This window comes from Sciurus vulgaris (genome assembly GCF_902686455.1).
Source record: "Sciurus vulgaris genome assembly, chromosome: 13".
NCBI classification, from domain to species: domain Eukaryota; kingdom Metazoa; phylum Chordata; class Mammalia; order Rodentia; family Sciuridae; genus Sciurus; species Sciurus vulgaris.
The window spans coordinates 5,074,669-5,218,847 of NC_136474.1; the positions used below are offsets into that span (position 1 = coordinate 5,074,669).

Here is a 144,179-nt window from a genome sequence, read left to right on the forward strand (position 1 = left end):
TTTGTTAGTGTGTCTAGAGTTTTATCAATTTTTTGATTTTTTTCTAAAACCAACTTTATGCTTTTTGATTTTTTTTTGTTTGTTTCAATTTCATTGATTTCAGTTCTTATTTTAATTATTTTCTCCCTTCTACTCTTTGTTGGTGCTGGTGTGTTTTTCTTTCTCTGGGATTTTGAGATGTAATGTTAGGTCATTTATTTGTTGACTTTTTTATTATTAAATGAGCTGAATGCAATAAACTTTTCTCTGCCTTCATAGTGTCCCAGAGATTTTGGTATGTTGTATAAGTATTCTCATTTAATTATAAGTATCTTTGCATTTCATTCTTGATTTCTTCTGCTATCCATTCATCATTCAATAGTGTATTATTTAATATCCATTGGTTAGAGTGGCTTCCATTTTTTATCTTTGATTATCAATTTGAGTCCATTTTGATCTTGTAGAATGCAAGGTATTATCTCCATTTCTTTGTATTTACTAAGAATTGCTTTGTGGTGTAAGGTATGATCTATTTTAGAAAAGAATTGATGTGCTTCCAAGAAAAAAGTGTATTCACTGGTTGATGGATGAAATATTCTATATATGTAGGTTTTGTCTAAATTATTGATTGTATTATTTAATTATATAGTTTCTTTAGTTTTTGTTTAGAACATCTGTCCAGTAGTTGACAGAAACATGTTAACGTCACCCAGTATAATTGAATTTTGGTGTAGTTGATTTATGAAATTGAGAAGAATTTTTTGATGTACATAGATGCTTCATTGTTTGGAGCATAAATATTTACAATCATTATGTCTTGTTGCTGTGTAATTCCCTTCCGTAGAATGAAGTAACCTTCTTTGTCCCTTCTGATTAACTTTGGTTTAAGGTACACTTTATCTGATATGAGGATGGAAACCTCTGGTTGTTTATGTAATCTGTGTGAGTGGTATTCCCCCCCCCATCCTTTCACTTTCAGTCTGTGAATGTTTTTGCCTATGTGTCAAGTCTTTTGTAGACAGCATATTGTTGGGTCTTGTTTTATAACTTTCAAATCTACATCCATTGACTTACGAGTTTAGCTCAATAATACTCAAGGTTATTAACAAAATTTGACTTGCTTTCCCAGTCATGTTGGTTTATTTCTGGCTTTTAATTTTATTTAGTTTCTCCCTTTTTTAGATGAACATCTTACATTTTGTAATATACTCATATTTATACAAAAGTTTATTTTTATAAGCAACTGCTTCATCAGCTACATAAAACAGAGGTAATGCTGCTGTCCCTGCTCCCCATATTCTATATATGGAAAAAAAGTAAATGTTGTCCAACCTGGACTTCACTTTTAGAATTTGGTGGCTGCATACAGCCCAACACAAGTCCGAATTTCTACAGAGCTGAACTGAGACTCCATTTGTGTTTCATGCCAAAGCGGCCCAAAGAAAGTCATCCATTGCTGTCTGAATTTCATTGCTGTTGAAGAAGAAACTCCCCAATGTTTCAAAACATGAACTCATGGTCTGTGTTTCTGTACTGTTCAACTTAACTTTTCTCTCCAGAGCAGATTGGTTTTTAGCAGAGGAGATAACCTCAGTTTGTGTCTCCATGTCTGATGAATCAGTATTCATGGAAAAACTCAAATGTTTCAGGATGCTGCTGAGGGGCAGATGAGGGCTGCTGTCTAAAAATAAGTTTAAATCTGTCTGTGTTAGCATGTCAAACACATGAAGACCAAAGAAAGTGAGAACTTTCCCTGCACCCCTAGGGCTGGACAGATATGTTTGCAAGTAAGAAGTCACTTTGGATCTCCATGTCCAATGATTCCAAGACTGGTAAATTGCAAAGAGAATGGCAATTATCAAGAATGCAAGGAGCACTAATATTTTGTATGGACATAAGGGAAAATATACACACATACATTGCTAGTGGGATTGCAAAATCATGCAACAGTTATGGAAAGCAGTGTGGAGATTCTTCAGAACACTTGGAATGGAACCTCAATTTGACCTACTTATCTCACTCCTTGGTTTATACCCAAAGGACTTAAAATCAACAGAGTACAGGGATACAGCTGTATCAATGTTTATAGCAGCTCAATTCACAATAGCTAAACTATGAAACCAACTTAGATGCCCTTCAACTGATGAATGGATAGCAAAAAGTGATATATATATATATGTATATATATACACACACACACACACACATATATATATATATATATATATATGTATACATACACAATGAACTATTAGCTTTAAAGAAGAATAAAATTCTGGCATTTTCTGGTAAATGGATGGAGTTAGAGAATATCATACTAAGTAAAATAAGCCAAATCCCCAAAAAACCAAAGGATGAATGTTTCTCTGATATATGCAAGCTAATTCACAATAAAGGGGTGATAGGAAAAATAGTTACTTTATTTTAGGCAGAGGAAAGTGAAGGAGGAGGGGAAAGAATGATAGAGTAAAACAGACATTATTACCTCATGTAAATGTATGATTATGTGACAGATGTGATCATGCAATATGTATAATCAGAAAAATGAGAGATTACACTCTATGTATGATCTATCCATATATATAAATGTATTCTACTGTCATGTACAACTAATTAGAAAAAAAATTTAAAAAATTAAAAACAATTCTTGGTTGGCATCCATTTTCATTCCAAACTTGAATATGAAGTTCCATGACCTCCTAGTTTTGAGGATCAGGATTGAAAAATCAATTGAGACCTGAATTTGCTTCCCTTATACATAATTTACTTTCTTCCTCTCATGGACTTTAAGATTTCATCCTTATTCTGTATTTTGGTCATTTTTATTATAATGTGTTTTGGTGTGGGTCTGCTGTAGTTTTGTATATTTGGGTTCTTGTAAACCACCTTTATTGATTTCCATTTCATTCTGTAGGATTGGAAAATCAGCTGATATCATGTCATTGAAATGATTGTGCATTCATTTGAGTTTTATGCCTGCTCCTTCTTTTATCCTGATAACTCTTACATTTGGTCTTTTCATGTTATCCCATAATTCTTGAAAGTTTTCTTCATGGATTCTTATCATGTTCTCTGCATGGTTGACTTTTTCCTCAATATTAAATATGTTGTCTTCATTGTCTGAGATTCTGCCTTCCAAGTGATCTAGACTGTTGTTACTTTCCATTGAATTTATAATTTGATTTATTGACTCCTTATTTTAAATGATTTCTGCTTGTTTTTTTTTCACAATGTCTAACTCTTTATTGAAGTGATCTTACACTTCCTCTATTTTCTCTTTGATTTTACTCTTTATACCATTCTTTACTTTTCAGATCAGGTTATCTATGTTTGTTCTAAACTCCTTGGACCTTTCTTCTGTTGTCATCAGTGATTTCTCTTATTGGGGCATCTTGGTTTGTCTGTGGTATGTTGTTCCCTTCTTTCTTCATTTTGCTTGTGTGCTTTCCCATCTAGTTGTATAGTTCTGAGGTAATATAGCTTTTTCCCTGGCATTGAAGATTTCCAATGTCCTGCCTTTAAGAGGTAGAACAAAATCAACAACACCCCATACAAACAATGTACAGCCTCAAATCTAAGAGCTCCCAGCAAGTCATCCACTGTCTTCTTACTGTAAACAGTAATGATGAGTTCATTCACTGTCAACAGTAGAAACATAACAATTGCCAATCAGATTTTCAGTCTCAAATAATGAACAAAGAAAGAACAAGAATCCATGCAGGACACAGTGTTCATGAGGAAGAAAGATGTCAGAAGGAAAAATTAACAGGAAGAGTGAAAAAGGATCCAAAAGACTGGTTGTTTGGTGGAGAAAAGAGAGAAATAGAAATTGGAAAGAAAGAAAACTGAGAGGAAGAATACATAGAAGAAGAAGAAAAAATATAAGAATGTACAGAATATACAACAGAATTTCAAAACACCATGCATATATCACTGTCTTCTAACTGATGAATGAAAGACAGATCTTGCTCCAAATATGGTGTAGAGAGATGTCAGAGAAGAAAGAAAGAAAAATAAGATAAATCTCAGTGGAAAATTGAACAACTGTCTCTACCAGTATCCAAAAGTTTCTCAGCCCTTTGTCTGACTTCCAGCAAGACTGTCTTGCCCAGAGAGGTCCTGGTTGACCTAGTTACTATCTCACCCATCTGGACCTCAGATGTCCTGGGTTTGACCACATTTCAATCCCAAGATCTCAATGACACTGGAATTTGGAAAAAGAACACCAGGGATGAGTAATCCTGAGAGAGAGTAACTAGATGGCAGAAACCTGCATTTCCTTGAGGAAGACCCCAGTTGCATCCAAAACTCTAGGCACACTGACATTGAATCTCTAGGTCCTGGCCAGTGTCCCCAGACAGGGGCAGATGCAATCCAATATGACTGTGGCAGCAAAACATTCTGGCATTCCAAAGAAACCCCAGACTCTGGCCAGTGTCTCGAAATGGTTGTGGCCATGTGCTAAAAACCCTGGAGTCTCCCTGGCAGTGGACCTCTGGGCAGTTGTGAAGTGATAGTAGCAGGATTGTGTGGCAGCAGGCAGGGGGTCAGCATCAGCTGTAGATGTCTGTGGTGATGGCAGCAGGTGGGGCACTGAGGCAGCAGTGGCAGTGACATCAGCTGTAGCTGCAACTGCAACAGCACCCAGAGTGGAAACCTTCAGGTGACCTCCAGGGAGTTGCAGAGGCTTTCATGGCAGTGGTGTCAGTGGTAGCAGCAGTGGGGTCAGCAGTGAACATGGCAGTCCGGGATCCCAGGCAGCATCAAGAGCAGCAGACCTCCAGTTGATGTGACTGTGACGGCGACAACAGCAGCAACAGCACCTGCAGCAGTGGCATCAGGGGCAGATCTGCCCCAAGAGAAGACCTCTGGGCTGTGGTAGTGGTGCCTACAGCAGAAGCACCTGGTAAAAGCGCTTCGGTGGTTGGTGTGGGCACAAGCAGCAAAGGCGCCCATAGAATACACCTCCTGGTCATCTGTGGCAGGGTCCTTGAGGCAGTTGCTTCCTGCTACCCAGAGAAGACCTTATTTATAGATTTTTAAATCAGCATATTATAGATATACGTAAAATTTAACTTCACTGTTCTTTATTCATATGTGTACATAAGAGAGTTTGGGTTGTTTTATTCTACTCTTCATCCCACTTTTTTTCCCCTTCCTTCTTCCTTATAACCCCTTCCTCTACTCCACAGATGACTCTACTATTTTCATTGAATTCCCCTTTTTCCATTATTTTATCTAGCATTCACATATGAGGGGAAATATTTGACCCTTGGCTTCCTGAATCTTGCTTATTTCACATAGAATCATGTTCTCAGGTTTCATCAATTTTCCACCAAATGCCATCATTTCATTCTTCTGTGTGACTTAGTAAAACTCCATTGTGTATGTACACCATATTATCTTTATCACTTAGTCTGTTGATGGGTATGTGGGCTGCTTCTGTAATTTGGTTATTGTGAATTGTGTTGCTGTAAATGCTGATATGGCTGTGTCTCTATAGTAGGCTGATTTTTGATCCTTGGATATATGTTGAAGAGCAGGACAACTGGGTCATATGTTGCTCCCTTTCCAAGTTTTGAAATGGATAGTCATACAGTTTTCCAAAATGGTTATATTAATTTGCTGTCCAACAAACACTGCATAAGTGGACATTCCCCCACATTATTCCTTTTTTTGTGTTTAAATTTTTTTAGATATACATGACAGTAGAGTCTGTTTGACAAATTATAACACATGGACTATGACTTCCAATTCTTGTGCTGTACATAATGTGGAGTTACATAGGTCATGTATTCATATAGAAACATAAGAAAGAAATATTTGTTTAATTCTATTGTCTGTCCTATTCCCATCCACCTCCTTTCCCTTAATTCTCCTTTCTCTAATCCAATAAACTTTTATTTTACCCTTCTACCCCCAAATGTTCTGTCTGATATGTGGATTCTCACATTATTTTGATAAATACTAGTGTAAGGGGAGTGAGATAAAAATCTTCATTTCATTTTTTTTTTGAATCAGGTCACTCTATCTATGTGGATTTTTCTGTGTTTTATATTCCATTGGTCTTACGGTCTGTTCTGGTGCCAATAGAATTCTGTTTTTATAATAAAACTCTACAACATAAATGGATATCTGTTATTGTGATGTTTTCAGCATCACTTTTCTTAAATTCAGAATTCCTTTGGCTTTTCTATGACTCTTATTTGTCAAAATAAATTTTAGAACTACTTTTCTGTCAGTGTGTTGTGGAGAATGTCACTGATTGGGATTGTATTGAATCTGTTTATTGCTCTAGGTTAGTATAAAATTTTTGAATAATAATTTTGTTTACTCAAGAACATGGGAACTAGTTATAACTGCTAAGGTCTTCTTCCATTTTTTTTTCCTTGAGTGTTCTGTAGTTTTCATTATTGATGTCTTTCACCTCCCAAGTTAGATTTTTTTCCTAAGTATTTTATTAGGGTATTGTGATTGAGATATTTTCCCAATTTCTTTAGCAGTAGGTTTATTCTTGAAATATAGGAATGCTATTGATTTAAGTATATTGTTCTTGTATAAAGCTCCTTTAGTAAATTTGTTTATCAGCTAGAAATGTACTAATGTGGCATTTTAAATCTTCCACATAAAGGTGTATGTCATCATGAGCAAACAGACAAGTGGACATCATTTTTTCTGTGTGCGTGCCATTAGATATCTTCTCTTGACTGATAACTCTGGCTTGAACTTCAAGTTGAATAGGAGTGGTGAGAGTTTATATCCTCATTTTTTCTTGTTTTTAGAGAAAATGCTTTATTTTTTCTCTATTCAGTATGAGGTTGGCATTGGCTTTCTCATACACAGCTTTTACAATATTGAAAAAATTTTTACTATCACTAGTTCTCTAGACTTTTAAACACCAATGGGTGCTGGATATTGTCAAAAGACTTTTCTGCATCTGTTGAGATAATCAGGTAAATTTGTACTTAAATCTGTTTATGCAGTGAATTACACACACACACACACACACATAGTAATATGTAAAAAAGTACTACATATGATAATATAAAAAATATTTTTTGGTAGTGTGAATTTAACCTATGGATGATTTGCTGACTAGCAACATATGACACTAGCTACTTTTCATATTTTATCATTGCATTAGAGTTTTTTTATTATCCTGGGATTTATTGTTACATATCCAAACATTCATCCAATATAAAAATATGCGAATCATTGCTCAGTGTTTCCCTTTTCCTTTCCTTCTCCATAACCCAGGTCCCTTTCCTCCTTTTTATTTGTTTTTTAGGCATATGTGACAGTAGAGTATATTTTGAGATTCTTTACATGCATGGAATATATCTTGTTCTAATTGAGATCTCATTTTTGTGGTTGTACATGATGTGGTCATGTATTCATAGATGTATATAGGAAAGTTGTGTCCAAATCATTTGAATATCTTTTCTACTTCCATGCTACTCCCTTACCTTCATTCCCCTTTGTCTAATCCAATAAAGTTGTTATTCTCTCACCACCCTTTATTGTGTGTTAGCATCTACATATGATAGAGAATACTTGACCTTTGGTTATTTGAGCCTGGCTTATTTCATTTAGCAGGATAATCTCTAGTTCTATCCATTTACTGGCAAATGGCATAATTTCATTCTTCTTTATGGCAGAGTAATATTGTATTGTGCATATATACTACATTTTTTATATCCATTTTTCTGTTGAGGGGCACCTAGCATGGTTCCTTAACTAAACTCTTGAGAAGTGAGCTCCTATAAGAATTGATGTGGCTGAATCACTGTACTTTACTGATCTTAAATCCTTTGGATATATATTGATGAGTGGGATAACTGAGTCAAATGGTCATTCCATTCCAAGGTTTCTGAGGAATCTCCATGCTTCTTTCAGACTGGTTGTACCAATTTTCAGTACCACCAGCAATATATGAGTGAAAATTTCCTGCCACATTCTCATTAACATTTATTATTACTTGCACTCTTGAAAAATTGCCATTCTGACAGGAGTTGAAAGGAATCTCATTGTAGTTTTAATTTGCATTTCCTTAAATGTTGGAGATATTGAACAAGTTTTCATATTTTTTGAGAATTTTTATTTCTTCCTTGAAATTCCTGCTAAGTTCCTTTGCTCATTTAATGGTTGGATTATTGTGTGTGTTTGTGTGTGTTAAGTTTTTTGAGTTCTTTATATATCCTAGATATTAATGCTCTACCTGAAGTACAGGTGGCAAAGATTTCTCCCATTCTGTAGGCTTTCTGTTCACATTCTTATTTTCTTTGCTATGGAACATTTTTACTTTGATGTCATCCCTTTTGTTGATTATTGATTTTACTTCTTGTGCTTTAGAAATTTTCTTGAGGAAGTCAGTTTCTAAGCTGAAATGGTGTACAATTTGGGCTAAAATTTATTCTACTAAGCAAGGAATCTCTTGTCTAATATCTATGTCCTTGACCTACAATGATTTGAGCTTTATGCAGGTTGAGGGATAGGGGTTAAATTTTACTCTACTATACATGGATTTCCAGTTTACCTAGCACCATATGATAGTCTATCTTTCTCCAGAGTGTGTGTCTGACACTTTTTTATAGTATGAGTTAACTGCATATATCTAGGTTTTTTTCTGTGACTTCTATTTTGTTCTGACTGTTTTTATGTCTGTTGTGGTGCAAAAACATGCTGTTTTTGTTACTATACCTCTGTAGCATAAATTAAGGTGTGACGTTGTTCTGCCTCTTCCTTCATTTTTCTAACTAAGCAATGCTTTAGTTATTCAGGGCCACTTGTTTTTCCAAATAAATTTTATTTTTGAACTTTCTATTTCTATGAAGAAAATCATTGGAATTTTTATAGGAGTTGAATTAAATCTCTATATTGCTTTTGGTATCATGGCCATTTTGGCATATTTATTCTGCCTATCCATGAACATGGGCAGTCCTTCAACCTTCTAAGGTCTACTTCAAATACTTTCTTTAGTGTTCTGTAGCTTTCATTGTAGAAGTCTTTCACCACTTTTGTTAGATTGATACCAAAGTATTTTATGAGGCTACTATGAATTGAATAGTTTCCTAATTTCCTTTCAGATGATTCATCAAAAATGTAAAGAAACAAAATTGGTTTATGGGTATTAATTTTATATTCTGCTAATTTGCTGAATTTCTTAATGAGTTCTAGAAACTTTCTGTTGGAGTTTTTGGGTCTTCTAAATAAAGAATCATGTCATTGGCAAATAGAGATAGTTTAAGTTCTTCTTTTCCTATTCATACCTCTTTACTTTCTTTCCTTTTTTAAATTGCTGCAACTAGGATTTCAAGTACTATATTGAATTGAAGTGGTAAAAAATTGCATGCCTGTCTTATTCCAGTTCCTAGCATGAATAATTTCAAATTTTCTACATTTATAATGATAGTGGCCATGGTTTTAGCATATATAGTATATATAGCCTTTACAATGTTGAGGAATGTTCTTACTATCCCTACTTTATTTAGTATTTTGAGCTAAATGCATGCTGAATTTCCTCAATTGCTTTTCCTTCACCTATTGTGATAATCATGTGATTATTGTGCTTACATTTATTTATGTGAGGAATTATGTTTATTGATTTCTGTATGTTGAATCACCCTTATATTCCTGGCATGAACCTCACTTGATCATGGTGCTCTATCTTTTTAATGTTTTTCTATGCATTTTGCCAGTATTTTAATTAGATTTTTTTGGGGGGTGTGGGGGATGGAACTCAGGGCCTTGTGCTTACAAGGCAAGCACTCTACCGACTGAGCTATCTCCCCAGCCCCTAATTAGAATTTTTGTATCTATGTTTATCAGGGATATTTGTCTGAAGTTTTTTTTTTTTCTTTATGTAAATTTGTCCAGTTTTGGTATCATGGTGAAACTAGGACTATAGAATGAGTTTGGAAGTGTTTCCTCCTTCTCTGCTTCATGCAATAGTTTGAGAAATATTGGTGTAAAATCTTCTATGAAGGTCTAGAAGGATTTGGCTGAGAATCCCTCTGGTCCTAGGACTTTTTTTGTGGTAGGATTTTGGTACCATATTCTATTTCATTATCAAAATTGATGTGTTTCAATTTTCTGTGTCCTCCTACATTAATTTGTATAGGTTATATTTCTCTAGTAATTTTTTGATATTTTTATGTTTTTCCATTTTTATTGTAGTATAGGCTTTCTAATTTTTTTCTATCATTTGTATATTAATAGTGTCTGCAGTGATATTTAATTTCCATAATAAATTTTAGTATTTTGAGTTTTCTCTCTTTATTTTTATTTATTTTGAAACTGAGGTTGTGGTTCAGTGGCAGTGCACCTGTCTAACATGTGTGAGGCACTGAGTTTGATTCTCTGCACCACACATAAATAAATAAAATAAAAGTCTATGAACAGCTAAAATATTTTTAAATAGAAAATTTTACACTGCCATATTTATTGAATCACATTTTTGCTGTATAATGATATTGCTCAATATCTTTAAAACTGTCAGAAAGCTGTGTCAGAAATGTCTCTCCTCCACTATATATTTCTCAGTGATACTCCTTTACACTCATCAATACTGAGCTTATTTACATAGTTCAAAATTTCTAATATAGTCTCAATACCTATATATTAATATAATTTTTAAACAAGATATGTTTGTTGGATTGTTTTCTACTTTGCAGCCACTCTGAAATATTAAAAATAAGGATCTCATAAATAAAATCTGCTGTGCAATTCACTCAGTAGTTAGTTAGGGACACTCCAACCCCTCCATTATTAATTTCCCCTCCAAATATCCCCACACCTTATAATTAAAAACTTTAAGTGCCTGCAATGTGTGGTTCACATGAAGCATAACTTGAGTACTTTCAAATTATACAGTCCTTCATGTAAAACAGATATTTTGTGATCACAGTTACCTTAAAATGTAATTATATTCAAAAATCTGACATGTCATACCTTAGCAATTACAAAACTAGGGTTTTGACAAATGGTAATTCATAAGTTAAACAAATGTAAAATGCTAAATATATGAATCATTTTTCTGTTTAAGTCTAAATGTTCTTTTAAAGAGTGCAGAAAAACTCAGGTAATGACTTTACTTTTTTTAATTAACAAAACTAGCCCACAGTACAGTATCCTAAATCATAAAATTCAAATCTAAGGAGAAGTATGTGACTGCACAGCTTTCAAGAGGGATGTATATGCCTGCACAATACATCAACTCCAACCAGATTCTTAGGGCTTCAGCATTTCTGCATTGAAGTTATTATAACAGTTTCCCATGGGTGTTCAAAAACATTCTCAAAGGTCCAGAGTTTCATGGTGACAGCCACCTGAGCTGTTTCTGGACAATGCTGGTGAAAAATGAGTTGCCTAGCTACACTTCTCCACCCCACCTACAACCAGACAGTTTTACAGGATGCAGGAGTCATCAGTTCTGAAGACAGTACATCCCGATATGCAGTTCCTTAAATATTTATATTTTCCTAAAAGTTTTCTAACATGTGAAGTCTTCATTTAAATATTTAATACTTTGTTAACTATAGTTTTATGTTTCAGAATACAGAAAGTTTTAACATTGGTCACTAGAGTATATTATTTTAATAAAACTTGTAGTATAAAAGGAAATGTACCATATTATTCATTGTTTGTATCTAGAGATAAAATCTAGCGATTTTAAAGCCTGAGTTCAGTAACTATGGAAGATACTCAAACTGGTTTACCATTGAAAGACTTTCTACCAGAAAACTTTGTATTAGGCAGGTATATAAATCTGTTATTTTTATTCTTATCATTCTTACTCTAATGCACTACATTTGAAGCATTGAGAAACTCTGATGTATCATATCCATTTTTCTCTCCATCCCTCCCCCTACCATTCACTACATTTTTCATTTTGTTTTAATGCTGCATAAATATGTATTCTCTCATGTCTCTTTGCTTCAGATGCAGTGTGTTGAGCTATCAAAAGTTGTTGCTTTTCTTATCAGTAGACAGCTGCCTGCTTTAAATTATTAGATCCTGAAATACCTTCTCTTGCATGTGTAAAATAAAATTATTTCATCTAAAAGTAAAATAATGGAAACTATCAAAGTTATGTCCATGTGGACTAGTTGAAAGGCGGGTTTTGTTGTTTCTATCATTATTATTTTTCTCCCTACTATTTACATGGAATTCTTGAAGATTTTACACTTTTGGTACATCTGAATCTGATACTACCTGAAACTCCCTATTCCATTACCCAAAATTGTAGCCCCAATCTAACATTTTTTATCTGATTCTTGGGAAATACTTAACTAAACAGACAGCCCTTTATTTTTCACTCAGCAGTTAACTCATACATAGGAAGGACTTATTCTGTCCTGCCTAGGAAACAGCTTTACAGAATATGTAAGTGAAATGAGGATGACACCTACAGAACAGTATAATTAGTGCTATACAATTAATCTGCAAGGAACCATGAGAGAACACCAGAGAAGAAGTTACATCCTTGGGAATTGCCATGGAAGACAGGAAGCCACAAATCCTCAGTTTGATAACAAAGAATGCAATATCTATACTCATATATAGGGATACTGTTGGAAGAACTCCCTATCCCACACTTAATAACACTCCCTACTTTATGAGGATAGAAAAGAATTGTTCATTAAAAAAAGTTATTTCATTCAAGTGAGCAATCTACTGACTAGGTTAAGACTCATATCCCAGTCATTTCACCATTAAACTTTCTTGCATTGTCTCACACATGAATTTTTGGGAAACAGTTCATATCTGAATAATAACAGGCTTATTAATTTACTTATGAACACTGTAGAGTAGAGCACAGGGATGAACAAAGAAGGGTGTTGACAGAAACTTCTGTACAGAATTCTGGAATCAGATGATATCCGCAAATACCTCCACTGACTTTTACAGTCACTGAAATGCCACCATGATAACCTACTATGATATAAGTGGAAGCCTCTCTTGACCAGGGATTTATTTGGTAGCCTCTGGTCAATCTTTTGTTCCACAAAAGGCATGTACTAACACCCACTGCAAATCCCACTAAATCAGACTCCGTGAGCAGTAGCAGATTCCTGAATAGCATCCATGTAGGCACTGAGATAGTTGTGGTAACTCTACTGCAGGCATGAGCATAGCTGTCTTCCTCAGTGGTTAGTTTTCAGCCAGGGCAATGGTTACACCCACGGGATATTGGGCCTGTCTATGGCTATTTTTGATTTTCAAAAATTGCAGAGGACAATGCTAGGCATTGTTCAGGGATGCTACTAAACACATCATTATGAACAGGGAAACTCCTCAACACAAAGAAGCATCTGGTGTTTTTTGTTAAACAAGCTGAGGTTCAGGAACCCTGGTCTAGATCATAAATGCTACTCAGGAAGGCACTGGGCCTTCTGTAGTTCATCATTTTGTCCCAGTGCTTCAGGAACAGTGAGTGTCTCATAGTGGGTGGGGAAGGAAGAAAAGGAAAAAATGTAAGGGGGAGAGGGAGACACACAGCCTATTCTCAGGAGAAACTTAAAGCCTGGGGGCAGGAGAAATACTAAATTGGACCTGATCCTCAAACTACAGTCTATCTGTCAAAGAGTTTGACCATTTTTCCAAAAGTTTTCCTGTCCAATTCCAGTTGTTGATGTAAAGCCAGATGTTCCTCCTTGAATGTCAGGCAAGAGTCCTTCTAAGCAGTAACCTCCAATTAAGAAAGTTGTCTTTTCTACTCCTCTATTCCAAACATGCACAGTTAGTCAAAGAGCACTACACCAGCATGTGCATGAAACACACACACACACATTAATGTGCAGGGTCATTTGAATCCATTGGCCCATGCTGGAGCTGATGACCTGAGAAGGCCTCATGCCAGCTGCAAGGAAAACTTGTGGACTTCTGAACTTGTACATTCCACAGTGGTCTGTGCAGTGCTTCATTTTTTTCCCCTTCCAAATTGCCATCAGAGAAAATATAAGCTCCACTGAGAAAAAAAAAAATGTCTTTTAAAATCTGCCCAAAACCCTCTTTTCTCTGAAAAGTCTGTCCTTGTCCCAAGCATCCTGAGCTTGCTCCAGGCAGGCATCACTGGGAGACAGATTAAGGATCAAAGGACAGTTTGTTGGAGGCAATTTGCAATCTATGCTCTGCTTACCAGGCTTTATTTCAAACTGGAAAACTATATTTCAAATTGAATGCACTAAAACAAAGAGTACTGATTCTGTGCAGTCACCCAAAAGTCTGTTTGGTGTCTGTGAAGCAAGTGATCTGGAAGACCATAAACACAGGTCCTGGCCTGGAGGGACCAGAGAGCAGGCTTGTTAGGAGCACCTGCCAAGTTACAATTTCTTCCTTTCTGGGGATCAAAAGTGCTTTGTTAACTCTGCCAATTACTGTTGGTTCTCTGTTTCTTTGACAGCGTGTCTTTCCTGACTCTGAAGGACATAACTTCCTTGACTGTTTATTGCATGTGTGTGTGTGTGTGTGTGTGTGTATTTATGTGCACACACACACACACACACACACACACACACACACACACACATACACATCTGCACATTGGGAATGGAAACTTGGATTGAACCCAGGAGCATTCTTCAACTGACCCAAAACTTAACTAGATCGCTAGCACCTTTTTAAAATTTTTTGATGCAGGGTCTCACTAAATAGTTCAGGCTGGTCTGAAATTGTGATATTTCTGCCTTGGTCCCTTAAGTCACTTGGATTACAGACATAAACCACTATACCCAGGGCATGCCTTCCTGGAGATAGCTATTTCCTAGAGAGTCATTCATCTCCCCAGCATGTTCACCTTATCCAAGATAACTGCTCTTGTTCCCACACCACCAGTACCATCAGGTTCAGGTACCAGAGACCCAGGGATGGTCCTTGTTGCTTAGAGAAGGCTTAAATATTTAAAACACACTAATGCTAAAACTACTTATGCTGCATCATCTTTCTTCCTGCACAAATAAAATGAAGTCTCTTTCCTATATTTTTTCTCATCTTCCACACTGTCTGCCTCCTGACCAACCTTGATGCTTTGCACATGGCCTGGAACATTTGTTTGAGGAAACTGTAGCAGGCTGTGAGAGAAAAATCTGTTTTTGTTAGTCTTGCCATACCAGATTAAAACAAATTCAAGGTACCCTTAAAACAATGTCAAACTTGCAAAGCTTCTCAAAAGACCCAGGGCAGTTGCATCCACAGCCTGAACCCCTAAGCCTGGGTTGTGGGGGGCATCTACCCTCTGCTTTCTGTTAGGTCTTTCCCATCTTAGTTCTGAACAACAGGAAGGGCTGCCAGAAGTGAGAGTAGAGGAAGCTCACTGCACTTTCCAAGTGGGAATTGTGAAAGCACTATTCCTGTTCCAAACCCTCTCTACTGTTATGGCTTTAAGCTTGGGCCACAGAAGAGGCACAGGAGCAGACAAAGCCCACAATCAACTGGAGCACTCACCCTCCCAGTGAATACTTTAAACATCAAAAGTCAGGCCCTTTATTTTTCTGGGTGTCATTAAAATCACATTAGAACTCCCATGAGAAGAAATTAGCCTGTTGTGATTTTATGACCTCTCCTTCTCCTGACTGGTATTATTAGGGCCTGTGACTAGCTCTCTGCTACCCTCAGAACTCAGGACTGTGGAAAAATGGTCAGTTTGCCATGCATGGGAATTAGAACTTGTAAAATTCTAAAGGACTTTCCTGATAAAATATCATGATTATTATTCCCTTATGTTAATGACTCTGGCTGCATATCACTTTCTGGATACTGCGGGAACATTGCCCTAAGCACAATGACACCTTAGGAACTCTAATGGGACTAAGAAGCTTGCAGCCTGACTGTGGAGTGTTCCTAGGTGCCAGCGGAAAAGTGCACTCTTGCCATCTAGTGGTACAGAGGGGCAACTGCAGGAATCTACACACCAGAATCTTTCATATAAGAAAAAAGTAGTCTTCCCAATCATGCTCACAGGGCAGTAACGTGGCTTTTGGAGTTTCTTTTTTTTGGGGGGGAGGTGCTGGGGATTGAACCCAGGGCCTTGTGCTTGCAAGGCAAGCACTCTACTGACTGAGCTATCTCCCCAGCCCCATGGAGTTTCTTAAACAACAGATTACTTAATGCTTCCTCACAGAAGAAAAATAATAGCCAACACGTTTACAGAGTTTTAATTATGAGACTTCGATGGAGTAGAGAACCTTAAAGGGGACAGTATGACAGGATTTCCTCGATTCCTGGGCACTAGGGAACTGCATATGCAGCCCCTTGGTTCTCAGGTCTTGTCTACCTGGACTGGAACTGTCCAACAAAGTAAGCCAGTTTTCCTGTGGTGTCAGTCAGTGAGGTCATAATAAAAGACTTTTTTTAAGTGGTGAAAAAGATCCTGTTTTTGGAATAAAGACCAAAACAGGTGGTTAACCTCAAGAGTGCACCTAGGGTGATATTGAAAATTAGGATTCTTGTGTTCAATACTGTACATCTGCGATACAGAATCTGCATTGCTAGAGTTCTCTGGTAAAACTCATATTGTTCCAGAATCCACTCCTAGAAACTCATCTCAACCATAGTGTGACTTAGACTGTTCTTTAATTTCTTCAATGAGAGGAGACTGAGAGATGTGAGTTGTGAGAACATGAGGTTAAGAGAATAATTTTATAAAGTGGGCTCAATGTGCTGATCCACACAAGATTTCCTTTTCAAGATGTAATTTAACTGCATCTCTTAGTGGACAGGGTATGTCACATTCCTCAGCAAACTACCTGTTTTGGAAGGAACAATGCAGGTCTAAAATAATGTCTATAAGGTGGACCCAAGTTAACTGGAAGAGAAAGAATTTTGTGAACCTTTCCACATACCAGGTTCCAAAACTCAGGAAGATAAGAAAAATTCCTCCTAATAGTAAAATCTGTACGAATTTATGGTTAAGAATTTAATGAGAACAAGTCAGCATGGGCTGAAGCGTCCTTGAGTTGATATGCAGCGGGGACTTGACAGTCTAAAATCATCCAGCTGTCAGTCAAAATCCAAGATTTGGCCCTTGGTGGGACTCTCTGGAAACTTCTCTGGGACTCTCCAAGAAAAATAGATTTCAGAAGAGGCACACAGTCTCTGTCATTTGTTAGATGACTCACTTTCTCCCTTGAGAGTGTCTCTTTCCTTTTTTTTTTTATCCCTTCAGTAAACTTAAGCCTGTTAATCTGAGAGACATGTCCGGAATCTTTCTGCTTTGATCACAAGAATCAGAGTTTGAAGGGGCGGGGTTCTTAGCACTGCCTCAGTTTCCCAGAAGTCATAAAACCTAGTATACTAATTTGAAATTTTTTTTTTCACCATTGATATTGCTCCAGATAAACTGTCAAGATTTCTGGGACTTCAGTCTACAGCTCTTTCAGAAAAAGTCAAAAGGAGAAAGTATAAGAATAGAGGTAAACAGCAGGACTGTCTTATCCCTTCTTAGACTTTAACAGATAGGTCTACTGGAAGATAAAATTGACACATTCCTGAGTATCAGTGACACTGGAACATGCAAATGATCAATGATGACAGGATGCTCATTATCCATGATCCCTGAGGCCAGGTTTTATGCATCTCCACAAGATAGACATAAATTTCCATTTCTTTTAATCAAAGGTTTCCAATCAAAGGCTTAAATCAAAGTCTTTTCATGCTAGATATTACCAACACATATGAAAAACCTCTGCACTGTACAACAAGTATGATTTTACAGGACAATCATTACCAGCCTGCAACCTCCAGCATAAAGGGTTATTTGTCCAATAAGAAAACTGCATTTGACCAATCAAAAGTGAGAGGTGCTCTGAGATCCTTCCTCCCATCCTGTTCAGCACAATCAAACCTCAACCACATTTAGCCAATCAGAAGTGATCATTGCTCTGATAGCTCACCAATGGGAATCCACAACATAGCTATACCTATTCTACTTATTCAAAAAATGTGCCGCAGTTCATGTGGTTCTCAAAATGCATTGTAGATATAGTGAAAGTTGATTTTCCTGAAACTAGAATGAAATTGTTTGTCACAAATATATGCCCACTGACAAAAGTATTATCTATGATACAGAAAAAAGCAAGCACTTTCAGAGTTGATATATCCATTGTTCACAATAAGTACAGTGCCTGCATCCCATGGAAATGTTTTATGTGAAATCCTAAGAAAAATAAATGAATGCAATCTGTCTTGAATAATATTCATCTTTGTACCAGCCCAGTAGCAAAATGTAACTTTTAATCTTCATTGCATATGGAGGGGCCCATGAAGGCAGACTCAAGTGTCTGGGATTTTCTAAAGCTGTGCTCCAACTTGTGGCCAGTGTCAGGCCATTCTCAGACTTTTATGGACTTAAGCATTTTTCTTATATTTTCATTCATGTATTATAGTTGTAAGTCCAGGGGAAAAAAAACTGGTAGTTAATTGTTAAAGAGAAGGAAATGGGTAGATAGCACTCCCCATCCTCTGGTTGCTAAGTTCCTCCAGGGGAGAGGAAAGTTTATGTTTTCCAACCCAATCAATCACCCCCTGGATGACTGTCTTCCTTCCCTTTTGGTCACCTTTGGTCACATAAGTAAGATAAGAGGAAAGGACATAAAAAAAAGGAAATCTACAATAAGAAAAGACACCCCTGCACCTTCAGGCATCAGCTTTTGACCCCCTTCCCTCCAGAGGAGTCTTTCTCCCTCCCTCTCTCTCTCTCTGTTCTATTCTTTAAATAAACTTATTTTCTTACCTCAGAAATTTTGGGTGTTTAATCTTCAAAACAGGTGTAACAAGGACCTGACCTTGATTTTTAAGACTTGACTCAGTTGTATATAATGCTGGGATTTGTTGTTACATATTTATATGTAAACATAATATGACAATATAATTTGGTCAGAATCATTCCACAACACTTCACCCCACTGTCCCTACATCCCACACCTTTGTTGGGACTAATGACATGTAAACTAACTCAGGCTGACTCCTTACTCCCTGGAGAGTGAGCAAGATCAAGGCCTCAAAGGCGGTTTCAATAGTTAATGAGGATGAATCGGACCACCCTCAGGGATTGGTTAACAACAGTTCCGCGAACGTGATCAGCTCATGCTTGCCATATAGTCCAATGGGACTCTTGCCTGCATGAACCCCCCCCCCCAGTGCCTTGCTGACCTTTAAGCTTATTGGTTCCCGCCTAGCCTCTACCCTATATAAAAGCTGTGCGATTTCCTCAAGAAACAAGTTCCTGCTGTGACGGGTCTCCCTGACGTGTCTGATTGTCCTCCATCCAGAGGGCTGGGAGCAGGCAGTCAGTCGGCCCTACCTATCCTTGTCTGACCTTGTTGAGGAGTGTCCCCTTCCCTTGTCACTGGTCGAGAAGAGCAAAGGGGCTTAAGACCCCAACACACCTTGGTCCTATTCCTCTACTGATCTTCCTTTGATTTTTAGAAGATCTACCCACTGCTTTGTTTTCCTTTTCCTATCTTCCATAGATGACATATGACCCTTAACATTCTGAGTGACTTATTCCACTTAACATGAGATGACATGTGACCCTTAACATTCTGAGTGACTTATTCCACTTAAAATGATGGGCTCTAGTCCCATCCATTTTTCCTCAAAGACATAATTTCAATTTTCTTTTTGGATGAATAAAACAACATTTTGTATGTGTGGTGTGTGTGTGTGTGTGTGTGTATGTGTGTAAATAGCATTTTCTTTATGGATGATTAAAACTACATAGTGTATATGTATATATGTATATACACACATGTATAATACTTTCTTCATCAATTCATTCATTGATGTATTGATATGCACCTAGGCTGGATATATTGTTGTCTATTTTGAACTGTACTGCTATAAACATGGGTGATGATTGTATATGTATTACTATAGCATGATGTCTTCAATTCCTCAGGATAAATAGTGCAGAGTTGTATAGCTGGGTCATATGTGCTTTTATGCCTAATCTTTTGAGAAGCCTCCATATCATCTCCTAATGGTTGTATTAATTTTCAGTCCCACCAATGCTCCTTTTTTCTCTATGCCATCTGAAGCATTTACTATTTGTATTCTTGAGGACTGCAGTTCTGACGGTGTGCGATAAGATCTCAGTGTAGTTTTGATTTGCATTTCTCTAATTGGTAATAATGTTGGACAAATTTTCACATTTGTTGGCCATTTGTATTTGTCTTTTTAAAAAGTGTCTGTTTAGTTCATTTGCTCATTTATTAATTAGGTTATTTAATTTTTGGAGAGATTTAATCTGTTGTTCCTTGTTACCATTCTCTTGTCCCTTCACTGCTGTGAAAGAAAGAGAATTGAGGAAAACAGTAGGTTAATCATCACTCTTTGCTTCAAGTGACAGAAAATCAACTCCAACTCAAACGAACATAGGCATAGGTATGTGTGGGGGGTGTTATTTTATAAGTAAAAACCCTGTGGGGAGTTCTGAATGCAGCCACAGCTGTTTTCTGTGATCCAGTCTTTTTTTCATTTCTCAGTTTTTATTCCTTCTTCTGGTCTCCCCTGGAGCCCCAAGATGGCAGTAAGCTTTTCATGCTCATTTCTTAACAGTCATTTGTGGGCCTCTGGAACAGTCTGGATGAGCTCAAGTCAACAGGGAAGTGCTTCCTTGTTCAGAATGCTTCCATGCTCTGACTTCTTAGGCCTGATCACCTGCCCCACTCACACCACTTGGAGGGAAATGCAAAGGGGAGAGGGTATTCTAGGAAAAAATGAGGAGATACTTATGGAGGAAGAGAAAACTGATACTGGAGAGAGAAACCCTCTGGACAGACACCCCTCTGATTTGCAGGGAAAACAGTTGTTTCTACCATAGAGCTAGGAAGTCTCCATTTTGACAGCTCATGGCACTGTCCAAGAACCTAGGAACGGGACATTCTCATTTCGCAAATGAGGAGACCATGGACCACAGTGAGGTAAACCTCCTGCCCAAATCCAGTGGTCTTGATAGTGGTATAACCAGAATGAGAAGTCAAATGCATTCTCCAAAGTGATGTTTTGAAATAATCATTGCTTCCCAGTTATTGCTAGTCTCCCTTATGTACAAGATTGTATAGGCCTACAGGAGGAAGAGGGGAAAAAGATGAATGAAGACAACATGACAGCACCCCACAGACTCTTCACTAGTCAGTTTGTTACTGAGATTGGGAGAATTCCTACCACTCATATCTTGTACATGTCTCCAGACATATTTATTTTTATGTAACCTTTGCAATTTTGGAACTTGCATTATTTTTTTATTTTTTTTAAATTTTTCTTAGTTCAGTTTGCCTGTTATACTTACAAAAACTTATTTAAAATCTCAACTGTTTATGGCAATTACCAATCAAAATGAGTACTACTTGCCTCAAATAAAAATATTGTCCATCTGTGCACTTTCAAAATCACCCTGCATCTGAGGCAGGGTCTTCAGGCACAGTGTGAAAAATTAGACCAACCAGGTCACACCAGAACCAAATGAACCCTGTCATCCTCTGCCACAAACAATTTTCCAGGCATGCCTTCCACCTCTGTTGCACTCTGAGAGCAAGGTGAGGAATGTCCTAGCTCCACTCAATGAGGAGTCCAGGATGTCCTACCCCAAATGTGTCTTAATCACCAGGTTCATGGATCTGGCCATTGCATTCTTAGTTTCTGAGCACATACACTTGCAGACATATAATATTCAGCAGATGTGGTGCCTTCCAGCACCTTTGTGCCTGACAGTTTAATTATATCATGATTGCCAATTTACCTCTTTCATGATTGCTTCTTGCCACCGACCAGTGGGACAAATGACACGTACTCTTCAGAAGTTCATGAAGCAGCTTCCTCTTTATTTGGATAACACCCTCAATATATAAGCAGTCTCATGCGTAAGGAATTGTAACCAGATATGTCCATCCAATCCTATTAAAGGTCAAGCAATCACCAGCTCAAGCATACATGTAAGATATCTCTGTCCACATGCTAAGTGGCTGAACTAATTATCATACAGCCAATGGTAAACACTTCCTGTTTTTCTCAATGCACTTTCAGCATGCCCTTTGGCTCTCTGCCAGTCGCCATCTTAGATGCATGTGGCATAACTCTGGGCCCCAGGTCTCGCCCGCCACACATGATTATTACTGATTAAGGGCTTTGGGAAGTAGAAACCATGTTTTTATAGTGTCTGCAGGAAGCCAGACAGTACGTGACTTAGCACATCTTTGCCCACTGTCCTTTTGTCAGCTGCTGCTCAAGTGTCTATCAAAGACAGAACTCTATGGGAAGACAGAGAAATCAACAACTCCAAAATAAGAATGCCTTTGAGAGTATGAAAAAAAGTGGTTCACTGTACAGAGAAGGAAGCCAGTCCTGAGGTCCCTTGTCTTACTCTCTTGTGCAATCATCAGGGACAGACCTGTATTGGATAAATATTCCCTGACTCCTGATACAAGTTTATCATTTATTCAATTGAGAATATTTCCAACCCAAATTACATTGAGCTTATAACTCCAAGTATAGAGAGAACAAACCCTTCTCCTTAGAATATTCTAATCTCAGTGGTATGAATTTGACATCCATATGGGACTAAATATTTCAATGTTGCATGGGCATTGAGCCCTGATCCTGACCTCAGGGAGTTTACAACCAAAGTGTGAATATTCACAAGTGAATGCTTTGTTGCTTCTCTAGCATTGTAATGGAATTCACGGTAAGCAGAGTGTGCTGCCAGCCATTGCCACAGTTCTCTTTTTTTTAAATTCATTTTATTGTAATAAATGGGATACATCTTGTTTCTCTGTACATGAAGTAGAGGCAAACCATTTGTGTAATCATGCATTTACCTAGGGTAATAGTTTTTGATTTATTCTGTTACATTTTTCTCCCTCCCACCCCTGCCACCCCTCATCCCTCTATAGAGTCCCTCCTTCCTCCATTCTTGCCCCCCTCTGACCCCCCATTTTGTGTCATCATCCACTTATCACTGAGATCATTTGTCCTTTGGTTTTTTGAGATTGGCTTATCTTGGTCAGCATGATATTCTCCAATGTTATCCATTTCCCTGCAAATGCCATAATTTTATTATTTTTTATGGTTGAGTAATATTCCATTATATATATATATATATATATACACATATATCTCATAGTTTCTTTATCCATTCATCAAATGAAGGGCATCTAGGATGGTTCCATAATATGGCTATTGTGAATTGAGTGGCTATGAACATTGTTGTGGCTGCATCTCTGTAGTACACTGATTTTAAGTCCTTTGGGTATAGGCCAAGGAGTGGGACAGCTGGGTCAAATAGTGGTTCCATTCCAAGTTTTCTAAGGAATCTCCACAAATCTTTGCCACTCATAATTCAGATAGAGCACTAAATTTCGAGAATATATAAAGAACTCAAGAAACTCTACACCAAGAATACAAATAACCCATTCAACAAATTGGCTAAGGAAATGAACAGACACTTCACAGAAGAATATCTACAAGCAATCAACAGATATATGAAAAAATGTTAAACGTATTTAGTAATAAGAGAAATGCAAATCAAAACAACCCTAAGATTCCACCTCACCCCAATTAGAATGGCGATTATCAAGAATACAAGCAACAATAGGTGTTGGTGAGGATGTGGAGAAAAAGATACACTCATACATTGCTGGTGGTGTTTCCACAGTTCTCTGTGTCTTCTTTTTCTCTCTCCCTGCTGCCTGCATCCCCCATAGGACTACACCAGGGAGTTCCTTCATCAGCACTGTGTAAAGCTGATATTGACAGGCTTGTTAACATTAGGTTAAAATTCTAGTCATGGTTTTCTTACTGTCATTGCTTCTTGTTGGGATTGCTACTTGAACTGGTCAGAAAATCCTAGGAGAGAGTAGGCCCTGTCTGCCATGGTCAAGAGTCTGTGCTAGCTTTCGGCTCAACACCTGATCTGATGTACCTGATAGGGATGGCCTCATTAAATGAGCCCCAATAAGCCAAGAGTGTACTGACCTCAAGTTTTGACTCCCAGAGGCACATGGCATGCCACAGCAGGGAGGATCTTGGGTGCATTTGTTACTAGTCTAAGCTTGGCTTCACTAGGGAAATGGCCATTAGGAAAATGGCCCTAGCTAAGTAAATGGTCTATCTCTCTCATCAAAATCTGAAGACTAGTCCTGGATACTATAAGCCTACACTTCATGGGGGAAATTGTGACTTCTGGCCCTCTCATGTTGCATTTTTTCTTCTGCTTCTGGCTCCCTTCCCTCTTGTCATCCCACTAGATTTTAGACAACTAAAATCAGGGAATTAATGGAATCCTGGACATGTGCCTTACATTTCCCAGTGAATCCTTTAAGAGAATCATTGTTCCCATTTCATAAATGGAGCACAACTTGTCACTGAATTACCTTGGATGCTGTTAATGAAAAGCAAAAATAAAAATTACTGATAAGGAACATAGAATCAAATTGATGTCATCATAGCCTGATGATAAAATCACTTTAGGTACATTATCATGTATCTGAATTACTACCCCAGTGGAGGCTGCCAAAATTATCAGACACTGAGAGTAAGGTAGACATTCTGGGTGATGCACAGAAGAGCAGAGGGAACTACACCCACCCATCCCCTTCGTCAAAGTCGTAGAGGTCCCAGGGAGCAGGGAGTCTCAAGGTCTCCCACATTAACTATGGCAAAGAGAAAAAGAATGCATTTTAGTGGATCAGTGAGAGTCTTTGTATATTTATCTATTGGCACATCTATGGAGTTATTTACAGTTATGAAAATCTGGAATCGGCTTTCCTGGACTCACAGTGAAAGTTAAATATTTTTTTACATAAAGAGAGAGATCCTTGAGCCCCTTTAAACAATGAATATTCTCTGTATCATGTGACTTTTAGCATCATAGAAACTTGGGGAGCAAGATAGCACAGAGAGCTCCTGTTTGAAACAAGTCAGTTCTGTTTGCATCAAGACAAGCAGGCCAGGGTGAGTAGTTCAAGATGCTTTTTTTCCCCTTGAAAAACATCACGTGTTCAACTGCAATTAAGGATGCACATGTGGGCAGTGCCTTTGTAAGCTTGGTAGAGGCAGTTCAGTGACCACTGACCAATATCCAGGTGACTGGCCTGGAACATGGGTGGGCAACCAGGTTGACCTGGGTTTGTGCAAGATTGCCATCATGTGACTACTGGAGATGTTTTTCACTAGTGAGCTAGTGAGCCCAGAAGTACAGTTGGTTTTACACCCTTCTGAGCTGATAGAAATATTCTGAAATGATTGTGATTTTCTACCTTCAGCCAGAATGCAGTATCAATATATAGATTAAACTCACTTGGACAACAATGAAGTTCTAATGTTGCCATCCAGATTCAAATCTTCTCTGGGGCACCTGCAAGACCTCCTATGAGCCTCCACCAAAGTGGGCAATAGTGCATTGACAAATTCCCAAGGGGGTGAAACACCATGCCTGTTTGTATAATTTTGGATTGTTAAGGAGATGTCAAATCAGCACTCCAAAAGAAACTTTTGAGGTGTTTTATTATGGAAAGAGGCCCAGGTAATTAAACTTTGAAGAAGTGATGGTTTATTAGCACTAGAACCCAACAGAATGTAGAACTCTGATGACTAAACACATTGTAGAGAAATTCCCTTGTTTAGCTCATGTTAAGGAAGATGTGAAAGACACCAAATTTTTTTTTGATGTGTCCAAATCTTCAAAGGTTTAAGGCACAAAAATGTCCAGAGCAGGAACATTTTTAGATATTGACTCAGTCCTCACACTAGACCCATATGGCCACTTATCTGGAGGCACCCACAGGTGAAACAGAGCAGCCCAAAGAAGAACAATGCAGGCAAGTCCTCATGTGGGATCATATCTGAGAAGTCTTTTTTCTGTGTCTGTGTGTAGGGCATAGAAATGGCAGGGGATCTGCAATGATAGGAGCAGAATATTCCATGTAGAATCTGTGGTAGAACTTTTATATTTGTGTCACTGGACGTAACTGGTAGGGTGGATACTTGAGTACTGGGTACTACATTTTTCTACTCAAATATAAATCCAAGGACATTATTCTGTAATGCAGTGTCACCAACCTATTGAGGCCTATGCATATATTTGTAAATAACTAATCTGGGTATAAAAATATTCATTGGGGAGTGTCCCTGTGAAATTAGCCAGGATGGTCAGAGTTTAGTATTGTCCTACATGTAAGACAATCTCTTCATAGAGTTTCATGCAAATATTCTGGAGTTACTTATTAATTATCCTTGGGGAAAGATCAAGTGCACCAAAAATCCAACACTGATATCTCTCATCTAAGGTTAGGTGAGACTTCTGGAGAATGGTCTCAACAGGTGGAAATTGGAGATTGTCAAGATAGATCCAGGACAAATATCCAAGTATAGGGATTTCCCTAAACCCTTTTCCAGGAATTTACCACTTGTATGACCTACATTCCCATTTCCAAAGAAATATAGACTGTATTACTCTCCCTGGAAAATTAATAGTTGTAAATCTACATAAATGCAGAAATAGAAGAACAAATTTCCCCATCATTTCAATGTTTACTGGTCACTAAATATTTATTTTCTGTTGCTACTTGTTTTGTTTTAGCTCCCTGGCCCAGGAAGCCCATGTACCTGTCATCTCCACTATACATCTAGTTCATTTAGAAGGTGTAAAAAATAACCTTTTCTAGGAAAGTATTAACACAAAGAGGAGAAATGTTTGCACAAAGTAATGAGGTAAAAATAGTCCACAGGTTTTTCATCACTGTACCATACCACAAAACAAATCTCTGTAGCCCCATTAGGTAAGGAGTGTTCCTCAATGTCTTTATAATATTCCAGTAATAGATTTTATTTCTTGAAGTACTTCAGTCTGTCAATGCTGGTGGATGTGATGTGATTTGTTTGTACCTTTTCATTCACCCATGCTGCAGGGACAGTGTTTGTGTCCTAGTGGGCTCCATCAATATCATTGGGCTGTAATAAAAATACCACAAATGGGGTTAAACAGAAATGTATTTGGGTTGATTCCAGAGTCTCTATATCATGGTGTTTCCTGGAATGGTTTTCTTCGAGACTCACTCTTTGATAAGTATATTGCCATCTTCTGACTCTGTTTGCATGCCGTTTTTTTCTAAGCTTCTGTGTCCTTACTGATTTTTTATAAGAAGATTAACTTCACACCAATTAACTGGATTAACATTAATCAATTATTTAGGGGCCATATATTTCAGTGGAGTCACCAGATATTTGGAATATCAAAATATGAGATTTCAAGTGGTAATATAAACTAGTTGGCTGTTGAAGACAGACTCCAAGAAAAGGGAATACTTAGTGAAGGGATATGCACATGCAAAAATTTACTAGTTACATGCAGATTGCTTCACAGATGAGCTGCTGAAGTTTCATTGGCACAAGAAATCTCTGACAGTAGCAGCTTCTTCAGCCAGGATTCTCTGGGTTTTGGCAATTAAAAAAGTTACTTTTCTTGTTAATCTCTTGTCCATAGTCTAAGTTTGGATAGTGTTTAAGCATTTTCTGACATATCATTTTATTTCAGAAACATTAACTTTTTATCATAGGCACTCATATCATGCACATGACCAAAGACAATATGTCAATGCTTCCTGTTGGGTTCCGGTCCGCCCTTTCCATGCACCTGCATACTTGGAACCAACTCGTGACTGGTTATTCTGCCTTCAGTCTCTCACCAGCCTCAGGGATTATATAAAGTTCAGAAATCATATCTCGAAGTTATGACTCCAGGACCACTATATTTTCTCCAGAAGGTCGTTTATACCAAGTTGGATATGCCATGGAAGCTATTGGACATGCAGGCACCTGTTTGGAAATTTTAGCAAATGATGGTGTTTTGCTTGCAGCAGAGAGACACAACATCCATAAGCTTCTTGATGAAGTCTTTTTTTCTGAAAAAATTTATAAACTTAATGAGGACATGGCTTGCAGGGTGGCAGGCATAACTTCTGATGCTAATGTTCTGACTAATGAACTGAGACTCATTGCTCAAAGGTATTTATTACAGTATCAGGAGCCAATTCCTTGTGAGCAGTTGGTTACTGCACTGTGTGATATCAAACAAGATTACACAGTTTGGAGGAAAACGTCCTTTTGAATAAGACCATGGATGTTAGTAAAGTGTCTGCTGAAAAAGTGGAAATTGCCACACTTACAAGAGAGAATGGAAAGACGGTGATGAGAGTTCTCAAAGAAAAGGAAGTGGAGCAGTTGATCAAAAAACATGAGGAAGAAGAAGCTAAAGCTGAGCGTGGGAAGAAGGAAAAAGAACAGAAAGAAAAGGACAAATAGAACCAGGTATTTTATAACTCATTTGGGGCACCATTTCAGTGTAAAAGTTGTCCTACTCTTCCACACTGAGTAGCTTTTTTAAAAACTTGTGCAGATGGGGACATAGGACATTACATACTAAATGGGGTCCTTGTATTTCTGTCCAGTTGAATACTCAGTTATAATGATGATGATTACTCTTTACGAACATCTTAATTTCACACACTTTTTTTAAAATAACACTTGAAAAGAATGGAGGTGGTGAAGGAAAAAAAATGCTTCCTGTTGGAAATCCAGATTCCAATGATCTGATGTTTCATGGTACTGCCAATAATTATATGTTCTTCTTTGACCTCCTTTTGCTCTATGTCCTCAATAAAAAAAAATTACTACTCCTTGACTATATAGCCCGTGTCCCACTTTGACTTGAAAACACAGGACTTGGTGGTATTTTACATCCCTCTAGGTCAGCCTGTTCTATAATTAATAAACCCTGATTTAACTTCCCACATATTTGACATCAACCTATATTTTGATATGTAAGTGGGTGTTCAGATGAATTCCGTCTAGTGTTTGCTCTTGATGTAAAATGCATCAGGATTCGTGGGTTCTGGAATGGGGGGCCCCAAGATGATACATGTATATGAGAAAGTTCTGTTTGTGTTATTCTATGTAATACACAGGACTGGATTTCATATACATATATCACAAATTCTGCTGTTTTGAATAATTGTCACTTTCCAAGTCTGATGAGAATAAGAAATATTTCAAGAGTCTTGTGATTGGGTGGAACTATTTTGACTTTGGAATCAAACCCAGATCATCCTAAGTCCCAGCTCACCTGCTTTTTAATTGTGGGAATAGGTACACAGAAGGAAACAGATATTACAACTTGGTCATTATGTCTAACCCCAAATTGCCAAATAAGTTTGCATTTCATATATGGAAACATTAGAATCAGGGCGTAGAATATTGCCGACTACATGTCTCTAACCCCTAAGAAACCCATGTTGTTTTTTTCTGCTGTATGATACCTGCAATGTGAAAACCCTGTGGGCAGTATGAAGTGAGAAAGAATGATCTTCTTTTGGACACTTCCTGGTTGGAGCTTCCTCCTCCCACTCAGGGTATTGTTTCATCTAATTTTAGGTCCTAAGAGAAATATTATTGGGGAACTGTATCCCTTAACACTAGCATATAAAGAGATAAATCAGGCTCTTTTAGTCTCTGACAACAGGGGACATGTAGCCCTCAAACCTGGAATGTGGCTACTCTCAAATGAGGAATGATGGAGAGAGTCAAACTTGAGGATGTAGTTCATAGTATTCATAGTATTTTATAAGTCACATAAAGGTAATATTCTTGGAAGGCTGTTTATGTTCTTAATATCAATTTCAACTCTTTCTTTTTATGCTATCAAAGTGAATACTAGAAATATTTAAATTACTCTTGTGCCTTAGTTGTTGTTTTTATTGGAAAAGGGGTTGTTCCCATTCAAAGTTCAGTCTATCTCCTAACAAGAACAGAGAGCAGAAAAGTTAAATAACATTTTATATTAATTGTCACATTACTTTCATTCTTGAATAATATACTGGCACACATAATCCATAAAATGAAATGAACTTGTGCATTATGTTGAATGGAAATGTTCTGCGGTTGTACTATATCCCATTTCTGGAAGAAAATATTGCCTTAAAATATTAGCAGCCTGAGGCTTTGGGGAGCAATTACCAAACCTCAAAAAAAAAAAAATGCTACAACCAAGTACCTGTCATTCTGGCCTTATTCATGCCTGGATTGGATATTATGCACTGTCACTCACAGAGAAGGCTCCCTGACTCCAGGGGCAGGTCTGAGGCCCTGTCTAATCAGGAGCACTTAGATCTGTCTGATGCTGTGGGCTTCCAGGGAGGTGGGGGCAGACTTCTGCCACCTTCCCCATTTCTCCTGAGTCTGCTATATCAGCCATTTGGTTCTGGGCATTTACTCCTTCTTTGGAGTGCCCTGTTGCTCTTCTGTTCATGGGATGAAGATCCCTAGGGACAAGAACTGGCTCCTGAGCAGCAGGAAATGATGAGTGGGCAGTGGCATCATGAGCATGGGGAGGGAGGCTGTTGGAATTGGGAGACTGGCTGTGAAGGAACTGGAGCTGGCAGACCCAGACTCTCTGCACTCTCTGCAGTCTGCAGGCCTGAGTCCACCTGTGGAGCAGTGCACCCTGAAGCTGGTAATTGACATGTGGGCCCATTATCCTGATCAAATCGCCACATGCCATTTTTCTGCAGGAGAGCAGCTGTGGTCTAAAGGGATCTTGCTTCCTCCTGAGCTAGCTAATTTTGTTATACTTTTTTCTTTATTTGTTGTATATGTTGCTGGAAGTTGAACCTTGGGATACTTTATTACTGAGATATAACTCTAGTACTTTTTATTTTTTATTTTGAGACAGGGTCTAAGTTATTTGGTGAGATTGGCCTTGTTATGGTTTAATTTATTTAGACTTTTATATTGCAATTAAGTGTAAAATTTAAATATACATGAATTTATATATGGATTTTATTTATATTGTAAATCCTTGATGATTATTGAAATAGTAGTTTCACAATATACTTGAATATCAGGTAATGATAAGTACTCCTTTTGTTCTTATAATTGAAAAATTTCTTGGCTAAAATTATATATAATTTTGTAGATGAATTTTAGAACTTTTTGATTTAGTTTCTTCTTTCATTAACGTTAAAGCATGTTGATTTTTTTATTATTGCATTATAGCTATACATAATATTTGGCTTCATTTTGACATAATCAAAGAAGCATGAAATATGGTTTGCTCCATTTTATTACCCAGCAGTTCCACTTTCCCTCTCTTTCTATTCCCCTCTTCCATTTATTTAAAATTTTATAAATTACTGCTTTAAAGATACACATAAAAGTAGAATTTACTCTGATATATTCATATAGGTACATAGCAATTTTACTGGAATATATTGTAGATTAATTTTGGGGAAATTGCCTTCTTTGTAATGACTAGTTTTATATCTACACATGGGATGTGTGTTTTTATGTGTTTCTGATGATATTTATTTTCTCATAAATTCTACATATTTTCTTTCTAAACATATATACATGTGAAATATCACATGCATATTGCACATATACAAAACATAATCATGGTGTTTTATACTATTTCTTCTTTTTTTTTTTTTTTTGCGGTACTGGGAATTGAACTCAGGGCTTTGTGCTTGCGAGGCAAGCACTCTACCAGCTGAGCTATCTCCCCAGCCCACTATTTCTTAAACTTAATATACTATAACTAAAAATGTGACTGTCTCCTAGTAACCATTTTTCCAACAGATTTTTATCTCTTCCAAGATGTATATTCTCTTTAACCATGTCCCTGGGATTGTATGGTTGGTGTTCAGGTGAGTAATATTGGGTTCTTGTATGTTATCATGGCCACAAATGCTGTAATTTCTTTGTTTCTGTGACAGCGAGCATCATATATCTTCAGTAGAAAGAATTTCCACAAATAACATTAAACTCTTGAGTTTATGAATATTCACTTGTTTTATATTATCATCAATTTTATTTAGTTGTGTCTATGATGGAATTTTATTTTATATATTTCTAAATATTTTTAATAATCATTAGATTTTGAATTTTTTTATGATTATTGAAATCTTAGAGAGGTCCCTAGTATTAATTGGCAGTTCAAGACATTTTTCTGCATTTCTTTTGTGGTTTCTGGCTTCAAAGATAAGAGAGTGTATTCACAATGGCAGATAGATTTCGATTTCAAGAAAAAATGTTTTGCTTTTAATTAATAAAAAAAATTACATTTTTATCCCCATGGGTTTGTGTTGTAGGCATCTTGTATGTTTTGTATTTGGAGGTTTTTTTCAAATGAAATTCTACAGTTTATCTTTGAAAATTCTAACAGGAAATATAAACAAGAAAACTCACTTCTCTACGGTTGCAGAAAAATGAATATATTTACTCAAAATCATTGGCTAAGTAAATTCTTGAGTGACACATTCACTAAAATATCCACTCTCTTCCTTGAGGATTTTTTATAATGTTTTTGACAGTGAATCATGCATTCTCTTTTCTGGGTTTTAGATATTAATACAAAATCATATAGAATAACATTTGGCAAATCCTAGAAATAAGCATCATAATTTATTTTTTTCTAACGATATGTTGTAGAGATAGCAAAAAAAGGACATATTTTTAGAAATAGTTACATATTTTTTCTTCAAAATTTCTCATGAGCCTTTTAGATTTTTTTTTCTGAGTCATACTCAGACTTTGGTAATATGATGTGCTTTTTTTGTACCCTGTAATCTGCAAGCACTTACTTCAAAAGAACTCTAGGAACTGATAGCTCAGTTTTCGAAGAGTTACTTAACATGAAAGAGTAAAAAAAAAAAATTTTTTTGTTTTGCTCCTAGGATGTCTTCTCTAGGTACTCTCTTCAAAATGGAGAGAAAATAATATTTATTTAGACACATCCTCTACATCAGGAGCAAATCAGTTTTTGAGGCACTTTTAAGGAATATCATATAGTTCCACCTCTGGATAGTTCTCTCTGTGCAGCTGAGTTGCCATTTAATATCCAGAAACCTGTGTTTTCTCATCTTTAAAATGGGAATAATTTTGGAGGACACAGATGAATCATGCTCATCATGAAGACTAGTAATACATGTATGTGCTGTGGCCACAGCTGACAAACCTCGTGGAAAATGCTGTGCAGATACTGATTGTTTAACCATTATTTGCACTCACATGAATTTTATTTCAAAAACTTTTAATAATCTTTTTATTGTAGGCACCAATGTCATCCACATTCCCAAAATAAAAGTTTGCATCTTTCTTTTCTAAATTCCATATTTCAATTCTTGGTGCTTCAAGGTGGTACAACAAATTGCTTCCTTGTACTGTTTTTACTCTTTGTCCCCAATAAAGGAGTTGTCTGCTCCATTTCTCTATTTCCCATGTTCAGCTATTTTTAGAAAATGACATAGAAATCAGTATTTTTTGCGGTTTGTAAAGAAGGGTTGAGATTACTTCTGACTGGTGTCATTTCTTGTTACAAAATGAAACAGGATTTCCCCAGGTCTGAGAAGAGGTGCCCCATTAACAATCAGGTATATAAAAAGGTTTGGTTTATATGCAATATATGTGCATATTATATACACATATGTTGTATATGTGTATATATATAATATACACCCATAGGCTCAGGCCAGTATCTTCTCTACTTTTTTCTTTTCTTTCTTTCTTTTTTTAAGTTGTAAATGGCCACACTACCTTCATTTTATTTATTTTACTGTGGTGCTGAGGATTGATACCATGTGAGGGAAGCCCTCCACCCCTCAGCTACAACCCCAGCCCTACATAAACTGTCATAGTCACAGAAAAAAGGAAGTCATACATCAATGCATTTTCTAATGACATTGATGGGGACATCAGGTAGGCAGCTATGGCAGAGTAGGGAAATATCTTCTACAGGTTTTGGGTATTAATGCAATCTTAACTTCAGAGATGGAGGATGGAGGTCTGCTAAGTTTAATACTTTTTGAGAAGTTTATCCATTATTTACTAGACTGTTAGGACAGATGAAGAAGTTAATGTAAATGGCTTATTAAAGGACCTAAAATAGATCAAGGAAGGTAATTTTGGCTTTCAACCTACAATATTCTGTCTCCACAATCTTGATGTTCTGAATAGCAAAGGTTAAGCAGGCTACCAGATCTTTAATACAGATGAAGCTTTTGTAGAGAACTTCAGTGTACATACATATAAATAAAAAAAAATATGGCCCACACCTACAGTTCCAGCACTTGGGAGGCAAAGGTAGGAGTAGCTGAGGAGTTTGACACCAATCTGGGCAAGACAGCAAGTTCCTTTCTCAAAATAAAAGAGCAAAAATCAAAATGCATTTACTCTATTCATTTTTTTTAGAGATTCAATTTTTTTGAAAAAATTTCTTTTTTGCTTTTTATAATTTTTTTCTCTTTGTAGATGATCAACATTCTTTTAATTAATTAATTAATTTCTATGTGGTGCTGAGGATCAAAACCAGTGCCTCACATGTGCTAGGCAAGTTCTCTACCACTAAGCTACAACCCCAACCCTATTTTATTTTTCTAAAATTTTTATTTTATGGTACTAGGGAGTTTATTTTTTATTAATTCTTTTTATTTTTACAGACTGCATTTTTTTTTTTTTTGCAGTGCTGGGGATTGAACCAAGGGTCTTATGCTTGGAAGGCAAGAACTCTACCCACTGAGCTATATCCCCAACCCCCAGACTGCATTTTGATTCATTGTACACAAATGGGTTACAACTTTTCATTTCTATGGTCATACACAATGTATATTCACACCATTCATATAAACATACATATACATAGAGTAATACTGTTTCATTTTAGCATCTTTAGATCTGCCACCCCCCTCTAACCCCATTTTTCTCCAAAGTTTCTTCATTCTTCTCTTCACCCACAAAACCTCTCCTCATTATATCTCATCAGTCACTTATCAGAGAAAACAATTGACCATTAGTTTTTTGGGTTTGTCCTATTTCACTTAGCATGATATTTTCCAACTTCATTCATTTACCATCAAATGTCATAATTTTATTATTCTTTATGGCTGTGTAACATTCCATTGTGTATATATACCACAGTTTGCCCATCAATTGAAGGGCATCTCGTTTGGTTCCACAATCTACCTATTGTGAATTGAGCTGCTGTGAACATTGATGTGGTGCATCACTGTAGTATGCCAATTTTAAGTACTTTAGATATAAACTAAAGAGTGGGAGAGCTAGATCAAATGGTGGGTTCATTCCAAGTTTTCTGAGGAATCCTGCTTTCCAGGTTGGCTGCACCAATTTGCAACTCCACCAGAAATGTACAAGTGTGCCTTTTTCCCCACATCCATGCCAACACTTATTATTACTTGTATTCTTGATATTTACCATTCTAATTGTAGTTAGATGAAATCTTAGGGTGGTTTTAATTTGCATGTCTCTAATTACTATGGATGATGAGCACTTTTTCATATATTTGTTGATCACCTTTTTGCCTTCTTCTGTGAAGTGTCTGCTCAGTTTCTTAGCCCATGTACTGATTGAGTTCTTTGTATTTTTGATGTAAATTTTTTAAGTTGTTTATAAACTTTGGAGATTAGTGCTCCATCTGGGGTGTGTGTGGAGTAGATTTTCTCCCACTCTGCAGGCTCTATTTTCACCTTATTGATTATTTCCTTTGCTGGAAAATGCTTTTTAGTTCTATCTATCCCATTTATTGATTATTGCTTTTATTTCTTGTGCTATGGGAGTCTTGTTAAGGAAGTCTGGTCCTAAGTCAATGTGATGGAGATTTGGGCCTACTTTTTCTTCTATTTGATGAAGGGTCTCAGGTCTAATTCCTTGATCCTGGATTCATTTAGAGTGGAGTTTTGTACAGGGTGAGAGATAGGGGTTTAATTTCATATACCTGCTTTTCTTTTAGGTGAGGAACACAATTTCTTACCTGTATTTCTTCTCAGGTCCAAAAAACAGGAGAGACACTACCCTGAGTGAAAGCAGGGAACTTTAAGCAGAAAGCTTCCAGAGGTAGGTTTTCTCCCTCCAAATGCTGGCCATGGTCCATTCCATTCCTGATACCAGAAAGCAAGCAAAATATAATAATAATTATATATATGCACTCACACACACATAACCCCACCCACAGAAATCCTGTGAAAGTTATTTTTGAATAAGTGCCACTAATCAAATTCTAAAATAATAAGAAAAGTTGTATGAGTCATGTGTCATGTGGTGTAGTGGAGGTGTTTGGGCTTTTAAAATAGACACAATTTTTTTTGTTGTTGTTGTTCTCTGGATTAAATCCAGGGCCACTTAACCATTGGACCACATCCCCAGCACTTTCTTTAAATATTGTTTTTAGTGACAGGTTCTTGCTAAGTTGCTGAGGCTGACTTTGAACTTACAATTTGCCTGACTCAACCTTACATGCTCCTGGGATTACATGTGTGTGCCACAATGCCTGGCAACAAATTTTATCTTGACTCCAAGCCCACTTGCTTATTTAGGGACTTTCATCATAGGAAGAAAAATATCATGGACTGGCAATTATGTCTAAGGCCAAATTGGCAAATAAGGTTTTGCTCTTTAATCCTGAATTCTTACTGGCCCATAAAGTGGGTCATATGTCAGCAGTAGACTCCAGAAGTCCTGTCCTATTTCTGTAGAATATCTTCAACCGCTATCTGAAATCCTATCTCAGCACATATATGCCAGCATTCCAGCACATTCCCAGGTTGTGCATTGTGGTGCATTGTGGAGAGGGATGATCATCAGAATCACAACTCCATGTATTGTTTTTCTGCAAGAGGACTGTGGTCTGTAGACTGTAGGTGTCTCAGATCTTCTTTCTTTTGGAGCTTGTTTTATTTTTTTGGTGGGATGGTGGTACTGTGATTTGAATCCAGAGATCCTTTCCCACTAAACTACATCCCTAGTACTTTGTATTTTTTATTTGAAACACATGCTGAGTCTGGTCTTGAACTTGTGCCCAGTCTCACAAGTTGTTAGGATTACAGGTGTGTGTCACTCTAGCTGAATGATCCGGAATGTTCTAAATGTATGGGAAGCAAAATGTGAACTCCAGAACCCAGAACCCTGACCACCAGCCTAAGTCTCTCTCTCTCTCTCTCTCTCTCTCTCTCTATATATATATATATATATATATATATATAGCTCCCTGTCCATATTCCCAATTACAACTTTTCCTCTCCTCAGTATTATCAATTGTTTTCCCCTATTACATTTCAAATGAGCAAAGTATTTTTAATTTTTTTAACCAAGGCTGGATAGAACTTTCTAAAGGATTTGTTTTCTGGTTGGGTGCAATGGCTCATGCCTATAATCCCAGAGACTCAGTTGGCTAAGGCACGAAGATTGCAATTTCAAGGTCAATATAGGCAACTTAGAAAGACCTGTCTCAAAAATTTAAAACATGGCCTGAATATGCAGCTCAGCTTTAATATGCTCCTGTGACAAATACCCAGTATCATTATGAGCATTAATTATGAGCATTTCACATGATAGAAATTAGAGAAAAATCACTTGACCATTGCAAAAATATGTGCTTGTACTCTCCTTTTGTCTCTCCAAGGCCAGAAAACTTGTCATAATGTCTTTGTGTTGAGAAGCCCCCTGGTGGAATTTATGTCAGAAGGTTCTCCTTCCCCCCTCTGGTAATTTCCTGAGTCTGTGTTTGAGAACTGATACAAGAATCCCACCACTGGCACTTCTAATGTCTCTTGAGTGTTTAGTGAATATCAAGTCTAGTGAATGCCAGTACTTGGGGTTTATCTTGTTAGAGAGCAGACTAAATTTAGGGACTCTAGTTTTTCAGAGAAGTAGTCAAGTGCCCTAAAGCTGGGAGATATCTCGTGGTGTGCCCTTCATCCAGAAGTCACTTCAGTTGTTCCCTGACCTTGGCTACTGTGAATACTGCTCCAATGAAGATGAGAATGCAACCATTTGTTTAACATACTGATTTCACATACTTTGAAAATGCACACTGAGTTATTATTGTGTTAATTTTTAAAGAACTTTCAACTTTTGAGGCTTTTTACAAATTAGCTCTACTGAAATCATATTCTAGTACAGTTTGGAATTGTTTATTTTGTCCATATCTATATAATTGGGGTACTAGCTATTCTTTCATTTTTTTGATAGCAGCTGTTCTAACAACTGCACTCAGGCTGCAGAAGTTCTCATAGTTGAGTGCTGCTCTAAATTTATGTTGAAAGTTTGTTAGAAATCAGGCTGCCTTATGCTCATTGAAAGGTGATGTGAACCTATTTTAGAAATAAACAGAAATCTGTATGTTTAACCCTTTTTCTTCACTCCTGGTGGGGATTGCAGCCCATGAAAATTCTTGCATACCAATGTGGAGCCACATCTTTGTGATATAGAGAGATAAGCACATGTGCATTTGTCATTGCTCCCAAATCCTGAAAGATTAGTATGTAGTCCATTGAATGAATAAAGTTAGATTTTGGGCAAATTCCTTACAGAAAAAAATCACTAGCCCTGAAGTTATCACTGAGGTGAGCTGAGGAAGAGGACTCATGGAGTATTTCACTACCACTTGGGCTGCAGTAATGGATTGTGTTTTCCTTGTTAATTCTTTGGTGCTGGATAGATAGAAGCTCATCTGTTAGCAACAGCATTTTGCAAATTATGCTGGGAAATATGTTTTAGAAAAAATTGGGACCCTTGAGATTTAACACCTATTCTTCCCTGGTCCCATGGAATAAAGCCCATGGATCTTGCATTTTAGAGAAACACTTCTTTTCTCTGATCTTGACACTCATGTATATCCAGTCTTTTTTTTTCCTATGTGCACCTGTTAAACTAAAATTCAAACTACAGATAATTTAGAATTAAATGTGCTATATTTATGACTGAAATTTTCTTCCTCTACTGAGGGTGACAGCAGATTAAGTATACTGTTCCAGTTATATAAGGATCATTGCTCAAGGAATGCAAACACCCTAGGGTATCCCAACTTTCCCTACTTTTCTGATGGAATATTATTTGTTTTATATGCCTCTAATCAATTTGTAAATTTAAGAGGTATTCAAAACATTATAGATTTATTTTGCATATTCACGAGCTGATCGAGAGTTAGGAGGTTCATATATTGCTATATTTTTATAATCATCCCTTTTAATATCTTCTTTATGGTGGGTGGTGCTAAGGTATAATCCCAGTGTCACACACATCCAGCATATAATCGCAACCAGTGGTCCATGGTTCTAGTTCTAATACCTACCTTTAAGTTGGGTTGTGTCACTCATTCACAATAATTTTCTTGATATGATTGGATTTATATATGCCCTTTTATTGAACTTAATAAAAACAATATTTATATACATGTGGATTTACCTATGTAATTTTCTCTATTGTGATTTCTTCATTTTATATTATCACATTAAAATTTTATAACATATAATAGAGTCAGGTAATGATACCTGGTACTTTTGCTTTTATATTTCAGAGAGTTCTTTGCTAATTATATATATGTATAACCTTCCAGGAGAATTTTAGATGTTTTCACTTTGTTCTCTTCTTTAATTTTCTTGTGATATTATTATAGATTGACTTGGGTAAAATAGTCATCCTTATAATGATAGTTTTATCATCTATACTTAGAGTGTGCAGTTGGTTCTTTGATGTACTTGTATTTTTATTTTCTCAAATTCTGCATTATTAAATATGCTTACATATGAAATACAACATTCAGGTGACCATCTTTATAAAATATGTTCTTTAGTATTTGTCAAACTACATATACCAAAAACTTTCCTGGCTTCTAGAACCTTTATTTTCCACAGTTTATTTTTATTTTACTTCCTAAAAGTACATCCTTTTTAACTATGTCCCTGGGTTTCAGTCTGGAGGAATATATGGTTATGTCCTCATATGTCCAGGAGTTGTAATTTCATTCTCTGTGTCTGGTGGTGGTGTATCATGTATGTTTGATTAAAAAAAATAGTTTATGCACATGGATAATAAGAGCTTAAAATGTATCTTTCCTTTATGAGAATACCTTATTCCACATGTTCATCAATACTATTTAATTTTGTGTACACAATGTGATTTTATTTTACATTACCTAATCTCTAAAGATGTTTAGTTTTTCCTGGTTATGGAAGACTTAGATATCTCCTATTTAAAGTTACTTTTCAAGTCTTTTTCCTGCTTTTCTTTTACAGTATGTATTTTACTTTCTTTTTATAAGGGTTTGATTATATATGAAGCAATTAGGTCATTTGTCCTTGCACCATTGCATGGAATCATTTGATGAAGAGAATTTTTATTTTAATATTATATAGTTTATACATTTAAAAGTATTATTTTGCATAATTTTAAAATTTTAAAATTTTTTGTTGTTCATTTTTCCTTTTGTGACATTGGGGATTGAGACTTGTGTACTATTACTGAGCTATATCTTCTGCTCCTTTTTCAATTTTATTTTCAGACACACTTTGCTCAGTTTCTTGAGTTGCCCATAGACTTTTGATCCTCATGCCTTAGCCTCTAAAATACTGGATATTTCCGGTGTGCACCACCATATGCATCCTGTCTCACTCTTTCTTATGTCTACATTAGGATGCTTTATCTTATTGCTTATATTTTCCTATTATTTATTCATAATTCTTATATTTATATTTAGTATGTGAAAATGGTTATGTGATATGAGTGAAGGATACAAAAGTATTTTTATTATCAAGCAAGTATCCCAGTATTCTAGCATATTTCTTTGGAAAGAATGCCATTTTTCCTCTTCCCTGCACTACAATCTCTGTGATTTAAAACTGTCTAAATAGCGAGAGACTTATTAAGAGTTTTCTCTTGAGATCCACCATGTATTCACTTTATTATGAGTTCTGCACTGATTGTTTTCACTTCATAACATCATTCTTTTGTGGCATCATGGTTTTGGTCAGTGGTAGGCTTCATGTACAACAATGGAATGTATATATCAAATAGTCTCACCATGTAGTAGTCTGTACTATCTAGATTCTTGTCATTACACTCAGATTTTGGAAAAATAGCAGAATCATCTTAAAATAAATTTTCCAGAATATATTAACTTCAAGTGAGACATCATTATATATATACACATATATATGCAATTACATAGTATATAATTGATATAGTTTTTACTTCTTGAATTTTGAATTTACCAGAGTTTTTTCAATTTCATTTGTTCTCTTTTCTTCTTCTTCTTCTTCTTCTTCTTCTTCTTTTTCTTCTTTTTTTTCTTCTTCTTCTTCTTCTTCTTTTTTGTTTTTTTTTTTTGTTTTTTTTTTTTTTTTGTTTAGTACTGTTGATTGAATCCAGGGCACTTAACCACTGAAACACATCCCTAGCCCTGTTTTACATTTAAGTTAGAGAGAGGGTTTCAGTGAGTTTCAATCTGACTCACTAAGTTGCTGAAGTTGGCTTTGAACTCTTGATCCTCCTTCTTAAGCCTCCTGAGTCACATGAATTAAATAAATTAAAAATGGAATGTTCCCAAATGTGCTTTTATTTATTTATTTTTATTTATTTATTTTATTTTATTGTAAACAAATGGGATACATGTTGTCTCTCTGTTTGTACATGGCACAAAGGCATACCATTTGTGTAATCATAAATCCACATACAGTAATGTTTGATTCATTCTGTTATTTTTCCCCTTCCCCCCACCCCTCCCACCCCTCTTTACCCTCTATACAGTACTTTCTTCCTCCATACTTGCCCCCCTCCCTAACCCTAACTCTAACCCTAACACTAACCCTTCCCTCCCCCCCATTATGTGTCATCCTCCACTTATTAGCGATATCATTCGTCCCTTGTCTTTTTGAGATTGGCTTATCTACTTAGCATGATATTCTCCAATTTCATCCATTTGCCTGCAAATGCCATAATTTTGTCATTCTTTATGGCTGAGTAATATTCCATTGTGTATATATACCACAGTTTCTTTATCCACTCGTCAATTGAAGGGCATCTAGGTTGGTTCCATAGTCTGGCTATTGTGAATTGAGCAGCTATGAACATTGATGTGGCTGTATCTCTGTAGTATGCTGATTTTAGATCCTTTGGGTATAGGCCAAGGAGTGGGATAGCTGGGTCAAATGAAGGGTCCATTCCAAGTTTTCTGAGAAATCTCCACACTGCTTTCCAGAGTGGCTGCACTAATTTGCAGCCCCACCAGCAATGTATGAGTGTACCTTTCTCCCCACATCCTCGCCAACACCTGTTGCTTGTATTTTTGATAATCGCCATTCTAATTGGGATGAGATGGAATCTTAGGGTGGATTTGATTTGCATTTCTCTTATTACTAGAGATGTTGAACATTTTTTCATATGTTTATTGATTGCTTGTACATCTTCTTCTGTGAAGTGTCTGTTCATTTCCTTAGCCCATTTGTCGATTGGATTATTTGTATTCTTGGTGTAGAGTTTTTTGAGTTCTTTATAGATTCTGGAGATTAGTGCTCTATCTGAAGTATGATTGGCAAAGATATTCTCCCACTCTGTAGGCTCTTTCTTCACATTACTGATAGTTTCCTTTGCTGAGAGAAAGCTTTTTAGTTTGAATCTATCCCAGTTATTGATTCTTGCTTTTATTTCTTGTGCTATGGGAGTCCTGTTGAGGAAGTCTGGTCCTAGGCCGACATGTTGAAGATCGGGACCTACTTTTTCTTCTATAATCTGCAGAGTCTCTGGTCTGATTCGAAGGTCCTTAATCCATTTTGAGTTGAGTTTTGTGCAGGGTGAGAGATATGGGTTTAGTTTCATTCTGTTGCATATGGATTTCCAATTCTCCCAGCACCATTTGTTGAAGAGGCTATCTTTTCTCCATTGCATATTTTTGGCACCTTTGTCTAGTATTAGAAAGTTGTATTTATTTGGGTTTGTGTCCGTGTCCTCTATTCTGTACCATTGATCTACCTGTCAATTTTGGTACCAGTACCATGCCGTCTTTGTTACTATTGCTTTGTAATAAAGTTGAAGTTCGGGTATTGCGATACCCCCTGCTTCATTTTTCCTGCGAAGGATTGCTTTAGCTATTCTGGGTTTCTTATTCTTCCAGATGAATTTCATGATTGCTTGCTCTATTTCTGTAAGGTACGTCATTGGGATTTTAATTGGGATTGCATTGAATCTGTATAGCACTTTTGGTAGTATGGCCATTTTGACAATATTAATTCGGCCTATCCAAGAACATGGGAGATCTTTCCATCTTCTAAGGTTTTCTTCGATTTCTTTCTTTAGTGTTCTGTAGTTCTCATTGTAGAGGTGTTTTACCTCTTTTGTGAGATTGATTCCCAAGTATTTTATTTTTTTCGATGCTATGGTGAATGGGGTAGTTTTCATAATTTCTCTTTCTGAGGATTCCTCACTTATGTATAAAAATGCATTGGATTTATGAGCATTGATCTTGTAACCTGCCACTTTACTGAATTCACTTATGAGTTCTAACATTTTTCTGGTGGAATTTCCTGGTTCCTCTAAGTATATAATCATATCATCCGCAAATAGGGATAGTTTGAGTTCTTCTTTTCCTATTCGTATTCCTTTAATTTCCTTGGTCTCTCTAATTGCTCTGGCTAGAGTCTCAAGAACGATATTGAATAGGAGTGGTGAAAGAGGGCTTCCCTGTCTTGTTCCAGTTTTTAGGGGGAATGCTTTCAGGTTTTCACCGTTTAGAATGATATTAGCCATGGGCTTAGCATAGATGGCCTTTACAATGTTAAGGAATGTTCCCACTATCCCTATTTTTTCTAGTGTTTTGAGCATGAAGTGGTGTTGTATTTTATCAAATGCTTTTTCTGCATCTATTGAAATAATCATGTGGTTCTTGACTTTAAGTCTATTGATATGGTGAATTACATTTATTGATTTCCGGATGTTGAACCAGCCTTGCATCCCTGGGATAAAACCCACTTGATCGTGGCGCACTATCTTTTTAATATATTTTTGTATGCAATTTGCTAAAATTTTATTGAGAATTTTTGCGTCAATGTTCATTAATGATATCGGTCTGAAGATTTCTTTCCTCGATTTATCTCTGTCTGGCTTGGGTATCAGGGTAATATTGGTTTCATAGAATGAGTTTGGGAGGGTACCCTCCTCTTCTATTTCATGGAATACTTTGAGAAGTATTGGAATGAGCTCTTCTTTAAAGATTTTGTAGAACTCGGCTGAGAACCCATCTGGTCCTGGACTTTTCTTTGTGGGTAGGCTTTTGATGACCTCTTCTACTTCATTACTTGAAATTGATCTATTTAAATTTTGTATGTCCTCCTGGTTCAATTTAGGCAATTCATATGTCTCTAGAAACCTGTTGATGTCTTCGAAATTTTCTATTTGGTTAGAATATAGATTTTCAAAATAGCTTCTAATTTTGTTTTGTATTTCAATCGTGTCTGTTGTGATATTTCCTTGTTCATTCCGAATTTTGGTGATTTGGGTTTTCTCTCGTCTTCTCTTTGTTAGAGTGGCTAAGGGTTTATCAATTTTGTTTATTTTTTCAAAGAACCAACTATTTATTTTGTCAATTTTTTGTATAGTTTCTTTTGTTTCAATTTCGTTGATTTCAGCTCTGAGTTTAACTATTTCCTGTCTTCTACTACTTTTGGTGTTGGTCTGTTCTTCTTTTTCTAGGGCTTTGAGCTGAAGTGTTAGGTTGTTTATTTGTTGATTTTTACTTCTTTTATTGAATGCGCTCCATGAAATAAGTTTTCCTCTAAGTACTGCTTTCACAGTGTCCCAAAGATTTTGATATGATGTTTCTTTGTTCTCATTTACCTCTAGGAATTTTTTAATTTCCTTCCTAATATCTTCTGTTATCCATTCATCATGTAATAGCATATTGTTTAATCTCCAGGTGTTGGAGTAGCTTCTGTTTTTTACTCTTTCATTTATTTCTAACTTCAAACCATTATGATCTGATAGAATACAAGGTAGTGTCTCTATCTTCTTGTATTTGCTTACATTAGCTTTGTGGCATAATATATGGTCTATTGTAGAGAAGGATCCATGTGCTGCTGAGAAGAAAGTGTATTCGCTCTTGGTTGGATGGTATATTCTATAAATGTCCGTTAAGTCTAAATTATTGATTGAGTTATTGAGATCTATGGTTTTTTGTTCAATTTTTGTTTGGAAGATCTGTCCAGTGGTGAGAGAGGCGTGTTAAAATCACCTAGTATTATTGTGTTATGGTCTATTTGGTTTCTGAAATTGAAAAGGATTTGTTTGACATACATGGATGAGCCACTGTTTGGGGCATAGATGTTTATGATTGTTATGTCTTGCTGATTTATGGTTCCCTTAAGCAGTATGTAATGTCCTTCTTTATCCCTTCTGACTAGTTTTGACTTGAAGTCCACCTTATCTGAAATGAGGATGGATACCCCAGCTTTTTTGCTGATTCCATGTGCATGATATGTTTTCCCCCATCCTTTCACCTTTAGTCTATGTGTATCTCTTTCTACGAGGTGAGTCTCTTGCAGGCAACATATTGTTGGATCTTTCTTTTTGATCCAATCTGCCAGTCTATGTCTTTTGATTGATGAGTTCAGGCCATTAATATTCAGGGTTATTATTGAGATATGATTAGTATTCCCGGTCATTTGGTTCATTTTATTTATTTATTTATTTATTTATTTATTTATTTATTTATTTATTTATTTTGAGACGACTTGGTTCTTCCTTTATTTGACAATTCCTTTAGGATGGTTCCTCCCATTGCTGATTTGTTTCTTTGTTTTTCATCTCTTCCTCATGGAATATTTTGCTGAGAATGTTCTGTAATGCTGGCTTTCTTTTTGTAAATTCTTTTAGCTTTTGTTTATCATGGAAGGATTTTTGTTCATCATCAAATTTGAAGGTAAGTTTTGCTGGGTATAAGCTTCTTGGTTGGCATCCATTTTCTTTCAGGGCTTGAAAAATGTTGTTTCAGGCCCTTCTAGCTTTTAGGGTCTGGATTGAAAAATCTGCTGATATCCGTATTGATTTCCCCCTGAATGTAATTTGATTCCTTCACTCTTCTTCACAGTCTTTCATGTAATAAATTTGATTTTGTTGAGCACAGCAAGAACAGGCAAACATTGAAATTATAGAGATCCTTGAGTTACCACAAAGGAAACATACTGTGTGCTATAGTTTACACCAAGAAATAGAACATTAATGATGCCCTAACCACCCATTCACGCCCTCTTCCTCTTAGTACCCCTTCATAATTCCCAATAGTAAGTTCGCTTTTTCTTTTCTATATAGTATTATTTATCCTTTAAAAAAAAAATACAAGAAAAAATAAAACAGAAGAATTACTCCCTCTTTACTCACTAATGTAAAATTGGAGGAGAAAGTGGAAGCTGTGGTCTTGTTTCCAACACTGACCCCACTGCTCTGTGATAGAAGAGGATGTGGGATAAATCTAGAGATGAAAAAAGGAAAGGGCTGGAGCAGAATGCAATGCTGGGCATTGCTAAGAGAGTATAAGTAGCATGAGGGAGCAAGAGAGCAAAGAAGGAGAGAAGTGCAACTGTTGACCAATGTGAAGCTCAAATGGAGCAGGCCAGATGGTGTAACAATGGCAGAGTGAGTGGGGAGTGTCAGCATCTAGACAGGTGAAAATGAGAAGGCTGGAGTTAAAACAGTGGCATCTCTTGTGCAGGTAAAATGTCCACAACCTAGTTTTTTTACACTCTCACTTTACAAGGGGCATCCTATCCCAAACCCATTGGAAGGGTTCTTATGCTTTCACCCTACTTTCTGATTTATGCCAATTGGGATTCACTTTGTTTTCTTTCTCCTGTTCCTTCTTGTCTCTGTATATTGTTTACTTCCCTCTTCATCCTCAGCAGGTTCTTTCCCTCCTCCATGCTCTTCTTTGCCTCTTTTACCACTTGTATATTTTGTTCTTTCCATTTTGCTTTATCCTTCATATTCTTCTTATCCTTCAGGTCCTTGGTGCTAAATAGATCACTGTCTTATGCTTTTCTCTGAGATCATGCTGGGGTTCTGTTTGAACTTACATAAAAACTGGGTTCTATCATCCAGATTGAAGTGCCCTGTCTTGCACAGTGTGGTGGCAGCTGGAGGAAACTTTCCCAGAGGTAAAGGTGGCAGTGTTGGGGGCATTCTCACATATCATTTCCCCACTTCTCTTCTGTCTAGGGGTAGAATTAATGATTCATAGTGTATGCCTGAGTAGATAGCACCACCCCATTTTCCAAAGTTGCTTTACTTTTTTATCTTGCCACAACAGGTCTGACAATTCCAATCACTTAACATCTCTGTGACCGTTAGAATTTTTGTATGTGTTTGACTGCTTTTTTCTTTCCTAATGAGTGTACAATAATGTTTTAGCTTGAATTTTAGCTTCCTTAAATATTATTGCTTTATACTCATATTCATTTTTTGTCATTTTAATGTTTTCTTCTTTGTGAAACCTTTTGAAATTTCTCATCTGTGCTGTACTCTGTTGAGATATACTTTTCCCCAAAGAAATGGTTGAGAGTGGGTTTCTCAGCCTTTTGTGATATATCACAAGTGGAAATCACACCCCAAAGGAAGGAGAAACCTCCTTTCACTGTATGGTCAAGCTGAGAATTTCAAGGACTGTACCTTGTTTCTCATCTCTATAGTCTTATCACCTTTTATGTGTCAGACAGATGTAGGGCAGGGAGTGTCATGAGGCTATTTTAACTTCTCAAAGGCAGTTTGGAATTCTAGTGTACAAGTCAAATATTTTATTTGTTCATTTTAAGGCCTCATACAGAAGTTTACATGTTAATCCAAAATTAGGGACCAGTATCTGACTCTTTAAGATAGATATTTTATGGCTTTAACCAAAATTAGTTACAAGAGTAATTTCAGAGAAGGAAAAGTTTATTATGGGGCTCACTGTTTCAGAAGTCTCAGTGCAGAGATGTTTGATTCCATTTCTTAGTGACTGGGATGAGACAGAACACCATGGCAAGAGAGTGTGGTGGAGAAGAGCATCTGGGAAGATGGTGCCAGGGACTCTTTTTCTGCCATACCCTCCTTAACTAAAATTAGGATTCCATCCCTATCAGAGGCTTAATGCATTGAATAGGCAAGACTCTCATAACCTAATCATTTAATATTTGAACCTTCTTGCCTTGTCTAATGCATGAGCTTTTGGGGGAAAACTAATATCTAAATCATAACACTGACATTTACAGGAACTCATGTAACTGTCTTTGGTTTCTGGTTTCTATAAGGATTAAGATAGACTTATAGAAGTCAGAATAAGACTTCTTTAAATCTGACATCAAAATCAGGTCCATTGGGTAATATTGAATCCCAGATAGGTGACTTGTTTACAAAACTCAGTCATTTTAGTGGACATTTTATATCTACATGAGGTGAGGTGTTTCACTGAAGCAATACAGTATCTAAAAATGTTTTGGACTTGGTTATAAGCAGATCATCCTCACATTGTGAAAGGATTTCTCAATCCAATCATGAACCTCAGCTAGCAATTTTGATAGACTTGTATTAAAAAATTACAAAAAATAAATCCCTATGTAAGAAAACCCAGTAGTACTGGATTGTCACTCATCTCTTAAAATTGGTACTTTTAAGCAGACATTGTTACCTGGCATTACCATTAGTAAAGGATATGGATTTGGTATTGGATGATTATCTGAAACTATTACTTTAAACTCTCAGATCTTGCACAAATTAGTATGCATCAGTGGGTTTTTTGAAAAAAAAAAAAAAAAGGACTTAAACAGAAGAATTGAGTTATTGCAGGGTGTTTAGCAAATACAACCAAATATATCTTTTAAGAACTTGACCACAAGAGACTTCATCCCTATTAATAAGGGGGTATTGTTTCTTCTTGGGCAATTGCCACCTTCTTAAACAAAATATTTTTTGAGATAATATTGATTATCCTTTTCATGGTCCCTTTGACCATTATAGCATTATTTATTTATTTATTTATTTTGACCATGGATGGTACCCACAGATACATATCCTTTGGACTCTTTATTCTTGTTTCTTATTTTGAGTCAGGGTCTCCCTAAGTTGCTTAGGGCCTTGGTATGTTGCCTAGGGTGGCATTGAAATTACAATCCTCTTGACTCCTCCTCCCAAACATCTGGGATTAGCGGTATGTGCCACTGTGGCTGACTCAGTCATTTTTTAAAAGAACTTCTCTATCTCAATTTGATTTATGTTTTTAAAAATTGAATATTTTTATTTTTCATACATAAAAAATATATTTAATGTATAAAAAGCTTATATTGTTATATATGTACACATAAAATACAAGTATCACCACTTGATCCGATGATTTTGCTGTAGTCTTAACATGTTTTCATTGTCCTTATTTATAATAACTGCCCTGCTCTGATAATTGTTTTAACATTCAAACTCTTTTTTGACCTTAATATTTCTTTAAATCTGTATTCCAGATCAAATAAAATTTGGTAAAAATAGAGTTCTACTATTTAATGGACAATTCATCAAATATCAAAATAATGAATATTATTACTGCTATCACATTTTTGGTTTAATGACTTGATATGAAAAACTCATAAAGTGATATGTACACATGTGAAATAATCAAAAAAGATTATTATCAAGGCAGGCAAAATGGTGTATTAGAGTGAGGCTGCATGTCTCATAGGTCAGCTACTCAGAATTCAAATAGCAGAAATAGGATTTTTCTCTGAGTCTCCAAGTGAAAACTCCTGAGACTGGAGGGCCAATGTGCTCTTGCTGAACCAGATTGTTCAATTCACTAAGTTGATCTAAAAAAAATTACCATGAGTTTACCAATCATCAGTAGACAGCCAAACTAGGAGTCATCTTGAGGGTACACTAGAGCTGTGATAATGAGTAGTGGAAACCCAGATCTGAGAGATGATGACTAGGCCTGCATAAACCTCTCTGAGCCTAGCAAAGACTTAACTGAGCTTCACAAACCCAGGGAAAATAAAAAACCAAGAGCATTTTTGCCTTGTTAAACTCCAGCTGGAGAGGCTAGGGAGAACCCAACTCTCTCCAATGCTATGAGTCCTGTGGCTCAAAGGAGCTCATAAGACAAGCTACAATAGATCAGAAATTTGATAGGGTGAATTTCAGGGCACTTGGTTCTCTGATTGCCTGACCGGTCCTTGGAATTTCCAAGATCAGAGCATCCACTTTTCCCTTGCATATACCTAGTTTGACACCTGCTGAGTCACTGACACCCACCCATTATAGGGTTCTCCCTGTTCCTGGTACTGCCAGTTTTTGAACATACAAGGGACCCTGGCCTTCCCTACCTGACTGGGCCCTGGGATCCCAATCTGGAATCCGGGATCCCTGGGACACAGTCTACCAACCCCTTCAACTTCACACCCTGCCCACTGCTTGATTTATTAGGCCTGCAGTTTCACTACTTGGCCCAGAGTTCAGCCTGCCAGGCTGCAATTTCCCTGCCAGTCCAACCTGACCCAGGCACCCACATTGCTTTCTGGCCCACAGGCTGTCCCAACCAGGCCACCATTTCATGGCCTGACCTGCCCAATCCATCATAGATTGACATCTGGAAGGCTTTAGAAGAATATTGATTCAACAATGCCAGCAACTTACCACAAAACAAAGCATCAAGAACCTCAATAAGACTAAGTCCTTGCAACCAGGAATTCCACCTATGGGAACTTATCTCACAGAACACAACTGGGAGTATACACCGGAAATGGATGGACAGCTCTTCCCATTCTGCCCCTTAAAAATCCCACAAGAAGGGAAGTTTAGAAATCTTAGAACCCAGTTGGCAAGTTGGTGAGCAACGCACTAAAAAGGAAGGACTCAACAGTCCAGACCCATATGACAACACTCAGTTCACACCTCAAGATAAAACAAAATCAGTTGAGGACAGACAGCAAACACATATGCTCAGTATTTGGCCAACATAGTCAAAACAACTCCACAATTTCATAACTTTTCATCCAGATCATTCACTTTTTTTAGTTGTGTTTTGTTTTGATTTGGTGTTTTGTTTTACTTGAATTTGTACTGATTCATTCAAGAACACCTATACATACAAAGATTTGTATCTCTTTCCTAATTTCTAGCCTTTTCATTGAAGATATTTATTTTTTGTGGCCAGTTTTTTGAGGGTCAAGGTTTTTGAATAGCATAGTTTCATTTTGTTTTGTAGGGGTTTTTCCACAATGAATTCTCTATTTCCATTTCTTCCCCTCCCTTTTCTATTGTGACAACCAAATTCTCTTCTCACTTTTCCTTTTTATTCTTTCTTCTATTTTTCTCCCTCTTCCTTATTAACAACACATCCTGTTACCAATGCATCTGTCCTATTTACCCTTTAAAATTGATCCTGAAGAGGAATCAATTGGAAATTCTCAAAATGAAGGTATTAATAAACCAAATTAAAAATTCAATGGAAGTCATCATTAACAGACTAGACCACATGGAAGATAGATTTTTCAGGACTTAAGACAAAGTATACAATTATAAAAATAAAAAGATGACTACAGATTAAAAAAAATGTTAAAGTACTATGAACAGAAATTTTAAGATGAAGGTTCTGAAATACAGACTAAATAATGAACAATCTTAACAATAAAATAACATCAGAAAATTTTCCAAATCTTAAAAACAAAATGAAAAATTAAATACAGAAAGCATAGAGGACTCCAGATATACAAAATTGCCAGAGACTCATTTAAAGACACACATTTTCAAAATGCCCAATATACAGAAATAAGAATATTAAAAGCAGAAAAACACTGGTGACATTTTAAGGAACAATCAATTCAAATCTCAACTGACTTTTTAACTTGATACCAAGATCAAAGTCATATCAAAGAATGGAAACTTCATGCTGATATACTTCATGATCATAAGTGCAAAAAATTCTTAATAAAATACTGGCAAATTGCATACAAAAACACATTAAAATTATAGAGCACCATGGTCATCCCAGGGATGTAAGGTTGGATCAACATATGGAAATCAATAAATACAACTCATAATATAAATAAACATAATGACAAGAATGATATGATCATCTCAGTAGATGCAGAAAAAGCTTTTGACAAAATACAGCATCCACTCTATATTTAGAACACTGGAAAAACTAGGGATAGTTGGAATGTTCCTTTATATGACAAACCCAAGGCTGACATCATTGTAAATGGAGAAACTTAAGTCATTCCCACTAAAAGCAGGAAAAAGACAAGGATGTCCTCATTTACCAATTTTATTCAACATACTCCTTGAAACTCTGGCTAAAGCAATTAAGCAAAAGACAGAATTTAATGTGATATGAGTAGAAAAAAATAGTTCAAAGTATTGTTTTTTTGTTTTTTGTTTTTTGTTTTCTTTTTTTTTTTTTGCTTAAAACATAATTCTATATGTAGAAGTCCCAAAAACTCAACTGGTACTATTCTAGAACTCATGAAGATATTCAGAAAAGTAATAGGATACAAAACTAATACCCATAATTTAATTGAATTTCTATACATTAATAATGAATCAGCTAAAATAGAAATTAAGAAAACTATCCTAGTCACAATAGCCTCCAAAAGAAACTACTTAGGAATCAACCTAATTAAAGAAGTGATGTATCTCTACAATGAAAACCAGTGAACAGAGCTATAGTTTAAAAAATTATATATCTTGACAACAAAATGGAACAAATAGAAGACAGAGAGATAAACTCCACATAAAAATACTTACCTCCTATTAGACAAAGGTGTTAAAAGTGCACACTGGAGAAAAGACAGTCTTTTCAACAAACTGTGCTGAGAATACTGGAATTCCATATGTAATAGAGTGAAAGTTAATCCTTATTTCTCATCCTGCACAACAGTCAACACTAAGTAGATCAAAGACCTAGAAATTTTACCAGAAACACAGCACTTACTGGAAGAGCAGTTAAGCCCAGAACTCCAACACATTGGTATAGAAACTGATTTCCTGAAAACGACTCTAAAATTGAAAAAATAATAATAGTGAAATAGATGGGATCAAACTAAATACATTCACAGCAAAAGATGCATGAAAACAGAACCTACGGAATGGGACAAGAATGTTGCTGCCTGAATATTTTGTCAATTTCTAGGATATACAAATAATTCAGAAAACTTAACACACACACACACACACACACACACACACACACACACACACACACACAATACCAAAACAATAAAGGGGCAAAGGAACTGAACAGACCCTTCTCAAAGAGTAAATAGAAATGATCAACAAATATTTGTAAAAATGTTCAACATTTCTAGATATTAGAGAAATACAAATTAAAACTGCCCTGAGATTCCAACTCAGTCCAGTCAGTACAGCAAATATCAACAATATAAGTAATGCATGTTCAGAAGGATATGGGTAAAACAGAATGCTCACACATTACTGGTGGGACTACAGATTGTTGCAACCCCTCTGGAAAGCAATATGGATATTCTTCAAGGGATAAATCCACCATTTACTCCAGTGAAGCCTCCTTTAATATTTACCCAAAGGACATTAAACTCAGCATACTACAGTGACACAGCCATATTAATATTTATAGCAACATAATTTAAAATAGCTAACTTATAAAACCAACCTAAGTGCTCTTCAATAAATGTATGGATAAAGAAATTGGGGCATATATACACAATGTATTATTATTCAACTATAAAAAAGAATGACATTTGCAGGAAAGGGATGGATTTGAAGAATATTATGCTAAGTGCAATAAACAAATTCCTGAAACCAAAGATTGAATTTTTTGCTGATATGTGAAATCTAAACCACAAAAAATCGGGGAGATTAAGAAAGTACTTAAGATTAGACAATGGTAAAAAAAAAAAAAAAAAAAAAAAAAGAAGGGAGGGAATGGGAATAGGAATAGGAAACAGCAGAATAAGTCTAACATAATTTTCCTATGTATACATGAGTTCCACCATCATGCCAACCAAAAGACAATTGTCATTCTAATTGGAATTAGTATATCCAATTTTTGTATAAGTTCATATAAATGGATTCTACTGTCATGTAGAGCTAAAAAGAACCAATAAAATGAAATAAAAATGACAACTGTTTGAAGAGTTAGATGGTTATCCTGTTATAAACATAATGTATACATGAATAAAAGTTTTATTGCATAATATGATTTTTGTTTTAGATATTAAAATAAGTTTAAGCTTGAGAAACAAAGCACAAGCAGCACATCCAAATTGTATTGTTCTTGTAAGTACCATAAAATATTTGAACTCATTTTCACTAGTAAATATTACCTTTAAGTGGTCAACCTCATTAAGTTTCAAGTTTTTCTAATCCCACTGACCCTGGAATAACTAGAGAAGTTCCTACATTTTCAGAAAAGAGCTTGATTCCTGAACTACTGAATCAGATTTTTCACCTCAGTAAATCTCTGATTCATGGTTGTACAATAATATCTGAGAATTTTCTCTATTAATTACCATAAGTTTCTCATGTGAGAGATATGTAAAATTTAGGTCATGATATATAAAATTACAAAATCTATATTCTTGTACTGATGTCTAATTTTTATATTTTATTTCATAAAAATGAAATTACTATACTCTTTTTGGACTTAGGTCTCTTTTTCTTCAGAGGCATATAATAGTATCAATGTATAAAAGTATATTATTAAATAATTAAATTCATCACCTACATGAGAGTCTACTAACTCTTGTTGCAATTTCTGTTAATTTAAATCTCTGTGAATGATCAAATAGTCAATATAATATTTGTTTACTTATTCATATTTCAGAAACTGTTGACTTTCAGGGATGTGACTATTGATTTCACTGAAGAGTGGGAATGCCGTCAGCCAGTTCAACAAAATTTATATAGAGATGTGATGTTAGAGAATTACAGAAACTTGGTCTTCTTGGGTAAGCATAAGTTTTCTTCACAATTTTTAATTAATTATGATTAATTAATTTTCTTTCCTTGTAGAATATCTTTTGGGAACTTCTCTATAAGAATGTGTTTCTTATAGAGAAGCATTTTTTGGTACAGATAAAATGTTAATGACATCTATTTTAGTCTTTAATCTCTCCTTTCTTGGTAGGCTATACATCTTTACCTTTAGAAATTTGGTACTGAGACTAATTCAGTGATATAAAATATTGTGGCCTGACAAATCAGAAGACACAGTGGAGACACCCAAAAGTCAAGGAGGAAGTCACACTTCAAAATGTTGATGGAGAAGTTACCTAGCAGGAAAGATTTTTTGGAAGCTTAGGTTTATTTCTTGTGTTATCATTCAACATGTTCTGCCCTATGTTTATCATGTTTTCAATTGTTTTAAAATCTTCTGTTTGTCTCCAGTGATGTCCAAGTTTATTTAAATCAACCACAAAAACTCCCCTTTGCTAGTGAGTGGCAGCATGATCTGAAAGATCTTCTGTTATTTGTGGGTCTCCAGGTGGTATGTGCACATTTTTGGAGAATTCTAGGTCAAGGCCTTGCAATATTGTAAAGCAGTTTAATAGTTTATATATTTATTCATTAAAATTCCCTTATCTGTGCTCTCTATAAATACATGAAGGATTTTCTGTGAAATGAAAGTCAAGATTCACAGTAAATACTCTTTTGTGGTCTGTAGTGATAGTTGCAAATTGTAATTCTATGAAACTAGAAATAATATATCTATGGTTATATATAAATTGTTGAATAAGTTTTCCTTCCCTCTTTTCTTTCATTTTATAGAGTAGGTTTCATGTAGTAGAATAGATTTCCTCCCTTCACAGAATACTGTTTTATTTTTTGTATATTTTGAGTATATGGCAATTTCCATTATTCCACAAATTAGTACAATATTGAAATTAAGGTATGCATGATTCTTGCTTCTATTTTCAAAAACTTATATTTTCTTTTTCTTGTTTCTATAAATATTACACATAAGTGTGTTTTATATTTTATCCAGATTTTTTATCCTGCTTATGTACATAGTAATGTAAATTTTTCATATGTTAATGTAATCCAAGGGTACTCTATTAGTGAGCTACATTCCCAACCACTTTCTATTTATACTTTTAGAGAGGTTGTCATAAAGTTATTGAGGATTACTTTGAAAATATAGTCTTCCTGCCTCAGAATTGCATTAGTAATTTTGGAACATATGGATGCCCTTTATCAATATATTCAAGAATTTTTTCTTATTCATAGGATAAAGACCATAGCATTTTAAAGGAAGTTTTCAAACAAAATTCTTTTTATTTTTACGTGTTGTTTGAAATTTTGTGATCAAAACCAGAAAACAATACTTGCTCTCCCCACCATATCATGTATACTGTTCAGCAATGCCAAATGGTCATCTAATATATTTGTAGAATGTTGACATCTCAAAAAAATCAATAAATCAATTCCCATGTAAAGAAGTGCTCATTTCTGTCTTCTTCCATCACTAAAGTCATTCTCATTTCTGTTCAGAATGATTTTTTTCTTTTTTTGATGTCATATAAGTAGAGTTCTGCCATATTTTCCTTTGTGGTAGTGACATATTTCAGTTATCATAATGTACTGAAGATTTATCTTGATTAGAGATTTTGCAAAAATGTATTACTTTTTAACTTAAAAATATTCTGTATTCCAAATTACTCCATTCACTCATTTCAAGAGTTATTTGGTTTGCTTTCCTATGGTAGCTCTATTGAATAATACTGTAACAAACATCGGTCTTCAAATGTCTGTCTCTGCATAAAATAGCATTGGGAGTTTGAAAGGGATTTACAACGAGTCTCCAAATATCTTTTTATTTTATTTTATTTTTTTATTGTAAACAAATGGGATACATGTTGTTTCTCTGTACATGGAGTAAAGGCATACCATTTCTGTAATCATAAATTTACATAGGGTAATTTTGTTTGATTCATTCTGCTATTTTTTCCTCCCCCCCACCCCTCCAACCCCTCTTTTCCCTCTATACAGTCCTTCCTCCATTCTTGCCACCCTCCTTAACTCTAACCCTAAACCTAACCCTAACCCTAACGCTAATCCCTCCCACCCTCCATTATATGTCATCATCCGCTTATCAGTGAGATCATTCGTCCTTTGGTTTTTGAGATTGGCTTGTCTCATTTAGCATGATATTCTCCAATTTCATCCATTTGCCTGTAAATGCCATAATTTTATCATTCTTTATGGTGGAGTAATATTCCATTGTATATATATGCCACAGTTTCTTTATCCATTCAACTAAAGGACATCTAGCTTGGTTCCAGATATCCTGAGGTGTACAAAGGTCTTTTAATTTAATCTTTCAATCCTGGAAAAGAATCATGTTCAATACTATTCAATCAATTGCCACATGTGTGTGGATTTTTGACCATCCTTTCCACTTTTTGAAATCTAACTTTATTCTTTTTTGATCACAAAATAATTTTAATATTTACATACATTTTAACCTTTGGTTTGTTCCTTTTCTGTTGGTTGATCAACTTTAATATTTCATATGCTATTGAGAACAATTATTATATAAGAACATTTGTTTAAAATATTTACAATCTTCTGTTTTTTGATTACCATCTTGTTTGACTTCCTTTACAGCCATTCCAGATCGGTGTCTCCTAGTATTAAGGAATTTCTTTATTTTCTTCAATCTTAACTATTTATATCTTAGAGGTATGATGTGAGTTGAAACTACGTCTATTCTTATTGCAGTATCCTAGGTAAAGTTCTTTTTTCATATAATATTCTATTTTGCCTCTTTTCAGTTTTTTTTTAAATTTAAAATATATTTTATTTTGTGTAACTTCTTGCTTTAAACTGTTTTCTATATCATAATTGGGCCACCCCAGCTTTTTTTTTTTTTTTTTTTTTTGGTTAACTTTTTTATGGACACTCTTCTATTCTTTTGATTTCATTCTACGTGTTTCCTTAGATATAGAGTTTCCAGTAGATTGCATATATTTGTGTTCATTTTAGGTTTATTATTTTTCTTTGTAGAAATTTTTATTTGTTCTTTTTAGATATACATGACTGTAGTATGTATTTTGACATGTTTACATACATGGAGTATAACTTCCTATGTTTGGGGTTGTATGCAATGTGGAGTTACACTGCTTGTGTGTTCCTGTATGAACATAGAAAAGTTATGTCTAATTAATTTCATTGCCTTTCTTATATCCATCTTTACTTCCTTCCCTTAATTCCACTTTGTCTAATCCAATGAAATTTTGTTGTACACTCCCCCACCTCATTGTGTTAGCCTCCACATATCAAAGAGAATATTCAGACTTATGGAGTGATATTTTACTACCTCTACATTTAACATTCACCAGGCACTTCTAAACATCTAGACACACTAGATGTTTCAATTAAAAACTCAATTTGTCCACTATGTACATTCAGTCTTGAAGAAACTGCACACATTTCACAAGAGTTCTAATTCAAAAATGTCTTCAAAATATGAGTATTCTGGTTTTCAAAAACCAAGCGTACTATAATGCTCTAATTTTAAGAAGAAAATTCTTTATAGAAATTTGAACAAAGCATACAAAATTTGTTTACTAATTCTACTTTTATCATACACTGGCAACCTATTTAACATCTAGAAAAACTAGATGTAGATTATGACTCATTTGTCCTTTATATACACTATGTAGAGAACAAAGTAAAACAAAACCCATAGACATAGGAACAATGGTTACTTGTGCCTCATTGTAAGCATACGGGCATGGTGCTCCAGAGAACCAGCATACAATACTTATTACTCAACAGGAATTTTGGTTATTGTCCTCTACAAAACATTTCATATAATTTTTTTAAAACAGTAATTTACAAAATGTGTTATATTTTACCGCTTCTACTTTTAACATTAGCATATCTAAAAATTTGAGATTTCTAAAAAACATACTTAGCACTGTTAAATATATATACAAGAATGAGTAGCAAAATTCACAACCAAGCAATGGTTATAATATGAAAGATGTCTTTTATACATAAACAGTCTGGCCCAGGATCTTCCCTCCTCATACTTAGTCTTCCTCATGTTCTCTAACACCCTTAATAAACTTGGACAATGTCACTCCTAGAGGTGGTCTACCAATTTCATTTTAAAGTCCTTCCAGAAGACATTTCTGACTTTTTAAATCAAATGCATATTTATATAACGTTGTATTTTAACTGTAACATATATGAACAACCACTTTTGCAGATACAGCAAAAGTTTTACAGGGTTTGGGGGCAAGTTGAGAGCAGCTTTTTCATATTATATATACACAGGCCTTCTACAAATACCGAGTAAATCTTCCTGAAGGGTGTTGGGCATTTCCAATTGGTCAAATAGTTTGTTACCCTGCAGTTTTTCTAATTGGTAGAACAAACACCAACTGTCCAAAGGTGCTCACTTTTCCACCTTGGCAGGGACTGTTTCCTCCATGCTGCTTGACAAGGTGTAAACATGGGGAAGAGCTTGGCAAGGCCATCATTCCCGGAAATTGCCACTGTCATCTCTCCTAGGAATTGGGTGTTTTCTTTTAATTATCATACTTATAAATATGTGACAGCAAATCATATTTCCTCGATTGTTGTGAAATTTATTTTTAACCTCAATGAGTCTGCGGAACTAGGGGGAGGATGAAGAATGCTTTAAAAGATGCACAAATATCACACATAAGTTTGAAAGTTCAGAGTTTCAGCAGTTCTTCAGAAAATTACAGTTAGAGGAACTGCTTGCTCCTATGCTGATCACACCTGCCCCAATTAATGCTTTACCAGAATAATAGCCTGGCAAACAAAACAGGAGACTTGTCCTCACAGTTCAAGAACTGCCCTACTTAGTTTACAAGATTGGGGGACATTTGTGGTATCCATCTAGAGGGAAACAAGCAAATGAGTATAAGGACCCACCTCTCACAGATCCACCTGTTCCCTATACAGCAGTGTAAAATGAAAATGGTGAATGCTCAAAGTCCTAGAAAAAGAAGAACACACCAGCACCAAAAGTAGTAAAAGACAGGAAATAGTTAAACTCAGAGCTGAAATCAATGAAATTGAAACAAAAGAAGCAATACAAAAAAATTGATAAAATAAATATTTGGCTCTTCGAAAAAATAAACAAGATTGATAAACCTTTAACCACACTAACAAGGAGAAGATGAGAGAAAACACAAATCACTAATATTTGGAATGAACAAGGAAATATCACAACAGACACAAGTGAAATACAAAACACTATTTTGAAGGTATTTTGAAAACATATACTCCATCAAAATAGAAAATTTCGAAGACATCAACAGGTTTCTAGAGACATATGAATTGCCTAAACTGAACGAGGAGGACATACAAAATTTAAATAGAACAATTTCAAGTAATGAAATAGAAGAAGTCATCACAAGCCTACCAACAGAGAAAAGTTCGGGACCAGATGGATTCTCAGCCGACTTCTACAAAACCTTTAAAGAAGAGCTCATTCCAATACTTCTAAAAGTATTCCATAAATTAGAAGAGGAGGGAACCCTTCCAAACTCATTCTATGAAGCCAATATCATCCTGATACCTAAACCAGACAGAGACACATCGAGGAAAGAAAATTTCAGACCAATATCCTTAATGAACATCGACACAAAAATTCTCAACAAAATTTTAGCAAATCACATACAAAAACATATTAAAAGATAGTGCATCACAATCAAGTGGGTTTCATCCCAGGGATGCAAGGTTGGTTCAACATCAGGAAATCAATAAATGTAATTCACCATATCAATAGACTTAAAGTCAAGAATCACATGATTATTTCAATAGTTGCAGAAAAAGCATTTGATAAAATACAGCACCCCTTCATGATCAAAACACTAGAAAAAATAGGAATAGTGGGAACATTCCTTAACATTGTAAGGGCCATTTATGCTAAGCCCATGGTTAATATCATTCTAAATGGTGAAAAACTGAAAGCATTCCCCCTAAAAACTGGAACAAGGCAGGGATGCCCTCTTTCACCACTTCTATTCTATACTGTCCTTGAAACTCTAGACAGAGCAATTAGACTGACCAAAGAAATTAAAGTGATATGAATAGAAAAAGAAGAACTCAAATATTCCTATTGACTGATGATATGATTGTATAATTAGAGAAACCAGGAAATTCCACCAGAAAACTTTTAGAACTCATAAGTGAATTCAGTAAAGTAGTGGGATATAAGATCAATGCACATAAATCTAGTGCATTTTTATACATAAGTGATGAATCTCTGGAAAGAATAATTAAGAAAACTACCTCATTCACAACAGCCCCCCCCCAAAAAAAATACTTGGGAATCCATCTCACAAAAGAGGTGAAAGACCACTACAATGAGAACTCTACAGAACGCTAAAGAAAGAAATTGAAGAAAAGCTTAGAAGATGGAAAGATCTCCCATGTTCTTGGATACGAAGAATTAATATTGTCAAAATGGCCATACTACCTAAAGTGCTGTACAGATTCAATGCAATTTCAATTAAAATCCCAATGACGTGCCTTACAGAAATAGAGCAAGCAATTATGAAATTCATCTGGAAGAATAAGAAACCCAGAGTAGCTAAAGCAATCCTTAGCAGGAAGAGTGAAACAGGGGGTATAACAATACCAGATCTTCACCTCTACTACAAAGCAATAGTAACAAAAATGGCATGGCATTGGTACCAGAATAGAAAGGTAGATAAATGGTACAGAATAGAGGACAAGGACACAAACCCAAATGAATACAATTTTCTCATACTAGACAAAGGGGCCAAAAACATGCAATGGAGAAAATATAGCCTCTTCAACAAATGGTGCTGGGAGAATTGGAAATCCATATGCAACAGAATGAAACTAAACCCATATCTCTCACCATGCATGAAACTAAACTCAAAATGCATTAAGGACCTCAGAATCAGACCAGAGACCCTGCAGATTATAGAAGAAAAAGTAGGTCCAGATATTCAACATGTCGGCTTAGGACCAGACTTCCTCAACAGGACTCCCACAGCACAAGAAATAAAAGCAAGAATTAATAACTAGGATAGATTCAAACTAAAAAGCTTTCTCTCAGCAAAGGAAACTATCAGCAATGCGAAGAAAGAGCCTACAGAGTGGGAGAAAATCTTTGCCAATCATACTTCAGATACAGTACTAATTTCCAGAATCTATAAAGAATACACAAAACTTTACATCAAGAATACAAATAATCCAAATGACAAATGGGCTAAGGAAATGAATAAACACTTCACAGAAGAAGATCTACAAGCAATCAAAAAACATATGGAAAAATGTTCAACATCTCTAATAATAAGAGAAATGCAAATCAAAACCACCCTAAGATTCCACCTCACCCCAATTAGAATGGTGATTATGAAGAATACAAACAACAACAGTTGTTGTTGAGGATGTGGGGAGAAAGGTACACTCATACATTGCTGGTGGGGCTGCAAATTAGTGCAGCCACTCTGGAAAGCAGTGTGGAGATTCCTTGGAAACCTTGGAATGGAACCACCATTTGACCCAGCTATCCCACTCCTTGGCTTATACCCAAAGGACTTAAAATCAGCATACTATAGAGATACAGCCACATCAATGTTCATAGCTGCTCAATTTACAATAGCCAGATTGTGGAACCAACCTAGATGTCCTTCAATTGATGAATGGATAAAGAAACTGTAGTATATATATATATATATATATATATATATATATATATATATATATATATATATATACAATGGAATATTACTCAGCCATAAAGAATGATAGAATTATGACATTTGCAGACATATGGATGAAATTGGAGAATATCATGCTAAGTGAGATAAGCCAATCTCAAAACACCAAAGGATGAATGATATTGCTAATAAGTGGATGATGACACATAATGGGGTGAAGGAGAGGTTAGTGTTAGGTTTAGAGATAGGGTTAGGGAGGGGGGCAAAAATGGAGGAAGGAAGGACTGTATAGAGGGAAAAGAGGGGTGGGAGGGTTGGGGGAAGGGAAAAAATAACAGAATGAATCAAACAACCTTACCCTATGTAAATTTTTTGATTTCACAAATGGTATGCCTTTATGCCATGTACAGAGAAACAACATGTATCCCATTTGTTTACATTTAAAAAAAGAAAATGGTGAATGCATAATTAATATTAATGGTAAATGGGCAAATGCCCAATGTTTGTCCTTCCTTCAAAGATTTGGACACCAAGGGTCACCCTGGAAATGTAGAACTAAAGAACAAAAAAACAGCATACACAAACATCTAGAAAAATATCTTAAGATCAAATTCCTTCATTGCATATTAACTGATTATGAGTAGTTTGTGCTGGCTTAGGTTTCACATATGTATTACAATAGGTAGAGGATAAATCAATGACATAAAGAATAATAGGATAAAATTAGGTACTCAAACTGATCGTTTGGCAATAAAGTAACCTAGCTTAGTCTAAACTGAGCTTGTTTAGGTACTAGAGTAGACGTTTAAGATTAAATCAAAACAATATGAGTTAAAGATTAAATGCATGCTTTGCTTAGCAATTTGGTAAATTTAACTTAAAATAAAGAGTCATTATGCTAACAATAGATCTGACACCAAAGGATAAATAAAAGCCAGTAGGAGGAAAACAGGAAAATATCTTTCACTGTAATAGGCTTATGTGAGCAACTTTAGGTAAATATAGGAAATTGATGTTAATGTGCCCACTGTGTGTTAGACACCTGCTGGAAAGTATGGTCAATGACAAATTTTGAGGTAATTTCTCTATAACTTGTATCTTGTTTAATTCTGCTCTACTTAATACTATAAATAAGAGCTAAAATAAATCTGAGCAGCACTTACTTCAAGTTGCTCCTGGGATTGGTGACATTCCTCTGTGCCAACTCCACCCATTCTTCAGGGAACCTGCAAGTTTCTTGGGCTGGCTCCCAGCACCATCTGTCACCTGCACAGCTTCTCTCACCTTCTGGGATGAATGAGACATTTGCCTTCTCAGGACAAGGTGTCATTGAATGGAACGTGCACAGAGTGAACACGGAGGGTCCTAGTCTGTGCTGATTGGCCAAACTTCCTGTCATCCATTGGCCCCCTGCTGGACTTGGCACTTTTGGTTAGCCACCATTGTTATTGAAATACCATGCCCCCACCACACAATGATGCCATTTTCTCAGTGCAAGTTTTGGATAGGGTGGACAGGATTGGGCCAGGAGATTGATAGCTAAGGATTCCTGGGTCTGAGGTCAGAAAGATGAATGCCACTACCAGGTCATGCAGGCAGAGCTCCCAAACATTCACAGCCTAGGACAACAAGTGGGCAGTCACAGTTGGAGTTCTGGGGTCCACAGGATGGATTTTGACCTTTTCCTGGAACCCCCATCTTACTCAGCAGCTTTGGGCTGGAGGGCAAGAGAAGGCTCCTAGGAGCAGGTCATGTTCCATTTCTTCACTCTCTCACTGCCAGAATTCACTGGCTCTTTCTTCTTTTATATTTAATTTTGTTAGTCAAGTTGTTTTGATTTGTTTTATAATATTTCATTAATAATCAAATACAACATTAAAAGTAAAGAACTCACTACTACTTTGTAAGCTGTTTTCTATATTATAATTTTTATCCATAATTTGCTTAATGGTATAATGTGTGATCCATTGCTATTCATTGTTGCAGGCTTTGATTTCTCTCACACTTCTCTTTATACATTTTTATTCCCACTTCCCTTTATATGTTCTATAGGTTTTTAATTTTTCAAAGGATCTCACTAAGTTGCTAAGACTGGCCTTGAACTGATGGTCTTCCTTACACAATATCCCCCATGTTGTTAGGATTATAGATTTGCACACCATTTCTGCCTCTCAGAAAATTTTTTGTGAGGACATCTTCACATACAGAATATCTGCTTGTTTACATTAACAAGTTATATCTGAATTTAGCTCACAAAATTTCCATAGAATGGTTATTTAGCATTCTTTGGGTAATTCATAACTCTCACTTATCTAATGTTTGAGTACTAATATTTTTGTTTGTTACTTTAATTAAGACCTGATTTTATTTATCTTTATGTTCTGTACTATTTTTAATTGACTTGTTGGTAAAAAAAAGTCAACAGTAGATTATAGAATCATTTGAGAAAAACAGTGTGGAAGATTTTAAATAAAAAAAAAGTAGTCAAGTACAGTTTAAAGCTACATGCTTGAAATCTCAGGTAATTGGGAGGCATGCAAAAGAATTCCAAGTTTGAGGCAAGTTACAGAAATTTAGAAACAATATGTCTCAAACAATTTTAAAATGGCTTGTGTTGTAGTTCAGTGGTATAGCACTCTTGGGTTTAATCCCAAGCACCACGTATTTTTAAAAAAATTAAAGTAGAATGACCTCATCATGATCCAGAAATGCCAGTATGATATATGCATCCATAGGAAATTAAATCAGCATGCTGAAGATATAACCTCAGTATTGTGTTCAGTGCAAGCATGGTTCTCAATATTCAAGTTTTAGAATAAACCAATGTGCACATTAATGCTTGAATGAGTAAAAACATGGTATTTATATGCTATTACTATTTAGGTATAAAATAAAATATACTGCCATTTAACATGATATGGGATTAATATGCAGAACTTTGCACTATGTGAAATTCAGCAAACAGTTGCAAGAGCATCTGATTCACATGTGAAAGTTAGAAATTCAGAGTTGTGACCACCAGATACTGTGTTTTGTGGAGTGTTGGCATATTGTTATTCAGAGAACAAATTTTTATTTCAATGGGCAAAGTGTGGTCAAGAGTTTTGTTGTTCCACATGGTGACTGCTATGTAACATGTTCTTGATAAATACTAATAGAATAAGTGCAACATTTTTCAGCACAAAACTGATAATTATACAAAATAATGCTCATGTTATTAACATTATATTTGTCATTTCACTATATATAAATACTTTAAAAACAATGATATAATTAGTAAATACATAGTTGAATTTGTCAATGAAACAAATAAGCAAATAGCAGAAACATTAGAAAAGCAATTTATTAGTCTTGATTTCCATGTGTTGGCTTAATACATGTAATATTGACATAGACTCTGCAAGGGTTTTAGTGCCTCTCAAACTTGTTTGGATGCATTCTATATATATGTGTGTATTTTTCTCACTAATTTTTTTTTCATATTTGTCCTTAAGATTCCCTACCTTTTTAAAACTTCTTTAATATCCATTGTATTAGCATTCAAAACCTGTTAGTTCCAGATCTCTGTGTCTTGGTAGACAGAAACCATTTTTCACACAATCTTCAAAAAGCCAGAAATGTTTATGTATGTTTAATATTTCCTTTATTCTCTTGAGAGTGAAGGTAGTCTGTAGATTTGTTTTTTTCTAATTGTGCAATGCTGCAGTAGGGAGCAGGAAAGGCTGTGGTTAATAAAAGTAAGATAATCTTTTCCTCTACTATATTACTCTCCCTAGTATTGTTCTTATCTTGGATACTGTGCTCTCTACAATAATTTATGTAATTTTTACAACATAATTGTGTGTACATTTTTATATAAGTTTCTATAATAATGATGGCCTTGGATTTATTAATCTACTACATGAATGAGGTCCTGAGGTTGTTAACATTGGTATAATTTCCTATGCTATGCATGGAAAATATACTTCTCCCAGTCTACCAAGTATTATTTTTAATTTTCATTCATTTCAGCAATAACTTCTCATAATACCAAAGAAATTTCACCAGATCAGGACAGAAGACATATATTTCAAAAAGTAATTAATGGAAAACATAGAAGTTGTGATCCTGACTATTTACAACACAGGACAATATGGAAAAGTTAAGTGAGAGTGAATATCACAAATCATATTATCAAAAATCAGGTCTTATTCACCAGCAGAGAATTTATACTGGAGAAAAACCCTACAAAATATAGCATATGACAAAAGTTTTAATGAAAAATCGCATGTTATTTGCCATCAGAGAATTTATACTGGAGAGAAGCCATACCAATGTGAAGAATGTGGTAAAGCATTCAATGCAAATTCACACCTTATTCACCATCAGAGAATTTATACTAGAGAGAAGCCTTATTGTTTTTTGAATTACCAAATTTCATACCTGTGAAATCATTTCTCATGAAGACTCATGCTTTGCTGTAATCAGAGTGACCAAAGCCTAAATAGGTCTAATGACTGGATTATTTGCTTCAAAGATGGTCCTTAGTATCTAGTAGTCTTTATTCAGTCTGTAAGTCTCACCTCTGTACTAGGCTCTAAAGAGCAATAAAAGGCATCACTCTTTAGGGCTTGTGGTCTAGTGAAGTGGGCTATAGCTGCCTCACAGCAGTTCATCTTGTGTACTCTTGTATTAAAAAAAATTTACGGAGGTGTTATCTACCTACCATGAAATTCATTTGTGAAGTGTCAGTTCCAGTTCTAGGGCATTAACACATCCACAGTTTGGCACCTACACCACTGTCAATCAGAAATTTTTTTTACTCTGAAAGTAAACCATGTACACACTTGTGGTCATTCCCATTTTTAACTCTTCTCTAGCTCCAGAAATCATGAAGCTTTGTCTTAATTATTTGTCCATTAACACTTAATACAGAAGTAATATACAGTGCATGGCATTTTGACAACATTCATGATCTTAAGTCCGCTCTTTTTCTTTCCTCTTGTCTTTTGCTGAGCATAATTATACTTCACTGAGTGATTTTATTGGTGATTTTCTGGTCTGAGTTCTTTGGAATAATGAAAGAACACTCTTTCATTCAACAGGTATTTGTCAGATGCCTCATTTTTGCCACATTCTACTGCTTTCTATTCTCAGGACAGAATCAGAGAAGACCTGTCCAAGGATTAAACATTTCAACCAAAATTTGAAAGAGGACCCAGTGACAAAAAGAGATGGGGCTAAATATTTGGCACAGCATTTGGAGGTAAGGTCAACAGAAATCTGGTGAGTTCGAAGGCCTGAAAGAAACCCAGAAACCCAGAGTGGCTGCACTACTAATAGGAGGGTGGTACATGTGAGATGAGCAGAGTCGTAGTCACCTGGGACTTTTGGGTGGGAAACATGTTTGGATTTTTCCATGTGCAGTGCTATGATCTAATTTTGTTTAAGAAGACCTGGCTACTCTTTCAATAATGGAAATCAAGGGTCAAATTGTAACAGAATACTTGGTAAGCTTCTGCACATGTCCTGTCCATTGGCACTGGAAGCCTTGGTTAAGACAGGGTAGAAGAAATGAAGTAGGGTGGACAAATAAAAAAAGGTCAGGAGGAGAATGTCAGTTCTTGAAGATAGGTTGAATTTAAAGTGGAATCAGGGCCTGATTTGAGCTTTTTGGTAAACTTTTTTTTATAGTTAAGAAAGCAGGATTCAAATGGCTTTGACACATATGAAAACCCTAGGCAGAAAGATTGGATATTTGCATACACACAGGTCTGGAGCTCACAGGAAACCTGGAACTGGATAAGCAGAGTGGGAGTCATCATTGTGCAGGGAGTACTTGAAACCATGTTAATGGACAAGCTCTTCAAGGGGGAGATTCTACTGAGAAGAGATGCAAGCCTAATAATCTACAATATTTATAGAAAAACAGAGATAAGATGCCACAGGAGTGCCACCCGCGAGGAGGCATCAGGGGAGCCTGTTGGCATGCAGCGACCAGGAAGCAGACTTTTCAGCCAATTCCAGCTTTGTTGAGGAGACATGAGTCAATAGGAAGTGAATTCAGTATAAAATAAATGAATAAGAGATCAGCAAAGCAGAGGCAGAGTTTGGGAGGCATGAGGAAAAAAAGCGATAAGAGAGCAGAGGCCTGGGGAGCCTTTCTTTAGAGCATTCATCATCTTTGTGTAAAACCTGAACATAACAAACTCAGCTCTACAGCCTGGTTGGGAAGAGGCCCAGCTTTACCCTCAATAAAGTTATAAATTGGAAAGCTCCCTGGGGAAAAATGTGTTGTGGACAGATTAGTAAGATTAGGATCAGACAACCAATGAAGCACTAGTTCATGCTTCACCCAGAATGATTTTTCTTCATGTTTTAATGCTTGGTTTTAGTACTTGCTGATGGTATTGCACTGTTTTACCTTGGAAGTTTATAAATGAGGAGGCATCCTTACAACTAACTTTCTAGCTTTTGAGAGCATGGATCTTTCCTTCTTCCATCTAGACTTGCCCATTATTAGAACAGGTAAATAATTATATCTGAGAGATAACTTATGTCTTCTGGTGATATGTGCAATGCATACATTTTTATAGTTGAGGTCCATAACTTATTGCATGAATCAATTTTGAGAATGGTCTATGCTGAGTTATTTTTGTATTTAGGAAATCACCTTTATGAAGACTATGCTCATAGTCTTTTTAACATCTATCTTTCATTCTATAAAATTACTGAGAAACCATTATTTCCTAATTTAGTGATTTAAATTACTTATTTTTCTGTGCTTTGTAGAATTAGGCATTCTATCTGAAAATCTATCATGCCAAATGCTTTGAATAAGTAAGTCACTCTCAATATTTTATTATGATTTTCTTAATTTTAAAATGGACAAATAAAGAGAAATCATAATCTGGTTTGAAGCTGCTGATTATGGGTTAAACTTACTGAGTTAATTTTCAGTTAAATTTAAGAATTTTATGTGTATAAATAAATGTGAAACAATTACTCATGTTAATTAAATTTGAAGAGAAAGGAAGCATTGTCAACCTGCCTTTATCTCCTCTCTGATCCTTTTTTGTGAGTGGACTGTCTACTTATTTAGTGCTTGATCTTCACCCATTACACTTTGAATAAATTGTAAATGTCCTGAGTAAAATCTAGTTCTTTCTTTGATATTTTGAAGAAATAATTGTGGAAGTCATGAAATTTTTAAATAATATCTAGTGATTAAATCTAACAAAAATACTATTTCTGAATTGTTCATGGAAAATGTCACTGATTTAGCACAATTTTTTTAATCTCACTATTCTTAACATCTTTAGGATTTTGTAACTAGTAAATATTTAAAAGAGTTGATGATCAGAAAGGTACCTAAAAATGTGAACTGGAAAATCAGACTGCCTGGGTTCAAATCCTGGCTCTCATATATCACAGCATGTGACCTTGGGCACACTACTCAGCCTCTCAGCAGGAAGTCTTCCATCCCTCTGAGGACATAAACCATACCTTTGTCGAGTGTCTCCATACTGTATATACTACCTATGTGTTATCAGATTTTTGGAGTATCACATGTTTGTGATCAAATAAGCCTATTTTACTTAATCATAGTTCCCAACATATGGAATAGTGATGCAAAGGAGGCACCAGGGCATAAAACATGAAGGATGGATTACCTTTAGTACTCTGTGGCAACAATGAAGCTACCTAGAAAAAAATCACTGTTGGGGTATTTGGTAGTGTTCATGTTTTCAGAAATCCTTTGAGGGTCTTGGAACATATTGCCTGGGAATCAGGGGGAGGGGCCTCTCTATTACTTTTTTGAGTGTTTCCAACAAAGGTAGGGACAATGGTGGAATTATTCTACTGTTAGTTCAAGCAATATTAAGAAAGCAAAATTACATTTTGTATATTTGAATACCCTAATGCTGTCTGAAGGGGTAAAAATTATTGCCTTAATCCTTTTGTGAACAAGAGTTCAACTTCTTAATAACAATATTTTAAAAGGAACTGAAGAATTAGTACTGAAATGAATTCTGTGAGATGAGTTGTAATTTTTGCAGGTTTTAAAGGTATTATCTGAGTCAGGCATGGTGCCACATACCTAAAGTCCCAGTGGCTAAGGAGGAGGATCACACATTCATATAAAATTCCTGGTATGTTTTTTGCTATGGAACTGGGAGTGACAAGCACACCTTTTCCTTGCTTCCTTTCCTTGCCCTACATAGTAACCTTGAAAGTAAAATCTATTTTTGTGAACAAGTCTCTGAGATGTTGTTTGTCCATTTCAAGGCCCTGTTTTAGGAGACAGAGAAAGTACTGGTGATCTAGACCATCTTCTGAGAACGAATGGTGGTGATGATGGCTGCTGAAGGAAGGGTCCCACCCTTACAGTCTGGGTCAGAGAAGGAGGTACACAGGGGCAACAACAAATGTTTTGTCCTCTGTATCCTCCACACATCTCATGCTAACATACTATAGCTATATAATCTACCTGTGTGTGTGACTTCATAGATGCACATGTAAGCATCAGATAACTACTACACACATTTGATTTTACTTTTGACTTTGATAGTTACATGTGATAGTTTTAGTTTGATAATTAAATAGATTATGTAGTTACCATAATTTGCAACCTATTAGAGGAGTAAAATTCTTTGACTCTTGTCTGTGTATCAAGTAAAATAATACTTATTTTTAGTGTATGATTTATAATGAAAATAAATTATCTCACACATTTTTGTCTCCAAGTGGAATAATTTCAGGTGGAGAATAGTAGCTGAAATATGTATCATACATACCTTTCCCCCTTTTAACATTTTTGACTAAAGAAAAAGTTTAAAAAATAAGATTTATGATTGGGACCTATCTCCTTGGTCTCATGGTTTTGACAGGCCAGTGAGGATTCAGGACTAAAAATCAACTACTTATCTTGCATTTTGGCTTTAGACCTAATTGCCAGTTCATGATATTTTTTCCATCCTACAATGAAAGTCTCTCAATAAACAAGTGGACTTGGAATCAAGATTTTTTTTTTTTTTTTTTTTGGCCAGGAATGGTGGAACACACCTCTAATCCCAGCAGCTTGTAAAGCTGAGGTAGGTGGACTGCAAGATCAAAACCAGCCTCAGCAACTTAGCAAGAACTTGTCACTAAACAAAATATGAAAAAGTGATGAAGATGTGTCTCAGTAGTTAAGTGCCCTAGTTCAATCCCCAGTACAAAAAAAAAGTGTCTTATTGAAAACTCCAAAAACCTACATTACACCATACAACTCATACAACTTTTCTTATTGTTTTAGAATTTGATTAGTGGCACTTACTCAAAAAAGCAGAGTTTCTATGATTGTGTGTGTGCATATATATAATTATCAATATATTTTGCTTGCTTTCTGGTATCTGGACTGTAATAGACCATGGCCAGCATGTTGAGGAAGAAAACCTATCTCTGGAAGCTTTCTGCTTAAAGCTCCCTGCTTTCACTCAGGGCAGTGTCTCTCCTGTTTTTTGGACCTGAGAAGAAATAGAGGTAAGGAATTGTATTCCTCGCCTAAAAGAAAAGCAGGTAAGAGACTTGCCTGAACCTATGTGTATACATAAAATACACAAATATATACATATAAACAAAATGTTTTAAGTACCTGATTGTTTATGGGGTTCCTTTTTTAGAATCTGGGAAAATCCTGGTTCAGTTTATAACAAGTAATGACACCAGCCAGAAGTAATCTCAACGCTCCAGAAAAAAATACAGATTTCTAGGTCATTTTCTAAATATAGTTGAACATGGGTGATAGAGGCATGGAACAGACAACTCTTTTATTGGGGACACAGAGTAAAAGCACTCTAAGAAACACAATTAGTTGTACCACCTTTAACCACCAGAGAATTCAAATTTGGAATTTAGACAAGAAAAATTCAACCTTTTATGTTGGGATTGTGGATGGCATTCATGCCTGCAGTGAAAAGGTTATTATAAGCTTTTGAAAAAAAAATTCATGGAAGTGGCAGATAATGGTTAAACAATCAGTATCTACACAATGTTTCCCAGGTGCTTTGTCAGCTGTGGCTACAGCACATACACTGTAAGGAGCAAAGATAAATGTGTGACATTCTGTGTGCTGTGTAACTTACAAAAAACAACTTCTTGACTCTGTGCTGTGTAACTTGCAAAAAGTAACTTGAGTGCTCTGTGCTGTAATGAGGTAATGATGTGATGTTGCCCCAAGTTGAAGACACGTGCAACTGATCCGGAGTAAGGTAACTGACTTCCCTTGCACCAAGACCAGCTGACCGGGTATGATAAAAAGGATTTAAAAGGGCTCAGAATGAGCCTAGCTTCAGTCACCATTTTACACCAATGATGCCAGTTTTGCACCAAGCCTGAAGGGGACTCACTGACTTGCTCATTGCTTGCTGGAACATCCATCATCCTGACCATGACCAATACATTCCTGTGGAAGTGACAGCGGAGCTGCCTGTGTGCATCCTGCCTGAGACGTCTCTGCCTGGCCTGCCTGCCATGACCTCGTTGCCCTCCTTCACCTTCCAACCATCCTAGCTGATCAGGACTCCAGCCGGAGGGAGTCCCCCAGTGAGATCTCCTGAGCTGTCTTCCTGACTGACCTCTGGGAGTCACTGCCCTTTGACTCAAGACTCGTCACACAGGTGTGGACCTTAGGAACTGCTCTCAGTAAGGAGTGAGTCTTGTTTATTCGGTGCTTACAATAATTTAGTGATTAAGTTATGTGTGATATTGGTGTGACTAAAAGTTAGAATTAACTATAAATAATTGTGTGATCAGCATCAAATAAAAGCCAATTGATTTTGGGCCAAATTTTCTCTCATTGACTCCTCCTTGCCGCTCGTGACATACATGTATTACTAACCTCCATGAGGAGCATGATTCATCTATGTCCTCTAAAACTATTCCCATTTTAGTGATGAGAAAACACAAGTTTCTGGATATTAAATGGCAGTTCAGCTGCACAGAGATAACTACCCAGAGGCAGAACTATATGAAATTCCTTCAAAGCTCCTCAAAGGTTGATTTGCTCCTGATATAGAGGATGCATCTGGAGAAATATTATTTTCTCTCCATTTTGAATAGAGTAATTAGGGAAGACATCCCAGGAGCAGAACAAATGTATTTTTTTCCATCTTTCATATTAAGTAACTCCAGAAACTGAGCTATCAACCTATATTTCTTCAAGTTAATGCTAGGAGATTACAGGGTGTAGAAAAGCACATCACAGGCCCAGAGTCTGAATATGACTCATAAAAGAAATAAATCTAAAATGCTCATGAGAACTTTTGAAGAAAAAATATGTAATTATTTCCAAAAATATATGTCCTTTGGTTGCTATCTCTACTATATATCATTTAGAAAACAATAAATTATGATGCACATATCTAGGATTTGCCAAATCTTATTCTATATGGTTTTGTGTCCAAAATCCAGAAAAGAGAATGCATGATTCACTGTCAAAAACATTATAAAATAAATCTTTAAGTGTTGGGGTCTTTAGCCCCCTTGCTCTTCTCGACCAGAGGCAAGAGGAGGGGGCACTCTCCAACAAGGCCAGACTGGGAAAGGTAGGGCCGACTGACCACCTGCACCCATCCCTCTGGGCGTAGGACAATCAGATGCATCAGGGACACCAGTCACAGCAAGAACTTGTTTATTGAGGAAGTCACACAGCTTTTATGTAGGGTGGAGGCTAGGCAGTAACCAATCAGCTTAAAGGTCAGCAAGGCATGGGGAGTTAATGCAGGTGAGAGTCCCATAGGACTATATGGCAACCACAAGCTGATCACGTTCACGGAATCCCTGGTGGTGGTTCGATTTATCATCATTAGCTTTTGAAACTGCCTTTGAGGCCTTGATCTTGCTCACTCGCCAGGGAGTAAGGAATTAGCCTGAGTTAGTTAACGTGTCATTAATCCCAACATTTAAGGAAGAGGAGTGGCTGTTATAGTGAATGTGTCATTCAAGAATTTACTTAAACAATGATTTTTAGTAAAAATATTCACTTTTCTGAATCCATAGGAAAGTGAGATTTTCCTTATTTATATTTCCTGTTAGAATTTCCTAAGAGAAGCCCTAGATTTTATTTGAAATAACCTCCAACTATAAAACATAAAAGATACCTACAATACAAACTCAGGGGTATAAAATATAAGTTTTTTTATTAATTAGAAGCAAACTTTTTTTCCCTTGGAATCCAGCTTTATCTGCCTTTTTGAATATTTTTTTTTTAATTTTTGAAAACAGAAACCACAAAAAAATCACAGGCAAATGCCTTGAACTGCCAACTAATACAGGGAATATCTATATCTAAGTGTTCAATAAACATAAATATTTCAAAATCCAAAGAAATATTAGAAATATCTAGAGAAATATAAAATAAAATTTTACTATAGACAAACTATAATATTGATGGTGATATAAAGCAAATGAATATTCATAAACTTAGGAGGACTTTATTATCATTTGTGGAAACTCTTGCTAATGAAGATATATGATGCTCACTGTCACAGAGACTTTAGAAATTACAGCATATGTGACCATGATAACATGTAAGAACCCAACAGAACTCATCCAAACACCAAACATACAAACCTAGGGGCATGGTTCAAATGCATGTGCACCTTGGAAGAGATGAAAAATAATCTGTAGAAAAAATGGTTACTAGGAGCCATTCACATCTTTAGCTATATTATGTCCAGTTTAAAAAAATATACAATACCATGTTTAAGTTTTATATATGTGTAATATTAATATTTTATTTCACATGTATACATGTTTAGAAAGAAAAAAATGTTTAACTTGTGAGAAAATAAATATTGGAAGCAAATAACACACTCACACATCCCCTGTGCAGATGATAAAACTCATCATTACAAAGAAGACAATTTTCTCCTAAATTAACCTACAATATATCTCAGTAAAATTATGTACCTATATAAATATATCAGAGTAAATTCTACTTTTATGTACCTATAAAGCAATAACTTGTAAAACTATAAATAAAAGAAAAAGAGGAAATGGTAACAGAAGAGGAAAAGAGGAACTACTGGGTAATAAAATGAAGCAAACCATATTCCATATTTCTATGATTATGTCAAAATGAACCCAAATATTATGTGTAAGTATAGTGCAATTATAAAACATTCACGTTTTACTTTTAATGAAATAAGAAACCAAATTATGGAGTTCTAAAATTCATTCACAAAATTACACATAATTTTAGCCAAGAAATTTTTCAATTATAAGAGGAAAAGGAGTACATTCATGTATATTGTGAAATTATACTATTATAATAATCATCAAGAAATCACAATAGAAACTAAATACACATTTTGAAAAAAATTGTACAGTTAATTGTAATAGAAAATTCTACAAAAATCAAACCATAACAAATCCAATCTCACCAACTAACATAGACCCTCTCTCAAAATTCAAAAATAAAAGTTCTATGGATGTACCTCAGTAGTAAAGTATCCTGAGGTTCAACATCTAGCAACACAATAAAAATAAAAGTAAAGAAGAAAGTAAAATTGAAAATTAACTAGCTCAGGAGGAAGTGAGGTTCCTATAGACCACAGCTGCTCTCCTGTAAGAAAAATGGCATGTGGAGATTTGATCATGATAATGTGCCCACCTGTTAATCACCAGCACCAAAAAGATGCTGAGCCACAGGCACACATCTGCCAGAGAGTATTTGAGGTATGGGTCAAGGATGCCCTACAAGGATAAGGAAGGCAGTGAGGGTTATGTGCCACTGATGTGCTCCCCATTTGGATGGCCAGCAGGACTGAGGGTACACTGCCCCACAGGAGGGCTCAGGCCTGCAGAGTCCAGAGACTGGGCAGAGTCCCATTTTGCTAGCTCCTGTTCCTGCATCAGCCAGTCCCACATTTGTTTCCATCAGCCTTCCTCCCCAGACTCATCATGCCACTGCCCACTCACAATTTTTGGGGTCTCAGGAGCCAGTACTTGTACCTAGAGATCTTCAATCCCTGCACAGTGGATCAAACTGGGTCTCCAAAGCAGGAGAGTGAAGCCTAGAGCTGAAAGGAAGATATGGTGGACTCAGCAGAAACAGAGAAGCCAGTGGAAACCCATCCCCAACTCCCTGGCAGTTCAGACATTGGACAGATCTAAGTGCTCCTGATTGGATGGGAATTCAGACCATACCTCTTAAGTCTGAGATCAAGGAGACATGTGTGTGATTGAGAGTGGATAATATCCAATCCAGAAAAGAATAAGGCCAGAATGACAGGTGATTGTGTGCAGCTTATTTTTTTTTTTTCTTTGTGGTCTGGGAATTGCACACCTGAGACTCAAGCTGCTGCTATTTTAAGGCAATATTTCCTTCTAGAAGTGGGATCTAGTCCTACCAGTAGAACATTTGCATTTAACCTGTTGTACAAAGCCATTTCTCTTTATGGATTATATATGCTAGTATATTATTCCTGAATAAAAATAATATAATGGCAATTACTATAAAATGTTATGTAACTTTTCTGCTCTCTGTTCTTGGTAGAAGATAGACTAAACTATGAATGGGAAACAACCCTTTAAAACATTAATATCCAATGAAAACAACAGCTAAGGCACAAAAGTATTTTAAATATTTTTAGTATTCACACTGATAGCATAAATAGAGTTGAAATTGATATTAATAACATAACAACCTTTTGAGAATATTACCTTTATGTGACTTATAAAATACTACAAATGAAATACATGTGCTTTTGGAACTACACCCTCAAGTTTGACTCCCTTCATCATACCTCAGTTTACAGGAGCCACATTACAGATTTGAGGGTTATGGGTTCCCTGATAATCAGTGACTTACAGGGCCTGGTCTATCTCTTTACATGCTAGTGTTGAGGAATTAAATTTCCTAATAATATTTCTCCTCAGACCCAAAATTAGAAGAAATAATATGCTGAGTGAAAGCAGAAAGCTCCAACCAAAAAGTGTCCAAAACTAGGTTATTCTGTCTCACTTCATACTGGCCACAGGTTTTTCACATTGCAGATATCATACAGCAGAAAAAAGAAGGGATTTCAGGTCAGTCAATTGTACAGAGGAGTGAGAGTTCTTTGATTTCAGCAAACTCCTCATGACAAAAGGTGCTCTGTTTGAATGGCTTGGGAATGCTCTGCAATTCCTCTGTCCTTGAGGCCTGGAGATATTTTCTTCTTGTAATAACATTTGGTACTAGTGGACTCTGAGAAGCAAGCAAGTTATGTGATCTGCACATGTGCAAAGCTAACTGTACTATGTAACCTTAGTTACTTGATATGACCCTGGAATAGATAATAAACTAGACTGGCTTTTTCACAGAAACCACTTCTTGCTCTTCACCATCCTGTGTTCTTGCCTCTTTATTAGCTCTTCCTTTAATCCTTTTAGCTGGACCTCAATTAACCTTTACAGCTAGGGTGCTGAACAGAGACACTTCTGGATGTGCTGATGGGAAAAGGGGATAGCTTACTGCCTAAAACAGGCTTTGATATGCTTCACTCTTGGCTGATACTGATCCCACTGGTAAGTTATGGGGAATTCACTCTCTGACACTCAATGACATCATAGAGCTAAACTTCATTTGCTTCATAATGCTAAACATACTGTAAGTAATTCTGATCTTGCTGCTTTGCTATTTGAAATAGACTTTTTACTGTCTATGGAATCAGAAGAGTGGGTTCTTAAGACCCCAAAATTGGGAATATATAGGTAAAATATTGCAAGAAGAGCCAAGGGCTCCTGTATATGTGTTACATGCTTGGTATTATTGTTGAGATCCTATCTCAAAAATAGCATTGACAGAGCTACAAGCTTCTCAAGTAGTCTCTAAGATTGAAGTTTTTTCTCAGCCATCTCCTTGCATTCCTACTCTTCTCTCTCTTCCTTTTTCTCCCCCAGTCCATTCTCATTTATCTGAATGTCTCAGGCAGGCAACTGCAGACGGAGAAACTCATACTTTGATTGTCTGCACCATTAGATTAAATAATGCTAATCAGTCAGAATGTGAACAATTGCCTTTTGCTGTGTTTAAAAATTTAAAAAGAATGGTGTTGGAGAGTGGAAAAAATAATAATTTTCACTCTTAATATGATAAAGGTGCTGGGTAAGGGTTATGCCTTGGTTCCCAATGATTGGAAACCTTTGGTGAAAATGGTTACTTTTCCTGCCTAAAATACAGTGCTTTTACAAGAATACTCTGATTTAGCCTGTGTTCAAGCTGAGGATAATGCTCAAGGCAATGATAATATTGATTATGATGACTTGATTGGCAAGGGGCTAAGAAGGACATTACAATTCGCTCAGTTGCCAACAGCTGCCATTGCCAGATTAGAACCTTAGTTTGTAAAACATGGAGGAGGATCCCAGACACGTGGAATCCTTCCAAATCCATTGCTGTAATTGGACAAGTCACAGGAGAGCCTTTCATTAATTTTCTTAACCAATTGAATAAAGTTATTGAAAGACAAGTAGACAATTTGGAAGCTGCCAATATTCTGACTAAACAACTGACTTATGTAAATGCCAACCAAGATTGTAAGTAAGTAATAAAATCTATTTGCCATATAGTGGATACTTCATTTTCTGATTTAATAAAGGCATGTCAAAATACTGGAACTGAAACTCATAAAGCAGCTTTAATGGCTGATGCTTTAAACTCCCCCATAAACTTTGTTACAATTGTAAAAATTCTGGACATCTTCAAAAGGACTGTAAGATTTTTTTAAAAGGGGGTTACAAAAGCAGTCCAATCAGAAATGTCTAATATGTCATAAAGAATTTCATTGGTTTAATCAATAGAGCAACAAGGCTCCTAGCTCTGCCACACTGCTGGCCACTTTCTCCTCCCTACCCAGCCCTGCCACTTCTTCTCATGGCTCTCCCAGTTCCCAACACCCTCACTCCTGCTGCCTACCCTACCCCCCTCACACCTCCTTCAACAGCCAGTGGGGCTACTAGAGCTGTCAACTGGGGTGCCTCAAACTGCCTGCAGACACCATCTTCCTACCAGCTGAGTGTGGAGGATGAGTGTCAGTGGAGCTACTGTACTCCCCATCTGAAAGAAAAGGATCCATTCCCTTATTTGCTGCTACCTCTTCACTTTTTTACTTTCTCTGAGCCCTTTATTTTCACCTCTTCTAGCATCCCCAGCTCCTGCCACCATAGAGGTGAGAAGTGGTTTCCATAAATAAATCTATATATGTGTACATAGGAAAAACTAAATATACATTGTTGTTTTCTATGGGTCAACCAGATTAATTTAAATGACATGGGGATGGGGGAACTCTGTGTGTTGTTCATTTTTAGGGTGTCTTGTGTAACTTGCTCTGTGCTTTGGGGGTTACCTGGAAGTGAACTCAAGGGGCCACTTGGAGAGTGGGTAAAGCCCTAACCCATTCCTCATGTGCTTTTCAAGGCAGATGTGGTGTTGTGGAATCTGCCAGGCCCCAAAGCTTTAGACATAGCTCTACTTGGCTGTGTATAGGGTCCACCATTTTTCTCTACCCATATTGACTGTTGTCCTGCCCCTACCCAGCCCCCATTGTGAATGTTCAGAGAATTTTGAAAACACTGCTTTTCACAAGTGCAGTTTGTCCCATGGATCTGAGGAGCAAGTGGGCATCATGGAAGGCATCTCCCTCACCTTTTCATGCAGTGCAAAAGTCTAGATATTTATGCTGCTTTTTTCCTGTATGTGTGACCTTCACCTCATTTATCTTGTGGAGAAGAAGATTCAGGCACAGGGGATCCCAGCCCTGGAAAGTCCATATGTGCCTTTTGCAACATGAGGTGATTCACCCACTCCTGCCTCTACACTGTTCCAGGAGCTTTAGTAGCAAGAATGGTGGTGGGTGTAGCTTTACTGGAGAACCAGAGTGGAGGCGCAGGGATGAGGTTACCCTCAGACAAACACAGACCCCAGGTTCTGCCAAAGGCAAACACTCTCCCAGTTCCCCTCTCCACCCCAAGATGAGGTCAAGTCAGGACAGTGTCAGAGGCATCTAGAAGCACAAGAGTCCCACCTTGACCTGAGAGGACAATAGAGCACCTCTCAGGGGCAGGCCCAAGCAGATCCTTGCCTACCTGCTTTTCCTCAAATGTACATAGATCTGGGAGGAGGCCAAATTCTCGAAACTAGGTGCATGAGGTTGGGAGCACTCACGGCTTTGTCTGTTTGTGCCTTGTCCTGTTTGAGGTCCTCTGTACCCTCTGCCTACACTGGGATATCTGCATCTCTTGAATTGTCACAAATGCTCCATCCTCAAAAGAATTGATAGTGAATGCATTAAAGACATTCATACATATATTTTAAAATGTTAAATTTTATGTTATGTGAATCATCAATAAAAACATAAAATATGATTCCATAAAAATTTAGGGCATGAACTCAAGTCCCTGGATTATGCATTCTTAGATTTTGAGCATTAGCACACAACCTTCTTTGAGACTTTTCTACATATCTCATGGTGTATGGAACAGTAGTTTTCAGGCTGTGCCTCAACTTGAATTACTCCATCTTGTAGAAAAATAATTTACCATAGCCACTCTATTTTGAGTAAAAGTGTCAAGATAGATGGCTCCATACCTTGCTTGTACCATTAAATCACCACCATCTGCCTGAAACCACCACCAGGTACAACTGATAAATAATTTATGTGCATTCACTTATAAAAAAAATAAACCAACTAGTACCTGTGTAAGACACCCAAAAAGGAGACCCTAACTCTGTCCCACGGATCGACGGCAGCCCCAGTCAACCACAGGAGGCATCACTTGATGCAAACCGCAAGAGGCTTTTATTCCAGCATGCTGGGACCCAACTCATGACTCATGCAGGAGTCCAGGAGTCGAGTCCCTAGCAGAAAATCTTACAAGTTTATGAAGTCAGAAACCACACATCGGGAGGGGTCGCACATGGAAGGGGAAAAGGGGAACAAAGCTGCCAGGAAATTCCAAAGGGGGTCTGGGTTTGCTGATAACATACAACATGTTTAAAAATGTTTTACAACAGGGCATAGATTCTGGTCAACAGTTTCTGGTAATCTTATATCCTGGAACAGCTTCAAGGGCTTTGTTCCCATCACTGGGAGGGAAACCTTAGGGAGTTAAGATAAAACAGATAGCTTAAAAAAATGTCCATTCTTTCACCTGGACATATGTGGACATTCCAAATCACATCAGGAACACCAGACCCAGACTCCTATCAACCTTACCACATGCAACCTCCTCACCTAACACCCATAAAAGGACCCCTGAGAATGGACCTGGCAGCACCCTGAACTAATTACTCACCATGAGACTTGACCAGAATTACCACAGTGCTTGAATTCTGAATCTCAATCCTCAAATTTCACCCTACCAATGATAACCACACACAATACACTCCAAGTTGATAGTCAAGCTGTCACTCTGACACAGAAACTACCACACATTTGGATCCTCTGCTTTAAAGCTCTGCAAAACTGTTTGTAAAAATACTCAAATGACCAACTCGTCAACTGGTGCTATAAATACTCAACTGGTGCTGAGGACTGATCCAGGACCTCAGACATGCTAGGAAAGCACTGTACTACTGAGCCACAACAAAAGGCCCTATTTATTTATTTTTATTTTTTTATTTTTTTATTGTAAACAAATGGGATACATGTTGTTTCTCCATTTGTACATGGCGAAAAGGCATACCATTTGTGTAATCATAAATTTACATACAGTAATGCTGTTTGATTCATTCTGTTTTTTTTGCTTCCCACCACCCCTCCCACCCCTCTTTTACCTCTATACAGTCCTTCTTTCCTCCATACTTGCCCCCTCCCTAACCCTAACTCTAACCCTAACACTAACCCTTCCCTCCCCCCATTATGTGTCATCATCCACTTATTAGCGGTATCATTCGTCCTTTGGCTTTTTGAGATTGGCTTATCTCACTTAGCATGATATTCTCCAATTTCATCCATTTGCCTGCAAATGCCATAATTTTATCATTCTTTATGGCTGAGTAATATTCCATTGTGTATATATATATATATATATATATATATATATATATATATATATATATACCACCTTTGTCTAGTTTGAAAAAATTGTATTTATTTGGGTTCGTGTCCATGTCCTCTATTTTGTACCATTGATCTGTCTTTCTATTTTGAACCAATACCATGCCGTTTTTGTTACTGTTGCTTTGTAGTAGAGTTGAAGATCTGGTATTGCAATACCCCCTGTTTCACTCTTCCTGCTAAGGATTGCTCTAGTTATTCTGGGTTTCTTATTCTTCCAGATGAGTTTCATAATTGCTTGCTCTATTTCTGTAAGGTATGTCATTGGGATTTTAATTGGAATTGCATTGAATTTGTGTAGCACTTTAGGTAGTATAGCCATTTTGACAATATTAATTCCTCCTATCCAAGAACATGGGAGATCTTTCCATCTTCTAAGGTGTTCTTTAATTTCTTTCCTTAGTGTTCTGTAGTTCTCATTGTAGAGAACTTTCACCTCTTTTGTGACATTTATTCCCAAGTATTTTATTATTTTTGAGGCTATTGTGAATGGGGAAGATTTCCTAATTTCTCTTTCTGAAGATTCATCACTTACGTATAAAAATCCGTTGGATTTATGAGCATTGATCTTGTAACCTGCTACTTTACTGAATTCACTTATGAGTTCTAAGAGTTTTCTGGTGGAATTTCCAGGTTCCTGTAAATATATAATCATGTCATAAGCGAACAGGGATAGTTTGAGTTCTTCTTTTCCAATTCGTATCCCTTTAATTTCTTTGGTTTGTCTAATTACTCTGGCTAGAGTCTCAAGAACGATGTTGAATAGAAGTGGTGAAAGAGGGCATCCCTGCCTTGTTCCAGTTTTCAGGGGGAATGCTTTCAGTTTTTCACCATTTAGAATGATATTAGCCATGGGCTTAGCATAAGTGGCCTTTACAATGTTAAGGAATGTTCCCAATATCCCTATTTTTTCTAGTGTTTTGAGCATGAAGGGGTGCTGTATTTTATCAAATGCTTTTTCTGCATCTACTGAAATAATCATGTGATTCTTGACTTTAAGTCTATTGATATGGTGAATTACATTTATTGATTTCCTGATGTTGAACCAACCTTGCATCCCTGGGATGAAATCCACTTGATCATGGTGCACTATCTTTTTAATATGTTTTTGTATGGCATTTGCTAAAAGTTGGTTGAGAATTTTTGGGTTGATGTTCATTAAGGATATTGGTCTGAAATTTTCTTTCCTTGATGAGTCTCTGTCTGCTTTAGGTATCAGTGTGATTTTGGCTTCACAGAATGAGTTTGGGAGGGTTCCCTCCTCTTCTAACTTATGGAATACTTTGAGAAGTATTGGAATGAACTCTTCTTTAAAGGTTTTGTAGAACTCGGCTAAAAACCCATTGGGTCCTGGACTTTTCTTTGTTGGTAGGCTTGTGATGACTTCTTTTATTTCAGTACTTGAAATTGGTCTATTTAAATTGTGTATGTCCTCATCGTTCAGTTTAGGCAATTTATATGCCTCTAGAAACCTGTTGATATCTTTGAAATTTTCTATTTTGTTGTAGTATAAGTTTGCAAAATAGCTTCTAATTATGTTTTGTATTTCATTGCTGTCTGTTGTGATACTTCCTTGTTTATTCCGAATTGTAGTGATTTAGGTTTTCTCTCATCTTCTCTTTGTTAGTGTGGCTAAATTTTTATCAATTTTTTTTATTTTTTCGAAGAATCAACTATTTATTTTGTCAATTTTTTTGTATTGTTTCTTTTGTTTCAATTTCATTGATTTCAGCTCTGAGTTTAACTATTTCCTGTCTTTTACTACTTTTGGTGCTGGTGTGTTCTTCTTTTTCTAGGGCTTTGAGCTGTAGTGTTAGGTCGTTTATTTGTTGAGTTTTACCTCTTTTATTAAATGTGCTCCATGAAACAAATTTCCCTCTAAGTACTGCTTTCATAGTGTCCCACAGACTTTGATATGATGTTTCTTTGCTCTCATTTACCTCTAAGAATTTTTTAATTTCCGTCTTAATATCTTCTGTTATCCATTCATCATATAATAGCATATTGTTTAATCTCCAGATGTTGGAATAGTTTCTGTGTTTTACTCTTTCATTTCTAACTTCAATCCATTATGATCTGAGAGAATACAAGGTAGTGTCTCTATCTTCTTGTTTTTGCTAACATTAGCTCTGTTGCATAATATATGGTCTATTTTAGAGAAGGATCCATGTGCTGCTGAGAAGAAAGTGTACTCGCTCTTGGTTGAATGGTATATTCTATAAATGTCCATTAAGTCTAAATTATTGATTGTGTTATTGAAATCTAAGGTTTCTTTATTCAATTTTTGTCTGGAAGATCTGTCCCGTGGTGAGAGAGGTGTGTTAAAATCACCTAGTATTATTGTGTTATGGTCTATTTGGTTTCTGAAATTGAGAAGGATTTGTTTGACATACATGGATGAGCCACTGTTTGGGGCATAGATGTTTATGATTGTTATATCTTGCTGATTTATGCTTCCCTTAAGCAGTATGAAATGACCTTCTTTATTCCTTCTGAACTAACTTTGGCTTGAAGTCCACATTATCGGAAATGAGGATGGATACTCCAGCTTTTTTGCTGAGTCCATGTGCATGGTATGTTTTTCCCCATCCTTTCACCTTTAGTCTATGGGTATCTTTTTCTATGAGGTGAGTCTCTTGCAGGCCACATATTGTTGAATCTTTCTTGTTAATCCAATCTGCCAGTCTATGTCTTTTGATTGATGAATTCAGGCCATTAATATTCAGGGTTATTATTGAGATATGATTTGGTTTCCCGGTCACTTGGTTCATTTTTTAAATTTTATTTATTTATTTATTTGACATGACTTGTTTCCTCCTTTATTTGACAATTCCTTTAGGATAATTCCTCCCTTTGCTGATTTGCTTCTTTGTTTTTCATCTCTTCCTCATGGAATATTTTCCTGAGAATGTTCTGTAATGCTGGTTTTCTTTTTGTAAATTCTTTTAGCTCTTGTTTATCATGGAAGGATTTTATTTCATCATCAAATTTGAAGGTAAGTTTTGCTGGGTATAAAATTCTTGGTTGGTATCCATTTTCTTTCAGGGCTTGAAAACTGTTGTTCCAGGCCCTTCTAGCTTTTTGGGTCTGATTGAAAAATCTGCTGATATCCATATTGGTTGCCCCCTGAATGTAATTTGGTTCTTTTCTCTCACAGCCTTTAAAATTCTGTCTTTATTTTGTATGTTAGGTATTTTCATTATAATGTGCCTTGATGTGGGTCTGTTGTAATTTTTTGTATTTGGAGTCCTATAAGCCTCTTGAACTTGATTTTCCATTTCATTCTTCAGATTTGGGAAATTTTTTGATATTATTTCATTGAATAGATTGTTCATTCCTTTGGCTTGTTTCTCTAGGCCTTCCTCAATCCCAATAATTCTTAAATTTGGCCTTTTCATGATATCCCATAGTTCTTGTAGATTCTGTTCATGATTTCTTACCATCTTCTCTGTTTGTTCAACTTTGTTTTCAAGGTTAAATATTTTGTCTTCAATGTCTGAGGTTGTCTTCCAGGTGTTCTATCCTACTGGATATGCTTTCTATGGAGTTCTTAATTTGGTTTATTGTTTCCTTCATATCAAGGATTTCTGTTTGGTTTTTTTTTCAATATCTCTAACTCTTTATTGAAATGATCTTTTGTTTCCTGTATTTGCTCTTTTAACTGTCGATTGGTGCAATCATTCAATGCCTGCATTTGCTCTTTCATCTCATTGTTTGCTTCCCTGATCATTTTAATTATGTACATTCTGAAATCCTTTTCTGTCTTTTCTTCTGCCATGCTGTCATTGGGTTTTATTGATGTAACATCTAGATTTGTTTGCGGCATTTTCTTTCCTTGTTTTCTCATATTGTTCAGGTATCAGTGGACCGCTGAGATATTGCAGATTTCCTCTATTGACTTACAATGTCCCTGAAGATTTCTATATATATCCCCTCCTAACCTTCAGTAGGCTGAAGTCTTGGAGGAAGTTGATAATGCGGTGCTCCTCAAGGAAGCTGCCTTTCTAGGAGTGGTGGCCTTTAGGTGGGGTATATTCCCTGCTAGTGGGCAGAGGTGCCTCAACTTTTTGACTAATGGTCATCCAAAGGGGACCTAGGCTGCGGGCTGAGGCAAGGCCTGTTTGGGCCTGTGTTTCTGGTTTACCGTCCTTGTGGGGAAACCTCACCTGGCAGGAAAGACTCACCCATTGGGGAGGTCTCACTGGTCAGTTCCCCTCCTAGAGTTTACCCTCAATTTACAGCTCCTGACTGGGCTGGGCTGCCTTCCTCTGCAATATTCCCAGGGGCCCGACTCTACCTCCTGGGCCTGGGAGCCTCACCCTTCAGAGATGAATCTCCTTAGGTTGCCTCTCCTCAGAGAATCTGCCCACAGTCCTGGAACCTTCGCTCTGCCCCTAAGCGTGTCTCTGTGCAGCTCTTCCACCAAGAAGCCTCCTAGGTCCTGGGACCCTGCTCTGCACCTAATCACCTGGCTATGCGGCCCCTCCTCTGAGCAGCCACCTGGGGCCCCATACAATCGCTCTGAGTCCCAGAGACCCGCCACACGCCTCTTCCTCCAGACAGCTGCCCAGTATTCTGGTGCGGTGACTAGGAGTCCAAGCAACTCACTGCGTGCTTCCTCCTCCCACCAACCACCCGTAGCCCTGGTCAGTCACTCCAAGTCCCAGTGACCCACCCTGTTCCTCCTCCTCCTCCAGGTAACCCCCAAGATGTTCAGGAGTGGTCGCTCTGATTGGCTCTGAATCCACGTGACCCACTGCAGGTCTCCTCTGGGCAGCCGTCCGGAGCCCCTGTGCGGCCACTCGAGACCAAGTGACCCTCCGTGCTTTTCCTCCAGGCAGACCCCTGTGTTCAGGAGCAGTCGCTTTAAGTCCAAACAATTCACCAATTGCCTCCTCCTCTGAGCAGCTGCCTGGAGCTCTTATGCAGTCACTGTGAGTCCAAATGACCCACCGTGCTCCTCCTCCTCCTCCTCCTACTCCTCAGGGCAGGCCCCGGTGTTCAGAAGTGGTCTGAGTCCAAACAGCTCACCACGCAGCTCCTCCTCTGGCAACCGCCTGTAGCTCTGGTATAGCCACTCCGAATCCAAGTGGCCACGCTCCTCCTCCTCCTCCTCAGGGCAGGCCCTGGTGTTCAGAAGCAGTCACTTTGAATCCAAACAGCTCCCTGCGCAGCTCCTCCTCTGGCAACCGCCTGTAGCTCTGGTATAGTCACTCCGAATCCAAGCGGCCACGCTCCTCCTCCTCCTCCTCAGGGCAGGCCCCAGTGTTCTGAGTCCACACAGCTCTTCTCACAGCTCCTCCCCTGGGCAGCCACCAGAGCCCCAGTCCCTATTTATTTTTTAATGTGGGAATTGATATTGTTCAGCAAATGGCTTAGAAGTTGAGTGATTTTACAACTTGTTGGGCCGTTAAGTTTCAGAGACTTTTTTGTTGCCTAGTATTTAAATCTCAGAGGGAAAATAATTATTGAATTCAAATAACTTAATAAATTTCTGAAGCCTGAAAAAGACAGGCAGAGGGCATAAACTGGGTTGGGATAATTACTTCAAGTTTTAAGGATATTCATACCTATAAAATATTATGAATCTCCAAGTTTTGGGGGTTTTACTCCCCAAATTGGTTAAAAGTTGTGACATTTTCAAAAGACTCTCCTGTGTAAATTTATGATTACACAAATGGTATGCCTTTACGCCATGTACAAACAGAGAAACAACATGTATCCCATTTGTTTACAAAAAATAAAAAAAAAAAGACTCTCCTGAATTTGAATGTACTTAAGTCATTCTTAGTTGGAAAAAAATTTAAAGTTTGTGCATGTGAAGGGAAGAAAAAGTCATATTTTATAAATTGTCCTTAACCTTAGTGATAAAGCCTAAAATATGCATGTTAATAATTTTTTTATAGGAATCAAAGTTCTTGCTTCTCTAACTGATATATAAAATATCAATAATTTTGCACTTATAATAAGATATAATTTCTTAATCTCTCTAGCACTGTTATGGTTTTTATAAATATTTGGACTGTACTTAATTCTTTAATCAGGAAAAATAACCAGGGCTTGAAGATGGGAGAACCCAGCTCTATAGTCCTCTCTGTGTCACTGATGAGCAGTTTAACAGGTGATCTTTAGGGAGTTCCTGCTTCCTGTACATTACCTTTGCTTCTTCATCAATGACATGTAAAATGAATAGATGACTTTCAAGGTCTCTTCCAACTTTAAAATTGTGTATTAGTGTCCAGAGCCGGCAGGCCACACCTCCACCTTGCCACATGTTGAGCTAAGATGGTGCCTGCCAGATGCTGGCTAGGCGTGCCTCTCCTGCACACATAACTTAACTGTCAGACAATACCAGGTGTGTATCAGGTTAGATTGCGTGGTACTTTATGACTGGCCAAGTATACTTCCTTGTTCGAGCTCTGACACGCGGACAAGTTTTGCCTTCACGTGCTTTCCTCTGCTTGGCTTTTGTACTTGTTATTAATGGGATTTATTCCCCCAAAAAACAAAACTTGATCAGGCTTTTGTCTTGTCTCCATTTCTCGAGTCTCTTGTCTCTCCCGATCCTCCAGTTTTCCCTTGCAGTCCTGTGAGTTGGGACATATTAGGTGATTATTGTTGGCAGACATTAAATGTTTCATCTAAACCATTCTCACTTAGAGTGTGTTTTATATTTTAGTCATCACCATTCCTTGATAATATGTCTTTATTATGGCAAAGGATCACATTTAATCTATAGTGAATAAATGAGTTCATAAATCCAGGATTCTGGGTTTTGTCTTAATTCTATGTTGAAATAGGGAGCTTGTCCTGGAAAACTCTGACTTTAATTTGCTGATTACAGTATAAACATATAAGTATTGGTTGAGTCAGAGGTCTCTGCTATAAAATGCAACAAGTTTGGAAATTCAAAAAAACATTAAACTTAATCATTTATTTGTCACTGACAGTAGCCCAGATGATGAATTTCCTCCTGCTCTCCTCTACTGCAGGACACTTTCCCTAGCAGTGGTTTGGCAGTTTTTTTTTTAAGTACAAATTCTTTACCACTGAAGATATTGCCAGTGGAAGATGATTAATACAGGTCAAGTCAGAACACTGCTGCTTCTATGGTACTATGGTGGCATATATCAATCTATGCTATCAATACAAATTATATAATTACTTTAGGTACTTAGAAATCTACAGGTTCCTTAGGAGAGCTTTGGTAGAAATATATGCTTATTTTTGTGAGAAGCTGCAGGTAAAAGAAAATTTTTTTTCTGATAAGAAATGGAAGAAATCTTTTTTTAATATTAAATTTTAAAAAAAATTTTAGACTGCATTTTGATTCATCATATACAAATGGGTACAACTTTCACTTCTATGGTTGTATACAATATAGATTCACACAATCCATGTAATCAAATATATAGCTAGGGTAATACTGTCTGTTTCATTCTATCTTTCCATCCCCTATGTCTTCCTACCACATAAAATGAAGAGATCTTAAGTTAATAGTGACTTGTAATTTTACCTACATTATCAAATATGAAATGTATCTGTTTCTTTTAAATTTTTTATGTTCTTATATTTTTTACTTCCTATTCTTTTTATGGTTACATGATTATGTGGAAAATCTATCCAGTATACTCTTGAGTATATAATAGCATTACTTCTAGTATTTTTGTTTCCTGTTATGCCTAAGGTTTTGTGCTGGCACCAATTTTCTTACATCAGGTGATATTGCATTTTTGGAGTTTGCATTTTGTAATTCATGGTATCGTGAAGAATGATTACTGAAGTGACAATGTGTTGTTTAATGTTTTCAGGAGCATGTATGATGATGCTGAGTTTCTGATGCATCTGACAGTGATCATGTAACATCTGATAAAATTGCCTTTTCCCCCTGTGTAATGGAGAGGCAGTGTTCTAATTGGTGCACTGTAAACTTAAGTACGGGTTGTGTTAAGTATGGGTTGTGTTAAGTAGGATTGGTGACAAGGCACTATTTCCACATGATATTTAATGTTAGATTATGTTGGCTCTTGACATGTTCTTCAACTTTTTCTCCACCCACAGATATAAGTAGTTCCCAAATTATATCAAAGAAAGAAATTCATTAATCCTTCCTTCAGAGAGTAGAGATGAGACAAGTGGATAGAAGTTGTAGGGAGGTGAATTCTAGATTAATTAGTGTAAAGAAAGTTTTTTAGTCAGAATATTCCAACAATATAAAACAGTCTAACTAGTTCTTTGACATTGGACTGAGTTTAGTAGTGCTATATGACTACCATTCCTACCAGCCTCAGTGCTTGGACAAGTTGAATGTCAGGTTTGATTTCCTGATCAGAGTTTCAAGGAAGATGGGGATTTGGTGTGAAGAAGAAAATGCACCCCCTTCAAATCAAAGGGAACATTTCAAGGCTGGGTTGTGTCTCAGTGGTAAAGAGCTTTCCTACCATGTGTGAAGCACTGTGTTTAATTCTCAACACCACATAAATAAAGGTATTGGTGTCATCTACAACTAAAATAATACATTAAAAATTGAAAATCTTTGAAAAGAAGTGAATGTTTTTCATTTCAAAAGTCCTTATATCATGATAGGCACTAATAGTATTTACTATTGATACTCAGTATGATTCCACATCCGTCCCCAAGAAGTACACCTATTAAAGCTACTGATCTTTGTGAATAGTGGCATTTCCCCCATTGAATGATAAAAACACTAAATAAAAATTGGCCTTTTGTGACCAACTGGAAAAGAAAAAGCTTATAATACATAGGAGGTAGAACAAGGCCTTTCTGCCAGAGACTATTGTTTGTGGGTAAGATTCTGCCTTCCTCTCTGGCCTTCATCTTGCCCCTTACCCCCTCATGTGGTATCCCTATAAATGCTACTGGACACTGCCCACCAGGCTTCAGCACACAATAAGCTTTGTAGAGGTGGTCACTGGCCACATTGCTCCATTTTTTCACATGCCGAACCCTTCATAAACTCAAGGCCTATGACCTGTTCCCACCAATGCTGGAATGCTGGGTTCTCAATTAACAATAGTGGTGTTAGCTGTCATGGTTACTGCAGAAAACAGTGTTGTCATGCTTCCGCACACACTGCACATTCCCACACTGCAGGCTGCCAACTCGTCACCTCCACAAGGCAGGCCCATCATCACCTATTTCCTCTTACTGATAAAAACAGCAAGGAAAGGAAATGAGCTTATACAACTTCCAAGAGGTGGGGCTCAGGGTAGAGCTTAGGGACCCCTGAACTCACTGCCCAAATACTATGGCCAGTATCATCCAGAACAAAAGGTTCCCAAAGATGAAAGTGACTAGAGGTGACAGTGGAATGCAGATGATAGGGCAGAATAGAGGGAGGGTCTGGGACCAGAACTGACAGATTCATGAGAAAAATAACTGAGGACCCCATGACAGATCTGGACTGGCAAAAACAACTTAGAAGAATGTAGGCTCAAGAGAGCTGCAAGCTCATCAGGGATGACATGTTGGCTAGATGGGCAGAAAAGGAATCAAAGGAGAAAGGTTCTGGGAAGAAAGGTGGGCTGGCCTGCCACCAAATGTTTACCCAGAATACCAGATATTCTGATTTTTAATGGTGTCTATGACTGTGCCCCCATATGAAGGCTTAACTGCACTCTCTTTATTTTCCCTGAAATCAACAAAGCCAAATGCACAAATTTGATTCAAGTAGATTGATCTTCAGCCTGTAAGACTTTTGTGGCCATCTTAATCTGAAATTGTAAAATTCATATCTCAAAGCCACATTACTTAATTCTCATGTCTTAATATTTGGGTATATTGAAATATTGGTTTGCTTCTCTCTCTCAGACTCAGATGCACACACACACACACTCACACACACACACACACACAAACAACTTACTGTCGAATGCTAAATGTATCTTCAGGTTTCCTTGAAATAACTCCTTCAAAGTTCTGTTCTACTTCAGTGCTGTGATATTTTTTCTTTCTCCAAATGGTCAATCAGCAACCTCATTCTTTGTAAAGAGAGTAAATATACTTTAGAGGCCTCTGTTCCCAATACAGACCTGAGAAAAGAAAGCACAAATCTTTGAAGACACTCTCAGTTCCATTGGTGACCATCAAGTTTGAACATCCCATCAATCTACACACCAGACAAAAAAGTCCTTGGCTTCTCAGTGACCAAGACTGCATGAATAAAAAAGTCCACATTTCATAAAGATTTCTTAAAAGAATGTGGTGTGGGATAGAGTAGGGGGTGGAAACATTCCCCAGTGGAACTAATGACTCAGGATCTGCTACCAAAAAAGAGATTTTTCCAGAAGGAAGTATTTCAGAAGATTACATATATATACAAAGATTACATAATATATATATATATATATGAATATACATCTCAAAACAACATGTATGTTGTATATTATACACAAAATAAATTTAAAAACTCACATGTAATCTCAGCAACCCAATTTAGGATGCTGAGGCAGAAAGGTGGCAATTTTTTTTATTAATTGCAATTTCAACATGAGCCTTAGCCCCAAGAATTTTGTGTCAAACGCAAATGGTTATTTATGCACACCTTAGTACCAGCTGTTGCCAACAAAAGTGACCTGTTAATGTTATTACTACAAGAAAATTTCTGTTCCCACCACTTAAGACTTACGCCAGGAGAAGTTCAGCACAGGATTACTAGTTTTAGAATAGTGAGGCTGACAACACCCAGTTTTTGCCCTTTAAAATATTAATAAGAATACATCATTTTTGAAAACCAAAATCAAAACCAAAGCCAAGAGAAAGCAAAACAAAGTGAGACTTAGAAACTTAATAAGGCCCTGAGAAAATTAGCAAGTCCCTATCTCAAACAATAAAATGTACTGCAGATGTGGCTCCATGGTTAAGCACCCCTAGGGTCAATTCCTTGTACAAAAGTAAATAAACAAGAAGGGAAAAGAGAGGGATAAACAAACATAGTGCTCAACAAATGACAGTGTGTGGCATTTATCTGAATTTTGATTCAAGCAAACTATTAAACAGAAAGGTACAATACCAAGTAAAATGCAAAAATGAAGCATTCTTATGCTTTAGTATTGCATGTTTAAATGGCTAAACATGCAGATCAGAAGTACTGACCACTACTGTACATGGAAATGTATCTCATCATGCTTTCATAAATGTTTAAAAGTTTTCTTGATGAAAAATAAAATAAACTTAGAAGCAGCTCAGGACTCAGCAGTCCTACAGAAGGATTGGTGCAGGGCATCCTGGGAGGGTTGACTATTCTATGATCCCAAATAATGCAGGAGTTAGCATGGTCCAAGTAATGAATGTGGACTCAGAAGGCCAGGTCTTACTCTGGTCATGTTCTTCCTAAATGAGTGACCTTGGATGGAGACACAGCCCACTGGAGCTTAGTCCTTTGTGTATGCATGGGGACATCCCATCCAGCCCACACATTTGAAAGGTGCTGTGAATCATGAACACTGATATTCTAAGTGCTGGCAATAATATAAACCCCTGTGTAAGCCTATGGTGATAGAGAAGTCACAAAAGGATTTTTGCTGGCTTGATTGGAATAAAGACACATCAGTCATTCCACAGAAACAGTCCCTTATCCAGTAAACATGCGAAAACTCCAAGGACAATGCAGATGATGTCTATGGGAAAGGGCACAGTTGGCTGGCAAAGGTCAAATGCAAAGGTCAGCCAAATAGCATTTCAGTCAATTAATTGGCTTCTGCTCTTCACTGCTTACCAAGATGAGCCCAAATGAGACTTTCAGCAGAGAAGAGAAGTGAACATTAAGGCATGCCTCTGAGACCTTCTCTTCTAAAAAAAAATATTTACTTCAACCAAGAAAAGACATCATGAACCCACAGCTTACCACCTCAGGAAGAGCACTGTGAGTAGGCCAAAGTGACTGACAGAGCTTTGAAGTCAGACTCTGGGACCTCCATCAGGGGTCCTCCACTTGACAAGGAATGTCCCACCTGAGTATCTCATCATCTATAAGCTGGGAAACAACACCACTCAAAGAGTAATCTGGAGGGTAGGATGTGAACACATGAGGGTGCTGGAACCATCCCTAAATATAGAGAATATGCTCAAGGTCAGAGCTGTCACAAGCACTAAGTGACTATGTAGTAGGTACCTACCCTTGTATTAGGTCAGGAGATATATGATAATGTCACTCAGTCCTATTACTAGGGATGCTGCTCTTAAAAAATTTTTATGGGGCAAAATAGACTTCTAGGTAGATACCATCATATCAGGAATAAAATAGGTTATTTAAGAAAGGGATCAATCCATAAGAGCACAAAATGATCTTAAACATTGCACTCATGAAGACTGCCAAATACATGATAAAAATAAAGAGGAAACCTATAATCTCAGTAGCTTGGGAGGCTGAGGCAGTAGGATCATGATTCAAAGCCAGCCTCAGCAATGGCAAGGTGCTAAGCAACTCACTGAGATCCTGTATCTAAATAAAATACAAAATTGGGTTAGTAATGTGGTTCGGTTCAATCCCCAGTGCCAAAAAAAAAGAAAAGAAAAAAGAGGAAAAATAACAATTATTTTTTGAGATCTCAACAATCCACTCAATTAAAAAGTAAATGAAATTTGTAAGGATACAGATTTTAACAGTTACAAACTTGACCTAATTTAATTTATGGAATATTCCACCAAACCAACAGCACAAAATTTACTGGTTTCCAGGATACAAGGAAGAACACTTTCATGACAAAACCTTAGTCTAATCCACAAAACTCTCAATAAATTAAAAGATTATAATTATGCTAACTATATGCTCTGATCACAAGAGAATACATTTAGAAAAGGCAACTGTAATATCACTAGAGATCCTATCAATGTTTAGAATACAGAAATAAAAAAAAGATTACAACAACTTTCAGTCTACAAATTTACTGACATTGATAAAATAGACACATTTCCTAAAAGACTAGAAATATAAAATCTTACATAAGAAAGAGATAACCTGAACAGCCCTGTATCTATTAAAGAATTTGAATTGACTGAAATATTTCCATTAAGTCTAGGCTCAACTGGGTTTACTTTTTTTTAAAGCTTATTTTTTTTATTATAGTGCAAATTAAACCCAGTGCATGACACAAGGTAGGCAAGTGCTGCACTATTAACTTCATCCTTAACAGTTTTTAATTTGAGAGTTCTCCCTAAATTTCTGAGTTTGACCTTGAACTTGCAATCTTCCTGTTCTTAGCCTCTAGGGTACCTGAGATTACGGATGTGCACCAATGTGCCCAGGTTTTCTTAACTATAGACCAAATACCTCAAGAAGATATGTGCAAAACCTCTAAAAATTTTAATGAATTGATCTTGGAAATATAAAATATGGATAGTACATCTTGACCAAGTGAGAATTTTCCTAGGAATGTAAAGATGGATCAATCTTTATAAATCAATAATTTTCTAGTAGATGCAAAACAAAGCATTGGACACAATTTGATACAATTCATAATGAAAACTCATCACACTAAAAATAAAAGGAAAGTTCTGGAAATTTTATCAAGTTCAAAAAAGAAAAGTAAATAAAACCAGACTCTGAAAGGAAAGAAAGCTGTGTCCAGCATCAACACAACTATCTATGTATAATATTTAACTAAAAATCTCATACAAGGTAGAAATCACTTTAATGTAATATAGAATACAAGATCTGCAGGAAGATCAACTGTATTCATTCAAGAAAGGAGGGAAAGTAAAAACATGAAAATTTTTTGTTAGTCACTTCAAACATAGAAATAAAACCTCAGTGGGAAACTAATCCATATGCATCAGAAAAAAAAAAAAAACAAGTCTGGTGAAAAGGCAGAGAAACCAGATCACTTTACATATGTTGGTGGAAATGTAAAATTATACAGCACCTTTAAAAATACTTTGACACTTCCTTAAGCAACTACACATGGGTCCCAGCAGTGGCTCAATTTGGCATCTATCCCAAGGAAATGGAAACAGCTCCACAAATATCCCAATATAAATATGCCACAGCTAGATTGATAGGCACCCACCATACTGGAAATATCTTCATGAACTTTTGATGTTGGCCAATGAAGGGCTGTTTGTTCATGCCACAGAGTACAACTGAGCAATAACATGAAAGAAAATACTGACAGACACAGCAACCTGCTTAGAGAATGTCCCTGGGTAAAAAGAGTCAATCCACAAAACTTACACAATGTGTAATTCATTAACACACATTGTTGAATACCTGGCATTACAGGCATGCATCGCTGTGTACAGATTTTACAAATAATTTGAGGAATTAATACCAACTTACACAAAAGTCTTTGCAAGGGATGCTTATGATATAAATCTAAATCTTGAATGATAATCTGCATGTGAAGAGTCGTATATGGAAAAGCTGCAGAAGCATGCACACATGCCAGTACATGTAACTCTGGTGAATCTGACTAGGCTTAAACTGGAGCACACTGAGTCCAACTTACCAATTGTGCCAGTACACTAGGTAGGCAAGATGGTTTACCATTAGGAGAAATGGAGTGAAGTATACATTTCTGATTTATTTCTTATAACTGCACATAAATTTTTACCTACTCCAAAGTAAAATATTTTTAAAAAACAAATAATATGGTTATCAAATGATTGAAAATATTGGAGTTTTAAGTCCAAGAAAAATATATTAAAAAAAATAGGACATTATAACTTTGTTCTTTCATTTTATCTGTTTCCAAAATATTCATTAATAATTAGAATATTTTTATTGATTAAAAATTAAAACAATTAAATGGACAAATTCTGCAGATAAAAGTCATACAAAAAATTAAAAATTAATGTCACTGCAAAAATCACTTTAAATCAATTGCACTTCTATATTATAAGAACAACAACCCTTTTGGTTGTTCTGAGGATGAAATCCAGGGACACTCACAAACTCAGTTGCATTTAATTGTATTTTTAATTTTGCAGACTGGCTTTACTTATGTTTACTTATCCTCCTGAGTAGCTGGGAATGCAGGCATGGCTCTTTGCACTCAGAAGAAATTGAATTTTAAAATAGCACCATTTACGACAGATATCAAAAAGTGTAAGTACTTATGAATAAATTTCACAATCCATCAAAGAAACATTAATATAAAAACCTGAGGGAGATTTAGAATGGACAGGATGGCAAAGGAGGAAGTCAAAGGCAGGGCAGACATGAGAGAAAACAGAGCATATGCCAATAAGGCCAAATTTCTAGCTGACAAATGTGTCCATGGAATGAGAGCCTGGAGTCAGAGGAGATATAAAAAGGAGGAGGGCCCCAAACCTTTGAAAAGAACAAGTCAGTACTTTCCTATAGGGGCCCCTTCTCTTCAGAGGAATCTGTCACTTTACTACCTTTGCTATTGTAAAAGACATGTTGCTTGCTTGCTATCTTCCTGTCCTATTCAATGCAAATAAATAAATAAATAAATAAACATTTTTTACCAAAATTACTCAGTGGCTGGGTTTTGGAGAGTTTGTTAGCATGTATAAGTTACTGGGTTAGATCCCAAGCACAATATACATTAAAAAATAAATAAATAAGTAAAATGAAGATCTTAAAAATTAATTCAAGACCTATACCTGGAAAACTGTGCACATAAAACAAAACTAAGAAATTTAAATGACCTAAATAAATTGAGTGATATGTCATGGTCATATATGAAAAGATTCAATATTTTTAAAAATCTCCATTATTCCTTACACTGTTATTATTTTATTGTATCTGTAAACAACCCCAGCAAGTCTTGTGGAAAAGCTGAATCTAAAATGGAGTAAAAGAGTGGAGTATAGAAGTGTCAAACCAGCAGAAAGAAGTTGGAGAAACAGCACTACCCAGTTCCAAGCTTATTGCAGAACTCAGCAAACATCACAGCGTATAAGGAAAATGAGACCAGGTGAAGACAGAGGACACAAGCAAACTCACACCTAAGTGGTCAAGCAAGTTTTGACAAACATGCCATGTCAATGGGAAAAGGTGAATATTTTCCACAAATGGTGCAGGAAAATTTTGTGACCATATGTTAAAAAATAAATAAATAAATAAATAATTTCAAGCTCTGCCTTAAACACTATAAGCAACTAAGGGGGACTGATCATAGATATAAATGTAACTGAAAAAATATAAAATCTTCTGAAACAAGACATAAAAATCATCATGACCTGAGTTTTGGCTGACTTTGTATGTAAAATACGAAGTACTAAAGAAAAGGAAAACTGAATGTACCTCAGAGGTACAGTACTTACCTAGCATGCTTAAGACTTTGAGCTCAATTCCCAGTACAAGAAAAAGACACTAACAATAAATGAAAAAACTCATTATGCACATGGACTGGTGAAAACTTGGAACAGTTGTAACTTTGTACACGCTGTTGGGAATGTAATGTGGTTATCTCTTTGGAAAGAGTTCGGCAGATTCTTAAAGTATATACCTACATCATGGTCAACATATTCCACTTCTGGGCATCAACCAAGAGAAATTCAAATACAGTTCTGTGTGTATGTTCTGCATTTATAGCAGAGGTGAATAAGTGAATGGATAAACAGATTAAAATATACACAAAAAATAATCAGTACTAAAAAGGAAGAAAACAATACACAGAAGATGTGAAAGTCTAAATTCTACTATAAGACAAGAACATGAAAAATGTATGATTATATAATGTATTAAAATTTTATAGTGAGAAAGGGCACAACAGCAGTTTCTTGGAAATAAGGAGGTAATAAAGGGGAAGCAAGAAACTTCTGGGGGAAATGGATACATTTATTATCCTGGAAGGCCTGAAGATTCCTTAGGACACAACATAAATGCATTCAAGTTTTTATAAATTAATTATACCACAGTAAAGTATATGGAAAAAACCAACAAGTCATATATTAAAAGTTTAAATTTAGAAACAATGGGGCCAAGAAAATAAGACTTGAGTAAGAAGATAACCACAAGAACAAAGCAAACATTTCTAAATAACAAATGATATCTATATACAAACAAGCCACTGTGAACAATACAGCATGTTAAAATGTAATAATATAGAGCAGCATTGTCAAGACAGATCCTGGAACACCAGAGTTTCTTCTAGGGTACCACAAGTTCAAAGTTATTTTATTGTAAAAGCCAAATGTTATTTGCCTTTTTCATTCTGGTTCTCCCAAGAGTGTATAGTTGACCAGGCTGGGGAGGTAGCTCAGTTGGTAGAGTGCTTGTCTTGCAAGCACAAGGCCCTGAGTTCGATCCCCAATACTGAAAAAAAAAAAAGGTATATAGTTGAATTTCCCACAGGTTAAATGGCAAAAGATGAACTTAAAATATAGAAAGAGGGAAATCCAGCTGTATTCTAATTTCAAGATTTGCAGAACTTTACAACAATACTATTCTTTCCACTTATTTCTTTGGTGATCAATACATATTTTACTAAAAATACTATGTATGTTAACACGTAATATGTACACATTATGTGAATATAGTGTTTTTCAGATTCTCAGTTTTAATTCACAACAGGGCAAATATTGATAAAAAAACCTAATATAAATGAAAACTCATTTGATTTTTTAGTGTTGGGGAAGAGTTATTAACTTACCATCAAAAACGTTTCAGGCATTCCCCTTGAGGGGAACAACTTCACTGTTAACGTCTGGCCAGACACCCTATGGGAGGGTCTCCACATTCTGGAGGTAAGACCTTCCACATGTTGACTGCAGGTGTGGCTGCTATATACCATGCCTGGGCCATCAAAAGCTTAGCACAGATATTCAGACTCAACCTTTAGAATCATGCACAGCATCTTACAATGAATGCTGCACAAACCAACATATGAATTGCATTGTTTGTATCTTGGATGTTTTCATCTCAATTTTGTATATGTTCTTTCTAATGTGTTTTATATGAATATTATTCTACAACAGTTTGGAATTGTTTAAAGATTGTGCTTCACCATGGAACCATGGAGAAACACTGAAATACATATCTATCTTTTTTTATTTTTTTGGCGATGCTGGGGATTGTACAAATCTTTCAATAATAGCAATTGGTATGTTCCCTAAAGAAAAATGTTAAGACTAGAAATTATCTCTACTTCATTAACAACAATGAAGAGGACTGCCTCCCTCCTTATGCTATTTCTAATATAAATATCAGTGCAATCACACTTACAATGGGAATTGGCAATGGCAATGTGAACCATGCATACTCTTTTCAGTGAAGAAATTTTCCATGGTTTCAGATGGATTGATTTCATTAAGTTCATCTTTGCTATGTTCTGGAAATTAGAAAAAATGATGAATACTTAGTGTTCAGGGAAATGAGCAACTCTATTCAAGGGGTGCTCACCACAGGACTCAGAAGACCCTGCAAAATGTTGCAGAATATGAGTTTAAGAGGGAAACCAGAGAAGGCTGAGCATTGTTAGGCTATTTATTCTCACATACAGGAGCCAGGTGAGGCTGAGAAAAGAGAGTTAGGAAAACTTAACACATCGTCCAGAGGAGAATGAAAAGTGCTGGGTGAGGGTGCTAGCCCAGAGGTCCAGGATAATACTGAGCACTAGTGGATGAGGTGCAATCACTGAGATGACATGGAGGGGACAGGGTACTGGAGGGTAAGAGTCACTCCATAACAATATTCAGGGGAAAAATGTGCACCTGTGTGGAGGGGTAAAAACCACAGGACTCAGATGACACTCAGCGATGTTGTGTAAAGGGAGATTAAGCACAGACCCTGAGAACATTAAACACTCTCAGGTGAAAAATGCTCATCCAGGACCCAGAGAAGTCTGAGCAAGAATTGCCTTGGAGAAGATAGAACAAGATGATAGAAGACTGAGCAGTAGTATTAGGTTAGGGCACTCACACAACTCACCCAGAGAATAATGATCAAGGAAAGTTTAGGAAACTCAGAAAAAAATAACAGAGAAGACTGAGCACTATTAAGTGAGGGACACTCACCCTCAGGACCAAAATGAGACTGAGAAAAAGAGGTCAGATGAACTTAGCAGCTTAAACAAAGAAGATTTAGCCACATTGGGACAAGGGCAATCAACTAGAGGACCCAGTGGAATTGAAGCAATGTGGATGAGGGGCACTCTCACAGAACCCAGAGCACCTTCAGCAATGATGGTTGAGGGGAGACTTAGGGCAGGACACAGAGATTCATGAACAATGTTAAATGATGTTTTTTTTTGTTGTTGTTTTGTTTTGGTTTTTTTTTTTTTTTTTTTTTAACCATAGGAGTCAGAGGAGACAGACTTCTTTTTGGAAGAGAGGTGCTCATCAAGATGATTCACAGTTTTGGACCCTTATCAAGGGAGTCCCTCAGGCCATGGTCTCAGGTATTTTACAGATGATGTGACACTGCTGCATTTTCAAACATCCGAAGAAGTCCTCCATGATGACAGGAAATTGTCCTTGGGAACATTTCACACTGTCCATTGAAAGGGTACATTTTGCCTGAATCTGGTGTCATAGGAGGTTTACTATCTTGTCAAAAGGGAGCAACTAGTGACATATCAGAGAGATTCTGAAAATTCTTAAATATATCATTTTCTATTCTTCAGAAAGATGTCAGAAATCCTGTCCAAACTACATCACCCATAAGACCTTAGTTAGTTTATAAAAGGTGTGAAAATTGTCAATGATTAATGGTAGAATGAGATACCCTGTTCTATGGGCATTGACATCCTTAAAAATTGTCTTGGGTTTTCAGGCATTAGAAAGGAGTCTATCTGCATGGCAGCACCAAGAATCTATTGAATTTCTTCAAAAGAGGAGGTATCCACATTAGTATAAATTTCCACAGTAGTGCTGGTGTTGACACACAGATAAGGTCTGAGATGGTGCATTAGAAGGAAAGGCGTCCTCCCAGATATTTAATTCAATCTATCAAGTTGCTGAGGGCTCAGTAGAGACTGCACACAGGTGATGCAATTCCACCATCCAATAATACCCACAGGGGACTGAGCACCGGTGGGAAAGTGGTGTTCACCCACATGACTCAGAGGACCCTGACTAATGTCATGGGAGTGGAGATTAAGTACAGGACACAAATAATAATGGGTAATGTTGGAATAGGGTCACTCACCCACAGGATTCAGAAGACCATGAGTAATAGTGGGGCAGGTGAAATTAAGACACAATCCATAAAAGGCTGAGCAAGGTTAGGCTCTCTATGATCAAAAACAGAAGCCAGAGGAAGTTGAGTTAAGTTTGGCTCTGGGAACGTAGCACATGGCACCTGGAGACTGAGCACTGCTGGGAGAGAGGTGCTCCCAGAGGTCCCAGAGTATACAGGGCACCGCTGGATTGGGATGTTCACCCATAGGACACACACAGAGGAGACAGAGTACTTGAGGGTAAGGGGCACTCCAACATAATATTCAGAAAAAAAATTAATATCTGTGTAAAAGGTGTTTTCACTACAGGATTCAGATGACACTGAGCAATGGTTTGTGAAGGGAGATTAAGGACAATACCCAGAGAAGACTGAGCAATGTCAGGTGAGGGGCACTCACACGACTGAGAGGACTGTGGGCATGAATTACCTTGGGGAACCTAAAACAGGACACAGAGAAGACTAAGTACTCTGAGATGATAGATACTCACCAAAATCACCCAGATAAAATGAGCAAGAAATGGTTAGTAAAATGAGAAAAAAGAAAAAGTGGAGACTAAGCACTATTTGGTGAGGGGTGCTCACCAACAGGTCAAAAAAAAAAAAAAAAGACTAAGAAAGACAGGTTATGTGAAAATTGCAGCTTAAACAGAGAAGGCTGATCAATGTTAGGAGAGGAGATATCACCATGAGGATCCAGTGGAATCAGAGCACTAATGGGTGATGGGCACTCACACACAGGAATCAGAGTACTCTATGCAATGTTGAATGAGATGAGATTTTGGCAGGACCCAGAGAAGGCTGAGAAATGTTCAGCTACATTTTATCATAGTCAGGAACCAGATGAGACTGCAATAAGTTTGGTTATGTGAACTTAGCACTTGGCACAGAGGAGACTGAGCACTGCTAGGTGAGGGACATTCACCCAGAGGTCCCAGAATATACTAAGCACTGCTGGATGAGGGGAGCTCACCCAGAGGAAACAGAGGGAGCAGAGTACTGGAAGATAAGGGGCACTCCAAAATAATCAGGGAAAACTGAGCACCTGTATGTGACTGGTTCTCACCATAGGATTTAAATGACCCTGGGCTTTGGTATGTGAATTTGCATTAAGTACAGGACCTAGAGAAGTCTGTGCACAGTGAGGTGTGGAGTGCTCACACACAGGGACCAGAAAAGTTTGATAAGGATTGCATTGGTGAACCTGAAATATGACAGAGAGCAGAGTGAGCACGGTAAACTGAGGTGAGCTCACCAATAGGACCCGGAAATGAAGGAGCATGGAAAGGACAGGGAACTCAGACAAAGGAAACAGAGGAGACTGAGCACTCTTAGGTGAGGGGGTCTCACCCACAGAACCCAAAGGGAACTTAGTAAATATAGGTTAGGCAAATGTAGTTCACCCCTGAAGGTTCAGAAGAAATTCCAACTCAGGACTGTGATCTGTCCTTGTACCAACAGTCCTTAACCAGGGTCACCAGTGACCAGGCAGAGCCTAACCCCCACCACAGACACACTAAGGGTACCAAGAGCTACAGATTGAGACACATTTTTATTATTAAAATGTCTCCCCCATACACTTCCCCAGGGGCTGTTATTTTAGAGGAGACTGAGGTGAAGGGCCCCTGGGGAGGAAAAGGGACTCTTTGTGTCTGCAGTACAGCAGTTCAGGTGGAGTTCCTGGTACAGTGGGGCCTAGGTGTTGTCTCCTCCTCACTTCCTGTTCCTTCTCACTCAGGTCACCCGTGTCACGTGGTCACCATGGGAGGCACTGTGACTACCATCAAAAGTTGATAGGGCAGACTTTCAAATAGGTCATTGCCATCAACTGGGGAATGTGAAATTGTACTGAGGTTATCTAGAGTCACCAAAGCCTCTGGCATTTATCCTCAGGCCATGGCTTGGGCAAAGCCAACCAAGTAAATATATGTCTTTTGCCTCTCCAACTTAAATGGGCTGGCAGGAGAGAAGAGTACCTTGCTTGTGTCTCTGCAGAAAGGTGACCTTCAGCCTTTTAATCCCAGAAATTTTGGTATATTTTGTGAGTGAGCAAGTGCCTTCTCTTGCATATAAATATACATATATAAAAAGAAAAATAAAAGAAAAATACACACACACACACACACATATATATTTATATATAGTAATTAGCCAGACATGGTGGTGCATGGCTGTAATTCCAGTTACTCAGGAGGCTGAGGAAAGAGGATCATGAGTTTCAGGCCAGTCTGGGCAACTTAGTGAGACCCTAAGTCTGGGCAACTTAGTGAGACCTCAAAACAATATAAAAAGGGCTGAAGATGTAGCTCAGTGATAAGCAACCCTGCATTTAAACTCCAGTACCAGGAAGAGAGAAAGTGAAAGAGAGATAGAAGAAAGAAGATATGATAAAAATCATTACAAAATGTAAATAAAAACCACAATGAGATACCACTATATCCCTTTGAAAATGACTGGAATAAAAAAGGGCTGCCCTTACTAAGTTTTGTCCAGGTAATGGACAATGGAAGTCTCATACATTGTTGGTGGGGAGAAATGGTATGACCCCTTTGGAAAACAATCTGTCAGATTCTTACAATGTTACTATTACATTTACCAAATATTCTAGCCATTGATTGCACTCTAAAATATTTTCCCTAAAGTAAACATTGCCCCCTAAAATATTTTAAAAAATCGATTCTCAGCACCTCAAAAATAAATTTAATTAGACAAAATCCTTAATCAATTAAAATTATTCAAAATGGGAACAACTCAAATGACAATAAAAAATGTAGTATATCTAGGTCATGGAATTTTACCCAGTAATAAAAAAGAAGAACTATTGATAAGAACTATTTATACATGCAAAAATAAGAATAAATTTAAAAATAATAAGGTCACATAAAAGAAGGGATAAAATGAATATGCAATTTATGATTTCCTTTATAACAAATGAAAACTGTTCTGCAGTGACAAAAGATCAGTGTTTTCCTGAGAATGGGGCAAAGTGACATAAAGAAGGAATCTAGAGAGGGATAGGTGGAGGGAATAGCAAAGGGATATAAGAAAGATTTCTGAGGTGATGTGTATGTTTATTATCTTTACTGTAACACTGAATTAATCAGTACAGATGTACATTAAACTTACTAAAACTAGCATATATTTTATGTAGGTAGAGTAGTCTTTGATATAATTAAATAAATCTGTCTGATGGTTCCTACTATTATTCTATTGTTTTATTAATGTTTCTACTCTAAGATCAAATTGATCCATATTACATATAACCATGATAGAAATGATTATTTGTTATCATATGATGATATATTGATACTCATTTCCTTTTGAAGTATAGAAATAAAAATTATGTGTTCAAGGAAAGTAATCATGATACTTAAGAGTAATTGGTTATCTTAGGGAATGTGTCATAATATAGGTCATTTAAATAGAGAAAAATGTATTTGAACAGTAATTCTTATTTTTGAAAATATTAATATTTAGCAAATAATATTTTAATTAACATTGCTTAGAAAACTTCATTAAAATGTGTAAAAAATGCAGTATGAGGAAAGAAGTATTATAATCTCAAATTGCTAGAAACACCTAAAATTTTATATTTTCACATTCATTAGAGTGATACACAATCTGTGCAAAAAGAGAAAAAACTCACCTCAAGTGCATTACCTCCCATACTTTTACTCAAAAATACACTTCTAACCCCAGGGAAGTGCAGTTTGTTACTTTATTTTATTTTTTGTTGTTTTATTTAATCTCACCTACCATGCAAGCAATGCTGCATTCTGTGGACACTAGCTCGGTATCATTTAATTCAGTACATTTCTTACACACAACTCAGTTCTTAGCCCATAGAATGTGGACTCAATCTTAAAGACCATACCTCCCACACTTTAGATGCCAATCACAAACCCATGTTGCTTTGCCTGTTTTTCTGACTCACCAGCTATAAGTCAGGGTTTGCATAGGCCCCTTCTGAAGTTTGATTAACTTGCTTAAGCGACTCACAGAATGGAGAAAAACGTATTTACCAGTTTATTATTAAGAATATTAAAAGACACAGATGTAGAAATATGTAGGACAAGCATGGGGGAGAGGCCTGGAGCTTCCATGTCTTCTCCAGTTGCCACAATCCACGAATCTCTATCTGTTCTTCTATCCATAAACTCTCTGAACCCAGCATTGTGGAGTCATTTATAGAGTCTTCATAATATAAGCACAATCAAAGCATGGATGACCATTGAGAAATGTAACTGGAAAAGCATATGATCTAATCCTGCTAGACTGGGTAGAAAAACTCAGCAAGTCCTGTTGACATTTTTCTTGGCATCTCTGTATAGCAGTCCTTTCTCCATCACATGGGGCAGGACTCTTACTGATATGAGGGTCACATGACCTACTATCAGACCGGAGATGTTAATGAATTTCTTTATGGCCAGATCCAAGACAGAGGAACATCAGAGACATTATGACCTGCCTTAGGAAAGGGAAATTCTAGTTGAGCCAGGAACTATGAATATGGATATATCGATAAAGACATAAAGGGATAGATAGATATGTCATGTGCAAATTGTTGAATATAATTTATACAGTTAGTATATATATAGATTTGTGTATGTGTATGTATATGTATATATGTGTATGTTACTGAAAACACAATCAGGCAAGGTGGTTCATGCCTGTAATCCCAGCTACTTGGGAGACTGAGGCAAGATTATCACAATTTCAAGGCCAGTCCAAGCAACTTAATAAAATTCTTTTTCAAATTAAAAGAAGCCTAGACATGTAGTAGAGTGGAAGAGTGCCTGTCTAGCATGTGTAATGCTTCACTCCCCAGCACTGCAAAAAATGTAGTGCAAATGCACTAATATGTAATTCCAAATGCATATTAATCATCATTTTCCCCAGTGAAGTATTCCTTGGTTTGAAACAAAGAAAACATTTCTAACATGGGCCTCAAGGGCTACTATGAACCACATACTGGTGAAGAATTAGGGTTAGGACTGAGGTTAGGGTTAGGATTAGGTCAACCTCATGAGATCAAATTAACTTCTCTACTTTATGTCTATTTGTGAACCTCATTTGTGCTATTTTTCCATATACTCTTATTCAGATATATAAACTCACTTTAGCCAGGCATTATATCTTACCAGGGATGGAAGGGTTGGTCACCTGAGCACCGCTGCCCTTCCGATCTTGAGCAGCAATCATAAGCCACATCCTCAGAAATTTCTTCTGACACCTGATATGAGCCATCTGAGGAGCTTCCAGGAAAGAAAAATAATACAGAAATAACTGTGCCCTATAAGAGTGACTCTTTGCCTGGCACCATGCTAGGCACTGGTCAATGACCAATGACACTGATGCAATTGGGTATAGATCATAACAAACGAATGTATAATGGACTTCTCACCACACATTTTCCATATCCTTTCCTCCTCTATTCCCTAAGTACAAATTTGAAAGGAGTAAGTGTTCTTAATTCATTCAGGCATTTGGGATCCTGCAATATCCACAGGGATATGTACTTGCACATGGGTGGGCGTGTGTGTGAGCATTTCCACCCCCATTTTACAGAGTAGAGCTAGGTTCACAGAGGGCCAGTACCTGTTTTCACTCATTCATCCAGATTTAACAGAGAAAGTAGGTCCAGGACACACTGGAGCAAAACATCACACTCCCTGGTGCCAGAAGGATCCCATATCTCTCTCCCTTTCCACTCAGCAGTCACCTTGTTCCAGAGCAGAGTGAGGCAACTTGGTCTGGGGTCCCTTTCTCTCCCAACAACCCAGGGATTTCAGTCTTCACAGCAGGGCACCCACACCTTCCCCAAGTCAAAACACCTCCTCAAATCCTCTAGATTTCTTAAAATGTCCTCCAGGTCACCATGATCAACACAATGACCTCAGGTTTCTGTGGTAACCATGATGAGCAATTTTCTTCACACTGGAAATGCTTACACAAAATCCTTCTCTCCCCTTTCTCTAATTTTAAAAAATGCCTTCCTTATGCAGGCCACCATCTAAGATGAGTGCCAATTAGAACTAGTCTTCTACACTAGCAGTGAGCCCAATTCTGGTCCAGTTGTGGAAACAAAGCATGTATCTCATAACACAAATTTGTTTGCTTTAAAAATAACCCTAGGGGAGTGTTATCAGTATAGACACTGGAAGGTATCTTAGAACTCTTGGATATGACCTAACCAACTGAGATCAAACATAAAATATTCACACACCATGCTACATACTTTCCCATCCTTGTCAGAAAACTAAGAGACTGCTTCTTATACCTTGAATAAATGACCTAGGAAAGTTTTTTTCTTTTTATTTAAAAAAAATATTTAAGAAATCTCAGAATTATTTTATAACAGCATAACTGGAATATTATTTAATAGCAGAAACTTATGCATGTATTCAAATCATATATTGGATTATCCTGGGGATTGCTTACCTTCATTCCTGATACATTCTTCTATGTAGAAGGGACCCACAACAAAATACATCTAGCCTGTACACACTCATTCCTTCTCCATAATGGAAATTACTCATCTAATAAGTAAGTTGGGAAGACAAAACAGGAATTTCACCATTTAGGCCTTCTCCCTTCTAAATTGTTGGTCGTTATCTTGCCTTATCCAGCATATGTTCTGGTCTGTTTTCAGGGATGTTTTTACAATATGTCTACAGCTTGCCTCCTCTGACATTGTCTCCCCAGGTTTTCTGTGGTCTTGATCAAAAAATATTGAGTCTTCAATAGCCTCCCCAAATACACCCTGTTCTTAGTCTGGATTCTAAACTAAGTAAGGATTAGGAGAAAATTATATTGAAAACAATATATTGACTTTCTTTCTTACATATGAAAAATTCCATTAACTAAATATAAATATAGGAGAATGCTCACAACAAAAACAGATAAGAATAATCTACATATGTGAATATGACAGAATACCTTACTAGTGTGCTTCATATAAAAAAAAAAAAAAAACATAGCACTGAATAAACCCATTTACCCACCTGTGTTGCATCCACATAGCCACATGGGCCTGGAAGTGAAATGTGTTTATACCTGTTATTTCCAGAAGGAGTCCTGTCTACATGTACTCAAGGAAAGTGCCTTTCTGGCCAAAGGTATCTCAGTAACAGGACAAAGTGTTTCAGGACACATTCTTGGAGGAATTCTTCTTGATGTAAAAAAAAAAAAATCTCTCATTCTTATTGCACATGCATCATACAAATTTCAAAGTATATGGCTTTTTGTGTGGTTTATAGAGCCACATCATTCAGCACTATCTTATTCCCTTAACAAGTACAATTATACTTGAAGTATCATCTTATAAAAGGGAATTGAAATTACAAATTCTAAGAGTAGAGTTCAAACCTTTAAAAAGTTTCCCATAGAAAATCCTTCAAAATCAAACTGATGAAATGTTTCAAAATTAAAACTCACACATGAAATCTCAGGTAAACTATAGATGAAATTATAACAAATCCCCCTCCTTCACTTTTCAAGAATAAGAGAATCCCCTTTTCATTCAATGGTAACAGACTGCAAGAGGTAAAGTTCACAAAGTCACATATTTTGGGTTTATATCTCTACTTAACAAACAACCCACAACAATAAATATTGATTATCTCACAGGAATTTGTGTTGACTTGATCCAGCTAGGCCTTTTCTGATCCACATTGTGGCTGTTATATGGTGTTATATTAATCTAGAGGCTCCAATCATCTGGTACATCAAGAGAACTCCTTCAATACATGACAATTGGTACTAGAATCTCCTGAGAACAGGTATGACAACTGATTAAAGCACCCTGGCTCTCCTTCAAAAAGGCCCACATATATAGGGTCATCAGATTACATTTAACCCAGCTAATTTTATAAACCAAATAACAGCATATAATATTTATTCACATGCAGTATCAATCTGTTTATCTAAAAATCAAATTTAGCTGGATGTCCTATATATATTCTTATTAAATATGACAATTTGGGGGAAGGCACACTGAATCTCTAGTTTAATGGGCATCTGACACAAATCTTCTAATGAGTCAATTCTGGGAAAAAAATGATCATGCCCACAGTAAAGAAAAAAAATCTGATAGTGTCTGGTGCTGGTAACATGAGGGGGAAATAGACACAGGCATACACTTTTGGTTCCAAATGGTGTTATCCATTTTCTGAAGCCCATGTTATTATGCATTAATAAATTGTATGATCTTGAAACTGAAGCTCTGCTTCCACCAAAAGGGAAGATTAAGTGGCAGTTTTAGAAAAGGATTTCAAGGTGATTCAGACCTGAAATCTAATTAAAGAGCTGACTGGGCAGGTCAGGAGCCACATGAGTTTTCTAAGAAAAAAATAGCCAAATTTATGAAGAAGATTATTTAGAGTGTCTATCTCCAGGTTCATTGTGTTAGTACCTGGAATTAATCTCATAACAATACTTTGGATGAGGTATTACTGTCCTCTCTTCATAGATGAGTGTGACTATGAAACATTTGCTTATAACTACAGAGTCAGAAGACTAAGAGGTTATTCACCAGTACCACTGCCAGAGTCAGGGAGAGAACCTGCCTCAGCACCTTGAGTTGCTGGTGGAAAATCTTTAGCAAATATGCCAGAACACATCCTGCCATGATGGTTAACATATTTTTCCTGTGTTCATCCTGCAGCAGGGAGCTCGGTTTGTGCCCCTTTTCCTTTCCTCAGAAGAGGTTCATGGCAGGTCTGGAAGCAGAAGCTGTCTGAAGTCTGCAATTATTTTATATTTTATGAAAACATAATTCATGGAAAGATGGAACTGCTTGTACCACACAGGAAGGTGAGGACCTCTGAAAAGAGAGAAAGATAACAAAAGAAATTTCTCTAAGATAGGGAGCATGGGCAAGGTATTACATTCTTTAAAAGTGTAGAGGCCTGAACACTACCGCATATCTTTATTTGGGTTAGTTCTGTAGATGTCTCATTAAGACTGGGTCTCCCCTCATGACAGATACTTTTAGCTTGGACCAGGAGATCCATGAAGGAGGAAGAGAGTTTCAGATTTCCCCTAATCACCACACACCTTGCATTCTCAGCAGATTTGTCATCTTGAAGAAGAGTCTCAAAACAGGTACTTTGGGGCAAAATTGTCATTTATATTTCAATGATTTGGGAGTCTCCAAAGGACTAGAGAATACATGCAGATGTAGACAACTTCTATAATATTAAAATGTTCACATTCGACTGTTAAGTGGGGATTAGTAGATAAAAATATTCTAAAAAAGGCCTTGGGGGAAAGGTAATAATGAAATAAGGTTTCACAAAAATTATACACAGCCACTTCTCTTGCTTACTCAGCAACCTCTTTTGTTAGTGGTAATAGGAGTGGTGACTTTGATTATAATAAAGTGATAGAAATGAAATTCTGCCTCTTGGGGTTGAGGCTTTGATATGGGGTTTATGTGTATTGAATTGGATTTTTAAGTCAGTACAGAGAAAATAATCAGGAAAGCAGACATTTCCTATGGAGACAACTGAAAATTATTGTTTTGTTCTCCAACAGGTAGTCTGTATGACCAAGGAAACTTCACCATAAAGCAGAAAGCATAAGGAGAATTAATAAAATGAATTTTCAATTTATACACTGAAATGAAGTGGATGGTGCCTATATGCCAACAATATGTTGGAGTGTTGACCTTAAATTTTCTTCTAGCACTTCCAGTGTTTCTGGTCTAATTCCTAGGTCTTTAGACCACATTAAATTGACTTTTAGGAAGAATGAGAGATAGGGATCTAGTTTCATTCTTATATATATGGCTACACAATTTTCCCAGCACGATTAGTTTAAAATGCTATCCTTTCTCCAACATATCTTTTTTGGCAATTTGTTAAGAATCAGATGACTGTATGTGTATTTTTCTCTTTGTTTTCTATTATATTCCATCAGAATTCATTTCTGTTTTTATACCAATACCATACTGTTTTTGTTAATATAGCTCAATAGTGCAATTTGAATCAGTTACTGTGATGCTACCCACATCACTTTTATTTCTCATTATCATTTGGATTATTTTGGGTGTTTCATTATTCCATATGAATTTTAGGTCTGTTTTTGCTCCTCAAACTGAAGAAGTAAAACCAAGAATTGATCAATGGAATTGCCTCAAATTGAAAATCTGCACAGTAAAAAAAATAAGAGCATGAAGAAAGAACCCACAGAGTGGGAGAAAACACTTTCCAGCTACTCTTTTGACTCAATATTTATATTCATAATATATAAAGAACCAAAAAACTTAACATTCCCCCAAAATCAAATAAGCAACCAATAAATGGACAAATGATCTGAACAGATATTTTTCAAAATAAGAAAAAAAAAATGGCCACAAATATATGAAAAAATATTCAACATTCTTAGCATTCAGGAAAATGCAAATAAAATCTACACTAAGATTTCATCTCACTACACTTTTTATGGCTCTGATTAAGAATACAAATAACAAGAGTCACTGGCACAGTTGTGTACAGAAATGTATACTTGTGCATTTTTGGTGGGACTGTAAAGCAGTACATTCACTTTGAAAAGCAGCATGGAGATGTTTCAAATGACTAGGAATAGAACCACCCTATAACCCAGCTCTACCCCTCCTTAGTACTTATCTGAAACATCTAAAATCAATATTCTACAGTGATACATACTTACCAATATGTATATCATTGCCATTTACAATAGCCAAGTAATGGAATTAGCCTAGTTGAACCTCAACAGCCGAATGGAGAAAGAAATATGGTATATATACACAATGAAATTTTACTCAGCAATAAAAAAAAAACATTATAAAATCGGGCTGGAAAGAGAGCTCAGTTAGTAGAGTGCTTTCCTTGCAAGCACAATGCCTTGGGTTCAATCACCAGCACCGTGAAAAAAAAAAAAAAAATCATATCATTTTCTGGTAAATGGATGAAGCAAGAGACTATCATGTTAAGTAAAATAAGTCAGGGTTAGAAAGTCAAGGGTCAAATACATTCTTTCCCAGTGTAGAAACAATGGAAAAAAAATAAATTTTAACAGGGGAAACTAATGGAAATAGAAGGGAGAATAGTAGATTACAGGAAGGAAATTGAGTAGGAGAAAGGATGGATGGGAAAGGAGAGGAACTATGGATTTAAATTGAGCAATTTGCGATATGCACTTGTATAAATGTATTACAATGAATTCCACTTACGTGTATAATAGAAAAATTTAAAACAATAAATAAATAGAAGGAAGACTAGTAGAATATAGTCAAAAAAGTATGACAGGGAGGAGGAGAGAAAAACCAAAAGTACTGAGGATTGAAATGGAGCAAATTATATTATATGCATTCATGAATATGCCAGTATGAACCCAGGTATGATTTTTGACTACAATGCATGAATAAAACTGTTAGGTTGGATTTTGAACTACTATATGATGGAGAGCAGAGCAACTGAGTTAAACAGCAGTGCGCCACATTGTGACCAATCAAACCAGCAGGAAAAATCCACTGACCCTTACCTCCACTTTCCACTCAGCAGGACCCCTGCCCATTTCAGCCTATAAGGACTCTGGGCAGCCAGGGCCATGTGCAATTTTCTCTGGCTCTCTGCCCTGACCTGTACCCTGGGGGGCTGGAAATTTCACCTGAGAGCCAAATTCCAATAATGCTTGCTTTGGCTGGTTCCTGTCCAATTTTATTTGGCCACTAGCTATGTCCCTGAGCTTACATTTGGTGCCAAAACCCGGGAGGGTTTTCAGATTTTTCCACATCGGGGTTGAGGTCCACACCCTCCCTCAGAAGAACTGAGAGATTCCATTCTCTTCTGCACAGCTCTGCTTTGTTCTGCTCCATTCTGTTTCCCTTTATCCAGCATCAAACAGATTAAGTACCCTGGGGTTTTTCCCATTTGCTTTTCTAATCTTTATCATCTGATCCGCATGGTGTCTGTCAGTTGCAAATGCCACAGTATCCCCCCTCACCCATTCCGTTTGGGCTCTGGTCATTGGGAAATTATCCTGGCCTCCAGTTAGGCTCCTGTTTATTCCATTCCAGACACCCAAAAGTCAAAAGACATTTTGGCTTTTGGTCCATCCACTGTTTTTCTGATGCATACAAGCTAAAATTCAGACAACTTTCTCAGCTTCTGTACATCTATCTGGGTAAAGTATGACAGCTAATGGGAAATACCAGTAGCTCAGTGGACCCCAAAAATTCTTTGGGCTGTGTCTACCATAATTTCACTAAAGGGGGACTCCCCAAAGATTTAAGCCACAAGCAGCTCGTTTTTTTCAACAGTGGCCTGGCCTCAGTATGTTTTAGATCTCAAGATGACCACCAAATGACACTGAAGACGATTCACGAGTTTTTCATTTTGGAATTTGGTGCTCACCCCACCCCTTCTTCTACCTGTTCCAACACCCATGTTCTCTCTGGGGGTGGTCCCAAACCCCACTCCCTCCATGCTCCACCCAAATTCAGCCTCCTGCTCTTCCTGTCCTCCTCCTGCACACCTGCCCCACCCTCCTGCTGATGCAGCTCCTCCTTCTCTTCCTTCCCAGGGCCCTCCTACATCCTCTCCTCCTCCTCCAGAACATCCCACCACCCACTATGTTCCCTCCTCCCCTGTTAGCTCAAGATCTCCTCAGACCTTCCCACCACCTAACCCAGAACTTCTTTCTCTTCCTGAGGTGGCTGGTGCAGAGAATGTTGTGTGAATCCAAGTTCCATTCTCAATCCAGGATTTTTCCCAGATTGAGAAATATTTAGGGTCTTTGTTGACTCCTCTACTTATATTAAGGAATTTAGATATCTTTCTGAGACTTATAATCTCACTTAGTAGAAATTTCTTCCACTCTCACCCCAGACTATTGACACTGCAACCAAGAGGCACAAAAAGATTTTGCCAACCAAGTGCACTTAACGGACATGACTCTCCCCATAGGTGCAAAAAAAAAAAAAAAAAAAAAGAATTTTTTCACCAGAATTTCAACAAAGTAATAATTAACAGGATTATCATTTTTCCAGGACTCTTGCATTTGTTTCCTAAATTCTATATTTTTCAGCTCATGACATTGATGATTTGATCAGTCCTATTTTTATTGAACTCAAGTTTTTGAGTACAAGGCCTTATTTTTTGTGTTGTGTGTATATTGTGTTGTCTATTTTGTGTCCAAAAATCATGTACATATCAAGACTTATCTCACATGTCACCAGATGGTCAAGTTTAAAAATGTTAATTGAGAGAGATCCAAGATGGTGGTCTAGAGGGAGGCTGCATTCCTTGTCACTCCACAATGCCAGATTCAAGCAGAGGATATCTGTTTCTTGGTGAGGCAGTTTTTGCTGCTTATCGATCCCCTGCTCTTTACCCCATTTGTCTGCTGTGGTGAGCTGCAGTCTGCCAGCATATCGACGCCTTTTTTGAGAGCAGATTGCTCACTGTCAGGCATCTATAATCCGCCATTTGCCTGCCTCTCGCCTGTCTATCACCTGCCTTACCCCTGTCCATCACCCAATGCTCAAGGTTCACCTCCCAATTATCCGACAGCTGCCAGCAGATTGACCTCAGAATGCCAGTGGAGAACCAGCTGCCTGCTGCTGCCTGGAAGTTCACTGTGACAGTACCTGCAGGTTTGATTACATGTGGCTGCCACCATTTTGAGAAAACAGCCAGGCCCTGTAGGACCCCTGGACGGACTGACGGAGTCCCATCTCCAGGATCCCTCAGCCCGACCAATCACTCCCTGCCTCTGGGGCCCTCACGTCAACTGACTGCTCCCTGCCGCCAGGACCCCCAGACCAACTGACTGCACCCTATCACGGGGACCCCAGCCGAACTGATTGCACCTGGCTTCCAGTATCCCACAACCACACCAAACACACCCGACCTCCAGGACCACTGCCAGAACAACTGTATCCTCTCTCCAGAACCTCCAGCTGACCACGTCCACCCCTGAAATGCAGCTCCCCATTTGCCAACACATTTCAAAGCCATAGCAGCCATCTTGGATAATCCTGGGAGCCGTAGCTCCAATCTTCTGGTGGGGCAAATCCCATCCGACAACGCCTCCTGGAGACTTGAAGCTCATTGTCAAGTACCTCTCATACATCAGGCTACTGAACACTGGGAGGTTTCATTACAATATGACTATTATACAGTAGATTTTCTTTTTTCTCCTTTTATAAAAAATATTTAAGTTTTTATTTCTTCATGTTTCTTGTTTTCTTTTCCTTCTGTTTACCTGTTCCCTCAGAGCCACTTTCTCCCTTATTTGTATGATGTTATTTTTCCCATAGGGGCTATTTGGTCTAGGATTGCATAGTGTCTGGTTTGGGCACTGCTAATATTGATCTCCCCTTAAAGAAAGGGTTTTGGAAACCTATAGGGCCACTATAAGCCTATAGGGGGAAATCTGCAATACCCCAGATCTGCAGCACTAGAGGGGAAGATACATGAACACCATGAAAAAACAAGGGAAGAAAATGATCCAAACAAATCTAGATTATACAGTAATAGAATCCAAAGACAGTATGTTAGAAGAAATGTCAGAAAAGGACTTCAGATTATACATGATTAAGATGATTCACAAAGCAAAGGATGAGATAAGAGAACAAATGCAGTCAATGAATGATAATACCAATAAGCTGAAAGAGCACCTGCAGGAAGCAAAAGATCATTTCAGCAAAGAGATACAGATTCTCAAAAAAAAAAAAAACAAACAAAAAAAAAAAAAACAAATGGAAATCCTTGAAATGAAGGAGACAATAAGCCAAATAAAAAACTCAATGGAAAGCATCACCAACAGACTAGACCACTTGGAAGACAGAACCTCAGACAATGAAGACAAAATATTTAATCTTGAAAATAAAGTCGCTCAAACAGAGAAGATGGTAAAAAATCATGAACAGAATCTCCAAGAACTATGGGACATCATGAAAAGACCAAATTGAAGAATTATTGGGATTGAGGAAGGCACAGAGATACAAACCAAAGGAATGAACAACATATTCAATGAAATAATATCAGAAAATTTCCCAAACCTGAAGAATGAAATGGAGAATCAAATACAAGAGGTTTACAGAACACCAAATGCACAGAATCACAACAGATCCACACCAAGGCACACTATAATGAAAATGCCTAACATTCAAAATAAAGATAGGATTTTGAAGGCCGCGAGAGAAAAGCATCAGATTACATATAGGAGGAGACCAATACAGATAGCAGCAGACTTCTCAACCCAGACTCTAAAAGCTAGAAGGGCCTGGACCAACATATTTCAAACTCTGAAAGAACATGGTTGCCAACCAAGAATCCTATACCCAGCAAAACTAACCTTCAGATTTGAAGATGAAATAAAATCCTTCCATGATAAACAGAAGTTAAAAGAATTTACAAATAGAAAGCCTGCACTACAGAATGTTCTCAACAAAATATTCCATGAGGAGGAAACGAAAAACAACAATGGAGGTCAGCAAAGGGAGGAACTACTTTAGAGAAAAACCACTCAAAGGAGAAACCAAGCCAAATTAAAAACCAAAAATAAGCCAAATGACTGGGAATACAAATCATTTCTCAATAATAACCCTGAACGCTAATGGCCTAAACTCATCAATCAAAAGACATAGACTGGCAGAATGGATTAAAAAGAAAGACCCAACAATATGCTGCCTGCAAGACACTCATCTCATAGAAAAAGACATCCACAGACTAAAGGTGAAAGAATGGGAAAAAATTTACCATGCACATGGACCCAGTAAAAAAGGGGGGGTTTCCATCTTTATCTCAGATAAAGTGTACTTCAAGCCAAAGTTAGTCAGAAGGGATAAAGAAGGACATTTCATACTGCTTAAGGGAACCATAAATCAGGAAGACATAATGATAGTAAATGTTTATGCCCCAAACAATGGTGCATCCCTGTACATCAAACAAATCCTTCTCAATTTCAGGAATCACATAGACCACAACACAATAATTCTGGGTCACTTTAACAAACCGCTGTCACAACTAGATAGATCTTCCAAACAAAATCCAACCAAAGAAACCATAGAACTCAGTAACACAACCAATAACCTAGACTTAATAGACATATATAGAATATTCCATCAGTCAAAGAGCGGATACACTTTCTTCTCAGCAGCACATGGAACTTTCTTGAAAATAGACCATATGTTATTCCATAAAGCAGCCCTTAGAAAATGCAAAAAAATAGAGATGCTGCCTTGTATTGTATCAGATCATAATGGACTGAGAGGAGCAATCAATGACAAAGTAAAAAAAGGAAATTACTCCAACATTGGAGACTAAATTATATGCTATTGAATGAAACATGGATAACAAAAAATATCAGGGAGGAGATTAAAAAATTCTTAGAGAACAATGAGAATGATGATGCAACATATCAAAATCTCTGGGACACTATGAAAGCGGTACTAAGAGGAAAATTCATTGCATGGAGCGCATTCCAGAAAAGAATGAAAAGTCAACAATGAAATGACCTAACATTACAGCTCAAAGCCATAGAAAAAGAAGAACAGAATAACAGCAAAAGTAGTAGAAGACAGGAAATAATTTAAATCAGAGCTGAAATCAATGAAATTGAAACAAAATAAACTATTCAAAAAATTGACATAACAAAAAGTTGGTTTTTTTGAGAAAGTAAACAAAATAGATAAACCCTTAGCCACACTAACAAAGAGAAGGAGAGAGAAGACTCAAATTACTAAAATACATGATGCAAAAGGAAATATCACAACAGACAACACTGAGATACAGAACATAATGAGAAGCTACTTTGAAAATCTATATTCCAACAAAATAGAAAGTACCGAAGACATTGAAAATTTCTAGAGACACATGCTCCTCCCAAACTGAACCAGGAGGTCATACACAATCTAAACAGATCAATATCAAGCAATGAAATAGAAGAAGCCATTAAAAATCTACCATCCAAGAAAAGCCCAGGACCAGACGGATTCTCAGCCGAGTTCTACAAGACCTTCAAAGAAGAACTCATTCCAATATTTCTCAAAGTATTTCAGGAAATAGAGAAGAAGTGTACCCTACCGAACTCATTCTATGAAGCTAATATCACCCTCATACCCAAACCAGGAAAAGACACATCAAGGAAAGAAAATTTTAGACCAATATCCTTGATGAATATAGATGTTAAGATCCTTAACAAAATATTGGCAAACCGTATCCAAAAACATATTAAGAAAATTGTGCACCACGATCAAGTGGGGTTCATTCCTGGAATGCAAGGATGGTTTTACATCCGTAAATCAATAAATGTAATCCATCATGTCAGTAGACTTAAGGATAAGAATCATGGTTATTTCAATTGATGCAGAAAAAGCATTTGACAATATACAACACCACTTCATGCTGAAAACACTAGAAAAAATAGGGATAGTAGGAACATACCTGAACATTGTAAAGGCTATTTATGCTAAGCCCATGGCCAACATCATTCTTAATGGAGAAAAACTGAAACCATTCCCTTTAAAAACAGGAACAAGACAGGGATGTCCTCTTTCACCACTTCTATTCAACATTGTCCTCAAAACTCTAGCCAGAGCAATTAGGCAGACTAAAGAAATTAAAGGGATACGAATAGGAAAAGAGGAACTTAAGCTCTCACTATTTGCGGATGACCGGATTCTATATTTAGAGGATCCAAAAACCTCCTCCAGAAAACTTCTAGACTCCTTCAATGAATTCAACAAAATAGCAGGTTATGAAATCAACACGCATAAATCTACAGCATTTTTATACACAAGCGATGAAACAGCTGAAAGGGAAATGAGGAAAACAACTCCATTTGCAATAGACTCAAAAAAAAATAAAATACTTGGGTATCAATCTAACCAAAGAGGTAAAAGATCTCTACAATGAAAACTACAAAACACTGAAGAAAGAAATTAAGGAAGACCTTAGAAGATGGAAAGATCTCCCATGTTCTTGGATAGGCAGAATTAATATTCTCAAAATGGCCATACTACCAAAACTGCTATACAGATTCAATGCAATTCCAATTAAAATCGCAATGACGTACCTTACAGAAATAGAGTAAGCAGTCATGAAATTCATCTGGAAGAATAAGAAACCCAGAATAGCTAATGCAATCCTTAGCAGGAAGAATGAAACAGGGGTTATCGCAATACCAGAACTTCAACTATACTACAAAGCAATAGTAACAAAAACGGCATGGTATTGGCACCAAAATAGACAGGTAGATCAATGGTACAGAAGAGAGGACATGGACACAAACCCAAATAAATACAATTTTCTAATACTAGACAAAGGTGCCAAAAATATGCAATGGAGAAAAGATAGCCTCTTCAACAAATGGTGCTGAAAAAACTGGAAATCCATATGCAACAGAATGAAACTAAACCCCTATCTCTCACTCTGCACAAAAATGAACTCAAAATGGATCAAGGACCTTGAAATCAGACCAGAGACCCTGCAGATTTTAGAAGAAAAAGTAGGCCCAAATCTTTACCTTGTTGGCTTAGGATCAGACTTCCTTAACAGGACTCCCATAGCACAAGAAATAAAAGCAAGAATCAATAACGGATAGATTCAAACTAAATAGCTCTCTCTCAGCAAAGGAAACTATTAGCAATGCGAAGAGAGAGCCTACAGAGTGGGAGAATATCTTTGCCACTCATACTTCAGATAGAGCACTAATTTCCAGAATATATAAAGAACTCAAAAAATTCTACACCAAGAATACAAATAACCCAATCAACAAATGGGCTAAGGAAATGAACAGACAGTTCACAAAAGATGTACAAAAATCACCAGATATATGAAAAAATGTTCAATATCTTTAGTAATAAGAGAAATGCAAATCAAAGCTACCCTAAGATTCCATTTCATCCCAATTAGAATGGTGATTATCAAGAATACAAGCAACAATAAGTGTTGGAGTGGATGTGGGGAAAAAGATACACTCATACATTGCTGGTGGGGCTGCAAATTAGTGCAGCCACTCTGGAAAGCAGTGTGGAGATTCCTTAGAAACCTTGGAATGGACCTACCATTTGACCCAGCTATCCCACTCCTCAGTCTATACCCAAAGGACTTAAAATCAGCAGACTACAGAAATACAGCCACATCAATGTTCATAGCTGTTCATTTCACAATAGCCAGACTGTGGAACCAAACTAGTTGCCCCTCAACTGATGAATGGATAAAGAAACTGTGGTATATATATACAATGGAATATTACTCAGCTATAAAGAATAATAAAATTATGGCATTTGCAGGCAAATGGATGAAATTGGAGAATATCATGTTAAGTGACATAAGCCAATCTCAAAAATCCAAAAGAGGAATGATCTCACTGATAAGTGGATGATGACACTTAATGGAGGGTGGGAGTGGGACAAGAATGGAGGAAGGAGGGACTGTATGGGAAAAGAGAGGTGGGAGGGGTGGGGGGGAAGGAAAAAATGTTAATTGATATTAATCATTTGTTTCTAGAACTTGTCTCCAACAGAAAAGAGACAAGAAATGCTGTTCAATATACCTATCTGATAACTTGGCTTTTAGAGTAAAATAAGGATTTTACATATGTGGGATTACACTTATGTGTTTCTTGGAAATATCTAATTAATTTATATGGTGTTACCACTGGCCTACTTGAGCAATCACTGGGACCTTCCTGCAGACTGGTGGCATATCTCACCAAGCAGCTTGCTTCTGCCACTTGTGGGTGGCTACCATGTCTCCAAACACTGAATTCAACAGTTGAAGTAACTAAGGAAGTTCTAAAACTCACCCTACTCCAAACAATAGCTGAGTTTTCCACCCATTGACTACAGGACCTCTTAGGTCATAAATCCCTTCCACTCCCACAGGTGCTGGAGGCCCTATGTTCACCTAATGAAGGCCTCTTCAATTACCGCTCTCCTTATCTGACCTAACCATTTTTGTAGATGGCAGTTCTGTTCTGGGTCCTGATGAACACTGTAGCACTGCTTATGCAGTGGTCACCACTACCTCAGTTCTGGAAGCCAATTGCCTTCCAGAAGGGACCACTTCCCAAAAGGCAGAACTTTTTGCTCTGATTAGGGCTCTAATTCCATCCAAAGATAAACAGGTTAACATCTTCACAGATTCCAAATATGCCTTCTAGATTTCTCACTCACATTCACCTATTTGGAAGGAGCATGGATTTCTCACCAGAAAGGGGTCACCTGATAGGAAAGGAAAACAGAAGATTCTAGTATGGCAATACATTCAGTAAAAGGGAAAAGAAAATTCTTCTGGGTAAGAAAATCTGTGTGTAAGTAAAGGGCAAATTTCAACAAGTTTGCATGTAACTAAATTTGTTTTATGTACATGAGACAATCAGTTAAAGCTATTTAAGGTTTTACTAAGGTCAAATACTAATGTACTGAAAAACCAAAGTTTAATCTATAAGTTAAAATGACAAGGATTCCTTTGAAAACACTAATTTACTCTTGATATTGTCTTTGTTAAGTTTTATTCTTTATAAACTTCTTAAAATGACATTAAGAAAGTGGGATGCACAATAGCAAAAAGTGGGACAACAGTGACTGATATTGGGGTCTCTGATGACCTCATGGCTTTGGCATGCCAGGTGCCTGGGAGTATTTCTGTGCAGGGGCACAAGATTCCTAACTGCTGTGGCAGTACCCTCCCTGGGGAGGCTCTATGCAGGAGTCCTATCAGCTCTACATTGCTCTCAGGAATGAAGCTTTTGGGCAGGAAGGAATTCTTTTTCTAGAAAACCAGTGTTTTGATCCCTGGTTGGTCGCAGTCATGGAGCAAGTTGGTGGGTGAGTCAACACGCCTACCTTGCAAGTTAGGCAGTGGGCAGCCAACCTGCCCAGCCACCAGGACAAAGACAGATGCCATCACTGAGTGACCCCACCTGTCCCCTGCACCAAGGATGCTGCCATCACTATTAGTTCACAGTCACAGAGGGAGCTGGTGGATGAGTCAGGCCACGTACCTTACAGAGCTAGCCAACCCGCCCAAACATCAGATCAAAGACAGATGCCATCATTGAGCAACCCCACCTGACCACTACACCAAGGTCTGTTGCCATCGCGGAGCAAGTCGACAGACAAGCAAGCCCGCCTGTATCGTGGAGCTACCCAGAGGCTTCTTTATAGGCTGGTGCAGGCATTTTGAATTATTCCTTAGGGCATGGCCATCATCACTGGAAGTGCACCTCGCTTCCTGAGATACTTACAGGAGGCTAGAGGACCTTTGACAAGACCCAGGAGTCAAGAAGAGGAGATATTGAGGAACTCAGGACCAACTCAGAGACAATGGGTGAGTCTCTCCCACTGGTCAGCTTCCTGAATGGGGCAGTGTTCCCAAAATGCAGGGAACTTCATGGAGTAGAGTGGAACAGTGAGACTTCCCTGCTGGAGTGGAGAATCCAGTCAACAGGGAGCATTGTAGAGGAGGGCTGCACAGCAAGAGGTTTTGATGCAGAGTGAGGGTCCGAGGACCAGGCAGTAGCTTCAGTCCCCAGGGAACTTAGCAGAGGAGGGTCACTCAGAAAAAGAGTCCCTCTTAGGGCCAGGCTCCCCAGCCAAGGCGGTAGGTCAGAACCCCAGGGAACACCACAGAGGAGGGCTTCCCAGTCCAGGTGGTAGTTCTGGACCAAAGGGAACTTCTCAGAGGAGAGTCAGCCAGCAAAACTTCCCCAATGAGTGAGTCTTCCCTGCTGGGTGAGACTTTCCCACCAGGGCATTAGAACCAGAGACACAGGCCCACATCAGATGTGAACCAGTCTGCAGTGTAGTCCCTCTTTGACTGACCATTAGTCAATAAGTGGAGATGCCTCTGACCACTGATAGGGAATAAAGCCACCTGAAGGCCACCACCCCTACAAGGCCAGCTTCCTAGTGAAGCACCACATTATCAAGCTCCTCCAAGACTTCAGGCTACTGAAGTCTAAGAGGTGAGTTGTTGGGAATTTACAGAGAAAATATTAGTCAATAGAGGAAATCTGCAATATACAAGAGTTTGACTACTAGAGGGGTACATACCTGAGCAATATGAGAAAACAAGGGAAGAAAATGTCCCAAACAAACCTAGATGGTATAGTAAAAAATCCAATGACAGCATGGCAGAAGAAATGACAGAAAAGGAGTTCAGAATGTACATAATTAACACGATCAGGGAAGCAAATGAGGAGATGAAAGGGCAAATGCAGGCATTGAAGGATGAGATGAAAGAGCAAATGCAGGCATTGAATGATCGCACCAATCAACAGTTAAAAGAGCAAATACAGGAAGCAAAAGATCATTTCAATAAAGAGTTAGAGGTATTGAAAAAAAACATACAGAAATCCTTGAAATGCAGAAAACAATAAACCAAATTAAGAACTCCATAGAAAGCATAACCAATAGGATAGAACACCTGGAAGAAAGAACCTCAGATATCGAAGAAAAAATATTTAATCTTGAAAACAAAGTTGACCAAACAGAGAAGATGGTAAGAAATGATGAACAGAATCTACAAGAACTGTGGGATATCATGAAAAGGCCAAATTTAAGAATTATCAGGATTAAGGAAGTCTGAGAGGAGTAAACCCAGGGAATGAACAATCTAATTAATAAAAAAAAAGGAGAAAATTTTCCAAACCTGAAGAATGAAATGAAAAATCAAGTACAAGAGGCTTATAGGACTCTAAATACACAAAATTACAACAGACCCACATCAAGGCACATTATAATAAAAATACCTAACACACAAAATAAAGACAGAATTTTAAAGGGTATGAGAAAAAAGAATCAAATTATTTTCAGGGGGAAACCAATGCAGATATCAGCAGATTTTTCAATCCAGACCCTAAAAGCTAGAAGGGCCTGGAACAATAGTTTTCAAGCCCTGAAAGAAAAAGGATGCCAACCAAGAATCTTATATTCAAAAATACTTACCCTCAGATTTGACAATGAAATAAGATCCTTCCATGAAAACAAAAGCTAAAGAAATTTACAAAAAGAAAGCTGGCATTACAGAATATTCTCAGGAAATTTGTTCCATGAGGAAGAGATGAAAAACAATGATGTAAATCAGCAAATGGAGGAACTATCCTAAAGGAACAGGCAAATAAAGGAGAAAACAAGTTGTGTCAAAAAAAAAATGACACAAATGACTGGGAATACAAATCATATCTCAATAATAACCCTGAATGTTAATGACCTGAACTCATCAATCAAAAGACATAGACTGGCAGATTGGATTAAAAAGAAAGATCCAAAAATTTGCTGCCTGCAAGAGACTCATCTCATAGAAAGAGATACCCATAGACTAAAGGTGAAAGGATGGGAAAAAAAACTACCATGCACATAACACAGCAAAAAAGCCTGAATATCCATCCTCATATCAGATAATGTGGACTTCAAGCCAAAGTTAGAAGGGAAAAAGAAGGATATGTCATACTGCTTAAGGAAAATGTAAATCAGCAAGACATAACAATCATAAATATCTATGCCCCAAACACAGGCTCATTCATATACATCAAACAAATCCTTCTCAATGCCAGAAACCAAATAGACCACAACACATTAATACTAGGTGATTTTAACACACCTCTCTCACCACTGGACAGATCCTCCAAACAAATATTGAACAAAGAAACCAGAGATATCAAAGATACAATCAATAATTTACATTTAACAGACATTTATAGAATATACCACCCAACAAGGAGTGAATATAATTTCTTCCCATCACCACATGGATCTTACTCTGAAATAGACCATATTTTATGCTACAAAGTTAAAGTTAGCAAATACAAGAAGATAGAGATACTACCTTGTATTTTATCAGTTCACATTCAATTAAAATTATAAATAAATGAGAGTGTAGAAACAGAAATTACTCCAACACCTGGAGACTAAATAATACGCTATTGTATGATGAATGAATAACAGAGATATTAGAAAGGAAATTTTAAAAATCATAGAGGTAAATGAAAACAAAGAAACATCATATCAAAATCTCTGGGACACTATGAAAACAGTACAGAGAGGAAATTTATTTCATGGAGTGCATTCAATAAAAGAAGAAAAAATCAACAAATAAACGACCTAACACTACAGCTTAAAGCCCTAGATAAAGTAGAACAGAGTAACACCAACGTAGTAGAAGATTGGAAATAGTGAAAATCAGATCTGAAATCCACAAAATTGAAACAAGAGAAACAAAATTGAAAATTTTTGACAAAATAAATAGTTGGTTCTTTGAAAAAATAAAAAAAATTGATAAACCCTTAGCCACAATAACAAAGAGATGATGAGAGAAAACTCAAATTACTAAAATTTGGAATAAATAAAGAAATATCACTACAGACACGAGTGAAATACAAAACATAAATAGAAGTAATTTTGAAAATCTATACTCTGACAAAATAGAAAATCTCAAAGACATCAACAGGTTTCTAGAGACATATGAATTACATAAACTGAACCAGGAGGACATACCCAAATTAAATAGACCAATTTCAAGTAACGAAATAGAAGAGGTCATCAAAAGCCTACCAACAAAAAAAAATCCAGGACCAGATGGGTTCTCAGCCAAGTTGTACAAAACCTTTAAAGAAGAGCTAATTCCAATACTTCTCAAAGTATTTAATGAAATAGAAGAAGAGGGAATCCTCCCAAACAAATTCTATGAAGCCAATATCACCCTGACTCCTAAACCAGACAGAGACACAGCCAGGAAAGAAAATTTTAGACCAATATCCCTAATGAACATTAGTGCAAAAATTCTCAACAAAGTTTTAGCAAATCGCAAGCAAAAATATATTAAAAAGATAGTGCACCATGATCATGTGTGTTTTATCCCAGGGATGCAATGTTGGTTCAACATCCAGAAATCAATAAATGTAGTTCACCATATGAATAGACTTTAAGTCAGGAATCACATGATTATTTCAATAGATGCAGAAAAAGCATTTGATAAAATAGAGCATTCCCTCATGCTCAAAACCCTAGGAAAAATAGGGATAGGGGGAACATTCCTTAACATTGTAAAGGCCATGTAGGCTAAGTCCATGGCCAATATAATTCTAAATGGTGAAAAATTGAAAGCATTCCCCCTAAAAACTGGAAAAAGGTAGGGATACCCTCTTTCACCACTTTTATTGAATATTGTCCTCAAAACTGTAGCCAGAGCAATTAGACAGACCAAGGAAATAAAGGGTTACAAATAGGAAAAGAAGACTCATAATATCTCTATTTGCTGAGGACATGATTGTATATTTAGAGGAACCAGGAAATTCCACCAGAAAACTTTTAGAACTCTTAAGTGAATTCAGTAAGGTAGGAGAATATAAGATCAATGTTCGTAAATCCAATGTATTTTTATACATAAGTGATGAATCTTCAGAAAGAGAAGTTAGGAAAACTACCCCATTCATAATAGCTTCGAAAAATAAAATACTTGCCAAACAATCTAACAAAAGAGGTGAAAGACCTCTGCAATGAGAACTACAGAACACTAAAAAAGGGAAATAGAGAAAACCTTAGAAGATGGAAAGATCTCCCATGTTCATGGATAGACTTAAAACTAGTATTGTCAAAATGGCCATACTATCAAGAGTGCTATACAGATTCAGTGAAATTCCAATTAAAATCCCAATGATGTACCTTACAGAAATAGAGTAAGCAATCATTAAATTCATCTGGAAGAATATGAAACCCAGTAAAGCTAAAGCAATCCTTAATAGGAAGAGTGAAGCAGGGGGTATCACAATACCAGAATTTCAACTATACTATAAAGCAATAGTAATAAAAACAGCATGGTTTTGGCACCAAAATAGACTGGTAAATCAATGGAACTGAATAGAGGTCACAGACACAAACCCAAATAAATACAATGTTCTCATACTAGACAAAGGGGCCAAAAATATGCAATGGAAAAAAGATAGCCTCTTCAGCACATGCTGCTGGGAAAACTGAAAATCCATATGCAAAAGAATGAAAGTGAACCTCTCTCTCTCACCCTGCACAAAAATCAACTCAAATTGGATCAAGAACTTTGAAAGCATACCAGAGACCTTGCATCTTACAGAAGAACAAATAGTTCCAAATCTTCAACATGTTGGCTTAGGATCAGACTTCTTTAACGGGACTGCCATAGCACAAGAAATAAAAGCAAGAATCAATAACTGGGATAGATTCAAACTAAAAAGCTTTCTCTCAGCAAAGGAAACTATCAGCAATGCGAAGAGAGCACCTACAGAGTGGGAGAAAATCTTTGCCACACATACTTCAGATAGAGCACTCATTTACAGAATATATAAAGAACTCAAAAAACTCTACACCAAGCATATAAATAACCCAATGCACAAATGGGCTAAGGATATGAACAGACGCTTCAGAGAAGATCTACAAGCAATCAACAAATATATGAAAAAATGTTCAACATCTCTAGTAATAAGAGAAATGCAAATTAAAACTACCCTAAGATTCCATCTCACCCCAATTAGAATGGTGATTATCAAGAATACTAGCAACAATAGGTGTTGGAGAGGATGTGGGGAAAAATGTACACTCATACATTGCTGATGGGGCTGAAAATTAGTTTAATCGCTCTGGAAAGCAGTGTGGAGATTCCTTAGAAAACTTGGAATGGACACATCATTTGACCCAGCTATCCAACTCCTTGGCCTATACCCAAAGGACTTAAAATCGGCATACTACAGAGATGCAGCCACAACAATGTTCGATGCTGCTCAATTCACAATAACCAGATTGTGGAACTAATCTACATGTCCCTCTATTAGTGAATGGATAAAGAAACCATGATATATATATACAATGGACTATTACTCAGACATAAAAAAATGATAAAATTATTGCATTTGCAGGCAAATGTATGAATTTGGAGAATATCATGATACGTGAGATAAGCCAATGTCAAAAAAACAAAGGAAGTGTGATCTCACTAATAAACGGATCATGACACATGTAGGGGGGTGGAAGGGGGCCAAGAAAGGAGGAAGCAGCGACTATATAGAGGAATAAGAGGGGTGGGAGGGGTGGGGGGAAGAGAAAAGGATAACAGAATGAATCAAAAACTATTACCCTAGATTAATATATGATTACACAAATGGTATGCCTCTACTTCATGTATAGAGAAACAATATGTATCCCATTTGTTTACATTAAAAATTAATTTAAAAACTTGAAAGAAAACCAGTGTTTCCTCAGCTCTGTTCTCTGGTTCCTGCCTGGCTTACAGTAACTTTGGATAGTAGACTTTCTTGAGAGTTACACAGAGCTAAGATTGCACTTTGCAGCTGTGAAAAAGTTACATAGATATTCTATTCTCTGTAACTTTCCTGAAAACAATGAATAATGCTTACATATTCTTTAACCTAATAATAAGGCATATATAAATAAAGATCGCTGATGTAACTCTTTAGATCTGCATTTCCATCAGAGAACAGAGAGCCATTTGATCTCAGTTTAATCTTCAAAATCTGTGTTTATAAGTCTTTATTTTCTATTCTTCCTTTGCCCCTTTCTGAGCTTGAGATTTTGGACATACTAATCATAGCAAAGGAGGAAAAATTAGCTTCAGAATTAGAATATTTTACCTAAGATTTGTAAAGAGCCCCACTTTATGTGAGATAAGGCTCTGTCTCACCCTGCTGCATGTTAGAATGGCTCCAAAGTAAGTCAGAATTTAAATAATTTAAAGTTGTTTTCAAAGTTTGATGATTGTTGTAAAGATTAGTGTGATCTCAAACAGGGGATATAATGAATAACTCAGCCAAAATTCAAGATAGCTTTTGTGCAAACTGAATGTTTTACTGTTGGTGATTCCATTTTGTATTTTCCTTGTAAACTCTATAACTTTTGCTTGATTAATTTTTTTTTTTTTTTGCAAAAGTACTGCTTTAAGAACAACTTGAAGCAGTAAGGCATCACCAATAGGACAGATATTGTAAACCCCAATTAGATAAAAGGGGGTGAATAACTGTAAAGTGATTGACATTGCAATTAAAGTCCAGTACTCTTACTTTATGACTGGCGCATCTTACTTGCTGGATGCTTAAGATCAAATTTAGAAATTGAGATCAATTACAGAGGCCAAGAAAATAAGTATTTGGTTCTTGCCCTGAAAGTCATCGTGAATCCAGGGAACAAGGAACTTCTCTAAGGAGCATTGCAACTCTGGGCCACACAACCTCTGAAACAGGGAGATTGATGATACCACTGGAGTATGAAAAATCAATCACTGCACCTGTTACAGAGGAGCATCATTGCTAAAGGGAGACATATCTGATGCTTCCAAAGGAAGCACTAATAAAGCTAAGAAATGCTGTTACATTCTCTAAAAATGACCCCTGTGGGAACTCAGCAGACTCTTAACACACAGGAACAGGTCAACAGAAATACAGCCATACTTGGGCATTTAAAAGAAACAATAGTTCAATGCAAATTAAGATGTACACTTGGGTTAACCCCCATAGAATGAATAAAGACTGGAAGCTACAAGAGACAGATTCTTAGGCAGAAGTACCCGCTAACTATCAAGATAATTTGCCAGAATCAGGAGTTTTAAGTCAGTTTAAGGCCTACAGATCCTCCTAAGTTACACAGGTAGGCTTAATCTATGCTTGCTAGTGTGATTATCTAGCACTAAGTCACAGAAATATAGAGATATCTACTAAACACAGATTATACCAACAAGAGGACTTGTTTATGCAGTCACTGCCAACCAAAAGCTAGAACAGCAGCTCCAGAAGGCAGGAGAGGCATCTGCTGCCCCCCTGACATCCCTGCAAAAATGAATAACATTTATTGCTCAAGTTTCCTTGCAGAACTGTCAAGCCCTAGATCTGACAGCAGACAAAGGGGGAACATGCCTCTTCCTAAGAGAAGAATGTTGCTGTATCAATAAAACTGGCCTAGTGGAAAGAAACATCAAAACTCTCAGACATCTAAATGAAAGACTGAAGCAAGAAGAAACAAATGACCCCTGGCCAGGATGGCTGAATTCCACTTTTGTCACCTGGTTGACCCCTACCCTTACTCCCTTATTTGTGATAGGATTTCTGCTAATGATTGCCCCCTGTCTTCTCAGGTTTGCCCAGAACCGCATGAGTCATGTTGCCAAAGTGATATACAATCTGATGCTCCTACACTCTTATAGCCGCCTCCCTGCCAATGAGGAACCCAAACCTTTCTTTCGCCATGGTGCCCCCTAACATGCGGTAGTAGCCAGATGGACTCTGGCACCCTATATCACCAAACAGGTAGAGATGTTAGGTCTGAATTTGGGCAACTATATGGCAGAAAGCAGAGCAAATTAGGCAAAGGGTAGCACGCCACATGGTGACCAATCAAACTGGCAGGAAAACTCCACTGAGCTTTTCCTTCACCTGTTACTCAGCAGGACCCCTGCTTTCTCTGGCCTATAAAGACCCTGGGCAGCTGGGACCACGTTCAATTTTCTCTGGCTCCCTACCCTGACCTCTAGCCTGGGGGGCTGGAAATTTTGCCTGAGAGCCAAATTCCAATGAAACTTTCTTTGGCCACTTCCTGTCCTATTTTATTTGGCTGCTAACTGTGCCCCCAAGCTTACAAAAAAATTTCTAAAAAATTTTATGGAATGACATCAACAAAATTTCACCATTCGAGAAACATAAGTGATGTACTGCAAAAGGCACAGGGGAGTTTTTTGGCATTATGGAACTGTTATACATCTTGTTTATGGGGATGGTTACACAACTGTCAGTCCTTTTCAAGACTCAGAAATTTACAATAAAAGAATGAATTTTACTTTAAATATTAGCTTAGTGAAAAAAATTAAAAAGCATGCTTCATGTTATGTGAAGAATATAATGACTACTCTGTGTTTCCAATTTTGGATCTTAAAAATAATAAACTGCTGGGCACAGTAATATCTGTGCATGTCTGTGATTCCAGCAACTTGTGCAACTGAGGTAGGAGGACTGTAAATTCAAGGCTGGCCTCAGCAACTTAGCAAGATTTTGTTTAAAAAATAAATAAATAAGTAAAAAGGGTTGGGGATGTTTCTCAGTGATTAAGTGCCCCTGGGTTTAATTCTTGGTATAATAAAAATAATAATAAGAAGAATATGATTAAGAATGCCAATATATCCATGCATGCATGAGCATTTCCCCATTCATAGAAAAACTGTATGCCAAGTACAGACCAAAAACTCACGTATGAACCAGATGTTAGCAGTGGTTACTTCTATGAAATGGAATGGAAGAACATTGGTCAGAACGAGAGTTTTGATTTTGTCTAGCACTGGGGCATTTAAAGACACCTATATTTATGCATATTTACATTTATGTATCTAAAACCATTTCAAAAAACATTTGTGGGAAAATATTTTCATAACTAGTAGGGTACTGAGGATGTCTTTTCCATCTTTGTGATCTGGTTCACAGAAGCCAGGAGAAGGAGGCAAAAGCAATCAAATAATTGAGGAGTATTAGGAGGCAGAGATTAAATGCTTCTGAAAAAATTTGATAAGTGCTCTGAAACAAGGGATCTTCAAATTAACCTTTTCTTTCAGGTTTTAGTCAATGCATCATTATAAATGCACAGTTACAAACTAACTTTTGAAACATGTACAATTGACCATGGTGGACTTTGCCACACAGAAGCCATGCTGTACTATGAGAGTAAACCATTTTTTACTTCACCACAGGTTGACAGCTGTAAACAGACTGGAGGGCCAAGAGTTTCCTTTCTGAATGGGTACCAGGAGAGACCAGCGATTTCCATTCTTATGCAAATAACAACCTACAATGTCCTAATTCAACCTGGCTTTTTCTCTGTGTACCTTACTTCTCCTTCCTGCTTTGCACAATGCAAATTTCCCTTTCCAAAAAAGTGGCAGAGACCTGGAGTGGCTCCAGAATCTCAAAGTGGCTTAAAGGAGGAAAAACACATGTACCTGTTTTATCTAGTCTAAAGGGTTAATTAAATGGACATTTTGTGGGATTTTCCATCCCTCCTTGACCACTGCCCTACCACTTTCCTATGCCCACCCACAGACCCGTGTGTTCAAGGATTTTTGGAAGATAAATGTTGATATTTCTTCCTTAGCTATGTGAATTTATAAGTTCATATTTTCTTTGTTTAATTTTTGTGTATTTTTTTTTTTTTTTTTTTTTTTTTTTACTTCATGAAATGAAGAGTTGCTTCCTTTATCCCCTCAGAATTTTTTTGGAACTCTGAGGCTCTGATGTTTCCACCTTATCGTGGTTTTATGTACTTCCTTCAAAAACTATTTCTTTTCATTGTCATTCAACCATTCAATGTTCAGTTCAAAATTCTGTCTTTAAAATAAAGTCTAATTTTCATTACGAGTTTTCTTTTACTCATGTTATTTTATTTTATTATGTTTGGGGGTGGACGTGCACTATGGGCACTCAAAGACTGAACTACATCCCTACATGCACATTTTTTTTTTTAATGTTGGGTTTGTAGGTTTTCCAGGTTACCCAGACTGGCCTTGAACTTCAGATCCTCTGGCCTCAGCCTCTGGAGAGACTGGGATGAGAGATGTGTGCCACCGTACTTGGATCATGTGTTAGTTTAAAATGTGCTTCATCTCCAAATGTTTGACAATATTTGTAATGTACAAAACTGCTCCCCACGACCTTTCTGGTGCAGTCAGTATCCCCGCCTCCCAACCACTTGTCAATCTGTGAACATCCTAGCTAGCTATTTGTTCATCAGTCAGCTTGCAAGGATCCTTCTCTGTTATTGGTCCCCTTTTAGCCCGGCAGAATTCAACTGATTCACTCACGGTAGCTACTCTGCCATCTTTTCTCTCTTGCTTTCTCTCCTGCTGAATCACTTTCTTTCTTCTTGCTTTCCACTCTCTCTAGCGCACACCCTTTCTCTTTCTTTTCTCTTTTCCTCTCATTTTTTCTCTTACCCTGCAGGGAGACATTATGTTTGCTTAATAAACTGGTTTACGTGATTTCCCATGTCCAGCATGGTTTCCATGGGATTCCTTACAATATTGATTGTGTTTTAATTATTGATTTGTACCTTTATTTCTTTCTGTTTTCTCTTTTAGTGCCAGGGATGGAACCCAGTGGTGCTTAATCACTCATTGCCAAACCTAGCCCTTTTATTTGATTTTATTCTTTTATTATAATTATTATTATTAATTTTGAGACAGTGTCTTGTCCAGCTACTAAGGGTCTCACTAAATTTCTGAAGCTGGCTTTGAACTTGGGAACCTCTTGTTTTCCCCAGCCTCCCAAGACAGGCAGACACCACTATGACTGAACTCTAGCTTACTTTCATGGTGTTCAGAGAAGAGATGTGACATTATTTCTTATTTTCAACATTGTTGAGGTTTGCTTTAAGTTCCCTTTTATGATTAAGTTTGATAAGCATTTCATATTTGTTCACAAAGAATGCATATTATTTTTTATGGTTGTCTTTTTGCAGGGGATCCTGGTGATTGAACTTAGGGCCTTGTGCTTCACAGGCAAGCACTTCATGCACTGAGCTATATCCTCAGACCCTAGAATGCATATTTTGTAGTCGTGCTGTGCAGTGTTCTGAGGAAGTCCATTAGGTGGAAGTTGTTCATCATGTAATTCCACTGCCCCTTGTTTTTGCTACATTTTTTTTGCCTATTTCATGAGCTGTTAAGGAAAGACAGTTTATATCTTTACCATAATTGATTCGTCCATTTTTCATTTTTTAAAAGCATTCTTATTTGCAGTGGACCCAATAACTTTATTTTGTTTATTTACTTTTATGTAGTGCTGGGGAAGTAATCCAGTGCCCCATATGCACACGAGCTAGGTAAATGTCCTACCACTGAGCCACAAACCCAGTCCAAGTGAATCAATAAGTCATCTTGGTCTCACTAAGTTGTGGTCTGATTGATAGTCCACTCAGTTTTGTGTCTGTGTCTGGGAGATAGCTCCAGAAAAGTCTTCATGATTCTGTGGGGACATTTTCCATTTGCTGCTTAGGATATGTTTCTGTCTCTATTTCCCTGTCTTTCCACCTGCCTGTCTATTTCTTTCTCACTTTACTCCCTCCCCCCCTCCCTGTTTCTCTCACTTGTAATCCTGGAAGCCCAGGATGACTAGATTACCTGGGGACTTAAACAGGGTGCCTCAGTCTTCAAGGGGGAGGAGAGAGGTTGGGTACATTTGGGACTGACAAACCTTGCATTGCAAGATTTTACATGAACACTGACTATTATGTGTAGAACTGAGCAGGGCCACAAAGTTTTGAGTTATACAGAAACATAAAAATGAAGGCAGAGTTGACAAGCTTTCTCCTGATTTTAGTATCCCAGAGTGAATGGTGTTTAGGTTTAGATAAAAGCCACTGTTTTTGTTTTTGTTATTTTAAGCAAAGACAGCTTCTTTTTGGTCCCTGTTACAATTTATTATTACCAAGGACCTAAATGTATTTGGGTCTGTTAACAATTGTAAAATGACTCAACTTACGGTTCAAAAAAATGGTTAATTCTTAGGAAGAAAAAGAGCAAAAAATGACAAAAGTACATAAAACCCACCAAACAGGCACAGTAGAACTATACAGGGACTGATTCTAGAGACTGTTCATTTACAAATTTTGTCTTCAAAGGAGAACCCAAAGCCCCAAAAAAGGGAAATCCAACTTCAAAGCAAATTCAACTAATTTTTACATGTTTATCTCCGGAGCCAAAGGAAGTTACTGCAGGAAATGGAGCTGGAAAGGTGTTTCAAATCAGAGGCCTCTGGAGATCCCTAAGCTCTTCTAATTGAAAGGATTTTTAAATGGACTCCATTCAGATATCTGCCTTTTAAATGGGGCTAAAGGGGTCATTTATTTAGTAGTCATCAGAGAGAGGGAGCTGTGGAAGATGGAGGGGTGCTGTAAATAGATTCAAACACAAAAAAGTAGAAATTATTCTATTTAAGACAGAAGAACTGGGGGTGGTGGCTGTTGTGATTGAGTGGCAGAATGACCTAAAATCTGTGCAGCCAAATGCAAAGCAAAAATGGATGAGAGCAGCAAGAAAGAAAAAACAAACAAAGGAGAGAGGTAAAGGGTGATGGAGCGATCCAGTGAGAGATCTCAGTACAGTCTGGTGCTACTTGATTCTTTTTATTCTCTCTCTCTCTCTCTCTCTCTTTCTCTTTCTCTCTCTCTCTCTCTCTCTCTCTCTCTCTCTCTCTCTCTCTCTCTCTCTCTCTCTCTCTCTCTCCCTCTCCCTCTATCCTTCTCTCTCCCTCTCTCTATCTCTGCCTTCTATTTTTTTCATTAATTTAAATCATTATGGAGTGTCACACAGATAGATTCTGCATCCTGTGGCCTTCCTTCATTAGTCAAGTTGCTCAAGAATTTGGCCTAAATCATGCCACGTTTTCTATGGACATGACATACCTTTCACCGGATTATTGGGGTATTGTTTCTTTTACTGCTTTTCACCCTGATCTCCTCTCCTTCTTCTTCTCCTCCTCCTTCTCCTCCTTTTCTTTTTCTTCTTCCCCTCTAGGGGAATTAGGGTTTTTTGTTTTTTTTTTTTTAAGTTTAAGAAGAGCTGTATGCTCCCTTTTTTTCCAGAGACCCTGCTCAGGACCATCACAAATATCCTTGCAACACAATCTTCCCCATGTTTGCCTCCACAAGCTTCCAGAAGGAAGAAGCAGAAATGCAAAGCCTTGGTACATTCAAGATGTCTCATGTTCTTAGTCAGTCTGAAAACACTGGTCACCCAGCACAGGCTTAGCACAATGTGTTTCCCAGAGGACAGAAAGAGGCCTAGGAGAAAAATATCTGAAATGTCACAAAATCTAAACCCTCAGTCATAAGTGTAATCACAAAGTGACTGGAGGCAGACCTTGACAGATTCAGAGAAACTTTTTTTTCTACACAGACTCAGACACTATTGAAATCCATTTTCCCAATGGGAAAAATGAATGGATCCCATTAGAGAGGGAATTTTGGTTTTATAGGGTACAAAGATGTAATCCTTGAGAGCCATATACCTGTAACACTTTTGACCATCATAAACCAGTTGTACAGGTTAAATCTTTAAGTTAGGAGGGTGGTGGTTGTAAAAAGTTTGAAACTCATTGTGCTTATTCTGGTATCCATTGTTTCCCAGAATTTCAATATGTGCAGTGCCTCCATTTAGGGCTAAACTGCAATGGAGGATGGTCTCAGTTTAGGGCCCATTGTTATTACGTAAGTGAGCACTGGAAGAGTTTTAATGCACAGCCAATTTTTCTTTCCTCACCCTGATCAACACTGTTCCTCCATTTTTCTTGGGGAGTTGTGTTTTAGGAATATTCTTTTCCATAACCCTTCAATGAGGAAGAATGAAAAGGGGAATCTTGGGTTGACAAAAAGTCACACAAAAGACAGAGACAAACTTGGTGGTGGCGGGGCACCTGGAATTACAATTTCTCTATTTGGGACACCACTGAACCCTGATCAGTGAGGATCACAAGTTCAAGGCCAGCCAGGGGGATAAATGGAGACACTGTCCAAAAAGAAAATAAGCCCTGCGTGGTGGTTCATGGGTGTCATTCCAGAAGATTAACAGGTTGAGTCTGGAAAGAGAATTGCAAGCTCAGAGTCACCCTCAGCCATTTAGTGAGGACCTGCCTGAGAATAAAAAGGAAAAGTGGCTTGGGTTATGCCTCAATGGTTAAGCACTCCTGGGTTCAATCACCCTTGTACTAATAAAGTAATGAATAAATAAATAAATGTGTGGATGCAGCTCAGGATTAGATCACCCCCAATTTCCATCCCCAGTACTGAAAAAAAAAGTTTGTTTATGTATGTAAGTATATGTGTTTATATATTAAATACTATATAAATATGTATGTATGTATATTTGTGTGTATGTGTGTATATATATTATTTTTTTCTTTTCACATATTTACATTTATATGAGAGAAAAGGCACTCACTCACTCACAGAATATACCAAAGCCCCTGGTAATTAAAGGCCAAAGGTCACTTTTGCTGCACAGACACAAGCAAGCTACTCTTCTCTTCTGACAGCCCATATAAATTAGAGGGCCAAAAACATACACCAACCCCTGTCAGCTTTCCCCCAGCTACTGCCTAGGGGCAGGCACCAGAGGCTTTAGTTACTCTAGATAACTTTAGGCCAATCACACATCCTCCTGGTGGCAGACCTATTCAAATGCCAGCCCTGTCAACTTTCGATGGTAGTCACAGTGCCTCCCATGGTGACCATGGGTGACAGGCAATCAATGTGAGTGAGAAGGAACAGAGTGAGAAGGGGAGAGCACCTGGGCCTCACTACACCAGGAATCCCCAGTTGCACTGCTGTCCTACAGCCACAAAGGGTCCCTTTCCCCAGGGTCCCTTCATCTGTCTCCTTTAAAACCACAGCCCATGGGGAAGTCTATGGAGGAGGCATTTTAATAATAAAAATATGTCTCAATCTGTAGCATTTGGTACACTTGGTGCGTCTGTGGTTGGAGAAAGGCTCTGCCTCATCACTGGTGACCCTCACTGAGGATCCCCTGGTACAAGGACAGATCACAATTCTGTGGTGAGATTTCTTCCTACTCATCACTTAGGACCTCACAGAAGCCTGTGGGAATCCTGCTGTCAGGGTCAAAATACTTGGTACAGCATGTTTGTGTGGAGTTTCAGCAGGGCCAGGCACCAAGTGGTGTGCACCTCTGTCAGGTAAGCATTGGAGAAGGGGAGGGGAAAAGGGAGACCCAGGGGTCCTGGACAGAGTATGAGAAAACATGTATTAGAGACCCTCCCTGAGGTCCCTATGTACAAGATGGGGCAAAGAGGTCCCTGGTTCCAGCAGGGACTTAATGGGAAAATGAGGCTTTGCTACCAATTCTCCATAGTCACTTTTTGCCCCACACCTGATGTCTGAGACAGCAGCATCAAATCAGACATTTCTAAACTTAGAGACAGCAGAGTCACAAAGAGAACTGGAGCCAGACCTCTAACAGTCAGTGGAGGCAGAGTCATTAGGTCAAAGGAAAGATTACACTGTGGGACAGCTAGTTCTGAAGGCACGACAATCTCTCTCAATGCCTTGTAGACATTATAATATTACAAGTTGTATTAGAGTCAAGGAGAGAGACTGGGCAGGGCATCACACACTGTTGGACACTTTTCCCAGACCAACATAGAGGGAGCACACTGGGGGAAGAAGAGGCAATGAAAATTCCATGAGACAACAGATCAGCACCAAGGTCAGATCAAATAAAGAGACAACTGGAGGAGAGTGAGTGCTACATTCACATGAGTACTAAGGATATAAACTATCCTGTGAGTCAGTCTCCATGCCAGAAGTACTAAGTCTTCTGTGCCCTGTGGTTGAGCACTCCTCCCCTAGAAGTTCTTAGTCTTCTCTGGGTGTTGTGTTTAATCTCCTCTCACATACCATTGGTCAGGGTCTTCTCTGTCCTCTAGGAGAGTGCTCCTATCCCACCAGTGCTCAGTCTCTTCTGGTTTCTATCCTTTATCTCCCTTCCCCAATATTGCTCAAGGTCTTCTGAATCCTGTGGTGAGTGCCCCTCTCCCACCAGTGCTCAGTGCCCTCTGGGCATTGTGAGTGGACACCCTTTGTATACCAGTCCTCACTCTCCAATGAACCATGGCATATAATTTCCTTACTAAACTCTCTGGGTAAACCCTTTTCTGCTAATGTCAGTACATCACCTTTGACCTTACCTGCATATACAGGCCAAAACAACTGTGGAAACTTTAAAGATGTAGATACTTCCTCTTTGCAACAACCTCAATATGACTTTGCTGCTGCCATACAAAGAGGCTCCTCATCAATACCTGAAAATTCAAGACAATTTCAATGGATGTCAATTCCCACAGCATTAAGGACATTGTTCCATCACTCATAGTTCACCATTTCTACAAATTTGTTCCCGAAGCTGAGATCTTATGAGTGATATGTCATGACCCACATTTCTGCCATCTCACTGAGCATTGGATGGAAAACATGTAGTTAATTAGTTTTAGGATCTTTTCTGATATATCATTGGATGCTCTCTTTTGACAAGAGGAAAATCTTCCAAGGACATTTGGGTGAGGCACAATGAACACCTTCAAGTGAGAGTGTGAAATGTGACTAAGGACAATTTTTCATCATCAAGGAGGACATTTTTAGACCTTTTAATACCACCATTTCCACCATCCATCAGCATACTGAGATATTGGACCAAGGGACACTGTAAAAAAAAAATCCAAAAGTTCTGACTCCTACAGGAGAGATATTTTTCCTTAAAAATATCAGTCTCCTCTGAATCCTGCAGTCAAGGACACCTCATCTAATTTGTCTCAGTCTTCTCTGGACTTTACCTAAAACTCTTCTCAACCACCATTGTTAAAGGTTTTCTGAGTAGTCTTGTAGATCCCCCCTCTCCTACCATACTCAGTCTTCTTTGTTTTAGTCACTAATTTTACCTAATCTGTCCTTACTTAGTCTCTTCTCAATCCTGTGGGTGAGCACGAGTCATCTGATAATGATAATTCTGGTATTTATTTTTTTCTCTGCCTTCCATTACCATTCACTGCTCATTGTCCATTGGATCATTTGGGTGAGCACCCCTCACCTAAGAGTGTTCAGTATTCACTCTGTTCTGTTCTAGGTTTTCCAAGGCAATCCTTGTTCACTCTTCTGAATCCTGTGGGTGAGCAGACATCTCCTGACAGTGCTCAGTCTTCTTTGGATTCTCTCATTAATTAATATTCATACACTATTGCTCTGTGTCATCTCTGTCCTGTGGGTGAATTCCCCATTCCCAACAGTGCTCAGTCCCCTCTGGGTATTGTGGATATACAACCTTGATCTATCTGTGTTCATTCCTCTTGAGCCCTAGGCAACCTGGTTCCCTTAGTAACAACTCTGGGTGAGCCCCTTTGCTCTAATGTCAGTATACCATTTCTGGCCTTACCTGTCTATCCAAGCAAATGTCACTGTGGAAACTGAGATTTGTGGATACTTCCTCTTTACAACAACCTCCATAGACCTTTGTTGCCTCCATGCAGACAGACTCCTGGCCAAAGCTTGAAAACACAAGACAATTTTCATGGATGTTAATTCCAGCAACACTGACGAGCTTGTTCCATGACTCAGAGTCCACCAACTCCATAAATTTGCTCCAGGGGCTGAGCACTTATGAGTGATATAACAAGTTCAGGATTTCTAACATCCCTCTGAGTAGTGAATGGAAAGCATATATTTCAGTAGTTTCAGGACAATCTCTGATGTGTCACTAGCTATCAACTTTTGACAGTACAGGAAACCTCCTAGTAATTCCCTCAGACACAATGCATACATTAAAGTGAGTGTAAAAAGTGACCAAGAACAACTCCCCATCATCATGGGATACTTCTACAGACCTTTGAAATAGGATCATTATCACCATACCTCATATCAGAGATACTGATCTGGCCTGAGGGATACTCTCAAAATTGTTCTAAAACTCTGAGACCTATAGGTGAGATCTCCTCGCCCAAAAGACTTCCATCTCCTCTGGATCCTATAGTCAAGCATCCCACATCTATATTTACTATATCCTCTCTTGGTACTGCCCTAAATTACCCCTCACCCACTTTTGTGCAGGATACTCTGAGAACTCCTCACTGATTCATGCTCTGATTCTAATACTCTTCTTAATAGTCTCTCTTCAACATGACTCAGCTTTCTTTGTTTAACCTGCTACATGTGCCTAACCTGTATTTACTAAGTTTATTTTGGTTTCTGTGGGTGAGCCCCCCTCACCTAACAGTGCTAGTCTCCTCCATTTTCTTTGGGTTTCCTTACTATTCCATGCTCCTTCATTTCTGGGTCCTATTGGTGAACACACCTCACTTTACAGTGCTCACTCTTCTCTCTGTCATGTTTCAGGTTCTCCAATGCAATCCTTCTCAAACTCTTCTGGGTCCTGTGTGTGAGTACTCCACACCTCACTCTGCTCAGCATTCTCTAGGCCCTGTCCTTAATGTCTCTTTACACACCAGTGCTCAGGGTCATCCGAATCCTATGGTGAGCACCACACTCACATACACGTGCTCAGTTTTCCATGAATATTATTTTGGAGTGCCCTTATCTTCCAGTACTCTGCATTCTCTGTTTCCTCTGGGTGATCTTCCCTCATTCAGTAGTGCTTAGCATATTCTGGGACCTCTGGGTGAATGCCCCTCACCTAGAAGTGCTCAGTCTCCTCTGTGCCATGTGCTAAGTTCACATAACCAATCTTATTGTAGTCTCATCTGGTTCTTGACTATGATCAAAGGTAGTTGAACATTGCACAGTCTTCTCTGGGTCCTGGCAAAATTTCACCTCATCCAACATTGCTTAGGGTACTCTGATTCCTGTGTGTGAGTGCCCATCACTCATTAGTGCTCTGATTACAATGGGTCCTCTTGGTGATAGCCCCTCTCTCAGCCTTCTGTGCTTAAATAGCAATTTTCACAAAACCTGTCTTCCTTAGCCTCCTTTGTGAACTGTGGGTGAGTGCCCCTCACGGAATAGTGTTTAGTCTCCTCTTTTTCTTTTTTCTCATTTACCTAACCATTTCTTGCTCATTTAATCTGGGTGATTTTGTGGAAGATTCATCACTTTAGAGTGTCCTGTTTTAGGTTCCACAAGATAATCCTTGCCCACAGTCCTTAGTTGTGTGAGTGAGTGATCCTCACCTGACATTGTTCAGTCTTCCCTGGGTATTGTCCTTAATTTCCCTTCACAAACCATTGCTCAGTGTCCTCTGAATCATGTGATGCAAACACCTTTTACACAGATGTTAATTTTTTTCTGAATATTGTGTTGGAGTGCCCCTTACCCTCATGTACTCTGTCTCCTCTGTGTCCTCTGCATGAGCACCCCCATCCAGTGGTGCCCAGTATATTCTGTGACCTTATGGTGAGCACCACCGACCTAGAAGTGCTCAGTCACTTCTGTGACCTGTGCTAAGTTCCCATAGCCTAACTTAACTCAACCTCCTCTGGCTCCTGTTTGTGATCATAGAGAGCCTAACATTGCTCTTGCTCAATCTTTTCTGGTTTCTGTCTTAATTCCTCCTGCCCTACCATTACTCATGATCTTTTGAATCCTGTGGGTCAGTGACCCTCTCCCAACATTGCCCATTATTATATGTGTCCTGTATGTAATCTCCATTCCCACACCATTAGTCAGGGTCCTCTGAGTCGTGTGGGTGAACACCACTTTCCCACAAGTCCTCACTACCCTGTGAGTATTATTGGAGGTTAGAGTTGCAGCAATAGTACTCTGTCTTCACTGAGCCCTCAGCAACTTGTTTCTTTGACTGACATATCTGGGAGGGTCCCATTCCTTCTAATGTACCATTTCAGGCTTTATCTTTGTGTCAAGGCCAACACTTCTGTGAAATTTTAGAGAAATGTTGATACTTCCTGTTCCAGAAAACCCAACAGGTCCTCTGTGCTGCCATGCAGAAAGGCTCCTCTCCAATGACTGAAAACCCAAGACAATTTTTAAGGATGTCAATGCCCACAGCACTGGGGACCACATTC

At 37.2% G+C, this 144,179-nt stretch overlaps 1 long non-coding RNA gene across 6 annotated transcripts; it reads right to left on the bottom strand.

Annotated features, from left to right (window-relative positions):
- Positions 1 to 3,200: 3,200 nt before the first annotated feature.
- On the bottom strand, positions 3,201 to 100,824 carry LOC306643020. Of its 6 annotated transcripts, none has more exons than XR_013758775.1 (6): positions 100,695 to 100,824; positions 81,633 to 81,692; positions 80,647 to 80,744; positions 76,419 to 76,519; positions 35,792 to 35,918; positions 3,201 to 3,495 (listed from the first exon to the last, which is right to left on the bottom strand). It is a non-coding gene; the product is annotated as an uncharacterized lncRNA (long non-coding RNA). The 6 variants fall into 6 exon arrangements; XR_013758777.1 differs by lacking the exon at positions 3,201 to 3,495 and adding an exon at positions 21,796 to 21,873; XR_013758778.1 differs by lacking the exons at positions 3,201 to 3,495; positions 35,792 to 35,918 and adding exons at positions 51,708 to 52,108; positions 52,564 to 52,637.
- Between the last annotated feature and the right edge of the window lie 43,355 nt (positions 100,825 to 144,179).